We start from the raw sequence: 126,466 nt of genomic DNA on the forward strand, positions 1-126,466 counted from the left end.
ATGGGAAGAATGTGACGGAGAGGACTGTGAGGACCCTACTTTCCACTGGGATGCAGGGAGGCGCCTCTGCCGAGGGGATGTAGGTTTAAAAAAATTAATGCTGAAATTCTATATTTTCAATGTCAACAATATTTTGTGGGAAACATTGATACCATTTAAAAAGATCTGATTATTTAGAATCTGTGGCAGTTTTGTTGTTGTTGTTATTGTGGTTGTGTATTGTTTTTATTGTTTTTAGATTAGGCAACAGTTTAACGAATCTGTTCAACAGGGGTTGTGGAAGAATGTGCCGTTTGGGATAGAGCCTAGGGAGGAAAACAAATGTTGTTCTCCTGAAGAGCAAGGAAGGGCTAATGCAGACAGAAGATGATGCTAATAAAATATCATTAAGGCTTATTTCGTTACAGCTATTATGAAACCAGATTTTTTTTCTTTTAATTTTTTTGAGATGGAGTCTCACTCTGTTGCCCAGGGTGGCGTGCAGTGCTGCTATCTCAGCTCACTACAGCCTCTGTCTCCCAGGTTCAAGTGATTCTTCTGCCTCAGCCTCCCGAGTAGCTGGGACTACAGGTGCACACCACCACACCCGGCTAATTTTTGTATTTTTAGTACAGACACGGTTTCCCCATGTTGGCCAGGCTGGTCTTGACCTCCTGACCTCAAGTGATCCACCTGCCTCAGCCTCCCACAGTACTGGGATTATAGATGTGAGCCAACGTGCCTGGCCGAAACTGGTTTATTGAATGAACTAAGTCCAGAAAGCAAGGGCTTCATTTTTCCTTAACCATTGCCTTACAACAAAGTTCTGTTGGATCTCCTCCCATCATCATTCCTGAATCTTGGGCAGATACCATAAATTTTAGTGACAAATCTCATTTTAGTCATTGCACCTCTATTTTAGGGGTTAAAATGTCCAGGCCAGTCCAATTTAACAGCAATCTCACACCTCATTCAAAAATCTGCTTGGCCTTCCTTGCAGTGAAATAAAGAAGGCATATAGTCAGTTTCTTTACTCTTCCTCCATTGTCTCTGTCTTCTCTATATTCTAGATGTCCCTATGCCATTGCAAGGGAAGAGGGTATTACACAAAGAGGAGCAGATCTTCCTGTAGTTAACTACTGAATAAGGCAGACAGGCCAGCATGTTCCTGACAGCTGCTATGGCAGAGTCCAAATGCTGGCTTTTTCATAGGGCACATCTGTGAGTTATTGGAGGGCCTTGAGTGTACCCCACATTGCACAGTTCCATGATGCAGGGCCACATTATCTGGCTGACCTCTTGCAGCAACCTCCACCCCAAACCCCTCTTCTGCCTAACCCCGTGTCCTCTTACTGCTATAGTTTCTTTGCACAACAGGCTACCCTATTGGCTGATATCCCATCATGACAACGCAAGCCCAGCTACTCTTCCATAGTCAAAGCCATGTGAAGAAATTCACATCCTTTTACCATGTCAATAATGGAAGGGCAGGTTGCTATCAGTGCTTCTCTTCTCTCATCCTGCCATTTTGGGTTGCTCAAGCCAACCTTTCACCTTCTGAATTCCCCAGGGGGGAAGAACTCATCTATTCATTCAACAAATATTCATCAAGCACTTGTATTTGCCAAACACTATTTACCAGTCTCTGTGTTCCCAGTGCCCACCCTCATCCCAAACTCCAGCAAACACTCATCAAGCTCTTCCAAGAATTCTCAAGCCACACCACATCTGCTGCACTGAACCTGTGTGCTCCTGTTACTCTGCAAGCTTTCAGTCTTGGAGTGGGATGCCAGGCTACCTTCTACCGTGCTGAGTCCCTCACACTTGTCTGCAAGAAATTCAAAGCAATCTCCCTATGGCCTAGAACCTCCGCTTAATGACTCTTTAATTACGCTTTTGACTCTAGTCTTCTAGAGATGGATAATACGGACTGGGAGTCATTGGTCTCTTTCTGCTCTTTTGATAAGTCCAGACTGGCTGTGTCTAGTATCATGTTGGTGCAGTTACTGTCTTTTGTCAGCTTTGAGCCTTTAGCCAGAATTCTAAGACAACCAGAAAAGTCCCATTCAATATCCAGTTGCAAATAAATTTGGCCCTGAGTTTTCTTGGAAAGCAGGTGAATCCACGTCTTTCACCTCAACAGCTTATGATTAAGTCCATATATCCCTTTACATACATACACTATCAAGTCATGAGTCCTCATTGGTTAATTACATATTTGTGTAGCAGGATAAAAAATTAAATAAGCTATTACACATATGTGAAACAAAAGACTTTTTTATATGCCGTAGCTGATCTAATTTTTTCCCCAAGCCCCAGACTTGAAGAGAATGATGACACTGACCCAAAGACCAATATGATTCACAGGGCACTCTGAGGACTGGTGCATATGATGCTGAAGTTGGCTGTTCCCTTGCTACCATGAAGCCATATAAACTCTTGCTCACAACAGAATCCGTTTGGGAAAGCAGAGTGGAGAGGAGCTGAAAAACTGAGCATTTACTCAAAAGAGACTGTTTCAATTTGAAACATAATGATTAAACCAGAAGAGACTGGCCTGTCTCTAACTGGCAGGTTGAGTACCACCTCACCGCCTAGCCCAGTTCCCCAGATGAAACATTGTTTTTGTTAAGTCTTTCCTGAAGGCATGAGGATAATGGAGGCACCTCCAGACAGTTACTTACGACTGTATTATTCACCATCATCCAAGTAAATAATAGTTTCTTAAGTTGAATTTCCTAAATTTTTTTAAGATTTCACATCATTGTTTTCAGTGACTAGTGTTAATTTCATATTAAAAGCGGCTCTAATGTTAGCCCAAAAGAGCCCACGTTTGCTTTTCTCTTTGGGCCACTGCAAATAAGTCCGCTGCGTCATGAGAGCCTTCAGCTTGTGGTACTTGTTGGGAATGCTGTTCTGTGGAATGGGTTCCAGTAAGATGAGGATTAAGTTATTAGATCCTTCATGAAAGAGATTGTGATGGGCAAAATAGAGTTCGTAATGGCACCACTCACTCTGGACAAAGTTGGGAGACAAAACAAAGATGGACTTGTAACTCTTCTCAATGCAGTTGATGATATTTTCCACAATGCTCTTGCCAGGGACAAAGTTTCTCTCATGCAGACAAATCTGTATATCTTCTTTTTCTAGGTAAGGTACCAATTCACTTTTCACCCAGGCAGAATCATGTTCACTATATGAAATAAAAGCATGAAACTGGAGATTTCTTTGGAGTTCTTCTAAGGGTATGTTCCTGGCCCTGCGCCGAGTCTGGGTCCACTGGCACACCATCCTGAGATACCAGGGCAGATCCAAGTAGATGCAGAGGGAGGTCACAGTCACAGCCAACACCAGCATGGTGGCACCGATGGTGACGATCAGCAGAGTTATGTTGCAGGATAATTCAGACATGTGAAAGTCCTTTAGTAGGGTTCCTCTATAACTTTCTGGGTAGTCACACTTATAAGAATCAAGCCAGCCCTCTACCACTTCACTTGATACTTGGTCTATATTTTTGACAAATTCTCTTAGCTCACAGGTACATTGGAATGGATTGTCCCCTGCTTTTATTGACCTCATCTTCTGGCAGCTCTGGAAGAAATCAGCTGATGGGTGGGAAACTGAATTGTGATCAATGATCAATACAGAAAGGCTGCTAAAGCTGCCACATCCAGGAAGGTCAGTTAAAGAATTGAAAGCAACATTGAGTTCTTGCAAAGCTTCCAGTTTTACGACTTGTTTAGGAATGCTCTTTATTTTATTGCTGTGAAGATCAAGTACCTTGATCCTGGGAGGTAAACATCTGAAAACAGAGTCAGTAAGCATATTTGAAGACAAATTTAACACCACTATACTCTCAACCCAAGTGCAGTTTTCCTTATGTCTACCAGATTCCAAAGAATTCCAGCTAACATCCAGTATTTCCAAAGAAGGCATATCCTTAGTCATGAGACCTACTTTGAAAAGGTCTTTTAATCCATTCTTTTGTAAGATAAGTGTCTCCAATTTAACTAACGTGGAACATTTTTCAAAAATACTATCTGTGAAAACGTTCTGGGTAAAGTTCAAAAACTTGAATGTGCTTGGTGCATGAGGACACAGCATGTGTATAAAAGGTGTATCTGAAATGGTTAACATCATAATGTTCATCTCAGAAAACACGGTGTACAACGCTGTCTGTGAAAACAGAAAAACTTGGTTCGTGATATGTTCTATGGTCAATGCTTTCAATGTCGTTTTAGAATAAGTAAAATCTTCTTCACGAATGCTTTCAATTATTGTTAAATTGTAAATATTGAGATATTCCACAGGTTTGGGCCAAAGAAATTGGAAGACTCTGACCAGGCATTTCCAAGTTGTTTCTATGTGGTTGAGGGTAAAATTCAGTAAGGTTGGACCTCTGGTGAGTTCTGATAAAAATTTAATGAAAACTTGACAGTTGTCATCATTCAATTTAATATTAGTCAGTTGTAAGCACCCTAAAGTATTAACTGATATGTTCACTTGGATAGCGAATAAACTAGTTGGGTGAAAAACAAGGTGAAGGGTTTTTGCATTCAGAATTTGTAGACTTTCTGTCTCATTTTCTTTTATATAATAATTTCTTAAATCCAGAAGGATATAACTTAGATGCAAGTGAGCAATTGGCAGCAAATCTAATTTTTGCAGCTTCATAGCACTCAATCCCAGGAAATTCAGTTGTGACAAGTTGCCAAATTCCTTACAGATGGGCAGGGCCTTGAAATCATTGAATGAGAGATCTAAATGCCTGAAACTCACAATAGGATGGCAGGATATCTTTTGCAACTGATTATGAGATAAATCCAAATATTCTAAATCCTGGTTGAACTTGAAAACACTTAAATCAAGTAGCTGGATTCTGTTATGGGAAAGTCTCAAAACTTTCAACTCTGATAGAAAGCTCATGTCAGAGACCTGAAGCTCAGCTATGTAGTTCTGAGACATATCTAAGACTTTGGTTTTCAGCGGTAGGTCTTTTGGAACATGAATAAGACCTCTTTTTGACTTGTCTACTGCAAATTCATTTCCGTCGGAGAACTGGATTCTGGTTCCAACTATTATGATCATAAGGCAAACAAAATGGGAGCTTTTAACAATAGGTTCTTTGTCTTTGGTCATGATGTTGCAGTGGCTATCCTAAAGGGTTGTTCTTCTTCAGAGCATCTTGATATGAGTCCAAATTCTAGAAATATAATATACACTAAGATTAATAAAGATCGGATGGTTACTCTCAAACCTCCACTTACTAACCATAAAATCTAAATGATTTCTTCATTCACTAGTAGAGTCGTTTCTGTCCCCATAATTTAATATAATACTTTTTATAACCAGTTATATAGCTTGCTCATGCCAGAAGGGGCAATATAGGTCTTGTTATGAAAGAATTATGGTTGTGTGTTTTGACCTGTCTGGTTGCTGCCTGAGGGATTCACACTCAGGGGCTTGCCTTTGTTTTGTACACCTTAGAACTTTCTCAGGGCTGGAACAGCCTTCTGGCTGGTGTTTGCTGTAAACAAGTAAAGGCAAATATACTAGCTGCAGCCACCTGAGCAAGGGCTAACAGAGGGGGCAAGCAGCAGACACAACAAAAAGTCTGGGAAATATGCAAAGATATATGGAAAAAGATATGTGGGAGAAAAAAGGCTGAGGAAATCTCTGTATATACCAGGGAGTCTAGAGGTCCACCCATGCGCCCAAGCCTGGACGCATGTTCAGAGGAGACCTGAGAAAATCCTAAACTTCACCTCTGGCTCATCTTTAGCTTCCATGCATGCAGAAAGTGAAGGCTAAGGCAGAGCTGTGAATAGACTGGCTAAGCATTGAGAAAGTGATCCAACACAGCCAACCTGCAAAGATCAGGGATGTTTCTGTTTTTGCTTTTGCTATTTTATTTGGTTTTTGTTTTTGCTCCAGATGTTTAAAGAAATCTCAAGTCACTGGCTGACCACTAAGCTAACTGGACAGAAAATGTAATAGCCACACATGACAAAGAATAATCTTTATAAAAATTATTTAGAAAAGTCATTAAACAAGCAACTGTAAGCCACAAGAAGCAATACACCCTGGGAAAGGAAGGCCAGGCACAGTGGCTTAAGCCTATAGTCCCAGAACTTGGGGAGGGCAAGGCAGGTGGATTGCTTGAGTCCAGGAGTTCAAAGCCAGCCTGCGCAACATAGTGAAACTCCATCTCTACAAAAAATACAAAACTTAGCTGGGCATGGTGGTGTGTGCCTATAGTCCCAGCTACTTGGGAGGCTGAGGTGGGAGGATTGTTTGGGGCCGAGGAAGTCGAGGCTCCAATGAGCTATGATTACACCACTGCACTCCAGCCTGGGTGACAGAATGAGACCCTGTCAAAATAAATAAATAAATAAATAAAACACCTCTGGGAAAGGGGGACAGAATTTGATTTCTAGAGTTACCTCATTGTAGTGTTTAAAATGTCTGATTTAAAAAAACAAAAATCAAAACAAAATAATCACTAGCCCCCACATTTGCCAGTGGACTTGCTCTGCGTCTTGCCCTGAAATAACACAAACCTTGCAAAAAGCAAATGGAAAGAGATTGTTGTCTTTTTGATTGTGTAACTTGGCATTAAAGGAATCTCTAATTTATTTGTTTAAAAAAATTAGCCATGCAAAGAAACAAGAAAGTATTGTTCATTCACAGGAAGAAAAAAAAAGAAATTAAAAGAACAAAGTCAGATAACTGACACCACCTAACATTGAGACTTGCTACAAAGCTACAGCAATCAAGGCAGTGTGGTTTTGGTGAAAGAATAGACAAATAGGTCAAATGACCAGAATACAGAGCTTAGAAATAGACCCACAAAAAAATAATCAACTGCTGTTTGACAAACGAGCAAAGGCAACTCAGTGGAGAATGGATAGTCTTTTCAACAAATGGTGCTGGAACAATTAGACCTCCACATGCCAAAAAAAAAAAGAAGAAGAGAAAGAATTTAGACGCAGACCTTACAGTTTTCACAAAAATCAGCTCAAAATTAACCATAGACCTAAATGTATAATGCAAAACTATAAAATTTCCAGAAGATAACATAGGAGAAAATCTAGGTGACTTTGGATTTGGTGATGACTTTTTAGATATGCATCAAAAACATAATCCAAGAAAGAAAACACTGTTAAGTTGGACTTCATTAAAATTAAAATTTTTGCTTTGCAAAAGACACTGCAAGAGAGTGAAAAAGACAAACCACAGACTGAGAGAAGATATTTGCAAAACACATATATGATAGGGACTTGTATCCAAACTATGCAAAGAACTCTTAAGCTCCACAATAAGAAAGCAAACAACCTAGTTTTTAAATGGGCACAAAAATCTAAACAGACACCTCACCAAAGAAGATATGTAAAGAGCAAATACACATATACATAGCTATTTGACATCATATTTCATCATGGTTTTGCAGATTAATACAGCAATGAAATTACATTACACTTATGAGAATGGGTAAAATCCAAAAACAACATCAAATGTTGGTGAGGATGTGGAGCAACAAGAACTCTCTTTCACTGCTTGTGGGAATGCAAAATGGTGCAGCCACTATGGAACGCAGTTTCTTATAAAACTAAGCATAGTCTTATCACACGATCCAGCAAATCACATTCCTGGGTATTTAACCAAAAGAACTGAAAATTTATGTCCACATAAAAGCCTCCATGTGGATGTTTATAGAAGCTTTATTCATAACTGTCAAACATTGGAAGCAACAAGATATCCCTCAATAGCTAAAAATATTAACAAACTGGTACATTCACACAATAAAATACTATTGAACAATTAAAAAATGAGCTGGAGAAGCATTAAAATGGCTGAATAGAGGCACCTAGCCCTCACCCCCTCTGCAAAGAAGGACCAAAACAGTGAGCAGATAATCACACATTGAATGAGCATCTAAGAGAGAACACTGGAATTCAGTGGAGAAGTGACAGTGCACCTCTGAGGCATGGGAGAAGAGGGAAGTGAAGCAGCCAGCCCAGCTGGGACTAGCTCAGAACCAGGAGGACTTCCCATTCCAGGGAAAGTTTAACTGAGAGATCTTCAGAGGTCAATGTTTCCACTATGGACTCCTGTAATCCTAGCCATGAGCTAGCTCCTTGGCCTTCACATGCCCTGGGGCTGTCTGGAATATATGCAATGGCATTGTTCCACAATGGGACTTCACATTGGGTCCCACATACCCCATACCCTGAGACACAAACAGCTTTAGCATAAGGCTCTTTTAAGAGCCTAGCCATCACCATACACATCCTGTTCTGGGGCCCAACAACCCTGAATCTCCATACCCCTGAAGCCCCACTGATATTCTCCTACGTCCACCTAGAGGGCTACAGCATTGTAATGCCAGCTAAGACCAGCAGTGCAGCTAGGTAGCCAGCACTCTAGCCCATGCAATGCCCCGCATCCCAGGAAACAGGAAGCACAGTGCACCTAGTGGCTCTCCCTAGGACAAAGGGAGTCAAAGTGTGCATTCCCCAGAGCCTCAGAGCTACCTGCCCAGGGCCACCACCACTTACAGCAACCCCACCTTCCCTAGCAGCAGGACTACGACACATCTACACATGCCTCCAAGGGGCCTGAGGACAGGTCCACCATGCCCTTTGCTGCTAGTGCCTGCCTGCCACTGCCATGGCCAACACTCATCCATGCATGCCACATGGGGTCCTGGGGACTGGCTTGCCCAGCCTGCTGCTGCCACTGCTGCTGCCTGTGCCTACCACTTGGGGGCCAGAGGGTTGGTCCACTTTTGCTACTGCTACAGTTGATGCCACACAAATTGTGCAGGGGCCCAAGAACCTGCCCTCCCACTTGGTCCATTACTGCCACTGCAAGCATCCAACTAAATCTCCTGGAGGCTCAAGGACCCATCACCACCAGTGCCCACATACTTCACACAGGGGCCTGAGAACTGGCAAGCCTAGGCCACTGCTGCCACCACTGGTGCCTGATAACAGGCCTGCCTGGTGTCCCCATCCCCAGCAAAGCCTTGCCATAGCGTCTGCTAACAACTGCAACCTAAGCCACTGAGGAACCCAAATGCCACTGACACTGATGACAGCTGAAGAAGTCATACAGAAACTACACTGCTGTGCCCACTCAGAATCAAAGCCAAAGCACCCTATACTCAACTAACACTATAAAAACACCTAGAGGCAAAAGTCTTTCCCTATCAAAGCCAATCCATAAAATTGGAAGCAGCAGCTATTACATGAGATCCATAGATATCAACATAAGGACACAAGAAATACAAAAGTGCAAGGAAACATGAAGCTTCCAAAGGAACACAATAATTCTCTAATAACAGATCCCAAAAAAAAGAAAATCTATGAAATGCCTGAAAAGTAATTCAAAATAATGATACTAAAGAAACTCAGTGAGTTACAAGAGAGCATAGATAAATAATAAAAGAAATCAGAAAAACAATTTATGATCTGAGTCAGAAATTCAACAAAGAAATAGATATTAAAAATAGAACAAAACAGGAATCTTGGAACTACAGAAGTCAATAAATGAAGTAAAAAAATATAATCAAGAGCTTGTACAAACAATAGGCTAGGCCGGGTGCAGTGGCTCACATCTGTAATCCCAGTACTTTGGGAGGCCGAGGTGGGTGGATCACCTGAGGTCAGGAGTTTGAGACCAGCCTGGCCAAAATGGTGAAACCCTATCTGTACTAAAAAAAAAAAAAAAAATTACAAAAATTAGTTGGGCGTGGTGGCAGACACCTGTAATCCCAGCTACTTGTGAGGCTGAGGCATGAGAATTGCTTGAACCCAGGAGGCAGAGGTTGCAATGAGCTGAGATTGCACCACTATGTTCCAGCCTGGGTGACAAGAGCAAAACTCCAGCTCAAAAAAAAAAAAAAAAAAAAAAAAAAAAAAAATATATATATATATATATAATCAAAAAACAATAGACTAGATTGAGCAAAAGAAAGAATTTCTGAACTGGAAGACAGGTCTTTTGAAATAACCCAGTGAGGCAAAAAAAAAAAAAAAAAGGAAAAAAAAGAATAAGGAAAGCCTATGGGACACCATTAAGCAAACAAAATTCACATTTTGGGAGTTCCAGAAGGAGAAGAGTTGAGCAAAGGGATAGAAAATATGTTTAATGAAATAATAGCTAAAAACTTCCCAGGTCTTGCAAAAGGTATAGACATCCAGATACAAGAAGCTTAAAAATTCCCAAGTAGATTTAATTCAAAAATGTTCTCTCTGAGGAAGATCACAGTCAAACTCTCAAAAGTTGAAGACTAAGAGAGAATCCTAAAAACAGCAAGGAATAAAAAAAGTCAAGTCATATAGAAGAGACTCCCCATCAGATTAACAGATTTTTCAGCAGAAACTATAGGCCAGGAGAGAATGGGATAATATACTCAAAGTGCTGAAAGAAGAAACTGTCAGCCAAGAAGACTATACCCACCACAGCTGTCCTTCCATAATGAAGAAGAAATATTCTTTCCCAGACAAGCGACAACTGAGGGAATTCATCACCACTAGACGAGCCCTACAAGAAATACTTAAGAGAGTAGAACATCTGGAAGTGAAAAGATTATATCTACCACTATGAAAACACATGAAAGTATAAAACTCACTAGTAGAACAAATACATAAATGAAAGAGAAAAGAGCTGAAGTTACTACTACAGAAAACCACCAAAGTTCAATGATAAACAATGAGAGGAAGAAAGGAACAAAGGATATACAAAACAACCAGAAAACAATAAGCCAAATGACAGAAATAAGTCGTTACCTATCCATGATAACCTTGAATGTAAAAAGATTAACTTCCTCACTTAAAAGATATAAACTAGCTGAATAGATTTTTTTACTTACCCAACTATATGCTGCCTACAAGGCACTCACTTCACCTTCAAAGACGCATATAGACTGAAATTGAAGGAAAGGAAAAAGATATTCCCTGCCAATGGAAACCAAAAGCAACCAAGAATAGCTATACTTATCAGATAAAACAGACTTTAAGTATAAAACTATTAAAAAAGACAAAAAAGCCATTATATAATGTTAAAGGGATCAATTCATCAAAAGGATATAACAATTCTAAGTATATATGTGCCCCACACAGGAACATCCAGATATATAAAGCAAATATTATTAGATCAAAAGAGAGAGATAGACTCCAATACAATAATGGTTGGGAACTTCAACATCCCACTCTCAGCATTGAACAGATCATTTAGACAGAATATCAGCAAAGAAACGTTGGATTTAAACTGCACTTTAGACAAAATGGACCTAACAGATATTTACAGAACATTTCATCTGATAGCTGCAGGGTACACATTCTTCTCATCAGTGCATGGAACATTGTCCAGAATAGACCATATCTTAGGCCACAAAACAAGTTTCAACAAAAGTTTTAAAAATTGAAATCATATCAAGTATTTTCTCAGATCACAATGGAATAAAACTACATGGAATAAAATGGAATAAAATCAATAACAAGATGAACTTTGGAAACTGTATAAATACATGGAAATTAAACAACATGCTCCTGAACAACCACTGGGTGAATGAAGAAATTAAATAGGAGGTAAAAAAATTTCTTGAAAAAAGTTAAAATGCAAATACAGCACACCAAAACCTAGGAGACACAGCAAAAACAGTGCTAAGATGGAAATTTATAGCAATAAATGCCTACATCAAAAAAGTAGAAAGATTTTAAATAAACAACCTAACAATGAACCTCAAGGAAGCAAGAACAAATAGAAAAGCAAGAACAAACACTTTCAAGTGTTAGGAGAAGGAAAGAAATACTAAAGCTCAGAGAACTAAGCAAAAGAGATATTTAAAAATAGAAAAGATCAATAAAACAAAAAAATTGTTTTTTGAAAAGATAAACAAAATCAATAAACCTTTACCTAGACTAACCAAGACAAGAAAAGAAAGAAAACCAAAATAAATAAAATCAGAAATAAAAAAGGAGACATTACAACTGATACCACAGAAATATAAAAGATCATTGGAGACAATTATGAACACCTATATGTTAACAAATTGGAAACCCTACAGGAAACGTATAAATTTCTGGATACATACAACCTACCAAATTTGAGCCTGGAAGAAATAGAAAAATCTGAACAGACCAATAATAAGTAATACATTTGAATCAGTAATAAAACATTTCCCAACAAAGAAAATCTCAGGACTGGATGGCTTTACTGCTGAATTATACAAAACTTTTAACAAATAATTAACACAAAGTTTTCTCAAACTATTCAAAAAAATTTAAGATGAAGGTATTCCTCCTAACTCATTCTACAAAGCCAGCTTTTTCCTGATACCAAAACCAGACAAGGGCTGGGTGTGGTGACTCACACCTGTAATCCCAGAACTTTGGGAGGCTGAGGTGGGCAGATCACCTGAGGTCAGGAGTTCAAGACAAGCCTGGCCAACATGGTGAAACCTTATCTCTACTAAAAATACAAAAAATTAGCCAGGTGTGTTGGCAGGCACCTGGAATCCCAGCTACTCAGGAGGCCGAGGCATGAGAATCACTTGAACCTGGGAGGCAGAGGTTGTAGTGAGCTGAGATTGTGCCACTGCACTCCAGACTGTGTGACAGAGTGAGACTCAGTCTCAGAAAAAAAAAAAGAAAGAAAGAAATCGAGAAAGCAATCCTATTTGCATAGCTACAAGACAATTACAATACCTAGGAATAAACTTAATCAAGAAGGCAAAAGGCCCCTACAACAAAAACTACAAAATACTGATGAAAGAAATTGAGAACACAAAAAAATGGAAACACATCCCATGTTCATGGATTGGAAGAATTAATATTGTTAAAATGACCACACTACTCAAAGCAATCTACAGATCCAATGCAATCCCTATCAAAATACCAATGATATTATTTACAGAAATATAAAAAATAATCTCAAAATTCATATGGAACCAGAAAACACCCCAAATAGCCAAATCAATACCGAGGAAAAAGGGCAAAGCTGAAGGGATCACACTACTTCAAACAATACTGCAAAGCAAAAGTAGCATGGTATTGGTACAAAAACAGATACATAGACCAATAGAACAGAATACAGAACCCAGAAATTAATCCACATATTTACAGCCAATCAATTTTCAACAAAGGTGCCAACAACATACATTGGGGAAAGGCCACTCTCTTCAATAAATGGTGCTGGCTTTGTATTCACTCATATGTATAAGAATGAAACTAGACCCCTATCTCTCACCATATACAAAAAATCAATTCAAAATGGATTAAAGACTTAAATGGAAGACTTGAAAGTATAAAACTACTAAGAGAAAACAGAAGAAATGCTTGAGGACATTGGTCTAGGAAAAGATCTTATGGCTAAAATTTCAAAAGTACAGGCAATGAAAACATAAATAGACAAATGGGACTACATTAAACTAAAAACTTCTACACAGCACAGGAAACAATCAACAGGGTGAATAGATAACAGGGTTAAATGGGCGAAAATATTTGCAAACTATTCATCCAATAAAGGCTAATAGCCACAATATACAAAGAACTCAAACAACTCAACAGCAAAAATAATAATAATCCTATGAAAAAGTAGGCATAAGATTTGAATAGACATTTCTCAAAAGAAGACGTAGAAATGGCCAACAGTTATATGAAAAAAATGCTCACCATGAATCATCAGGGAAGTGCAAATCAAAACCACAATGAGATATCATCTCATTCTAGTTTAAATGGCTGTCATCAAAAAGACAATAAATAGCAAATGCTGGTGGGAGTGCAGAGAAAAGGGAACTCTTATACACTGTTGGTGGGAATGTAAATTAGTACAGCCATTATGGAGAACAGTACAGAGCTGTCTCAAAAAACTAAAAATAGAACTAACATACAATTCAGCAACCCCACTTCTGGATGTTTATCTAAAAGACTGAAATCAGTGTATCAAAAGGATACCTGCACCTCCATATTGATTGCAGCACTATCCGCAATAGCCAAAATATGGAATCAACCTAAGAGTCCATCAGCAGATGAATGGATAAATAAAATGTGATATATATACACAATGGAATACCATTCAGCCATTAAAAATAATTAAATCCTGTCATTTGCAGCAATATGGATGGACCTGGAGGTCATTACATTAGCAAAATAAGCCAGGCACAGAAAGGCAAATGTGTGTTCGCACTCGTCTGTGGGAGCTAAAATACTCATCTCAGGAGGGTAGAGAGTAGAACAATAGTTACCAGAGACTAAGAGGTGAGCGAGGGAATGAAGAGAGGTTGGTTAATGGATAAAAACATACAGTTAGATAAAAAGAAAAAGTTCTAGTGTTCAATAACACAGTAGGGTGACTATAGCTAACAATAATTTATTGTATATTTCAAAACAGCTAGAAGAGAAGATCTGAAATGTTCCCCCACCCACACACAAAATGATATATGTTTGAGATGGTGGATATCCTAAATACCCTGATTTGACACACGGTATGTATGTGTCAAATATTGTAGTTACCCCATAAATATGTATAATTATTTTGTGGGGAAGGAAAGAAGAAAGAAAGAGAAAAAGGGAAGGGAGGGAGGGAAGGAAGGAAGGAAGGGGAGGGAAAGAAGGAAAGAAAGGAGGGAGAGAGGGAGAGAGAGAGAAAGAAAGTTAAGAAAGAGAGGGAAAGAAAGAAAAAGAGAGAGAAAGAAAGAGAAAGAGAGAAAGAGGAAGGAAGGGAGGGAGGGAGGGGAGGAAGGGAGGGAAGGGAGGGAGGTGAGGGAATGAGGGGGAAGATCCTTAAATCCATTTTGCTAGGTGAAAGAAGTCAGTCTGAAAAAGCTAAATACTATTTTATTTCAACTATATGATATTCCGGGAAAGGCAAAACTAAATAGACAAAAAAAAACTGCTCTAAAAAATAAAGTCTATTAATTTTTTTAAAAAAATTTTCCATAGAAATTGAAAAAGCATAGACATTGGACTTACTAGGCAAAGGCTTTAAATCAACTGTATTGAAAGTTAACTACGTGCTGTACTCAAAAAATAGTTATTCTCTTTTAAAGAAGAAGTTCTTTTATCCTCCCCCACCACCAAATATTAGACCAGCTGGTCTGATAATTTGAAAAAGCAGGCAAGAAGCCAGTCCCCAAAACTCCAAGACATACTCAGTAGTTTATACCAGTATCCAGTTTGGCACCAACTCAGCCATCTGCTGCAACCAGTGACCCTTCACGGCTGAAGGGTTAACAAATCCATTTCTCTCTTTCTCCATGGACTGATTTGACCTCAAGTTAACTTCCTAGCCCTATTCTGAAAACCTGAAACATGTAGAAAGTCAGCTGTGTACCAGCCAACATTACTTACTGTAACAATGATCCCTGACTGGTAAATTGCATCCAGGATGAAAGGACTGTGTATGAACTATAAATACCAGGTAGAAAATTGAGTTTCTGAGTGTGGCCTATTGGGGCATTTGGGTATGAATGTTTAGTTGAGCCTGAGAAACCTCCGATGGGCACTCGACAGTGGTGCCAGTGCTGAGCTAGACTTTCAGCAGTGCTGATTATAATCCCGAAAGACACAATCCTGAAGGCCATAATCCTGACTGCTGGAATCCTAAAAGATCAAAGTCCCCAAAGTCTAAAATCCCTAATGTCCAAATGAATCCTCAAATCATAATGACCTATCATTTGATTTGGAATTAGGTGTGATCAAGGCTTCTAAAAGGGAATTTCAAGGTGTTACCAATAAAGTTTGTTTTCTTCCATTCAGCCCAATGCATTTGTCAGAAAATTCAGTTGAGAGGATTGGCCACATAATGTGGCAATGATGAAAAATTTAGTTTAAAAATACATTATTTGTCTGCACTGGCATTCCTTCTGGCTGATGAAATACCAGGAGTTCTCAATGAATTAAAGGTGCATTTGCCTAAAGAACCCAGTGAAGTTACTGACTGATTTGAAAATAATAATGCATATGGTAGGATAAGAAGACACAGGCCTGGCGTGGTGGCTCACACCTGTAATTCCAGCACTTTGGGAGGCCGAGGCCCATGGATCACGAGGTCAGGAGTTCGAGACCTGAGTGGCCAATATGGTGAAACCCCGTCTCTAATAAAAAAATACAAGAATTAGCTGGGCGTGGTCGTGGGTTCCTATAATCCCAGCTACTTGAGAGGCTGAGGCAGGAGAATTGCTTGAACCCGGGAGGTGGAGGTTGCAATGAGCCAAGATTGCGCCATTACACTCCAGCCTGGGTGACAGGGCAAGACTCCCTCCCAAAAAAAAAAAAGAAGAAGACACACAATGCTGCTGTTGATTGTTCACCAGTATTGTTTCTGCCAAATGTGTGGTCTGTATATGAGTGCATGCAGAATAGATTTTCATGTACCCAAATCAACACAGAAGCATGGCACTGAAGATGGGAACATTTAACAGGAATGCTCATGTTGGTGTAAATATGTAAATAGAAGCAGAGAAGCATTTCCAAACAAGCAGTGCCACATCGAAAATAAATGTGAATGTATTCTCTGAGGAGAACAGTGCCCTGAAAGAAATAAATCAGCTATTTGTTGTGATGCAAGACTTTAAAATATTAATAATGGTGAAAGTTGGCCAGCTCTTATAGACTACCTCCATGCAATTGCCCATAATCTGTCCCTGTGATATACTTTTTCTTCTTAATTTTTTTTGGGGGGTGGGGTGGATGGTTAATTTTTTTGCTTTTCTTTTCCTTTGTCCCATTATTTTAAATCATCAACACTATTTTTTACAATTTGCTATGCTATGTATTTCATTTTCACATCATTTCCAATACTGGAGATATAAATTTTGTAAAGACTATTAGAGAGTTCTGATTTATTTTATGCAATGTTGACTCCATAAAAGTACATTATCACAACATTGACTTTGTGTGCAAGCGTTGTGTGTGTATGTGAAAACACAGAAACTTCTGCCGGGAGCAGAGGCTCATCTCTGTAATCCCAGCACTTTGGGAGGCCACGGCGGGCAGATGGCTTGAGCTCTGGAGTTTGAGACCAACCCGGGCAACACAGTGAAACCCTGTCTCTACAAAAAATACAAAAATTAGCCAGGCATAGTGGTGCCTGCCTGTGGTCCCAGCTACTAGGGAGGCTGAAGTGGAGGATGGCTTGAGCCCGGGAGACAGAGGTAGTTGCAGTGAGCAGAGATTAAAAGGAGAGAGAGAGAAAGAGAGAAGAAAAAAGGGAAACTTTCTCAATAAATGAAGAGAAGTCCTTTTTGTCCATCTGCATTTGTGAAAGATAAAATTTCTCAAGCTCTCAGCTCTCTGGGCAACTATATATGTGGTGGTGACCCATCACAGTTTCTGATCAATCGCATCAAAGGACTTAGGTTGCCCATCATGGTTTGACAGTGTGGATGGCAGCAGTTATATAAGCCATTTATTTGTGAGTACGGTTCATCTGTTCATGAGTGTTTACGCATGCAACTGTCCTTAGCATATCTGAGTGTTCATGCTTGCAAAAATATGTATGTCATTATTGTGTACTTTATTTGTAAAGTGACTTATAAAATATTGTCATGTTTTAATATGTTTCTCAAATAAATCGCCTTTCAAAAATGTAAATGAATGTCTTTCAAAGAATGTTTAAAATTTTTTTTTCAGAATTATATTTTCAGGATTTTGATCTTCCAGGATTTCAACATTCAGGATTATGGCACTTGGGATTGCATCTTTCAGGATTCTGACCCAAACCCGACTTTCTGATCCCCAACCCAATTTGGCCAAGGTGACATCAAAAGAAAGGGAAGGGGAGGAAGGTGGTTGGCAGGACATTGAGGCCTGGCCAGGAGGTGGATCTGCCTGCAATGTGATGACCAAAGCCCTGTGGAAGATGAGAGGGATCAATCCTTTTGGGAAGGCAGATGAGGACTGGAATGAGGCTATATTTATATCTTAAGGAGGAACGACCTACTCCCTCCACCTTCACGAATTGGACCTGACCAAAACTAACCATAAGTGGCCTGGCAGAAATGATACCACCATTCATGGAGCCAGTGAGAAAATGCAATTAACCCAGGCCAAACTGGTCATTTGTGCCCTGCTGGCGGCTGGTAGCAGGCACACAAGCCCACAGATCCCATGTTTGTAACTGGGAAAACGGGGTGGGACTAAAATTATTCTAAAGGGAAAGCAAGGAGCCAGTCTCAGAAACTCAGACATATGCTTAGGAGTCTACTCTCCTTAGGCTCTGATCTGCACAGAAAAGCATCTGTGAGCCCCCATGGGGGGCAAAAGCCAGAATGCCTCTGTGTGCCAGCACACAAGGCCAGACAAGTCTCCATGGCCACCCAGCTCCGACAGGGGCATCCTGGCCGCCTGTCCTCATGACCTAATCACCTTCCAGAGGCTCACACATCTAATACCATCACGTTGGTAATTAGGTTTCAACGCATGAATTTCGAAGAGACACAAACATTCGGGCCATAGCAATGACACATATACTGTGCTTTTTTAAATCCCAGGAGTGTTTTAGTTACAGAATCTCATTGTTGACACAATTCCCATTACAATGGGGAAGTATTTTTCCAACCAACATTAGACTGCAAGCCGCAAATTTAGAGAGACAGGATTCAGCACATGATAATCTGAAAACATCAAGTTCTAACAGCTAACACACTGACAAAATGAAAAAGTTTGCCAGGCTAAAGCTGCCGTATGGAAGAGATAACTACTTTCTCAGGGCCCAGAAAGCCTCACTGCATTACAACAGATTATAGACATTGATGTTCATGACAATGATGCTGAGCAAACAAGAAAAGAATACCTGACTGAGGCAGGGCGGCAGGTGCGAGAGCCCACAAACCCCATGTTCATGACTGAGACAGAAGACTGGAACTGCCAGGCTGGCTCAGAACCTTTTCAGGCTCTGTTCTGCACAAGAAAGCATCTGTGAGCTCCTCCTGGGGGACAAAAGCAGCCACCAACATTTTTAAAGTAGGTCTCTGTGTTGCAGGGATAATTGAGAGCAGATTACCAAAATGAGCACTGCTCATTGCTCAGTTTTATTTAAAAGGGACCCACTTTTCACCATCAGGGGATATACTGGAAATAGTAAAACAGTCAAGAGATGAATCCTTTATTTACAAAGGGTCCACTTTTCACCATCAGGGGATATATTGGAAATAGTAAAACAGGAAAGAGATGAGTCCTTTATTTACAAAGGATCCACTTTTCATCATCAGAGGATATATTGGAAATAGCAAAACAGGCAAGAGATGAGTAGAGTTTCAACCAACCATTCTTTGGAAGAGTGAAAACTCTGAGTTGGGGAACTTTTATTACTGAATGGCGTATGGTTAAAAGCTCTTCACTGATCCATATAACTTCTCCCAACTGCCCATCAGAACAACCACAGAGACACACATACATTTGAAAAATCCACTTTGCCACTGAAAACAAAGAAGCACAGAAATGTAATGGCAGGATCCAGGAGCATCTTCACTCACAAAAATGTAACTGGAGCTGTGTTAGGGCAAACCTGCCACACTCAAGCTTTGTCTCAGGAAAATAGACTCCCTGATGAAAGGCAGGAAGAAATTTGTCCTCTCTCTGTCTCTGATTCAAACAGTGAGGATGAGTTCCAACTAGTACTTAATGAGTAGCTAGGCAGTGTCCCTTTTACCCCAATGGTACTGACATGAGTGGATCAGCATGCTGAGTTTTCCTTCTATGGACTGCCACACTCCATTCTCCCCAAACTTTACACTTAGTGATGGACACTACCAGGTAAGAGCTGGACATGGGGCAGAGAACCACTTTAGGGAGCACACCGCATTCTGAGATGTGTAACTCAGACAATACTTACCGATATGGACAGCGACTGGAATACTGGTAGCGGTGTTCATCAGGAATTGCAGTTTTTATACACAATATATACAAAGTATATATTGGTCAAAGTACTAGAGAGTTGGGCAACGATAGGAGAAGCTACTACTTTATACTGGTTATATGGTCAAAACAAATAGCTCACAATGAAGATGTAACAGATAAGAACACTTATGCAGCAAGTAATATTGCATCAAAATTTACAAAGTAAAAAATGTTACAAAACACATGGAGACATTGTGAGTAAAAGTATTTAGCATATTTCTCTGGGTCACTGTTAGATCAAGTAGAAAAAAATAAAAACATATATGGAAATTTGAATGAGACAATTAATAAAGGATTTAATAGACACATAAGCTGTACCCTACAAACAGAGAACATCATATGTCTAAGTCTCTAGAGTTCACAGAGCATTTACTAAAATCAATTGTTTTTTAGGTCAAATACATACATCTTAAATTAAGTATCCCAAAACAGAAATTATAAAAGTCATACTTCTGACTATAAAAGAAACTTTTAAAATCACATTTAAAAATGTTCTAAGAGGCCTGGCATGGTGGCTCATACCTGTAATCCCAGCACTTTGGGAGGCCAAAGTGGGTGGATCTCCTGAGGTGAGGAGTTCGAGACCAGCCTTGCCAACATGGTGAAACCCTGTCTCTACTAAACATACAAAAAAAAAAAAAAATTAGCCAGGCGTGGTGGTACACACCTGTAGTCCCAGCTACTTTGGGGGCTGAGGCAGGAGAATCGCTTGAACCTGGGAGGCAGAGGTTGCAGTGAGCTAAGATTGTGCCACTGCACTCCAGCCTGGGTGACAAAACCACATTTTCAAATACAAACATTACAAATTACGATAGTCAAAAGGGTGGCTTGTATGTGTTCCAGCTTCCTCTTCTTGCCTTAAATTCCTGAAATGACCAAATATTTTTAAAAATATTAATTAAGTTATATCTCTATCTATCTATTAAAGTTTTATCTATATTGATCGATTGATAGATCCATAACACACTAAAAGACAAGGGGACCTTTAGGGGACTGAAACCGAGAAGCCTCTGAAATCCAGAAAGGGACTCACCTATGACAGAATACTGGCCTCCCAAAGATGTCTACTTCTAATCCAACTTGGTGAATTCACCAACTTGGTGAATATGGTATGTTACATGGCAAAGGAAAATTAATGTTGCAGATGAAATTATAGTTGCTAATCAATTGATCTTAAAATAGGAAGATTATCCTGAATTATTTGGGTGGCCCCAGTGTAATCACAAGCACCCTTAGAAGTGGAAGAGGAAGGCAGAGAGGATGTCAGGGTGATGTGATATGAGAAGAACTTGGCCCATTCTTGCTGGCCCTGAAGATAAAGGAAGGGGACTATGAGTCAAGAAATGTGAGCAGCCTCTAGAAGTTTGAAAAGGCAAGTACCTTGATTCCCTCCTAGAGCCTCCAGAAAGAATGCAGCCTTGCCAGTCCCTTGATTTTAGCCAACAAGACCTGTGTCAGACTCCTACCCTACAGAACTGTAAGATAATAAATGTATATTGTTTTAAGCCACAACGTTTGTGGTAATTTGTTACAGCATCAATAGAAAATTAGTAGAGACTGGGGCCAGGCATGGTGGCTTACCTCTGTAATCCTAGCACTTTGGGAGGCTGAGGTGGATGGATTGCCTCAGGTCAGAAGTTCGAGACCAGCCTGGCCAACATGGTGAAACCCTGTCTCCATTAAAAATACAAAAATTAGCCGGGTGTGGCAGTGAGTGCCTGTAGTCCCAGCTATTCAGGAGGCTGATGCAGGAGAATCACTTGAACCCGGGAGGTGGAGGTTGCAGTGAGCTGAGATTGTGCCGCTGTACTCCAGGCTGGGCCACAGAGCGAGACGTCTCAAAAAAAAGAAAAGAAAATTAGTAGAGACTGGTTTGATCCAGCATCCCAACAAGCAGGCTATGAAAATAGATCAACAAGCACTTTCACAAGAAGGCTTAAACACAGTTGCACAATCAAGAAGCATGATACTGCAGAAAGCAAGTACCATAATAGAAAGGAGCCAAACTCAAGATATGAAAGAAGTTAATACCCAACTAAACAGAAATAAAAGAGCAGAATAGGCATTTATAATAGATATCCTCAGAAAGAGGCAAGATTCTTTTAAAAATAGAGTAAGAATCATGGAAATTATAGACAATTATTGAAAAGAAAAACTCATTGGATGACTTGAGTTGCAAATAGCACCACTAATGAGAAAATTAATGATAGAGAAGACCAAGGAGAATTTTCCCAAACTCACCAGGGGAGGCCAAAGAGACAGAAAACATACTAAAATGCTAAAAGACATGGAAGACAGATCCATATCTGAATTCCCAGAGGATGGAGAGTTTAAAAAGAAATTAACTTTAAAATAATAAAATACAAGAAGGATTATTTAGCAAAGAAAAGTAGTAAAATTTAGTGCTAAGTACCAAAAAGTATTGATGACAAAAATCTTAATAGAAATCTCAAGCTAAAAACTGCCAATGATAAGAAGGGAGAAGGGAGTTGGCTGAAGGTGGGGTAGGGAGGGAGAGAGTGCACTAAAACCATGTAAGATAGTAGTCTAATTGAAAGGAAGCTATAGATGCCAATTAACTCCTGATGTTGTTAGAAAAATATTTGTAAGTATATATATTATAAAATTAAGAGTAATTATGAGAAAATACAAATGAAAGGGATAAATTTCAGCCATTTATGGGGAAGGGATAGAGCTCAGAATAAAGAAACCCCAATCAATCTAGCTGTGTCCTGAAGAAAAAATACAATGAGTAATTAGGATGTTTCTGAGATTGCAGAAATGGTCTATCATTAACAAGTCTATAACAATAATTCAATTGAGTAAGTCAAACAAGAAAAATAGATGAGCATCTCTATAAAGGTGAAAAATTCACTTGATAAAATTCAGTCCTCATCTTTGATTAAATACAACTTTAGGTATTTAAAAAATACTTTGAAAACTTTATAAAGAATACCTCAAATATCTAACTTTAATCAATATTCCACCCCAAGGCATTCCTGTTAAAGTCAACATCAAGAATGCACACATTAGGGGGGGTGGTTCCAAGATGGCCAAATAGGAACAGCTCCAGTCTATAGCTCTCAGCATGAGTGATGCAGAAGATGGGTGATTTCTGCATTTCCAGCTGAGGTACCGGGTTCATCTCACTGGGGCCCGTCGGACAGTTGGGGTAGGACAGTGGGTGCAGCCCAATGAGTGTGAGCCGAAGCAGGGTGAGGCATTGCCTCACCCGGGAAGCACAAGGGGTCAGGGAATTCCCTTTCCCAGCCAAAGGAAGGGGTGACAGATGGCACCTGGAAAATTGGGTCACTCCCACCCTAATACCATGCTTTTCCAACGGTCTTAGCAAATGGCATACCAGGAGATTATATCCCGCACCTGGCTTGGAGGGTCCCACACCCACGGAGCCTCGCTCATTGCTAGTACAGCAGTCTGAGCTCAAACTGCAAGGCGGCAGTGAGGCTGGGGGACGGGCGCCAGCCATTGCTGAGGCTTGAGTAGGTAAACAAAGCAGCCAGGAAGCTCAAACTGGGTGAAGCCCACCGCAGCTCAAGGAGGCCTGCCTGCCTCTGTAGACTCCACCTCTGGGGGCAGGGCATAGCCCAACAAAAGGCAGCAGAAACCTCTGCAGACTTAAATGTCCCTGTCTGACAGCTTTGAAGAGAGTAAAGGTTCTCCCAGCACAGAGTTTGAGATCTGGGAGCAGACAGACTGCCTCCTCAAGTGGGTCCCTGACCCCAAGTAGCCTAACTGGGAGGCACCCCCCAGTAGGGGCAGACTGATACCTCACATGGCCGGGTACCCCTCTGAGACAAAGCTTCCAGAGGAACTATTAGGCAGCGACATTTGCTGTTCAGCAATATTCGCTCTTCTGCAGCCTCCGCTGCTGATACCCAGGCAAACAGGGTCTGGAGTGGACCTCCAGCAAACTCCAACAGACCTGCAGCTGAGGGTCCTGACTGTTAGAAGGAAAACTAACAAACAGAAAGGACATCCACACCAAAAACCCATCTGTACGTCACCATCATCAAAGACCAAAGGTTGATAAAACCACAAAGATGGGGAAAAAACACAGCAGAAAAGCTGAAAATTCTAAAAATCAGAGCACCTCTCCCACTCCAAAGGAATGCAGCTCCTCGCCAGCAATGGAACAAAGCTGGACAGAGAATGACTTTGACAAGTTGAGAGAAGAAGGCTTCAGATAATCAAACTTCTCCGACTAAAGGAGGAAGTTCGAACCCATCGCAAAGAAGCTAAAAGTTTTGACAAAAGATTAGATGAATGGCTAGCTAGAATAAGCAGTGTAGAGAAGTCCTTAAAGGACCTGATGGAGCTGAAAACCATGCCACTAGAACTATGTGATGAATGCACAAGTTTCAGTAGCTGATTTGATCAACTGGAAGAAAGGGTATCAGTGATTGACAATCAAATGAATGAAATGAAGCGAGAAGAGAAGTTTAGAGGAAAAAGAGTAAAAAGAAACAAACAAAGCCTCCAAGAAATATGGGACTATGTGAAAAGGCCAAATCTATGTCTGATTGGTGTACCTGAAATTGACGGGGAGAATGGAACCATGTTGGAAAACATTCTGCAGGATGTTATCCAGGAGAAATTCACCAACGTAGCAAGGCAGGCCAACATTCAACTTCAGGAAATACAGAGAATACCACAAAGATACTCCTCGAGAAGAGCAACTCCAAGACACATAATTGTCAGATTCACCAAAGTTGAATGAAGGAAAAAATGTTAAGGGCAGCCAGAGAGAAAGGTCAGGTTACCCACAAAGGGAAGCCCATCAGACTAACAGCTGATCTCTTGGCAGAAAATCTACAAGCCAGAAGAGAGTGGGGGCCAATATTCAACATTCTGAAAGAAAAGAATTTTCAACCCAGAATTTCATATCCAGCCAAACTAAGCTTCATAAGTGAAGGAGAAATAAAATACTTTACAGACAAGTAAATGCTGAGAGATTTTGTCACCACCAGGCCTGCCCTACAAGAGCTCCTGAAGGAAGCACTAAACATGGAAAGGAAAAACCGGTACCAGCCACTGCAACAACATGCCAAAATGTAAAGACCATCGATGCTAGGAAGAAACTGCATCAACTAACGAGCAGAATAACCAGCTAACATCATAATGACAGGATCAAATTCACACATAATAATATTAACCTTAAATGTAAATGGGCTAAATGCTCCAACTAAAAGACACAGACTAGCAAATTGGATAAAGAGTCAAGACTCATCAGTGTGCTGTATTCAGGAGACCCATCTCATGTGCAGAGACACACACAGGCTCAAAATAAAGGGATGGAGGAAGATCTACCAAGCAAATGGAAAATAAAAAAAGGCAGGGGTTGCAGTCCTAGTCTCTGATAAAACAAACTATAAACTAACAAAAATCAAAAGAGACAAAGAAGGCCATTACATAATGGTAAAGGGATCAATTCAACAAGAAGAGCTAACTATCCTAAATATATATGCACCCAATACAGGAGAACCCAGATTCATAAAGCAAGTCCTTAGAGATCTACAAAGAGACTTAGACTCCCACACAATAATAATGGGAGACTTTAACACCCCACTGTCAATATTAGACAGATCAACGAGACAGAAAGTTAACAAGGATATCCAGGAATTGAACTCAGCTCTGCACCAAGCGAGCCTAATAGACATCTACAGAACTCTCCACCCCAAATCAACAGAATATACATTTTTCTCAGCACCACACTGCACTTATTCCAAAATTGACCACATAGTTAGAAGTAAAGCACTCCGCAGCAAATGTAAAAGAACAGAAATTATAACAAACTGTCTCTCAGACCACAGTGCAATCAAACTAGAACTCAGGATTAAGAAACTCACTCAAAACCACTCAACTACATGGAAACTGAACAACCTGCTCCTGAATGACTACTGGGTTCATAAAGAAATGAAGGCAGAAATAAAGATGTTCTTTGAAACCAGCGAGGACAAAGACACAACATACCACAATCTCAGGGACACAGTTAAAGCAGTGTGTAGAGGGAAATTTATAGCACTAAATGCCCACAAGAGAAAGCAGGAAAGATCTAAAATTGACACCCTAACATCACAATTAAAAGAACTAGAGAAGCAAGAGCAAACATATTGAAAAGCTAGCAGAAGGCAAGAAATAACTAAGATCAGAGCAGAACTGAAGGAGATAGAGACACAAAAAACCCTTCAAAAAATCAATGAATCCAGGAGGTGGGTTTTTGAAAAGATCAACAAAATTGATAGACCTCTAGCAAGACTAATAAAGAAGAAAAGAGAGAAATATCAAATCAATGCAATAAAAAATGATAAAGGGGATATCACCACTGATCCCACAGAAATACAAACTACCATCAGAGAATACTATAAACACCTCTATGCAAATAAACTAGAAAATCTAGAAGAAGTGGATAAATTCCTCGACACCTACACTCTCCCAAGACTAAACCAGGAAGAAGTTGAATCCCTGAATAGACCAATAACAGGCTCTGAAATTGAGGCAATAATTAATAGCCTACCAACCAAAAAAAGTCCAGGACCAGACGGATTCACAGCCGAATTCTACCAGAGGTACAACTAGGAGCTGGTACCATTCCTTCTGAAACTATTCCAATCAATAGAAAAAGAGGGAACCCTCCCTAACTCATTTTATGAGGCCAGCATCATCCTGATACCAAAGCCTGGCAGAGACACAACAAAAAAAGAGAATTTTAGACCAATATCCCTGATGAACATTGATACAAAAATCCTCATAAAATACTGGCAAACTGAATCCAGCAGCACATCAAAAAGCTTCTCCACCATGATCAAGTGGGCTTCATCCCTGGGATGCAAGGCTGTTTCAACATACGCAAATCAATAAATGTAATCCAGCATATAAACAGAACCAAAGACAAAAACCACATGATTATCTCAATAGATGCAGAAAAGGCCTTTGACAAAATTCAACAGCTCTTCATGCTAAAAATTCTCAATAAATTAGGTATTGATGGGATGTATCTCAAAATAATAAGAGCTATTTATGACAAACCCACAGCCAATAGCATACTGAATGGGCAAAAACTGGAAGCATTCCCTTTGAAAACCGGCACATGACAGAGATGCCCCCTGTCACCACTCCTATTCAACATAGTGTTGGAATCACTGGCCAGGGCAATCAGGCAAGAGAAAGAAATAAAGGGTATTCAATTAGGAAAAGAGGAAGTCAAATTGTCCCTCTTTGCAGATGACATGATAGTATATTTAGAAAACCCCATCGTCTCAGCTCAAAATCTCCTTAAGCTGATAAGCAACTTCAGCAAAGTCTCAGGATACAAAATCAATGTACAAAAATCACAAGCATTCTTATACACCAATAACAGACAAACAGAGAGCCAAATCATGAGTGGACTCCCATTCACAATTGCTTCAAAGAGAATAAAATACCTAGGAATCCAACTTAAAACGGATGTGAAGGACCTCTTCAAGGAGAACTACAAACCACTGCTCAATGAAATAAAAGAGGACACAAACAAACATTCCATGCTCATGGATAGGAAGAATCAATATCATGAAAATGGCCATACTGCCCAAGGTAATTTATAGATTCAATGCCATCCCCATCAAGCTACCAATGACTTTCTTCAGAGAATTGGAAAAAACTACTTTAAAGTTCATATGGGGCCAAAAAAGAGCCCGTATTGCCAAGTCAATCCTAAGCCAAAAGAACAAAGCTGGAGGCATCATGCTACCTGATTTCAAACTATACTACAAGGCTACAGTAACCAAAACAGCATGGTACTGGTACCAAAACAGAGATATAGATCAATGGAACAGAACAGAGCTCTCAGAAGTAATACCACACATCTACAACCATCTGATCTTTGACAAGCCTGACAAAAACAAGAAATAGGGAAAGGATTCCCTATTTAATAAATGATGCTGGGAAAACTGGCTAGCCATATGTAGAAAGCTGAAACTAGATCCCTTCCTTACACCTTATACAAAAATTAATTCAAGATGGATTAAAGACTTAAATGTTAGACTTAAAACCATAAAAACTCTAGAAGAAAACCTAGGCAATACCATTCAGGACATAGGCATGGGCAAGGACTTCATGTCTAAAACACCAAAAGCAATGGCAACAAAAGCCAAAATTGACAAATGGGATCTAATTAAACTAAAGAGCTTCTGCACAGCAAAAGAAACTACCATCAGAATGAATAGGCAACCTACAGAATGGGAGAAAATTTTTGCAATCTACTCATCCAACAAAGGGCTAATATCCAGAATCTACAATGAACTCAAACAAATTTACAAGAAAAAAATAACCCCATCAAAAAGTGGGCAAAGGATACGAACAGACACTTCTCAAAAGAAGACATTTATGCAGCCAAAAGACACATGAAAAAATGCTCATCATCACTGGCCATCAGAGAAATGCAAATCAAAACCACAATGAGATACCGTCTCACACCAGTTAGAATGGCGATCATTAAAAAGTCAGGAAACAACAGGTGCTGGAGAGGACGTGGAGAAATAGGAACACTTTTACACTGTTGGTGGGACTGTAAACTAGTTCAACCATTGTGGAAGACAGTGTGGTGATTCCTCAGGGATCTAGAACTAGAAATACGATTTGACCCAGCTATCCCATTACTGGGTATATACCCAAAGGATTATAAATCATGCTGCTATAAAGATACATGCACACACATGTTTATTGTGGCACTATTCACAATAGCAAAGACTTGGAACCAACCCAAATGTCCATCAATGATAGACTGGATTAAGAAAATGTGGCACATATACACCATGGAATACTATGCAGCCATAAAAAAGGATGAGTTCATGTCCTTTGTAGGGACATGGATGAAGCTAGAAACCATCATTCTCAGCAAACTATCACAAGGACAAAAAACCAAACACCGCATGTTCTCACTCATAGGTGGGAAATGAACAATGAGAACTCTTGGACACAGGAAAGGGAACATCACACACCGGGGCCTGTCGTGGGGTAGGGGGAGGGGGGAGGGAAAGCATTAGGAGATATACCTAATGTAAATGACGAGTTAATGGGTGCAGCACACCAACATGGCACATGTATACATATATAACAAACCTGCATGTTGTGCACATGTACCCTAGAACTTAAAGTATAATAAATAAATAAATTAAAAAGAATGCACACATTGTTCTTTCTGGAAGTTTTAACCACTGTAATAAAGAAAAAAAATGACAGGAAGAAATACTGAAATGAAGAAAGAAAATCATTATTATTTTTAGATTATAAGACTGTCAATGTGGAAAGCCAAAGAGAAGTCATTGAAAAAATGTTAGCACCGATAAAAGAATACAATAAAGTGGCCGTCACAAAATAAATTATTATCATTACTATTTTCTTAAACACTTTCTTTTTAAGAGACAGGGTTTTGTCCCACTGCCCAGGCTGGAGTGCAGTGGCACAATCATAGCTTAAGGTCCTGGGCTCATGCCATCCTCTCACCTCAGCCTCCCACGGAGCTGGGGTTACAGGTACAAGCCACTGCTCCTGGCAAAAATAAATTCTATTTTGAAAACAAATCCCTCAATTATCCAAAAATAGCAGGTTATCAAATAAATTTTAGTATCTCTGTATAATTAAACAGTACTATGCAGCCTTTAAAAATAATAAAAATCGAATTGCATGAAAATATTTTCACTATATGTGACAAAAAGCAGTTTATTTAAAAAGTACCAAAGTAAATATGTACCTATGCGAGTAGAAAAATTAATAAGATACATACCAAGATACGAACAGTAATTATCTTTGCACAGTAAGATTATAATGGAACTTTATTTTCCTCTTAGTTTTTATCTATATTTTTCAAACTTTTAACATTCAAAATTAAGTTTACTGTACTATTTACTGAATAATTTGCCAAAAATCAATTGCCAGTAATATGAATAATGTCCAGTCTCACAAAAAATAAAACAGCATGTTAAATCAAAAAAGCACATAACATCTAGATGAAACTCTTGATCTTGGATTAGATCTCAGCTAAGACAGACTTGCTATAAAACATATTCAGTAACAGGAGGAGGGGCAGATTCTATGATGGACCAGCCATTAGATGCTATTAAGAAACAAATTGTAATTTTTTATAATGTTATTTGGCTATTTTAGGAAAATGTAATTTTTTTAGAGATAGAGAATAAAGCATTTAGAAATAGGTTTCCAGAATGCCTGTTATTTTTACTACAAGATATTTAAGCATAAAAAGAGGAAGGGGGTCAAAGGAGGACTCTTGTTTCTTAAAAGATTTTTTAAAAGGCAAGACTTTTTTTTCACCTATCAAATAGGGAAAATTAAAAAATATAATATCCAGGTTGGTAGGTGGAAACTAAAATAAGAACCCTCATTTACTACTTAGGCAGGAATGAAAAATTAGTACAAGCTTTCTAAAGGGTAATTTGGTAATTTACATAAATTTCTTAAAAATATACCTTCCTTTATTTTAGCAATTCCACTATAAGGAATTTTCTAAAGAAATAGTCAAAAATAACACACAAAAGATATGACTATAAGGATACTCGTGACACAATGAAATATTGAAAAAATCAGAATGTCTAGTGTAGAAAATGATTTAATCAGTTATGCATAATTAAATAATAGCCTCAAATACTGTACTTTGAAAAAATGATAATGTTAAATAAATACAGTAATAGAAAATTATGGCCGGGCACGGTGGCTCACGCCTCTCATCCCAGCACTTTGGGAGGCCAAGGCGGGTGGATCACGAGGTCAGGAGATCGAGACCATCCTGGCTAACGGTGAAACCCCGTCTCTACCAAAAAAAAATACAAAAAAATTAGCCGGGCGTGGTGGCGGGCCCCTGTAGTCCCAGCTACTCGGGAGGCTGAGGCAGGAGAATGGCGTGAACCCGGGAGGCGGAGCTTGCAGTGAGCCGAGATCGTGCCGCTGCACTCCAGCCTGGGCGACAGAGCAAGACTCCGTCTCAAAAACAAAACAAAAAAAAATTATATATGTAGTAAGACTCTAATTTTGCAAAATATGATTAAAACCTGACATATACATAAAAGCTAGAGGACAAAAAAAGTGACAAAATATACCAAATACTAATAATAGTGGTTCTCTGAATCTCTGAATTATAGATGAATTTAATTTTCTTTCTTATACTTTCAGATATCCCTAAAATGTCTCATTTTGAACATCCTTTATAATCCAAAAAAGTTATCGTAAGGCAATTTAAGAGTTGTCTTTATAGCTGTGTAAAAATATTTTATATTTAAAGAAACGTGCTTGTTTTATTTGGAATATTAAAATATAAAGATGGAGAACTTTCAGATAATAGTAGATAACTGACATTCATAGATGAGGACCCACCCTACAGGTCCCCGGCAACCAGACCCACGGTGTCTGGGTTCATGGGACTGAAAATCAGTCACCAGGTGGAAAAGCTGGTCAGCTGTCCTTATAGTATCCTGCCACAAAAACGCAATATTCCTCCAGAGGCGTTCATACCCTGAGGCAGTTCCTAGGGAATACACTAAATGAACAAGATAGTAACTTTTCTATTTACTGGGAAAAAAGGAGGGAAAAATGGGAAGATGAGAGTGGAAGATTAGAGAGTTCACAGTTTTTTAGAGAAAGTAAAAATAAATAAACAGGTAAATGCTCTTGATTTTTTAAATGCATCAAATAAAAAGGGTGAGGAAATAGATGAAATAAGCTACATTTCAGAAAAAAAGGGTAGACAAGACCTATGAAAATTAAAACTACAAGGAAGAAGAGAGCAGAAAAAAACATTAAGTGAAATAAGTGTAGGAAAGATCACATAATCAAGTCAACAAATAGGCAAGAAAAACATTGTTTCATTTGTCAAACTGAAGGTGGAAGGACCTGGAGGAAGGCAATTGCTACACTGTGCCAGATTCAAGGTTGTGAAGGGCTTGGTCCCGGCCACTTCCTCCATTTAATAAATGTTTATTCAGTCTATTTTTCTGCCAGTGCCATGCTACGCACTAGGTACCAGGGATATAAATATGAATAGGACTGACATAATTCCTGCTTTCAAAAAGCTTATGAATTAGGGACAGACACAGACCAGCAAACTATTACAGTGACAAACGACAAGGGAGATCAAACACACGTCTGCTGTAAAAACATATAATAAATAGGTGCCATATCAGTGGTATATATAAATTACTGTTAAATGTTACTGAAAACAATAAACTAGAGAAAGACGAAAAGAGAAAATTCGCTAGGCCAAATCAGAAGAAATAAATAACATTAGTTTTGTTCCTTAATTATCACCACAAGCGCTAGTTGTTTTCTATCTTTTCAAGACAGCTGTAAAGACGCTGCTCTTCATCCTGCTTGTGAAATTCAAAGGACATTTGCAACATCTACAAAAAAAACCACTTCAAATCATTTTGCAAAAATGTCAAGGAAACATTACCTATTTCCTATATAATGAATGGTTAGCAAACTTGCTTACTTGAAGCACCTGTGCCATAATGTGAAAAAGCCACAGAAGTCTTTCTACTTACCAAGATCTCTTTTTCAGAAGAAGAGAAAATAACTTGTAAATGAACGGAAATACAATTGAAAATGCTTGACAAACACAAGTTCTTAAAGTTGAGTAAAGCGATACCTTAGAAACAGATTGGTGCCATCTGTTGGCCCACACTGGAATTACTCCTACGTATATTTTTACCTTTCAAAGGTCTGGAGGTGAGTTAGCAGTTTTTTCTGGGCTACAGACAAAACCAGTAATCCAATTTTCTAATTCGTGTGAGAAAGCAACTTACAAACAATTCAATGTGAAGAAAAATATTTTTCTAAGGTAATATTTCTCTGTAAGAGTTTGCAGCCTGGTTATTACATTTGTCACCTGAGTGGAAAGTTATTTTAAACAGCCTGTTTTCTATTATCACCATATTTAACATTTCAAGAATAATTGCAGTTTCCCTTATCAAGCAATTTTGAGCATTATTTTAGCTGGATGAGATACTTTAAAATAAAATAAGTATAGTTCCACAATTTGGGGTTTTTTTTTAAAAATCAACTTCTAAGGAAAGTTTACTGGTTGATACATATTTATGACTACATATTTAGCCATATGTATGAGCAATCATACCCATACTCTGATCAACATTTGGTGTTATTAAATGGTTTAGATTTTAATTTAGGAATAATAAATAACACTGAAATCCTGCAAGACTAATTTAAAAATCAATTTCTAAAGACCATTTAGAAGAATTTCAGAATGACATCAACAAAGGCTGATTACCAGAAGTCTCTGGTTAAACAGAGACTTCTGGTGGACAGTAAACCCTTTCCCCAGACTTCTTGCTTAACTGAGTTCTGCAAAGGACAGAAGGCATGAGTGAAACAATCATTCTATAATTTATCTCACTGTCTGGCACAATCTCATCTTTATCAAAAAAAAAACAACAAGTTAAGACCTTACAATTTGGCTAATGACAAAGTTGAACATCTCGGTAAGAATCACTTCTGCTTTCAGGAGGAAGAGAAAGGCTGGCTTCTTGTGATTCATCCTTACTCATCAAACATAACAGGAAGTCTCCTCAGGCCTGGGGAGGCTCAGTAAGGAGTGGATGGATCTCTGCTCCACTGGCAAAAGGAGACAGCCAGAAAGCAGCAGGTATCTGTGACCCTGGAAAACCAGATTTGTGAAACAAGCCAAGGGAAAGGGCTGGCTGTGGCTCTGAGGGAATTTCAAGTAACCGTGGACTAAAGTCTTAAGAAAACAGACAACTATCACTGCAGATCTGGGCACATTGACATGTCTCATTAGGAGATTGCATCACAACACCAATGTTCAGAAACAAGGAGACTATTCTTGTCGAGGCTGTCATAACTCAGAAACGTCTGTAAGGGGATGACAAAAACACAAAAATCAAGTAATAGCGAAGATGGCAATGACAGTTAAGCAAACAAAGAAACAGACAGTACTGGGCCGAACCTCCACTTGGCCACTTACTGTGAGGCTTGGGACAAGTTCCTTAACCTCCATTTATTCATCCACAAAATGGGAGTACTTTTAGGAAAGATAATGAATTTAAAGTGGCTGGAATAGTGACTGACACAGAAGAGAAGTCATAATAGTAAGGAGTTTGGTGCAAATCATATGGTTTTTTTGTATGCTGAGGGGTAAAGATTTCAGGATATACTATGAAGTGAAGAAAATCAAGGTGCAGGCTGGGCACGGTGTCTCATGCCTGTAATCCCAGCACTTCGGGAGGCCGAGGTGGGTAGATCACCAGAGGTCAGGAGTTCGAGACCGGCTTGGCCAACATGGCGAAACCCTGTCTCTACTAAAAATACAAACATTAGCTGGGTATGGTGGCAGGCAACTGTACTCCCAGCTACTCGGGAGGCTGAAGCAGGAGAATCATTGGAACCCAGGAGGCAGAGGTAGCAGAGAGCTGAGATTGTGCCACTGCACTCCAGCCTGGGCAACAGAGTGAGACTCTGGCTCAAAAGAAAAAAGAAAGAGAGAGAGAGAGAGAGAGAGGGAGAGAGAGAGAGAGAGAGAGAGAGAGAGAGAGAGAGAGAGGAAGAAAGAAAGAAAAGAAAGAAAGAAAGAAAGAAAGAAAGAAAGAAAGAAAAAGAAAATTAAGGTGCAGAACTGTAAGAAGAGTATGACATCAATTGTATAAAATCTAGCCATTTACACAGGTTATCTTCTTGCCAGGCATTGCTGTGACTACTTTCCAAGTATTAACTCATTAAGGTGCTGTGAGATAAGTACTGTCACGTCATCTCCACTTAGCGCAGCTGGGTAATTGTTCCAGCTTGCACTGCTGGTCAGTGGTGGGGGTGGGATTCGAACCCAGGCAGTTTGGCCCCAGTGCCTATGCACTTAAGCATCACACCATGCTGCCTTAGAAGACACCCTGTGTCCTCATAAGACACACAGAGAAGAGAGACACAGAGAAGCAAAGCATTTGCAAGCAGAGGCAGAGACTGGGGTATTGCAGTCACAGTGCAAGGGATGCCTGGAGCCACCAGAGGCTGGAGAGAGCATCACCTTATGAACAGCTTGATTTTGAACTTCTCGCCTCCAGAACTCTGAGAGAATAAATTTTTGTTGTTTTAAGCCACACAGTCTGTGGTGATTTGTCATGGTAGCCACAGGAAACTTAATACAAGGGTCTACATACATATGTTGATAGAGGCATATGAATCTTTTTTTCTCAAAGGATACATAAGAAATGTTCACCTTTGAGCAGAAGAACTAAGAGAAAGAGATTATTGGCCTTTTTTTTTTTTTTTTTTTTGAGACAGGGTCTCGCTCTGTTGCCCAGGGTGGAGTGCAGTGGCGTGATCACAGCTCACTGCGGCCTTGACTTTTCCCTCTCAGGCGATTCTCCCACCTCAGCCTCCCAAGGATCTGAGACCACAGGCATCCACCACCATGCATGGCTAATTTTTATATTTTTTTGCAGAGACAGGGTTTTGCCATGTTGCTCAGGCTGGTCTGGAATTCCTGGGCTCAAACAATCCGCCCACCTCAGCCTCCCAAAGTGCTGGAATTACAGGATTGAGCCACCCCGCCCGGCCTCTTCACCATTTTATGCTTTTTGTCCTATTTGAATTCTTCACTATATATAGATATGTATATATATCTTAATTTTTAAAAAATAGTGTCACACTGGGTTAAGTATTATAAACATAATCTAAGGCCACCAAATACACTGTCCCAATACAGACACAGGCAAAACATTATTTTGATGACTTTTACTTTTTAAAAAATGTTGTCTTTCTCCAGATAATAAATAAATAAATAAATAAATATTAGTGTCTACCAACAGCTTTAAAGTAAGTTCTGTGACAATTATCAATATCATAAGATACACATACGACAGAGATAAGATTGATAATTTTGGCTGGGCGCAGTGGCTCACACCTGTAATCTCAGCACTTTGGGAGGCTGAGGCAGGCAGATCACCTGAGGTCAGGAGTTCAAAACCAGCCTGGGCAACGTGGTGAAACCCTGTCTCTACTAAAAATACAAAAATTAGCTGGATGTGGTGGCTGGCGCCTGTAGTCCCAGCTACTCAGGAGCCTGAGGCACGAGAATCACTTGAACCCAGGAGGCGGAGGTTGCTCTGAGCTGAGATCGTGCCACTGCACTCAAGCCTGGGCAACAGAGCGAGACTCCGTCTCAAAAAAAAAAAATGCTAATTTATATATTAAGTATTGATAGTAAACCTAAACTTCTCTGCTGAATTAAAAAAAAAAAAAAGACAAGCCGCAGACTGGGAGAAGATATCTGCAACTTGTATAATCACAAAAGTGTTAATATACAAAATATATAAAGATTTCCTACAAATCAATTTTAAAATGACTAACAACCCCAATGCGGGGAAATGAGCAAAGGAGATCAACAGATGGATAACAGAAAAGGAAACGGAAATAGCTCAAACACATGGAAAAGTATGCATCCTCATTAGAACACGGGAAAATACAAATTAACACAACCAGGAGACACTACTGTACACCCCTAAGGTGGATAAAATTTAAAACATCTAGTAATACAAATGGTGGCCAGAACATGAAGAAACAGGAGCGCACATACATGTCCAGAGATGCTGATGTAAGTGGTCTGGGAGGGGCCGGGCATACGTTTTATTTTGAAAGCTCTTGAGGTGAGTCCATTTCATTGAAACCCCATGAAGATCAGGGGACTGAGACCTACACGCTGGCCTGAGCACAGCGCCCTCTAGTGGTCTATATCTTCTTGGGTGCACCCTTCACACACCAGAGCCTGGGAGATGGTGCAGGTGTTCTTGACTCTCACTGCTACTTCCAGATCACTTTCCTTCCTCCAAACCCACCCCTTCTCGTTGCAGTCATCTACTGAGCCCCATCACTTCATCAAGTATTCTAGCAGTACTCACTATTTCAATCCGATACCACCCCTTTCATAATTCTAGTGATTTCCATAGCTACATAGAGACTCTTCCATTCACCTGGCCTCTGAGTTCTTGGACATTCTCTCTTCTAATAATCTTGTCCTGCACCCTACCTCAGTCATGCATTCCCTTATTATACCCTAGATATCATTATTAGCAATGGCTGCACCCCCTCCATAATCTCAGTTGCCTGAATCCCACTTTCCATCTCTCACCTACAACTCTTCCTCCAATGCCAACGATTCCCCAGCCCCACTGCACTGGACTGAAAGATCATGCTCCATCCTTGTCATTATTCTTCTGCAGCTACCTACTCCTCTTTCCTCAACCCAGTTTAAATCCAGCTCTCCACTGGACTACGCTGAGCTTGAGTAGCTGAATATAGTTGGAGAAAATACACAGCCATGCTGACTGGCTTACTTGAAATGTAAGCCAGCCTCAAGAGAGAGCAGCCATCCTCCTACCCTCCTTACTACCCTTCCCTAGCCCCTTCACTCTCCTGCTCTCCTCTCTCACACCTCCTCTTGTCTCTTTCACTTCCAAAATCTCCTTCTCGTGTCTAGGTCCTCTTTATCTCTCTGGCATGGAATACCCAAGGCTCAGTTTTGGACCACTTCTTTTCTAAATCCATGCATTGTCATCCGGGTCCATGGCTTCAAGACTATCTGCTTGCTGATGTCTCCTCAATTACCAGCTCCAGGCCAGACTTCCCTGAACTCCAGACTCTCACATTCAACAGCCTACTAAATAGTTGCTAAAACATTCTTGTTGAAAATCAACATTCTCACGTGATGATGCTTCATTTTCACAATGAAAATAGATGCTACCAGAGGAGCATTTCCACATCTTCCCCTGAAATTCTATAAGCCTCCCCTGCACGAGTTCTACCTGAACTCTTGCTGTCCTTTGGAATGAACTCTCTGTGCCAAGAGCCAGCCCCTTCCCACTGAGCACTGGGTCCCCTTCCTGCTCATCTACTCAAGGAAGTCACTCTTGCAATGATCTTCTCTCTACTGTATCAACATTTTTCTGCTCTGATGTATTATTCCAATCACATTTTTTTTTTTCTTTTAGATAAGGTTTCACTCCCATCACCCTGGCTGGAGTGCAGTGGCACGATCTTTGGCTCACTGCAACCTTCACCTCCCAGGTTCAAGAGATTTTCTTGCCTCAGCCTTCTGAGTAGCCTGGATTACAGGTGTGTGCCATCACTCTCTGCTAATTTTTGTATTTTTAGTACAGACGGGGTTTTGCCATGTTGGCCAGGCTGGTTTTGAATTCCTGGCCTCAAGTGATCTGCCCGCCTCAGCCTCCCAAAGTGCTGGGATTACAGGTGTGTGCCACCACACCTGGCCCCAATCACCATTTTTTTTTTTTTTTGAGATGGAGTTTTGCTCTGTCACCCAGGCTGGAGTGCAGTGGTGCAATCTCAGCTCACTGCAACCTCCGCCTCCCAGGTTCAAGCAATTCTCCTGCCTCAGCCTCCCGAGTAGCTGGGACTACAGGCACGTGCCACCACACCCAGTTAATTTTTTGTATTTTTAGTAGAGACAGGGTTTCACCTTGTTAACCAGGATGGTCTCAATCTCCTGACCTCATGATCCGCCCATCTTGGCCTCCCAAAGTGCTAGGATTACAGGCATGAGCCAATACACCCGGCCCCCAATCACCTTTTAAAGCAATAATTTCTCCCATCTAAAAAAAAAAAAAAAAAAAAACTCCCTTTGAATCCACAACCTTCCCCTCCTTGCTCCTCTATATACCAGAACTCCTTGCAAGAGCTTTTATTGACTATCTCTAATTGTTCTCCTCTCATTCTCTTAAATGTACTTCAGTCAGGTTTCCTTCCCCACCGGTCAGAAGAAATAGCTCTTTTCAAGGTCACCAATGATCACCACATTGCCAAATCCATAGTCAAATCTCAATTTTTAGCTTCTTTGAACTATTAGCAGCGTTTAACACAGTTGAAAGATCCTGAAATGTTTTCTTGCCTGACTTCTTAGACCCCATATGCCACTCCCCACTCTCCCTTCCCTGAATTTCCTGCTAACTCATTGGCATTCCTTCCCAGTCTCCTTCTGGATCCTCTTTATATCTCTGGCATGGAATACCCAAGACTTAGTCTTGGACCACATGTCTAACTCCATGCATTCTCATCCTGGTCCTTCAAACCAGGATGAAGTCCCAGACTTCCCTGAACTTCAGACTCTCACATTCAATAGCCTGCTAAATGCTTGCTAAACCATTATTGTTGCAAGCCAAACGCCTGAATCTTTACTACCTCTAACTCCAAACCTGCTCCCTCTTGCATCCTTCCTCATATCAATAAATGATATTTCTACTCTTCCAGTAGTGCAGACTAAAATCCTTGGAGTGATTAATGATTAATTTCTCTTTTGCTCAAACTCTACATTCAATCCATAGGCAAATTTTGTTGGATTTTTCTTTGAAATATGTCCATAAGCAAACACCTCTCATGTCCCCCACTACTCCCATGGTGGTCAAAAGCATCATCATCTCTCACCTGGATAACTGCAATGGCCTCCTAACTGGTATCCCAGCCTCCATCCTTCTCTCCCCTCCCACCTTCACCCAATTCCAATATGACTAGAGTCAGATACTAGAATCATACTCAAAAGCCATAAAGATGCCAGTCTCACTCAAAGTATAAACCAAAATCCCTCTGCCCATCTCTCAGCCTCCACTACCTCTATGGCCTCATTTTCTTCTACTCTTCCCCATCCTCCCTCTGCTCCAGCCACACCGGCCACCTTACCTTTCTGTGAATGCATCATCCATGCTCCCAAACTGCCTGAGACTGTCTACAGATATGGCCACTGTTCATTTCCTTACTTCCTTAAAGTCTACATTGCAATGCCACTTTATCAGTAAGGACTTCCTTGACCACAGTTGGTCCTACCCATCATTCCCTAAACCCTGTAGATTCTATAGCCTGCTTTACTCCACCACCTCATATAGATCCCCTAGTTAGGGTCTATCTCCCTTTCTGTGGAGTGTAAGTTCTTGAATACCAGGAGTTTGCTTTGCTTCTTTTGTACTCCAAGCACCTACAGCCGTATTTGGTACACAGTGCATGCTTTCAGAAAGGTTACGTTGAATAAATGGTTGACCCATAATGAAGGGCGACTCAGCAATGTCTAGTAAAGGGGAACCAGCTATTCCATTTCTTGCCTAGATACTAAAAATATATATTCAAAGGTGGCAATTGTAGCATTATATGTAATTGAGTGAAATATGAAACACAATAAAGTAGATCAATCGGGAAATAAATTGTGGCATATTCATACCCTCCTATGAAGACTTTGAAATGAATGTGCTAGAGCTACATGTGTGAATATGAATGATTCTCAAAAATATAATGCAAGTTAACAAGTGTACAGGATGTCCTTAATATTCTAAAACATTGAAAAACAATTATATGTGCATTTGTGGGTGAGGACATATGCAGCAAACATTTAGAAATATGAGTGAGGGGGGCTGTGCATGGTGGCTCACACCTGTAATCCCAGTACTTTAGGAGGCTGAGGCGGGAGATTGCTTAAAGCCAGGAGTTTGAGACCAGCCTGGGCAACACAGCAAGACCACGACTCTACAAAAAATTTAAAAATTTGCTGGGTGCAGTGGCACCCTGTGATCCTAGCTCCTTGTGAGGCTGAGGCAGGATGATTGCTGGAGCCCAGGAGTCTGAGGCCGCACTGAGCCGTCATCACACCACTGCACTCCAGCCTAGGTGACAGAGTAAGACCTCATTCCTAAAAAAGAAAGAAAGAAATATGGGTGGGAGGGATATACAACCACCTCAAGAAAATGGCTACCTGCAGAGATGGTGGACAATGGAAGGGACAGGGTTTCAAACATATCCGTAACATTTTTTTCTTTGCAAAGAAAATTCTAAAATAAATACTGCAAAAAATTTTGTTAAATCTAGATATCATCATAGTATTTCCTATATTTTTTACACAAATAAGTATTTGTCATATTATTCTTTACTTTTCTATATATTTTAAATACTCCAGAAAATTTTTAAATGAACTTAAAATGTTTTACATTGCAAATAAATAAAATATCTGAAATAAAATCTGGTAGTCCTGGAAGCAGCTACATGAGTAAAAGGGACAAACTTGCAGTTGGCAAAACAAAAAACAAACTTGTTGCCAGGATAGTTTGCTTTATTTTCTTTATTGGATAGGTGTGGTTTGGGTCAAAGGAGAAGAGGAACTCAGCCCTTTAAAAAGAGAATATCTGATTGGGCTGTTACGGCTCAGCAGGGAAGGGAAGGCGGGTTAGCAAAGGTGCTTGCTGTCTCTGGGCAGGAGCAGAAGTCCCAGGCACAGACGTCTGTGTATATGCTACACCAAAACACACCTGTTGCAACTGGAACATAATTTGATAACACTCACAAAGCCAGAACTGGAAGGGACTGTGCCGAGCAATGCTCTTTATTTTAGAGGTGGAAAAGCTGAGTTACAGAAGCCACGTGTTAGTTAAGGTTCAAAGTCTCGCTCAATTCAAAAAGGCTATTGATCTCAATTTAAAGCAGTTTCCACCCACTCTCACATTAAGATAACTTTCTGGTTTTTCTATGAATTTAAAAATGACAGGCTGGGTGTGGTGGCTCACGCCTGTAATCCCAACACTTTGGGAGGCCGAGGTGGGCAGATCACTTGAGGTCAGAAGTTCGAGACCAGCCTTGCCAACATGGCAAAACCCTGTCTCTACTGAAAACACAAAAATTCGCCAGGCATGGTGGCGGGTGCCTGTAATCCCAGCTACTCGGGAGGCAGAAGAATCGCTTGAACCCAGGAGATGGAGATGGTGCCACTGCACTGCAGCCTAGGCCACAGATCAAGACTCTGTCCTCCTAAAAAATAAAATAAAATAAATATTCAGTAGCTTAAAAAATTAATATAAAAATATTTAATAAAAATATTAAATAAAAAATATAGCCAGGCACGGTGGCTCATGCCTGTAATCCCAGCACTTTGGGAGGCCGAGGTGGGTGGATCACCTGAGGTCAGGAGTTCGAGACCAGCCTGGCCAACATGGTGAAACCCCGTCTCTAGTAAAAAATACAAAAATTAGCCGGGTGTGGTGGCACGCACCTGTAATCCCAGCTACTCAAGAGGCTGAGGCAGGAGAATTGCTTGAACCCAGGAAGCAGAGGCTGCAGTGAGCTGAGATCACGCCACTGCTTTCCAGCCTGGACGACAGAGCAAGACTCTATCTCAAAAAATGAATTAATAAATTAATTAATATATATATGGAAGAAACTGGAATGTAAGGAGCAAACTAATTGTCAATAGGAGAATGATGGAATGAAGTATAATTACAAACATATTGCAATATATAAGACAAGTCTTAGAAGAGTGGTTTTGGTTGACATGTATTGACCAAGAAAGATGATTATAATATATAATAAATAGGGGGAAATTTACAAAATATGTCAACATCTCGCCATTTTTATAAAAAAGCAAACAAAAAGCTGTTTATGCATACATGTATTTATACAAGCTTAGAAAAACTATGGTAGGATCCACACACTATAAAAAATGGTAGTGATATTGAAAGGGAGAGACTGAGGCTATTTTTTCTTTAACTTTGAATTTATAATTCTTTAAAAAGAAGAAGGGATGGAGTGAGAGAAAGAGGAGAAGATCTGCCTTAAACACATCGCTCAGAAAGAATCACTATTTTTAAATTGTATTTCCTCCGACTTTTATAGAAAATACAAAATTGTTTACAAAACTAGTTAATACTATAAACACTGCGCTTCCTCCGCATCTGAGTTCATATTAAGCCATATTTGAGGAAGGCCTTAATATGTGGCCTTCCTTCCATGTCAACGAATCCTCATTTTTAAGGGCTACAACATATTCGATGTCTGAAGTTACTGTAGCTTACTTCGCCAATCTTACTGGGGGACATTGAGATTGTCTCCGGCTTCCCCCCGCAGAAACAACTACAACAAACATCCTTGTACATACATATTTGCCCATTTGACTGCCTACTTAGGACAAATTCACAAATGTGGAATTCCTAGGCCAAAGCTAATACATCGGAGTTTTAACCCACAGCTCCAAACTGGCCTTCTGGAAAGTGGGTTTTCGTTGTTTGTTTGGGGTTTGTTTGTTTGTTTTAAATCTATCACACTCCCACCGACAGGGCAAGGGAGTGCTGCTTAACGCAGAATCAGGAGATCAAACTTTGGCTGAACTTGAGCGACCTCTTCCCAGTGACACGGCGGGGGTTTTCCAAGCCCTTTTAAGGAAAGGAAAGGGATCTGGCGAACCCCGAGACCCACCCGTCCTGGGCTGGAGAGGGGGCGCGCTCTGGCTCTCCGCGCTGGCACAGGGGTGGGACAAGCCAAGTTTCCAGGAGACTCGCCCAGCGCGGGCCCGGCCATCGCAGCGTGAGGGTGGCCGGGCGTCCCCGCGGCGCTCCTCGTGGGGCGGGGCGCAGGCGGGGCGGGGCCCCCTCTCCAGCCGCCCGCCCTCCGGCCGCGTCCCCGCCGGCCCTGCAGACGTGGCGGGGCGGGACCCGCTGGGCACTCCCGCGCGTACTCGGCCGCCTGAGCGGTAAGAGCCCCGGGCACCCGGTCCCCATCCCCTTCCCCGGGGGGCGGGCGAGCGCGGGGGCGGCTGCCCGGGGGTGGTGGGAACACCATACCTTGGCGCCTCGTCCGGGACCCACGAATCCTGCCCTCTGCGTTAGTGAGAAGCAGTGGTCAGGGAGGACCCGGCTCTGGGGTGAGGGTCTGGGGCGGCGCGGCCGAGGGCCCTGCGTGGGTGCGGGCGTGTGAGTGTGTGTGTGTGAGTGTGTGTCGCTCCGGGTCCACGCTCATGCACACACCCACACGCCCACACTCAGGGTCTGCCCCCTCGGCCGGCGTGAACCTCCGCGGAGCCTGCCTGGATCTCCCAAAGTATCCAGTCCTGGCACCAAGCAAGTCTGGAAAAGTGCCCCCAGTGGCTCGGGGCCAAGTCAGAGGTGGGCTGCAGGGTCCCCCAGCCCGGGCACGAAGGGAGCAGTTCCCTGTAAGACAGAGGCCTCGTCCCAGGGTGCGCCTGCCCTCGGCCTTGGCACAGGGAGCTCAGGCCTTGACCTCCCCGCTCCCCTCGCCTTACCCCTCCCCCAGCAGCCGACCCACGCCCTGCCTGCTCTTCCAGTCCAGCCAACACTCTAAGCAGGCAGCGCTTCCATTCGCGGCCCCCGGGATGGGTCCCACTCCCTACCCCAGATCCCCAGGCCCCCTCCACCCAGTCGGCTAGCCCTCGCCTCTGCCATCCGGTGAGTATTTCCAGGCACCTCAGACCAGGCGCCTGAACGTCACTGCCTTTTCTTAAGTAGGAAGACATCTCGCTATGGGCTGTGAGAGCATTACCTATGCCCTACTGATCCCATCATTTCCCATCCTAAACATCTTGAAGGACACAGGCAGGTGGCTTCTTAAATCAGTGTCCTCTGAACTCCCTGTGACCTCAGCCAACCTGTGACAACTGAGAATGAGACAGGCTCTATCCTCAGAGCCTCTTTTTGCCCTCTCTGCAGCCTAGTGGCTCCTTCCCTACCCCACCCATAGGCCTGCGTCCCCGCCCTCCTTTCTTCCATCAAGCCTGAGCTTGGGAAAGAATCTGATAAACTTCTTACATTGTAACCTTTAAGTGAAGGAATGAGACGTTAGGGATGGATTTGAGGCACAAGTGAGACAGTGCAGAAGGAATTTGAGGGTCGGAGGGGGCTTTCTTGAATCTGAGCGATTCAGACCGTAAAAGTAAACTTGTCTTTGTTTATTTGACCAGGCTTACATCAAACATGGTTTCTCTTTTATTAATATCAAACACAATGTATTTCAATTCAGTAAATATCTGAGGGACAGAAACCAACCTAGGTGCTGTTGGTCACAGTCTTGGAGGACAGAATGGCAGAAGTAACTACTCCATAAATACATGGAATAGAAATCTGTGCAAAGTGCCAAAAACATAGAAGAGGTAGCAGTTATTTCATTGGAAGCAGTGGGGCAGATTAAGGAAAAATTCAGAACGAAAGGTAACATTAGACATTGGGTGTCTAGAGGAATAGGAGTTTGCCAGGCAGCTGGAGGAAGGGCAGCACCGGGGCAGAGGAACCAGCGTAAGCAAAGGCAGGGAGATGTGAAGAGTTACGGGGAATGGAGAAAAGACTGGTGAGGCAGGAGTGGAGGATGCTGAGAGTTGCAAGAGGTGGAGAGAGATTGGAGCTGGATTATGATGGGAAGTGTGAAGATATTTACACCTAACGGTTTTTGAACAGGGGAGCAAATAGGTCCAAAAATGCCTGGCAGCCTCACAGAGAATAGGCTGGAGCCTGGGTACATAGACTTGTCAAGCTTTATACAAACTCATACAAACTGCTACAACCTGATTAAGAGCCTCTCATCCAGAGTTTTTATTCCTGGTCCTTCGCTGACTGGCACTTTTTTTTTTTTTTTTTAACTGGGGGAGATGACCTCACACAGGATATCATGCTAACCAAATTTTTATGCTGCCAAGTCAGGCCATTTTTTTAAAAAAAATCCATCCACTGTCACTACTATTTCATAAAATGAAAGACATTTTAATACCAAGAAAAAGCACAAAGGCTAAACTTGAAAGATGAAGGCAGTCCTTTACATTTAATAAATTTAGATTTATGAAAAACTTGCGATCTTGTCCTCATTTTTCCCTATCATCACAGACTTGCCCCAGTCCTGCAGGTGGAGTTTGGAAAAAAAAAGCATCCAGATCAGTCTGTCCATCCTAGCTTTACAGAGGAGCAGGTGTAAGCGCAGTGAGGATGATCAAGTTGTGTGCCCACAAAGGGATACTGGGACCAGAGGCCACATCCCTTGATGCCTGCAAGGCACAACTCTTTCCACCTCAGAATACCATCGCTCCCACCTCTCATTATTCCTGCATGCAGCCTCATGTCCTGGCCTCTCAGACACCTGTCCTGAATCACTACAGTCCATCCCTGATGCTTGGACATTTGCACATGCTCTCATCCCACCAGGCCTGAATCACCACATCAAAGACACTTTCAAGGTTCTCCCTTGCACAGGGTCAGTCTAGTTCAGGCACATCTGTCCTTGATTTGCTGTGCTGTTTTGCATCACTTTTTAACTGTTTTGTGTTAGCTCCTCAAACAGATGATTCATTTCTGAAGGATAGCGACCATGTCTTCTGTTTTATACTTATTTTTGGAGCTGTGATGTTGCTGCTTCAATACCTTGCATAGTTCTGGGAGCATTTTAGGTGATGAATGAATTTACTCATGAAAAACTAACTTATTCCCAGCCCACAAAGGCTTCTTTATATGCCACCCTTCCTCTCCTTAGAGTTTCCTGAAGCAGCCTCCTTGTTGCTGTGGGTTGAGTCTCCCTAGCCTCCAGTCCATGAGACATGGCTACAGTGATCAGTGTTCCTAACCATAAATCAGGAAAGGTTTCTAAGTCTGGCTTATGGAACACCCAGACGGAGATGGAAACCGTCCCAGGAAACACAGTGCTTGTCATGACTGTAATCCTGGTGGACTCCAGCAGCCCCTGCTCAGAAACAGTTCTGTATTTCAAACACACAGTTTCTAGTGGTTTCATACAAAAGGGTACAGTCTGAAAAATGATTACATTTCCCCCATCATGATAGCATCCACAGTCGATAAAGTTCTACCAGAACAACCAAACAAAAAATAATTTTTTTTTCATTTTGATTTGGGGAAAATTAGACCTGTAACAAGTAGAGATAAATATGGATTAGAGATACACACAATTAGAAATTGAATTAGGGCTGATCTTGCATGGCTTTCTTTTTTTTTTTTTTTTTTTTTTTGCGGCAGGGTCTCACTCTGTCACCCAGGCTGGAGTGCAGTGGCATGATCTTGGCTCACTGTAGCCTCTGCCTTCCAGGTTCAAGCAATTCTCATGCCTCAGCCTCCAGAGTAGCTGGGATTACAGGCACATGCCACCATGCCCAGCTAATTTTTTTGTATTTTTAGTAGAGACGGGATTTCACTCTGCTGGGCAGGCTGGTCTGGAACTCCTGGCCTCAAGTGATCTGTCTGCCTTGGCCTCCCAAAGTGCTGGGATGTGAGCCACTATGCCTGACCGATGACCATTTTTAAATTTAACAGATGTAAAGATCTAGTATTACTAAAATTTATAAATTATCCATAAATATTTTAAACAATAATCTATAAATATTTTAAATAATAATCCATAAATATTTTTCGACAATAGTCCATAAATATGTTTTAACAATGCCTGTTTGACATCTTACAGCTGAGTTTCTGGGGTATTTCTGAAGGGATGGTTTGTGTTGGTTGAATGCAGAGCAGCCACAGAGAGGAGTTTTACTGCAGCACTTTTTCTACATTTGGGATAAACTGACCTAGGGTAATTTGACCATCAGAGATAGGTAAGGGCTCTAGGTTTCCTCCTCTGCAACTTCCCTGCCAAGAGCTAAATTACCATGAATCCAAGTTCACTGATGGAATTCTGCCATAAACCCACACATGTATTAGCAAACAGGCTTAGTTAACCAGTCTGTTCTTATAAGCTCAAGGAAGTCCTAGCTCACTGTCCTTTTAGGCCTGTGTTCTAGAGGCAGGACTCAGCTAAGCTTCTAGTCACCTTCAGGCTTTGGAGTCCTGCATTCAGCTAGAGAACCTAGAAGAACCCTACTCCAAAGGGTAAGTCAGCTGCTGGATTCAGTGCAATCTCATGTCTTGGGTATAGAAGCGGAGAAGGCACCTGTACGTTATTTCTTGTCGATCCACATATCTGAGGCATGTTTCATGTCACCAGTGAAAAATTATTTCTCATATTCCTTATGCTAATTAGCATACCCTGGAGTGCCAATCAGAGAAGACGGTAGATGAACCCTCTAAAAAAAGGTGGACACCTCATTACGGATTTTTAAGTGCTTACTAAAGACCCCTGGATAGTATATTCCTGAATAAGGCACTTCAAATGTCATCCAGCCACCCTTAGGGCACAAATTAAAACTAAGTCACATGCACGTGTCACATAGTATATGCTGAACTATTTTAGGATACTTCATGAACAAGATAACAACACATGAGGGCAAGGCTTGTACATTCAGGCATCCATAATGGTTTTTATTTACCCATAAGTGTTTATCACAGCCAGATTTACTCTGATGTTCCTGCTTATAGAAAACTGAAATATTTTGGGACTTCCTAATAATCCAGATTAATAATAAGGATTTTCAAATTACCTTACAAAGAAATATAAAGATCAGACAATGTCTACCATCTACTGATTTAAAAAAATGAGAATAAAAGTGATGGCAAGGTATCATTTATTCATGAACCCATTCTCCTCATTGTTGTGTCCATACGACTCATGTGAGGATAATAAATTAAGACAGGGAAATCTTTAGGCCATGGCAATCAAGCAAAGTCCTAGGCCATGGGTAAGCAGACATTTTCGGAAACAGGCCAGATAGTAAATATTTTAGGCTTTGTGACTTTGTAGCCCATCTGGCCTGTGTTGCAATGACTCAGCTCCGCTATTGTAGTGCCAGAGAAACCATGACGGTCCCGTATGTAAACAAAGGGTGTATCTCTGGTCCAATAAAACTGCGTTTACGAAAACAGGCAGAGGACAAGAGTTGGCCAGCAGACTAGTTTGCCAACACCGTGTCCTAGGCTAGTCCTGATTCAGAGAGAGGTTTTCACAAAGATTTTGTAAACTTCCAAATGACAACAGCCTTTTTAGCAGCCCCCATCAATTCTGCTCACCTCCCATAAACCACCCACGATACTACCCCTTCTCTATACAGTGGGTTTCTGTCATTCTTTACTATTTCAGCTAGGCTTGAACCTGGCTCCTTGACAGCCCACCGCCAACCTTGAATATCCTAAAGTTTGTATACCAGCTCGAGGGAAGTCTGCATTCGTTGCCTTTCTTACATGTAGACTTGTTTACAGGAATATTATCACTGAATTCAAGGTCTGGCAGATATTTTTGCTTACACAAATACATTCTAACTCAATTAACTGGGAGGTGAAGGAAAAAAGAAAGGCAATACGGAAATGTCAAGTCATTTGGAACCATCTGCTGTAAGAGAGCTCCTGAGTGTCTGTACACAAATATTAATCTAACTCAACAGGCATATTTGTTGAGCTTCCTACTATGCACAGGAAGCCATGCCAAGTACTATGTAGAATATGAATACAAAACAAGGAAGGTCTTTGTCTTTATAGAATTTACAAATCATAGGAAAAACTGAAGCAACTCTAATCAAAGAGGACTTTAACCGTCTAAAGTAAGATAAACACAGAATGCCCTCAGAAGGGTTCAGAAGGAAAATGTTCAACCTGGAGGAACAAAGAATGGAGGAGGCGGTTATTTTAACTGGGTCTTCAATGTGCAAAAGAACAACATATGGAACCAACAGCCCCCGAGGGTCTCTTGTGGATGTGCCAGGCATTGCACAGATATTTACACTGTCTCATTTAAGGTTTTATAGGAAATCGTGGGAGGTAAGCCTGGTGGGATCAGAGCACAGAGGTCCCTGGATACTAGCTGAAGCATGTGGCCTCATCTCAGGAGGGAGAGAAAGGGGAAGCTCCTGAGGATGTGTGAGCAGGAGAGCCATGTAATTAGAGCCGTGAGGTGAAGGATGGGAAGTAAGGGGAAGAGCTGCAGTGAACAGGGGAACCCAATACTGAAATAGTCATCATGAACCATAATGAGGACCTTGCCATGAGAATAGGAGTAAAAGAATGTAGATAGATTCTCAGTAAAGAGCCTCTAGGATTTGGCCACTGACTGAATGTAAGAAAAGAGGCAGATGGCATTGCTGATAGGGCTCTGATGTGGTTCAGTCTCAAAGTCAGACACGGGTTCAAATTTCAAACGTACAATTTACTAAAAGTGTGACTTCTGAGCTTCAGTTTCCTCGTCTGTAAAATGGAGCTGATAACATTCAACTCGCAGGAGATAATAGATTTAAAGAGCATGGATACAGTAAGCACTCAATAAATGATAGCTGTTGATACTATATATTCTTGAGAGGGTGAAAGCGTGGTAAATGACAACTCTGAGTTATTCGGAAAATCTATGTGTGAGATGGTATCTCATTATGGTTTTTATTTGCATTTCTCTAATGATTAGTGGTGGTGTGCCTTTTTTCATATGCTTGTTGGCCACCTATATGTTTTCTTTTGAGAAGTACCTATTTATGTCATTTGCCCATTTTTTAATGGTTTTTGTTTTGCTTTTTGCTTGTTGATTTAAGTTCCTTACAGATTCTGGATATTAGACCTTTGTCACATGCATAGTTGCAAACATTTTCTGCCATTATGTAGGTTGTCTATTTATTCTGTTGATAGTTTCTTTTGCTGTGTAGAAGCTCTTTTGTTTAATTAGCTCCCACTTGTCAATTTTTGTTTTTGCTGCAGTTGCTTTTGGAGTCTTTGTCATGAAATCTTTGCCAGGGCCGATATTCAGGATAGTGTTTCCTAGGTTCCTAGGTTTTCTTCTAGAGTTTTTATAGTTTGGGGTTTTACATTTAAGTCTTTAGTCCATCTTGAGTTTATTTTTGTATATGGTATAAGGAAGGGGAACAGTTTCAATCTTCTGCATATGGCTGGCCAGTTATCCCAGCACAATTTATTGAATAGGGAGTCCGTTCCCCATTGTTTGTCATTGTTGGCTTTGTCAAAGATCAGATGGTTTAGGTGTGTGGCTTTATTTCAGAGTTCTCTATTCTGTTCTCTTGGCTTATGTGTTTTATTTTTGTGCCAGTACCATGGTGTTTTGGTTACTATAACCTTGTAGTATAGTTTGAAGTTGGGTAGTGTGATGTCTCCAGCTTTGTTCTTTTTGCTTAGGAATGCTTTGGCTATTTGGGCCCTTTTTTGGTTCCACATGAATTTTAGAATTTTTTTTCTAATTCTCTGAAAAACATCATTGGTAGTTTGATAAGAATAGCATTGAATCTGTACATTGCTTTGGGTAGTATGGCCATTTTACCAATAATGATTCTTCCTATCCATGAGCATGGAAAATTTTTCCATTTGTGTCATCTCTGATTTCTTTGAGCACTGTTTTGTAATTCTCATTGTGGAGCTCTTTCATCTCCCCGATTAGCTGTATTCCTACGTATTTTGTTCTTTTTGTGGCTATTGTGAATGGAATTGCATTCTTGATTTCGCCCTCAGCTTGGACATTATTGGTGTATAGAAATGCTACTGATTTTTGTACATTGATTTTGTATCTTGAAACTTTGCTGAAGTTGTTTATCAGATCTAGGAGCCTTTGGGCAGAGACTATGGGATTTTCTAGGTGTAGAATCATATCATCTGCAAAGATAGTTTGTCTTCCTCTCTTCCTATTTTATTTCGTTCTCTTGTCTGATTGCTCTGGCTAGGACTTCCACTACTGTGTTGAATAGAAGTAGTAAGAGTGGGTATCCTCGTCTTGTTCTGGTTCCTAAGGGGAATGCTTCCACTTTTTGCCCCTTCGGTATGATGTTAGCTGTGGGTTTGTCATAAAAGGCTCTTATTACTTTGAGATATGTTCCTTCAATGCTTAGTTTGTTGAGACAGAACATTTTTATCACCACCGAAAGTTCCATTGAATAGTGCTGTTCTACATGATATCAATAATTTGTAAGCTTTAAAAGAGTTTTCTGCTTTAATGGCTACATTCCTTATTTGGTTTCTACCTCACTTCTTACCCTTTAAGTTTATCCTTGACTAAACCATGGTCTAGACCTTCATCAGCTGGTCCCCAACAAGGAATACTGTGTGTATATAGGTCTCTTTCTCACTGTGAATTTCTGACAAAGACGTTGCAAAGCTAAATGGCAAGTATTTTTTTGATAAGTGCTCAGATATTTTCTAGACTTATTCTTTTTTTTTTTTTTTTTTTTTTTTTTTTTTTTTTTTTTTTTTGAGACAGTCTCGCTTTGTCGCCCAGGCTGGAATGCAGTGACACGATCTCAGCTCACTGCAACCTCCACCCCCCAGGTTCAAGCAATTATTGTGCCTCAGCCTCCTAAGTAGCTGGGACTACAGGTGCATGCCACCATGCCCAGCTAATTTTTGTATTTTTAGTAGAGACAGGGTTTCACCATGTTGGCCTTGGCTGGTCTTGAACTCCTGGCCTGATGTGATTCACCCACCTCAGCCTACCAAAGTGCTGGGATTACAGGTGTGAGCCATTGCACCCTGCCTTCCTATGCTTATTCTCATTATTGCTACAAATATAATTAATAAAGCCAGAGTCAATAATTTTAAAGATACAGGTATTACTCTTAGTTCCCATAGGCGTAGTCCTTCATGCCAAGTAAGAGCTCCAGGAAAGTTTAAAGATAGCCCTGTAGGTTTCTGTTAGCTTCCTATCAGTGCTGTGACAAATTACAACTAACTTCGCGGCTTTTGCCAACACAGACTTATTCTCTTGGAGTTCTGGAGGTCAGAAGTCTGAAATCAGTGTCCATGGGCTAAAGTCAAGTTGCTGGCAGCCTGGTTCCTTCTAGAGTCTTTGAGGGGAGAGTGGTTTCTTTTCCCTTTTCAGCTTCTGGTGGACACCCATATTCCTTGGCTTTGGGCCCCTTCCTTCATCTTTGAAGTGCGTCACTTCAGCCTCTGCTTCTGTCATCACATCACCTTTTCCTCTTTGTAATCAAATCTCCCTCTGCCTCCATATGATAAGGACACTTGTGATTACATTTAAGGCCAACTCAGATGATCTAAAATAATCCCCTCATCTCAAGATCCTTATCTTACTCACATTTGCAAGGTCCCTTTTTTTATGTAAGGTAACACTCACAGGTTCCAGGAATTGGGATGTGGTTATCTTGGGGGCCATTCATTACTCCAGCAGTCCCCAACCTTTTTGGCACCAGGAACTAGTTTTGTGGAAGACAATTTTCCCACAGATCAGCAGAAAGGGGTGCGGGGGAGATGCTTTTGGGATGATTCAAGCACATTACTATTGTGCACTTTATTTCTATTATTATTACATTGTAATTTATAATGAAATAATTATACAACTCACCACAGGGTAGAATCAGTGGGAGCCCTGAGCTTGTTTCCCTGCAACTAGATGCTCCCACCTGGGGATGATGGGAGACAGATCATCAGGCATTAGATTCTCATAAGGAGTGCACAGCCTAGATCCCTCACACGTGCAGTTCACAATAGGGTTCATGCTCCTATGAGAATCTAATGCCACCACTGATCTGATAGGAGGCGGAGTTCAGGTGGTAATGCGAGCGATGGGGAGCAGCTGTAAATACAGAAGAAGCTGTGCTCACTCACCTGCCACTCAGCCACTGCTGTGCAGCTTGGTTCCTAACGGGCCATGGACTGGTACAGGGAGTAATGCAGGGTTGGGGACCCACAAGGTTACATAGAGTATTGGTTAAAAAAAAGTTTGCCCTGGCTGGGCGCGGTGGCTCATGCCTGTAATCCCAGCACTTCGGGAGGCCGAGGTGGGTGGATCACCTGAGCTCGGGAGTTCGAGACCAGCCTGACCAACATGGAAAAACCCCGTTTCTACTAAAAACACAAAATAAGCCAGGTGTGGTGGCACATGCCTGTAATCCCAGCTACTTGGGAGGCTGAGGCAGGAGAATCGCTTGAACCTGGGAGGCGGAGGTTGCAGTGAGCTGAGATCGTGCCATTGCACTCCAGCCTAGGCAACAAGAGCGAAACTCCATCTCAAAAAAAAAAAAAGTTTGCCCCTACCAGATTTATTTATCCAGGGCTTTGAATTGAAGCTTAACAATTCGATGAAAGCATGAGGTGTTTGTAATTGTGTTGACAGATACTAAAATGTCTGATGATGCTGGTGACACCTTAGCCACTGGAGACAAAGCAGAAGTTACTGAGATGCCTAATAGTGATTCTTTACCTGAGGATGCAGAAGTGCATTGTGATTCAGCTGCAGTTTCACATGAGCCAACACCAGCTGACCCCAGAGGGGAGGGGCATGAAAATGCAGCTGTGCAGGGTGCAGGGGCTGCCGCCATTGGGCCCCCTGTGCAGCCTCAGGATGCCAACGCCCTGGAGTCCCCTCTCAATGGAGACGTGACTGAGGATACACTTGCTGAATGTATTGATTCCGTCAGCCTAGAGGCAGAACCCAGATCCGAAATACCCCTGCAAGAACAGAATTATCCGGTAAGAATGGGTCATTCAATTCACTTCGGCCTAAGTTCTTGCTTATATCTACTGTGTGCAGAGCGAGCACCAAGCTCTGTGGGTGGGAATTGGGAGTTCAAAATGTACTGTGACATCCGCTCTGTCATCAGAAATGTGTTGTGTAGTGAGATTAGACATATATGAAAATAATTTGTCATAATATTTGCATTTTGATAAATGTATTATTAACAGTAACAGCCACCAATTATCAGACACACGCCGTGTGCCAGGCACTCTGCTAGCCACTTTATGTGTTATGTAATTCACTCCATCAACAGTTCAAACCTGGGTATTACTAACTCCAGCTTATACCTGTGGCAACCAGGCTCAGAGATGGTAGCTTGTCCTGGGCTACTTGGTTGTAAATGGAAAACATTGTAATATCACACATCATGACTCCAGATAATTAACAAGCCTGATTCCACCCTAAATAAGTCAATGTTTCTTTAAGATCACTTAAAATCTGATGTATATTTACAAGTCCATAGTGGAGATCTTCAGCCTTCAGATCACTGTTTTATCATCACACACCACCTTCCAGGGGAACAGAGGCAGAATGCACTCATCACCTCTCCCCTTTCAGTGCCTGCACCTATCTCTCAGGGTATGAGATAAGCCAGATCTCCCTGTTGGCACCTGGGCCACCAAGAAGACTATCCCAGCAGGGTTTTCCTGGAGCCTTCACCTCCAGCCATGTGGGGCCGGGCAGGGGTGGGAGACGCCCCACATGAAAGAAGGAGACAGGCTGCTCTCCTCATCCTGTCTGGAATGGACTGCCTTCTAGAAGGGTGGTGCAGGAGGGAGGAATTGGAGTCTTCCCTCAGCCAGGCCCAGCCCTGTTCATCCTGAAGTGTGCCACCACAGATCACCCCCTTGAGGTGACTCTGCAGCATGACGTGAGGGACAGGAACTAAACAGGGAACTAGGGGCCCTGGGCATTCACCCTCCAATCTATCATTAACTCCACGAGCTTGGGCCAGACAAACTAATGTCTCTGCGCTTCAGGTTTTTCCTCTATGAAGTGAAGAATTCTCACATGAAGACTTTGATGCATCCTTCTGACTAATGTTTTATGACTCCTGTATTCAAGATTGGGCTTCCCTCCCACCCACTTTTCTCAAGGGGTTTGACCCTCAGAACTGTCTGCGATGGGCTTCCTCAGGGGCAAGGTGTTTCCCTTCACTGGAAGTGTTTAAACAGAAGCTGAACAGTCATTTTGTAGGGATGTTATGGAAGCAATTTGAGGACCAGCTGGGAGTTTGAATCAGATAGGGTAAACATACACAAAATTTTGTTTATGAGTTTCAAGAGGTCGCTGACCCTTTGAAGCCATCCACAGATGCCCTAAATAATTAAGAGCCCCTAGACCAGAAGTTCTCAACTTCAGCTGAATGTTACCAGCCACTGGGGGAGATCTAAAATGTATTGAAGCCTGGGCAACGTGGCGAACCCTGTCTCTACGAAAAATACAAAAAATTAGCCAGGCATGGTAGTATGCACCTGTAGTCCCTGCTACTTAGGAAGAGGCAGGAGGATCACCTGAACCCAGGTGGTCAAGGCTGCAGTGAGCCGAGATTGCACCATTGCACTCCAGCCTGGGCAATGACAGTGAAACTCTGTCTCAAAAAAATAAATAAAATAAAATAGAGTGGAATAGAATAGAATAGAATAGAATAGAATAGAATAGAATAGAACAGAACAGAACAGAACAGAATAGAATAGAATAGAATAGAATAGAATAGAATAGAATAGAATAGAATAGAATAGAATAGAATAGAATAGAATAGAATAGAAAATATTGATGCTAGGGTCCCAACCCCAAGGATTCTGATTCAGGAATGGGGCTTGGACATCAGCAATTTCTAAAAGTACCCCAAGTGGTTCTAATGTTTGGCCAGGATTGAGAATAATTAGTTTAGGCTAAAGAATTTTCAAGGTCCTTTTTATGATTCTTTGAGTAGGTGGTCTTCAGTATCATTCCAGCTCTAAAATGCTGTGGTGCTACAATAACACTTCAAAAGTATTTGGAGACAAGCCCTTTCATTCTTTTGGCTACTAGGACACTTTTTCATCCATTGATCTTAGGACAACAATAGCAATAACAGCCACAAAACACATAGGAAGTAAAAGTGGGACATTAATAAGCCGCAGGTTTGGCAGTTTGCATGGTATTGGTGAAGAGATGGACCACTAGATTATGTCAAGAATCAGCCCAAATAGGAAATGGCAGAGTGAGGATTTGAACAGAGTCTTCCTGACTCCAGAGCGTGCTTTGCCTCCACACTGTCTGTCTCATGTAGGGAGCTATGGTTCCCAATTTTCATCCTAAGTGCTACTGTTAAAAATATCTTGGTACAGTAAGAAAAATATAACTTAGCCACACCAGTATCACCTAAGATGACTTAAACTGTATAAGCTCTACTAATTCAAAATCCATACTAATTCAAAATCCATATACATTCCAATTTCAGACATAATAATTATAACAGGATTGTTCATGAAGATAGCATAGTAAGGCCGGGCATGGTGGCTCATGCCTGTAACCCCAGCACTTTGGGAGGATGAGGCAGGTGGATCACTTGAGGTCAGGAGTTCAAGACCAGCCTGGCCAACATGGTGAAACCCCATCTCTACTAAAAACACAAAAATTAGCCAGATGTGGTGGTGCATGCCTGTAGTCCCAGCTGCTTGGGAGGCTGAGGCAGGAGAATCTCTTGAACCTGGGAGGTGAAGGTTGCAGTGAGCTGAGATTGAGGCAGTGAGCTGAGATTGAGCCACTGCACTCCAGCCTGGGTGACAGCGAGACTCTGTCTCAAAAAAAAAAAAAAAAAAAAAAAATCAGTATGCTTCTACCACATTTGCCTTAAATGTTTTGGTCAAATGGAATGAATCTTGCTTTGAAAACACCTTATAAACCTCCTGAATGCTACAGAAATTGAGCTGGTTGGTAACAGATACTCCACCTTCCCCACCCCCTACAACACTGACAGCATTTCAAGGACCTGGGAAAGGGGAGAAATTCCTAATAATAGAGCACCACGGAATTACCTGGATGGAAGTGCAAACACTGGCCACAGAGTTGGGCCCGTGGCTCTGGATGTATTGTGTTGGGTCAGAAGCTCAGAGGGAACAAAGGAGTGGGGACAGTACCTGTGAGTTTGTTTTAAGAAGGGCAGGAAAGCCGATAGGTTGGCTGAAAGGGCCTGGAGGAGAGGATATCACTTTCACCCAGGTCTTATTTAAACCATTCTACGTAGGTGCAAATTTAGTCTCTTTTTAAAGATTACCAGGAAAGGGGATTCTACTATCTCTCTTAGTAGCTTATCCTTTTATTAGAAGTCAATTTTATGCCTAGTCTTTGATTATTGTTCATTTTTTTATATTTTATTTGCCTCTTGTTGCATACTCATAAGAAATCATTTTGCATTGATGAAAACAACTCTTTCCCTGTTGCTCCAGAGCAGAGTGAATTGTACAAAACAAATTCTTGAATCTAAAGTTCATTACAAGGTGGTTGTTTGGATTGAACACAGGCTGCCCCTGAGGAATGGCAGGTTCTGCAGGAAAATAGCCAAGTGCAAAAGCCTATTTGACCCCATATACATCTACACCTGATAAATTCTCATCAGCACTTTAAAAAAGTTTCTGACCAGGTGCAGTGGCTCACACCTGTAATCCCAGCACTTTGGGAGGCCGAGGGCACCGGATCACCTGAGGTCAGGAGTTCGAGACCAGCCTGACTAATATGGAGAAACCCCGTCTCTGCTAAAAATGCAAAATTAGCTGGGCATGGTAGTGCATGCCTGTAATCCCAGCTACTCGAGAGGCTGAGGCAGGAGAATCACTTGAACCCGGGAGGCGGAGGTTGCAGTGAGCCGAGATTGCACCGTTTCACTCTAGCCTGGGCAACAAGAGTGAAACTCCATCTCAAAAAAAAAGTTTCTGTGAGGAATGCTTGCTTTACTAAAAAAAGAAAACTGGCAGAATAGACTTTGAGGACGTACTTCTAAGGCACATTAGATTTTGTGATAATGCGCATAAATGTGTGTGTGTGTGTGTGTGTGTGTGTGTATGCATATATATTTGTAAGTACCTGGGTCTGGGTCCCCTTAAAATCCACATCATTAGGCTCACATTTGCCTCAGGCAGCAAGGCCACCATAACTTGGCAGGTGGGGTGTTGCGACTAGCAGGTGGCCAGAGTCAAGGATGAGGCCACCTTTCTGGCTGGCACCTCTGTTTTTAAGGACCACACCATTTATGCACTCGGATAAACTATCTCTATCTTTAGGGCTTCTTTGCTTTCTTGTCCTTTCTGACATACAGACTCAGAAGCCATTGAATTGAGCCTTCTCCTGTAGGAACCCACTCTACAACCTCCGTGAGAAATGGTCCTCAGCATTGGAGGTTGGACCGGATTCTCTAAGGCCTCTGCCAGCATCATGACACAATGCATTATGCCCAGAAATCTGGGTGGTGTAACTATCTTCAGGATGCCTACAGTCTAGTTGGGGGAAACATTGTTGTATGAAAGCAATGATTACATGTCCTCTAGTACTAGATAGGACAGGCACAAGGGAGGCTTTAGACGGAGCATTTAAATTTGTCTTAAAGAGTCAGAGAAGTCTTCAGCCTCAATTCAAAGATGTTTGTCTTGAGTACTGGTTGGGAGTGACATTTGTTCCCAGAGCTCTTGTGGGACCTTATTATATACTAGCCAGTCAACCCTTAAACGACCCAATCTAGATCAAATTTCTCTGAATTCTTGACACCAAGAAAGGTTACCCAGAATTTTTAAAATGTCATCCCTACTGCTCAACACCAACGCATAAGGCCGATTATGGAGAAGGTCAAGAATCCCAATGTTAACACTGTTGAGTACTCTCATGGGAAAACATGGGAGTGTGGACCACCATGGATAGTTCTCTCCCTAAAAAAGGAAAAGCAGAATGTTTAAATGCCATAAAGTTATGGTCAAGAGAGACAAGGAGTAGGGGACACAGGCTGAGACATGACAGCATTTAGCCTCCTAAACCGGATAAGCAGAGTTTTCTCCAGTTCTGTTTTAGTATTTTCCCTTTTTGGCCTGCTCTAAAAGGACAGTGTTCCCTACTGCCTACGTTCCTTATTCTGTGTTCCCTGAACGGTGACACCCAGTTTTGGCTTGGACAACCAGGTGGATGGAGGTGCCATTCCGCCATAGAGAGCAGTGCTTCCCAGATCTGGAGGTGTATTGGAATCATGTGGGGAGCCTGTTAAAAATTCAGATTCCTGGGCTCTACCCTAAGAGATTCTTAGGCACAAGATCATAGTGGAAGCTGAGACTCTATTTTTAATGAATTCCCCCAGGTGACACTCTTACAGTCAGTCTGTGGACTAGAGTTTGGGAACCACTAACACTAGGACACAGAAAGAGCTAGTTGGGGCACGGGGAATAATTGAGAAGATGGTGAGTTCAGTTGGTTTTTGGTTTTTGGTAGAGACGGGGTCTCCCTGTGTTGCCCAGGCAGGTCTGAAACTCCTAGACTCAAGCTCTTCTCTCACCTCAGCCTCCCAAAGTGCTGGGATTATAGGCGCAAGCCACCGCACCGGCCTGAGTTCAGTATTAAATATGCCATGCGACATCCAAGTGAAGATACTTTGTGGACAGTTGGTTAAAATGGTCTGGAGAGATAGGTGATTCAGAGGCTATCAGCACCTATGTGGTTATTTCAGTAATGGAAGTGGGTAAGATGGCTCAGGTGTTAACATATAAATAACAACAGAGGCCAAGCCCTCAGCCCTGGAAGGTTTCTGTCTCTAAGCCAATTTGGCTGGGCACAGCTCTTAGGGTTTTGTTTTGCTTTTTAAATAGATTATGGTAGCTAGCAAAGAAGTTATAGTACAGTCTCACCACTACCACATTCTATAAGCGAAATCAAGTTTCAGATCACATTGTACCACACTGATATTTTTAAATGCAACGGTAATTAACAAGAGAGTTGAAAACGGTGTATGAGAACTCTTTCTCATGTAGGCTTGAGAACATCCCATTGTTTAGGTGCTTTGATCACCATCTTGAATGAAAGGTTTACTCAAGGCAACTGTCTGGATTTCAGAGCTAAGGTTTCTTCCCTGATAGCTGGCATCAAGTCACCAGAATTCCCCAGAGTTGAAAGATGGATGGAAGACCATTTACACAGGGCAAAATCCTTTGTAACACCCTATTCATATAAAACTGGGAGGAGCAGAAAATATACTTAACTGTTTACAAATCTTGAATACTTTTAAAAATTTTTATTTATATTTATTTATTTATTCGAGATAGGGTCTCCCTCTATCGCCAGGCTGGAGTGCCGTGACATGATCTCGGCTCACTGCAACCTCTGCCTCCCAGATTCAAGTGATTCTCTTGCCTCAGCCTCCAGAGTAGCTGGGACTACCGGCATCTGCCACCATGCCAAGCTAATTTTTGTATTTTAAGTAGAGACCAGGTTTCACCATGTTAGCCAGGCTGGTCTTGAACTCCTGACCTCAGGTGATCCATCCATCACAGCCTCCCAAAGTGCTGGAATTACAGACATGAGCCACAAAGCCTGGCCCCGTCCTGTTTTAAAAAAATAGTCTCTCTCTCTCTCTCTGTTGCCCAGGCTGGAGTGAAGTAGCAAGATCATAGCTCACTGCAGTCTTGAACTCTTGCATTCAAGTGATCCTCTTGCCTCACCTTACCAAATAGATAGGACTACATGTGCATGCCACCATGCCTGGCTAATTTTTTAATTTTTCTGTAGAGACCAGATCTTGCCATGTTGCCCAGGCTGGTCTTGAACTCCTGGCCTCAAGTGATCCTCCTGCCTCGGCCTCCCAAAGTGCTGAGATTATAGGAGTGAGCCACCGAAGCCAGCTCCTTGAATACCTTTATTTTTACCATCTAGAACCCCTTTCAGATATTGAGAATGCTAGTAAATAGTCCACCATGTGTACCAATTAAAACCCATTTTTGCCATTAGGTGTGGTAATTGGTAAAGCATCAGATGTTACCAGATACCGATAATAGAATCTCTATAAATAGCTGCCTCCAGAGTATGGCTTTCCTGATTGGAATGCTGGCTGACCACCCTGGACTGTGCATATTTTATTGGAATGCTGACAGCACTTGGATTGTAGGTTAATTTGAGAAGCACCCATAATGTCACAATATGCATGTAGAAGCATTCTAATGTAAATAACTGAAATCATACTACAAGATGGTAAAAAGGAAAAAAAGTGCGAGTCAGAAGATAGGCCATCAGAATAGAACACTCTAAGGCAGATGTAAAAGTGGGTGAGCTTTGGATGCTACCGAGAGGTCAAGTAAGTAATAAAAAGACTAAAATGAGTCCGTGGCTTTGACAACAGGAAGCCACTTGACCTTGATGAGAACGATTTCATGAAGTAGTGGCATAGGAGTCTTGCTGTGGAGGGAGGATGGACAAGGGAGGTGAATACAGAAGATAAGCACCTTTTTTTTTTTCTTTTTGAGACAGAGTCTCACTCTGCCTCCCAGGCTGGAGTGCAGTGGCACAATCTCAGCTCACTGCAACCTCCGCCTCCTGGGTTCAAGCGATTCTCCTGCCTCAGGCTCCCGAGTAGCTGGGATTACAGCATGAGCCACCACACCCGGCTAATTTTTGTATTTTTAGTAGAGACGGGGTTTCACCTTGTTGGCCAGGCTGGTCTCAAACTCCTGACCTCAGGTGATTTGCCCACCTTGGCCTCCCAAAGTGCTGGGTTTACAGGTGTGAGCTATGGTGCCCGGCCACTATAAGCACCTTTTTTAAGAGACAAAGAAGAAAGATGTGGAGCAGACACCAGATAAGTTTGAAAGACACATTTTGTTCATGTTGTGATTTTCATTTGTTGGCTTTAAGATAGAGGAATCATGTGCATGATTAAATGTAACCTATATAGAAAGCATGTATAGAAATGTAGCCTGGGCCGGGCACAGTGGCTCACACCTGTAATTCCAGCACTTTGGGAGGCCGAGGCGGGCAGATCACCTGAGGTCAGGAGTTCAAGACCAGCCTGGCCAACAAGGTGAAACCCTGTCTCCACTAAAAATACAAAACTTAGCCGGGCATGGTGGTGGGCACCTGTAATCCCAGCTACTCAGAAGGCTGAGGAAGGAGAATTGCTTGAGCCCAGGAGGTGGAGGCTGCAGTGAACCAAAATCACACCACTGCACTCCAGCCTGGGAGACAGAGCGAGACTCCGTCTCAAAAAAAAAAAAAAAAGGAATGTAGCCTGTACAGGGAAGCAGCTTGTATATAAAAAGGCTGAAAAGCTAGGAGAGAGTAAAACCAACCTAACCAGGTCAGGAGATGTGTAGGTGGAGGTGCTATGGTACCTAAGAGGAAGGTGCACTTCCATAATAATGAAAGGGAGGAAGTAATTGTGAATCGCAGGGTAGTGTACTTAGATTTGTGTTTAGATGGGTTTTTGGTGTAGGCCTGTGTATATTTTGTGCATAAAAAGAACTACTCAAATGTTTAATTGGGTTTAAACAATTCGTGTTCCATCTATGAAGATGACAAACTCAAAAACCCAATCTTTAGGCTTCACATGAATCTCATAAATCTCACTGTTTAGAAGTCCAGCAAAATCAAACAGTCACTTTCAAGGTACTTTTGGTTAATGTTCGATTTGGTCCTTTTTACCAACTTACACACGTTTAAATACTTTAAACTGCATTTATAATATATTCTACTTCCTTTTAAAGTACCTGAATTATCTACTTATACAAAACCTTGCTAAGTACTTAATAATTGTTATAAAGCTACTAAAATAAATTTACAGAGTTGACTTAAAGACCTCTTAATAATGTGTGGAAACTTGGGATGATTTCAGCTTAAAATCAGAAGTCTAATAGTTCAATTATTCATTTTTGATTGATTTTCAAAAACTGTCACTCTAATAGGTCAGATTCCTTCAACATTAGTAGTACAGAAAAGAACAAACATGCCCAAAAATATGAATAGCATATCTTCCATGCTTTCAACCTTCCTATGTTTAATTTTTAAATCTTCCCAAAGTTGAATGATGCATACTTACCAAGGAAGAAAATTAGCTGGAAATAACTGAGGCCATTTTCAGTCAGATATTTTGACAAGAGTTTCAGACTCCAGAGCAATTTTCATCCTCCCAGCTGTCATACTGACCCCCTTTTTAGAGTAGCTATGTCATGAGTTACAAAAATTAAAAAGTGTTGATCACCCTATGAGTTACAAAACTCACAGGTTTCATTGCCCACATCCCTGGATACAAGTTATACGCAGCACCTGATTCTTGATCTGCTCAAGGAAATAGAACAACCAAGTTGCTCCTTCAGCTTTAAGATAAGTACATATGTTTTCCATCTAAATGATAAAGGCCTTTGAATTTGATGGAGTTCTGGGATTTTACTTTTTTCTATCTAATAATACCTTTAAACTTGATAGCTTAAAATAAATGCATTTTCTATTTAATGATAAAGACCTTTAAATGGGATACTAGATATGAAAATGTCTTTCCTATTTAAAGAACGTTGAACTTGGGCCAGGTGCAGTCACCCGTAATCCTAGCACTTCGAGAGACCAAGATAGAAGGATCACTTGAGGCCATGAGATCAAGACCAGCCTGGGCAACATAGTGAGATCCTGTCTCTACAAAAAATAATTTTTAAAAATTAGCTAAGTGTGGTGGTGCATGCCTGTAATCTCAGCTACTTGGGAGGCTGAGGCAGGAAGATCACTTAAGCTCAGGAGTTGGAGGATGTAGTGAGCTATTATCATACCACACACTCCAGCTTGGGCAACAGAGCGAGACTCTGTCTCCTAAAAAGAAAAAAGAACTGTGAACTTGATGGAATCCTACATTCTTTCTTAGTACCACACAAAGGTTTAGATGTTTAAATGATTTCCAGTTGAGTTTTGAATATCCCTTTTGATTAAGCCAAATCTAATTTGCTGTTATAAGAGTTATGGGGAGCAGGCAGGAAGCTGAGAGAGTTCTCATCTGATGGCTTTTTTTCCTCTATGTATTAGGATGTGAAGTTGTCTATGGAAGGAGGTGGGAGTTATGGGGGAAGGGTGAGAAAAACGTCTTTAAATCCCTCTATTGGTAATAGGCAATCTGAGCAGCTCCTTGCTGCCTGTTGTAGCATCTCCTAATTGTGTGACATTAAGTCCATTTAAAGTGGAGACCATATTCATGATGAGATATATTTATAATTCATGCTTAACATTTTTTTATTAAATATGTGTATTTAATCATTTGAATATTTACCATTTGATAACATATTTATAGCTGATCAAGAAGTCACAGCTCAATGTCAAAGGACTTTATTAATAAAGCAATTGAAGCAGTCACTTATTATACAGCAAAAAGTTCTAGACTCATTTAACATTTATTTCCATTTGCTAGTCAATTACCAGCTGTCAGAACATAATAAATATTATAAATTTGAGTCAGAAGCTGTCACCTCTAATTGTATTAACTCTTCCTAATCATAGGTAGTGATTTGTCCTGTGAAAGAATGATATTAATCACTGATTTCCATCTGTCTTCATAATGGTGTAAAATTGCTACTGGATTCCATTGCTGAAGTGAAGTAAATCAATGTAGACACCAAAAATGAAAGCAGGCAGTGATGAGTCATGAATATTTCCATTCATGTTAACAAGCTTCTCATTGTTTCCAGACAGAAAGAAAAAAAAATGACAGCTAACTTTCAAAGCTTTTTGCTTCTTAGTCTTAAAAGCATAGTTTCTTCTTATTGTTTCTAGCTCACGCTTTTGGAGTACTTCTTATATGCCAGGCACTATGCTCGCAACATTATATGAATTATTTCTTTTGATCTTCACGAACCGGTGAGGTTATTGGTTCCTATACTTATGGCTCTTATGCCACTATTGTTTGCATTTTATAATGAGGAAATGAAGGCTTAAAACAATTTGAGTAACTTGTTGTCCAAAACAGTAGAGCCTGGAGTCAAACCCAAGCAATTTAACTTCCATAACTCAGTCTCAACCAGTACTCTACACTGATGGGTGGCATTTGAATCAGTTAGGAATGCTTTTGAGTCAAAGTAACTAAAATCCAACATATAGTAGTTCACAAAATAGTAATTTTTTTTCTCTCACTTAATACAAAGAATGGAGATAGGCAGCTACTTATGTTGGTTTAGTAGCTCAGCGGGGCCAGGACCAGTGACTGAGACTCCTTGGCCTTTCCCTTGAGGCAGCAAAAATGACTGCTTCAATTTGAAGCTTCATGTCCACATTCAGGGCAGGAAAAAGAGAAGGGAAAAGAGTGGGCACTCGCTGTAACTATAAGGTATCATGAAAGCAAAAACTTTTCCATTTATATATCTCATTGGTTGAAAACTGTTTCATATGGCCATCCTTATCTGCAAGGGTAGAAAATAGCAAGGGAGGCTGGGCATGGTGGCTCACACCTGTATTCCTAGCACTTTGGGAGGCCGAGGTGGGCGGATCATGAGGTCAAGAGATCAAGACCATCCTGGCCAAAATGGTGAAACCTCGTCTCTACTAAAATAGAAAAAATCAGCCAGGCGTGGTGGTGCGCAACTGTAGTCTCAGCTGCTTGGGAGGCTGAGGCAGGAGAATGGCGTGAACCCGGGAGGTGGAGCTTGCAGTGAGCTGAGATCGCACCACTGCACTCCAGCCTGGTGACAGAGCAAGACTCCGTCTCAAAAAAAAAAAAAACAGCAAGGGAGTTGGGAGTTGGGGATGACTAATGGACCAGCTGTGAGTCAAAAGTTATGGAATCTACGAACTCTGTAGGAATTTTCCACTGCCTCCTTACTTTCTTTCTGCCCGCCCTTCCTTCTTTCCTTCCTTCCTTCTTCTCTTTTGAGTAAAAAAGAGCTATGATTCTCCATATAGGTAACTCATAGAATATTTATTCTTGCCTTGTTTTCTAGAATGTGTTCCCAGATAGAGAAAGCTGTGGTTCCCTACTTGAGTTAGGACTCATTGGTTGCAAGTAACAGAAACACGCATACCTGAGAAAATGGATGCGTTTCAGCCATTTATTCAACAAATATTTATTAAGCATTCATTATATTCCAAGCACTCTTCTAAGCTCTGGGAGTATATCAGTGAATAAAACATTTAAAAAAATGAACAAGAATATGAGAGAATCTCATAGAACCCAAAGATCAGAAAGCAGCAGGGCCTTCAGAGGGACAGAAACCAGGGACTGAGAAGCTGTCAGGAATCCAAACAGCAGCTCTAAGCCAATCTCCATTCTGCTCACTCTGCCTTCTCTTAATTCTTAGTCTGCGTGGTGGATATAACAGGGTCACCCACATAGCCTGAGTTTTCAACTTCTGTTCATGCACACAGTTCACACTGAACCACAGTCTCTCAGTTCCAATTCCAAAAACCTAGGCAAACGAATTGGAATCCACTGAGGTCAGGGACAGTCTTATCCCTGTGTTATAGGAGTCACTATGAGTGAAGCAGGGCACCTTGAATCAAAGGTTTCTACCTTGCAAGCCTTCCTGTCACTACTGCCCATCCATCGCCAGGTGTATTGACGCTTTTTAGACACTTTGCCCATCATCCATGCCAAAGCACCTGCCTACTGCCCCAGAGTTTAAAAGTTAGCTCTACCTTGAAGAGCACATTTTTTAAAGCCCTGTAAGAATTGCCTGGGTCCAGATCATTTTGAACTTTTTCAAATCACTCTTGTGCCCTCATGCGTATCTTTTTCCCATGCAGCCTTTTCCCTGTCTTCTAAATAATAAGAGAATCGAGGCTCAGTTAACATCAAACTCCCTTCTCACTTCAAACCAAGCCTTCAGAAGCCAACATCAGCACTAATCAATTTGGTTCCAAAGTACACATTGCAGTGTGGTTTGGGATATTCTTTTATGACCCTTATAAACTATAAGCCAATTAGATACGGTTGTTGGTGATTCTTTTCCAAACCTCCTCTTTGTTTCAAACCAATAGGTGTTTTTCCATTCAGAGATATACTGAATTTCTGACCTGTGGCTAATTTGTTTTTCTCCAGGCTGTGGATTCCCCTCCAAGTGGAGGAGGATGGGCAGGCTGGGGATCCTGGGGCAAATCTCTGCTGTCGTCAGCATCTGCCACAGTAGGTAAGCATTGTGTGTTGCATTGGAATAGACAAAGTGCCAAAGCCTAATAGGATAGGACGTTTTGATCGTACTGTATACTAATAGAGTTTAACATTAGCCCGTGAGCAAACCATGTTTAGTGCTTACTATTCTAAGTGCTTCATTTATTCCTCCAATACATTTGTTCCTCAAAATAACCCTATATGGAGGAACTGTTGTTTGCTGCACTTTACAGATAAGGAAGCTAATCAGAGAGAGACTAAGACCTTGACCAAAGTCAGGAATGTCTGGGTTGCAATTTAAAAACCAAGTAGTATGGCTTTTAGCCACTATATTATATGGTCTTTTAAAGTATAATATATTCTTAAAGCTTCGTGTTTATCATCCCACTTGAATTTTTTTAGTGCACAACTCATCTACTCCCAAAAAGGATTTGAGATATCTTGATAAGAGGCATTTCATTAGCAGGATATTAAAATATAAGTAGAAAACAATGTGCTGGTAGGGAGGATATATATTTTATATATCCCATGGCTAATAGAGTTTTTGTAATTGAGTATTGACCTCAACTCTGAGCTTCTTGGCTGCCAGTACATTATTTATTTCTCTTTGAAAACAAAATTTTAATTTAAATAAATATATTTTTCTGGTTTTAAATTTTTAAAGAAATTTCCTGTATTTGTTCTTATACAAAGAGAAAATATGATGGACAGTGTAGTGTCTTCCTGAGTGCAAATTTGTCATGATATTCTTCATGTTACCATTTCTTCTATTCTCTCTTCATGAGAACTGAAGGTATAACATCAATATGTCGAAGATAATTTAGCAAAGGCATTTCATCTTGAAGGTGGAATGTAAGAAGACAGGGGAAGCCACAGGTAACAGAGTTTTCACATCATCCACTTCAGGTATTCTAAGGTGCAGTCAATGGCCATGAGGACCTTGCGATGGGCCATGAATTGGTCCACTTCACTGCTACTCCTAAAACCAGGAAGGTCTTCAGGCCTTTTGCCCCACCCCAACGGACCATGACCACAGTGTTAAGGGCCAGATATCTAACTTGACAGAGCTTAGGCTGCCTGGAAGAATGGATAGATTGCATTCCTCTAATTCCATCTCTGTCAAATATCAGTTTGCTCAGGAAGGTTCTGGGAAGAAGTAGCAATGGCCAAATAAATGTTGATCTCTCTGGTAAGCCTGGAGAGCAGATTTTCTCTATTTCTTATTAAGGGGATGGCTATGCCTTGAGTACCACATATGCAGATGACAAAATTAACTAAATTCAAGTAGAGGCGCCTGTTTTGTTTTCTGAACAGGATGCTATCTCTTCACAAGGGTGAGGACAAGCACCTGCAGGCATGTCTGTCCTTGGAAAAATGTTTGAACTTAGTGGCTATCAAAAGGATCTTGCCACTGGTGGCACTTAGAAGTGACATGCTTTCTAAGCCGAAAACTAAAAAGGAGGTTCTAAAAGATTGTTTTAATTGGAATAAGTCATGAAAAAGTAAATAATATGGTCACTAAAATTATACAGCTCTTCTCGTGGTTTATATCATAAAACAGTCATGTGTCCCAGATGTTTCCAGTTTTAACCGCATCCAAACCACTCTGGTTTATAATGAATTGGTGGTTCGAGGGTTCTAGTATAGATGGAGGACTTACTCTTTCATTAAACTTTTAAATATAAGTTCCTGCCACAGTAAACACAGAAATCATCTGCCCCGTGGTAGCAGCTATAGGTGCTCTCTGTGCACACTTAAAGGTGCATCTCCCTGTAACTGCTCTAGCCCTGGTTGGTCAGACCATTTGCTGTTGTTTCTCATTCAGTGTCTGTACCTCATTGGACTTTGGGCTTTGTTGGACCCTCCCAAGTTTTCTGTCCATGAACTGACAGCTCTCCCATTGAATTTACTATCCAGCACCTTCTTAGGTGTGTTGCTATAATCTGACCTTTGCACACATGCAGCTTTGGTTCCAGTGGATGGTGCTCCAAGGCCTCTGGGTTTTGTTACCTGGTTCACATGTAACCAGTAGATGGCGCTGACTTTACTGCTTAAAAAGTGGGATGTGGCCAGGCATGGTGGCTCACGCCTGTAATCCTGGCACTTTGGGAGGCCGAGGTGGATGGATCATTTCAGGTCAGGAGTTCAAGACCAGCCTGGCCAACATGGTGAAAACCCATCTCTACTAAAAATACAAAAATTAGCTGGACGTGGTGGTGGGTGCCTGTAGTCCCAGCTACATGGGAGGCTGAGACAGGAGAATTGCTTGAACCCAGGAGGTGGAGGTTGCAGTGAACAGAGATTACGCCCCTGCACTCCAGCCTGGGCAATAGAACGAGAGTATGTCTCAAAAAAAAAAAAAAAAAAAAAGCAGGGTGTGGTTTTTCACAGCAGGTCCCTTTTGACTTGATCCGACGTCGTTGTCTTAATCTGCGGCCTGTGCTTGTGTTTGGGGTTGCTCTTAAAGTTTCTCTGTGTCTGAGCCACCATGCAGATAATAAATACTGCATCTTGTTACTCTCACAACAATTTATAAATTCTGATGGTTCTCACCTGGCTCTGAGTAGTCATTGATCCAGAAGAGCCTAGGGAGGTAAATTCCTGTAGGCCATCACGATCATTGTGCCAGTCACATGGTCACTGTGCCATGAAAAATAATATCCCGCTTTTTATGTAGTAATGTCAGCACCATCTACTGGTTATACTTGAACCAAGTAACAAAACCTAGAGGACTTGGAGCACAGTCCACTGGAACCAAATCTGCACGTATGCAAAGATCAGATTACAAAAGGACACCTAAGAAGACGCTGGATAGTAAATTCAATGGGCGAGCTGTCAGTCCGTGGATGGAAAAACTTGCCACTTTTCTTCTAGGGTGAGTAAACACGTGGTTTCTCTGAGAGTGTATGACATTCACACATTCCTTATGCAATATCAGAATGAAGTTCAGTATACCCTCTTGTATTAGTTTCTGTTGCTGTGTAAGGAATTACCACAGTTAAAGAGGCTGAAAACAACACGCATTCATTATTTTACAGTTTCCGTGGGTCAAGAGTTCAGGTATGGGACAGCTGCTCATGTAAAATAATGTGAGCTTAACAGGCTAAAATCAGGGTGGCAGCCAGCTGTATTCTCATCTGAGGCTCACTTTTACCTGAGGCAGCATGGCCCTGGGGTTGACACTATGCTTGTACATAATGGAATTTGTTCCTTGCTTGCCTCTCTCAATCCCAAGATAATGGCTCAACATAGACCACAGATCAGGAAGGCACCCATAACTTTTAAGTCTCTGGAGGATAGGGTGGTGCAGCTAGAAGGGGGCCCAGAGTTGAAGATGAGGCCAGTGGCTCTGCCAGCTGCTCAGCTGGCACCTCTGCTTTGAAGACGTCATCTTTCAGGGTCATTCACGTTGTTGGCAGAATTCAGATTTTGAAGTTGTAGGACTGAGGTCCCTGTTTTCCTGCTGATTATTGACCGGGGCTCACTTTCAGCTCTTAGAGGCTGCCCTCAGGTCCTCCTTCAAAGCCAGCAGGAAAATCTCTCTCATGCTTCAAATCGCTACCTTCAGGAAGGGCCCCTTTGTTTTAAAGACGCTCCTGATTAGTTCAGGCGCACTAAGGATGATCTCTCTTTTGAGTCACTGAAATTCAACTGATCAAGGACCTTAATTACATCTGAAAATTCTCTCCATCATTGCTGGATAGAGTAACCTAATCACAGGGGTGAAATCCCATCCTGTTTACACTCCGGCTCACACTCCAAAGGGAAGGGATCACATAGGGTGTATACATCTGGGAACAAGAATCTTGGGGCCATCTCTCAATACGGTCATGCTTCCCTTAACAATGGGAATACCTTCTGAGAAATGGGTCGTTGGGTGATTTAATCATTGTGCAAACCTCACAAAGTATACACAGACCTACACAGCTAGGCTATATGGTAGAGCCTATTGCTCCGAGGCTGCAAACATAGGACAGCTTATTACTGTACTGAATACTGTAGGCAATTGTAACACAGTAATAAGTATTTGTGTATTTCACACATCTAAACATAGAAAAGGCACAGGAAAAATATGGTATTATAATCTTATGGGACCACTGTCATAGATGTGGCCCGTTGTTGACCGAAAGTTTGTCATGTGGTGCATCCCGCCTACCTTAATTCTCTTCTCATCTCTGTTTGAGATCTTTGTCAGTTACACCACCAATTACAGAACTTTAGTATTTTCTATGGTTCTGGCTACATGCTGGAATTTTGAAAAGCCAGCAAATCTTGGCATTTTTCTCTTGTTTGCATACAAAATGGCAAAGGGTACATGAGGAAAGTCATTAAAATTTTGAAATATTGATGCTCGTTCTAAAAGTCCCTTTGGAGAAATTTTAGAGCTGTCTTTAGAAAAGCAGGTACTAAAATTGTTCATCACCACTGATCATCACTACCCACCCCCTCCCCCCAAAATGAATGCAATAGAAGTATAACTGAAAACCCTCCCTAAATTGCTCTTACTGCATATTTTGGAGATTTCTGATGAGGACATGCTGTGACTTTATGTAGTGATAGTAGTTAAAACAAAAGCAATATATATTTCAAAATTGGACAAGTGTCTTTGTAGACCTGTACAGAACTAAAGCATGTAGCCTAACAGGAGGCTGAAGTCGTGGGTTCCCAGGCTGGAAACAAGCACTGGTGGTTGGGAGTTTAACTCCTGAAAGGTAAGAGGGATCATAAGTAGCCCACACATGGAGCCAGGCTCACAGCCTGAAACAGGTTGGAATGGGGCTCAAAGATCTGTGAACAGAAAATTTAAAGTTATGGGTGCCTTCCTGATCTGTGGTCTATGTTGAGCCACTATCTTGGGATTGAGAGAGGCAAGCGAGGCACAACTTCTGCTATGTACAGGCATAGTGTCAATCCCAGGGCTTTACAGCATTAGCAGTTTATTATCATCAGGCAAAGAAACTTATTGGAAAACAGATCATTCACAGTAGTAGACAAGCTTTGAAGATTTATAAATTGCCTGTGGAAAGTAAGGAAAGAAAATAACCACATGTTCAATTGCAATTGATTTCCACTCAGAAACCTCATGTATACCCCCAGGGTAATTCCAACTGCAGACAGGGGTGCAAAACATATAGACATTAACAAAACACAGAGCTGTCAATTGAGCACTAGAAATGGAAACCATTACCTCTTACAGTTGTTGAAAAACTGCAGTTAGAATAGTTAGAACTGTTGAGAGTTGGCAGGAGAGTAATAGGAGAATAGAAACAATTGAAAAATGGTAATCTCTTGGAATGAGCACTGTATCATGAGTCATAAGACCTGAGACCTGGTCCTGAATGCAGCTAACTTGTGATCACAAGGCACTGTTACTAACTAGCTACACTGTGCCCTTAACCTAAGACTCAGGTTCTTTGTATGGAAAAACGTGGGTGAAAAAACTGGAGAAATTCTAAGGTCTCTTCCAACTTCCAGAATATGTTGATACCATATCCTGTGTCTATGCATAGAAGGAGAAAGATATTTGTGCCCACTGTGCTAAGTGGAAAAATACAGAAAACTAATTGAAATTATGTCTACTCTTTATTTTTATATTTTATCTTTTGCCTCAATACTCTTTGACTCTGAGGTTAAGGGAAAACGAGAAAAAGTGACCTTCCTAATGCTTATACAAAATCAAACATTTTTCAGCCAACAATTATTTTTGGAGAGGACTTAACTCTTGCATTAGGCTCAACTACAGCTACACTGTCATCACATTCTTAGAAGATTTGATCACCTGTCACCCATGCCTTTGGACAAGTTTGTGAAATGAAGTAAGCTTGGTTATTATTTCCAGGCAGACACAAGAGTAGAAAACATTTTAGAAAAGAGGGTTTTTGGGGAGGCTGAGGCAGGTGAATCACTTGAGGTCAGGAGTTCAAGACCAGCCTGGCCAACATGGCAAAACCCCATCTCTACTAAAAAAAAAAATACAAAAATTAGCTGGGTGTGGTGACATGCCCCTGTAGTACCAGCTGCTTGGAGGCTACGACAGAAGAATCACTTGAGCCTGGGAGATGGAGGTTGCAGTGAGCCAAGATTGCACCACTGCACTCCAGCCTGGGCAACAGAACAAGACTCTGTTTCAAAAAAAAAGAAAGAAAGAAAAAAGAAAAGAGGGTTTTGATAGTAGTTCCAAATCCCACAGGATCTTATAGACCTGACTTGTTCCTAAAATGTATTACTAGGCTAAGAGTGATAGACCAGTAGTCAAAATGAAAGTCAACAATGCTAAAACATATATAAGTGTACAAAAGGAAGAGCTCTATAGTAGAATAGAGTAATTTATTTCTAGATACCACCGAAGGCTTAAATGTTTATTTGAAATTCTAGTTTTGACAGTTTTATGAGTTTAAACATCTTATGCAAGAGTACCTGAGGTTGAGGGTTGGTGTGTACGGAATGTACCTGATATGTATATTTACTTTTTCCAAAATTATCATTGTTCCCCTTCCTCATCCTCTCCCAAGGTACATAGTTTTTTCCTTCTGCACATTTTAATGAAACTCTTCTAGCAGCCCTGTCAGAAATGACAGTGTTTATTACAGAGAATGGCAAACTTGTCAAAATGATACTACGATGAGAAATCGTCACTGTATAAATCACCGTCGATAGCGCATGGATTCATTTTTGAAGGTGACATTGCTGATGATATGAAATTTCTCAAGGAGCAATGAGACAAAGAGAATAGGAATAATGCTTAGAGTTTGTCCATCGTCCTTTAGATTCTATGAATAAAACACAGGGGTTAATGAGTTTCTGTTGGACTTCTGGGCAAATATCATCAGTTCAGTAACACTTCTTGTCTATTTTGAGCCTAAAGGGAAGTAAGCATCTGATTACAGAGTGGACATCAACCATCATATGGAGAGGAAAGACTATTCCAAAGGAAGGTAGATTGGCTCCCTTTTTGCTGCGCTGTAGTTCGCTTTGGTTGAGCATGGCAGTATCAACTTGTGCTTTTCTGAACAATTGCTCTTCACAACTTTTTATAATATCTTGAACTCATCGATAGAAGAGTCTGAAACACAGTCAGTACTTTATATATGTGTGTAATATATATGTTATATATGTTATATATTATATATGTAATATATATGTTATATATGTAATATATATTGTTATATATGTAATATATGTTATATATGTAGTATATGTTTCATATATATGTAATATATATATATAGACAGATATAGATATATCTATCTCCATTCCGTGGAATACTATGCAGCCATTAAAAAGACCAAGGTAGATCAGTTTTCTAGGTTGGATGCCCAACAGAGGGATGAGGCAGAAATTGTGTGCTGGAGTTTTACTGTGAAGTGCTTTCTGGAACAAGCTTTGCAAGAGAGCAAAGGATTGGGAAGCAAAACTGAGCCAAGGGAGAAGCTGAACTGCAGTGTCATTACAGCAGAGGTCTTAACCTATCCCATTGGGAGCTTGGGGTTTGGGATGACTCTTAGGAGATGTCTTCCATTAATCCACAGCACTGGGCCTTTATATCAACAGCTCCCTCATTGACCAGTCACTGTAGTATAGTCTTGGTGGAACCAACTCCCTTTGGTCAAGGGCAATTCAAAGGGAGGCATTTATTTAGTTGAGCGCTGTCAGTAGACAACACTCCCAGAATCAAGGAGAATGAGCACTGTGATTCCAGGCAGCACATAGCACACAGCACTATCTGTGTGTGCTGAGACTTCAACTGTGAACTGCCAAATGGGAAAAGCCAGGTCCAGAAGACTTATATGTAGGTAAATATGCTTTTATATTCTTGAAAGGAATCACAAGAAATAATTAGAATTGTTATCTTTAGAAGGAAGTCTTTCAAAAGCTCCAAGCATTGCTTTTTTTAGAAGTCACTCCTATATCAGAGCAAATACATTAAAATGTACCCACATTTTTCATTACATTTCCTACACACACACACATATGTAACTATGTAGGAGTTGAATTTATTTGAATGATAATAGACCAGCTGATCCAATATTACATTTTGAATACATTTAAGTAAATATTAATTACTATCTAATTTGCAATTTTTTTTTTCTTTTAAAGCCAACAGTTTTTGCAGGCCTTAATTATTTCCACAGGACCTTATAAGTTCATACACTCTATTGCTTATTACGTTACTGAAATCTATCTAAGCAGAAAGAGGCTGGCCCACCTTCTGTTATCTATGTTTCTATACTCTTTGGATTTGCTAATATTATGAAATTTTTATTTTTTAAATCTGCACATGAAAACATGCTCAACACCACTAATCATTAGGGAAATGCTAATCAAAACTGTGATGAGATACTACCTCACACCCATTAGAATGACGTTTTGAAAATTTTTTTTACCACTAATATTTCAGTATAAGAATGACGATTATTTAAAAAAAAAACAGAAAATAAGCGTTGGTGAGGATGTGGAGAAACTGGAACCCTTGTGTACTCTTGGTGGGGTTATAAAATGGTACAGCTGCTGTGGAAGACAGTTCCTCAAAAAACTAAAAACAGAATTACCATATGATCCACCAATTCCACTTCTGATTATATTTCCAAAAGAATTAAAGGCAGGGTCCCAAGGAGATATTTGTACACCCATGATCATAGCAGCATTATTCACAATAGCTAAAACACAGAAGCAACCAAAGTGTCTGTCGACAGATGAATGGAAAAGCAAAATGTGGTCTTTACATACAAGGGAATATTATTCAGATTTTAAAAAGAAGGAAATTCTGACATATGTTACAACATGGATGAACCTTGAGGACATTATTCTAAGTGAAATGAGCCAGTCACAAAAAGACAAATACCGTGTGATTCCACTTCTTTGAGGCACTTAGAAATAGTCAAAATCATAGAGATTTGAGAACGTTCTGACTACTGGAATGTAGAATGATGGTCGCCAGGGGCTGGTAAAAGAGGAGAGTGGGGAGTTATTGTTTAAATGGGTATAGAGTTTCCATTTTATACAAGGGAAAAAGTTCTGGAGATGGATGGTGGTGATGGTTGCATGATATTGTGAAGGTATTTGGTATCTCTGAACTATTCAGGTAGGAAAAGTTAAGATGGTAAAATGCATGTCATGTGCATTTTACCACAAAAAAAAATGGAGTAAAAATTCAACCAGATATATCAGAGATGTGATATTATGGGATTTTTAAAAGTCTCTTTTTAATACATTCATTTTTTGAAAAAGAAGGAGAAAGAGAAAGTTAAAATAAGAAAAAGAAGGAAATATTGTCTTAAAAAATAAAACAAGCTAAAAGGGAGAAACTTTCCTGATGAGTTAGCGTGGGCCCTTCTCGTGATCCTTTAGCATATGGGACCAATAGGAAGTACCCATTGAGCTACCCAGTCATCCAGGGTGCTGCAGAGAACTGCTGTTGCTTCCCTGAGTTACCACTTGGTCAGAGAGAACTTCCCAGCATATTCTCTTGGTTTTTTTTGAGCTGGAGTCCTAGTCTGGCTCTGTCACCCAGGCTGGAGTGCGATGGTGCAAACTCAGCTCGCTGCACCCCTGCCTCCTGGGTTCAAGCGATTCTCCTGCCTCAGCCTCCCAAGTAGCTGGGATTACAGGCGCCTGCCACCACACCCGGCAAATTTTGTATTGTATTTTTGGTAGAGGTGGGGTTTCACCATGTTGGCCAGGATGGTCTCGAACTCCTGATCTCAGGTGATCCGCCTACCTCGGCCTCCCAAAGTGCTGGGATTACAGGCGTGAGCCACCATGCCCGGTCCAGCACAGCCAGCAGTTATTTCATCTTTCCAGAAAGAGGAGAGACTTCCCTTCAATGGCTTTTTGATCCTGGCGGAATTCACAAGAAGAGAGCTTCAAAAGATCACAGTGCTTTGCGGGAAGAAAAAGATCAAAGTGGATGTGTAAGATAGCCCTACACAGTGTCTTGAGAATACAGCCTGCACAGCACAGGGATGATCCTAAAAACACTAAGCTATGCCATCACTAGACACAGTTGACAGGGAGAGGGTTAGAGTCAGGTTTCACCCTGGAGGTGATCTTCACCTTGTTCTTTGGTCAAGGTAAGGTAAGTCAAGTGCACTTTAGAATAAAACAATGTTTTAAAAAGTAGGAAGCTCCAAACCAAGGATCTGATTTCCAAGGAGTTACAGAAATGGGATTAAAATGACATTTAATCAACTATAAATGACACATAAAACTTTCTTAACATAACATAATGATTACACATGTGGGTTCTAGAGTCAGAAGGACTGAGTTGGAATCCTGCCTTTGTCACTGATTGGCTTTAGGACCTTGGGAAAGTGATTTCGCCTCACCAGGTCTCAGTTTTCTCAGTTGTGAAATGAGTATACTAATATCCCTTACCTCATAAGATCATTGAGAAGATTAAATGAGATAATGTACTGTACTAAAAGTATTTAGTACAGTGTTAGGACATAGTAAGTGCTCAATAAATGTCGGCCATAGCAGAGATTTCACATGTTTCTTCTCAATAATCTCGCAAAACTCTGAGAGGTAATCCTCCTTTCAGAGAATGCACAGCAGCAGAGACTCAGAGAGGTTAAGTAGCTCACCAGCATTACACAGCTCATAAATGATGGGAGCAGAAATCCTCCACAAGACTCCTGACTCCTAAGTTTAAGGTATTTTCCATTCGAGTATAGGTGGTAAATTAAATACCAGCCAATCGTTCAGCATTTATTTTAAAATGATACATTATCAAAGCATTTGTATGACATTCTCATCTTCTTTGCAGCACTCACCTTCTATTGCAGTCAGCCAAAGAGTAGAGGATATTCCATCTTTAGAACCATGGAATTTAGAGGGGTTTCAGATTTTGGGGATACTTGGGGTTTGGGATGACACATGAAGAAATTAATCCATGAACTGTACCCTATAGTATTATTCATATTTGTCGTTTTTCTCTTATTAGTAGGTCCCAGTCAGTACCTCTGGAGATGAAATCACTCCCAATCAAAAGGCAACAGTGACTTCATATTATTATTTTCTTGCTCTGGACACTAGATGTCACACTAAGTAAAGTTTTAGAGGTTACTCTTTAGGGTAAGGTGTGGCACAGTGTCTAAAACCTTAGCTGTGAAAAATGATAGCTCATACATAAATATAAAGCTGAACTTTATATTTATTTTTTGTTTCTTTTTTTTTGTAAAGCTGAACTTTATATTTCTAGTAGAATGCAGTAAAAGGGTACTTTCCCTAACAAAAAATTCAGAAAAAGAATTGTTAATAAGAAAATGTAGTTGGAATAGCAGCCTATTTTGATGTCTGTTAAACAGATAGATCCCATTTATATGCAGATAAAATCGTATTTCCTTCTAGTAACAAAGTGATTTTTCTAGAGGCGGCTCATGTATACATATCTGTGATCGTTTATGTTCTGAGATGGCGAGAAGCCATTCTTCCTGCAAAAAGAACCAGACATTATCCTAACCTGCAAGGGACGGAGAAGGTGAAAGAAGAGATACTGAATATGAGTTTCATTATCTCCTGAAACAGTCTCAGGGAAGGATGTGTGATCATCTTTCTTGAGTGGCTTAAGCAAAGAAGACAGAGAAGATGGTGCCTCCCAGCCTCCTTGACCTCATTTTTTTCCTTGATTTTGGCTCTCAGAAATCTAGATGAGAATCATAGGTTGAGATTTGGAGGCACATTATTTCCTTTTGGAAAATGCATATATATATTTTTAATGGCAGGGAAGTTGGACTCAGTATGTAAAAGAGTAAGATATTCTATCCTCTAACTTAAATGTGTTATTGAAACTTCAATAAGTTTCCATTGAAATGCTTGAAATTCATTGGACGCTAGAGATAATTAATTCAAGCCTTAACAGTCGCAGTACACCTTTATTTTTTCAAGTAACTCAGTAATTAATTTGAACTGTGTCTAATGATCTGCACATGACTATAAACACGTATTTCTATATGTGATTACAGTTGTAAATAATGTTTACGTTTCAGGGTTTTCTAGGTAGTGTATAAGGACAGGTGATTTCCATTGGACATAATTCCTTCTACATTTGTCAAATATCAGTGCCTTGTTTATGCTAAGATCACTAGGATAAATAAGGTTACAACTGCTAAAATGCTACTCTTTAGGTTTGGGAGTCATCCATGTCTTCCCCTTTCTTATTCAGGAAATGGGCAATTGGTTATTTTAACAGTGCCTTCTAAGACTAGGTGGTTCTAGTTAGCTCTCAAATTCTGTTGGGACTTGGGACGTTTTTCCTCATATTACTGCCTTGTGTTTTAGCAACCTGAGGTTACCCAGGTCCCGAGAGAAATCTTTCATTTTCTCCGTGAGTGCTCAGGGGATGGGGAGTTCTGTGATGATGGCAGCCTGTGCTGTTTCTCCTTCAAGAAGTCAGACAGCCACTTTGGACCATCCGTAGGCTATTCATTCCTTCAACGGTTTGACAACTCAGAAAAGCTATAGCTCATCGTGAAGGCCTCAAAGGGAGGAAAATCTCTCCAGAATAAAATGTAGACAAGACTATGTCCCTATCAGGTCAAAGTTTGGGGTCAAAGGTTGGGGTTTTTCCATGTGGGTAGGAAGGTCAGCTCTGTATTTACCAAATAGTTATTGAATAACCGCTCTGCCTGGCTCGGGGAACAAGGGTATTATCCCTGCTTAGATGGAGTAAAACCTGTGCTCTTCACCTGCCTGACTGCTGTTAAAGTTGATTTATATCATTATTAAGACAACTGTCGGGGCTGTTGGGTGGCCTTCCTGGTTTCTCCACTGACTTGCCTTTTGATTTTTGAATGTCGGCTCCAGGACCTTCATTCTCCATGCCCAAAGGAAGGCCTAATGCTTTAAAGAAATATTCTGAGGTTCAGGTGATTTCAATCCAACCAATATTAATTGATCATCTGCAATGTGCTAAGCCTGCAAGGAATCAAAAAAATGAATGAAGAATATCTTCCGTAAGGAGCTTACAAAAGAGTAAAGAGGATGGGACAGGTACACTATACAAAGACTGTGTTGAGCTTAGAATTCCAGGTTGATAGCTAGGTGGTGTGAGAAGCAAAAGCAAACAGTGAAGCATCCGGGAGCACTTTACCTACGTGTATCTCATTTGCACGTCACAATAACTCAATGAGGAAACTGAGTCACAGAGAGGCTAGGTAACTTCTCCAAGGTCATTCAACCAGGCAGGGGTGAAACTGAGCTCATATTGGAACCCACATCTCAGGGAGCAGGGATTCCTCTTTCTTTCAATCAGGATGTACTTCTACAGGCCAGGTGCGATGGCTCACACCTGTAATCCCAGCACTTTGGGAGGCAGAGGTGAGCCAATCACCTGAGGTCAGGAGTTCGAGACAAGCCTGGCCAACACTTAGTGAAACCTAGTCTCCACTAAAGGCACAAAAATTAGCCGGGCGTGGTGGTGTGCATCTGTAATCCCAGCTGCTAGGGAGGCTGAAGCAGGAGAATCACTTGAACTCGGGAGGCGGAGGTTGCAGTGAGCCAAGATTTCACCACTGCACTCCAGCCTGGGTGACAGAGCAAGACTCCATCTTTTTTTTTTTTTTAAAAAAAAAAGAAAGTTGTACTTCTACAACTTGAAACAGCTTTGTAAGATTCGGTGGAGGATTTGCAGACCATGGATTTCTAATGTATCCATGAACCATATTTTTATTTCCAACAGGTCATGGATTGACGGCAGTCAAGGAAAAAGCAGGGGCCACTCTACGGATTCATGGTGTAAATTCTGGATCTTCTGAAGGGGCCCAACCAAATACTGAAAACGGAGTCCCTGAAAGTGAGTGATGTGTCTCATCTGGGTGTTCTTGGACTTTATTACACCATGTGCATAATCAGAGGTTTTCCAAGTTCAGATCAGCAACATGAACTCTTAAAGGATTTCTTTTTTCTCTTTAGTAACAGATGCAGCCACAGATCAGGGCCCTGCAGAAAGCCCACCCACTTCCCCTTCATCGGCCTCTCGGGGTATGCTGTCTGCCATCACCAATGTGGTTCAAAACACAGTGAGTCGCTGGCTGCTTCCTCTCTTTCCCCTGTATTTCCCAGGGCCTTCTTTTGATATTTCCATTTACCAGTGACCCAGATACATCAGAGAAACGATGGCCTTGCTCAGAACTTTGGATTATGGTTTTTTTTTTAATGTTTTCTGCTACAAAGTAGACGTAACCTTGGATTCAAAATAATAAGGGCAAAATGAAATATATTTTATGTTTAAAAGAAGGGAGCTGTTCGGAAGGAACATTTTTCAGTCTGATTTAACAGTGTCCTTTCCAGCTGCGGCAAGGACAGCCTCTGGTTGAGGGGAGAGAACTCTTTATCAGAGCTGGGACAGCTGTTTTTCCTAAATGCTCTGCTTATCTTATCCCTGAGTTTGAAAAAGCATTAAACCGTTTAAATAAAAAGTACCAGTTACAAGACAGGAAAAACAGCCCAAATATGTTTCTGAAGTGTTTCCAGAGACCAGCGTTCTTCCCCCATCCCTACCTCTTCATTCCCACCCTTCCTCTTCCTTATATCACCCTAAGTGTATCCCCCCAGATCCCTGCCTACCTCTTAAAAGAAGCTCAATATTAGCAGCAAAACATTGGTGAATAATGAAAAAAGGGGAGGCACCTCAACTGAGATAAGGCAGGTAGCTGGTCCTCAGGGTCAGGGAGCAAAGATTTATTTTGTTTTTTCTTTTGTTTTTTTGAGATGGAGTCTCACTCTTGTCCCCTAGACTGGCGTGCAGTGGTGCGATCTCGGCTCACTGCAACCTCCGCATCCCTGATTCAAGTGATTCTCCCACCTCAGCCTCCCAAGTAGCTGGGATTACAGGTGCCCATCACCACACCCAGCTAATTTTTGTGTTTTTAGTAGAGATGGGGTTTCACCATGTTGGCCAGGCTTGTCTTGAACTCTTGACCTCAGGTGATCCTCCCTTCTCGGCCTCCCAAAATGCTGAGATTACAGGTGTGAAGGTGTATTTCTTACTATGTAAACTAACTAGTTTTTCTAAAAATATGGCTCGTGTCTCATTTATTCGTTCATTCATTCATTCATTAAAAGAAAAGCAACAACACAAACATGATTAGCCCTCACCATGTTCCAGTATCTATGCTAGATCTTGGATATATGCTGGCAAACAAGAGGGCACAATATCCCAGAGGACTGAGGCAACTGAACAAATAAACACAATGTAATTCGGGAAGAGGTGAGGGCTGCGGTCAAACATGAGAGGATCTCACCCAGACCTTGGGGTCAGGACATGCCAGAAATATAGAAAATGACTGGTCTTCTCCTTGCTATTTGAGGACCTCTATACTGGGGTGGGGTGAAGTAAGGAGGAGCAGCAAATCTGTCTTAGGAGTCAAATAGCAATACAAATCAACCACCCCCGTGGGGGGTTTGTAGGATGGGAGATGGATGGAACTCTGTCAGTATCTCTGGTATAAGAAATGAATGCACGGCCTATCTGAGCTACCAAGAGGGCACTCTGAGTTTGTCTTCAGCAGCCTCACATTCCTTTCTGTGTTCTCTCCAACCTTCTTGACCCCTTTTTCCCAAGTTCCAGACACTACCCCTCCAAGTCTATCCTTAACACAAATCCCTGTGTCCTTTCTTCCACCATTTTATTCTCAATAAAATAATTTTTCATAGGATGTTAGCAGGCACTAAGTCAAATTACACAGAAGTGTGAATTGCTGCTGTCCCATCATCCCCCCGAAGTGTGCGCACTGAAAACTGATTTACAGCATGATTACTGGTTGGCTCCCAAATCTAAAAACAAAGTCTAAATACCCAAGATGAAAATAAAGTATATTAATTCTATGAAATTAAATATTTCTATTTAAATGATAATTATGAAGATTGGAAAATGCATATCAGTAATAATATCATAATAAAATACAATTTATATCATTTTTATATATGGTGGGGAAAAACACAGATGTATGCATATTATAATTGCAGTTATACAGTTGGAGTGTATGTATGAAAGAGTTGCAAAGAAATGTACGCAGTTCTGTTCACTTGAATAGTTTATGTGTGAGTAAGTCTGGGTTATTTTAATTTTTTAAAAAAAGCAACAATGACTGACAAAGGGATTTGCAGGAGGATAGCTATATAATACACCAGTTTCTAAAGCCAGAAGTACAAGGAAATCAACCTGTCTTATTTCATGGATATACTAATTATAGGCAGTTATTGCTAGTTTCTGAGAGTATGCAAGAACCATCTGAAACAGCCTGAGGGTCTTACCCTCCAGGGCCCTAGATTAAAGAATTCCCTAAATTAGCAGGACTATTTGACATTTTAATAGACTGCTCTAAGCAACTCTGTTACTTGGGTTAAAAAAATTTTTAAACAGAAACAGCAATTTATTTTATGTTAATTTTATGTCTTAGCAATTTATTTTATGTTAATTTTATGTCTTAGATACACATCCATTCATACACAGAGAGCCCGTAAAATTAATCCCTTTGTGGGAATAATTTTATTTTATGTGCTTTGTTTTTTTTCTAAGCATCAGTTTTTAATAACATTGTATGTCCTACAAATTATATAACATATGCTTTTCCAAGGAAACGAAAATAGGATTAAATGGATGATAAATCTGATGAGAAAAAATTATGACTTTATATTGATTTTAATATTTGAAGATAGTGCCAGTTACCTAGGAGTTGCTGACCGCTGCGAAACAGCAAAACCTAAACATCTAATCTCATGCAGTTATCTCATCTGCAGGGTAAAAGTGTCTTAACTGGAGGCCTTGATGCGTTGGAATTCATCGGCAAGAAAACCATGAATGTCCTTGCGGAAAGTGACCCGGGCTTTAAGCGGACCAAGACGCTCATGGAGAGAACTGTTTCCTTGTCTCAGGTTGGATTATATACTTTTGCAATTTTTTCTTTCAGTCAATAAAGTAAATAAATTTTTTATTTATCTTTTTGAATAGCTCATTTAAAGCATGTGATTCAAATCAAATGACACCAAAGAGCAGAGAGAGAAAACTGAGCTTCTAATACCCCCGTTTCCCCAGTCACTTAATTCCTCAGAGGAGACAACCAGTTAACAGTTTCTTAAGGAGTCTATCAGAGACCGCATAGAGATATGGATATAGATCTATAGATGCAGCTATACATAAATATACAGATGTAAAAGTACATATGTATGCATGTGGATAGACATGCACATAAATACACACATACTTTTTCAACCCAGTGGTGGCATACTAAACACACTCTTGTTCCTTGCTTAATTCACTTAATATTATTTCTTGAAGATGATCCATTTATGTCATGGTATGCATCCCATCTCTACCACTTAGTAGCTGTGTGACCTTGGGCAAGTTACTTAGCCCCTCTGTGCCTCAGCTTACTCATCTGTACACTGGGGATAATTTAAGTACCTACCAATAACTTTGTCGTGAGGATATGCTGAGTTAGAATAGAACCCAGCTCTTAGTAAGCATTCAGAAATGTTAGTTGCTGTCATTGCCATTATTATGTGTCGGTATAATAGGTGGAAATGGTATCTCATTGGAATTTTAAATTCTATTTCTCTTGATATGTGCAAGGATGGTCTTCTCCTCTCACACTTGCAGCACTAAAGTTTTCCAGCCCTTCTTGCAAAACATAAAACAAAGAATTCAATCTGTCTTTGCTTACTTACAACAGTTAAGAAAATTGGAAATAATATTTGTCTTGTTTTCCAAATATGACTCTAATATTAAACTTGCTTTTCCAGATGGAACATGCCTAACTTACCCCACAGTCCAGGCATGCCCCAGTCCACCTCCTCCACGAGAGACTGATACACCAGGTCTCTGTGCTTTCCTGAAATCAGAGGCAGCTGATGCAGCAGTGGATTTTGTAAATGTCACAGGCAGGACTTGGTACTAGGAACCCATGAAGGTTGCCTTCATGAACAGCTATCACTGAGAATATGTTCATGGCAACCCCTAGAAGCTTTTGTTTTAGGCTATTTCTTCTTGTCTCTTCTGGAATAACCCAAGTATGAGCACTCCGATGTTATAGTCCAGGGAGGGACTTTGCAGGATCATCTAGACCATCACCCTGCTGCTCCTTGAAAAAGAAAATAGATGGCTGGGCACAGTGGCTCATGCTGGTAATCCCAGCACTTTGGGAGGCCGAGGCGGGCGGATCACCTGAGGTCAGGAGTTCGAGATCAGCCTGGCCAAGATGGTGAAACCCTGTCTTTACTAAAAATACAAAAAAAAAAAAATTAGCCGGATGTGGTGGCAAGCACCTGTAATCCCAGCTACTCGGGAGGCTGAGGCAGGGGAATTGCTTGAACCAGGGAGATGGTGATTACAGTGAGCTGAGATTGTGCCACTGCACTCTAGCCTGGGCAACAGAGCAGGACTGCATCTCAAAAAAAAAAAAGAAGAAGAAGAAAAAGGAAAATAGATTAGTATTAGTTAGGTAATTAGCACTAGATGTCATGAAAGAACAACCACCCCCAAGTATCAGTGTGGCTTAGAACAAAAAGGTTTACCTTTCGCTCCACAAAGTGCAGCATGAACATTCCTGCTCACACAGGAGGCTCGTCCCAGGGGGCTCTCATGGGTAGCACACTTCTGAGCCCACATCTTCTGGCCTCATCATCTTGAAATGCCTTACTTCCAGCCTCACAGAGAGGGGATGTGGAAGGCAATATCTGGTATTTCAGAAAGTGACGAGGGAGTGCCATGGGGAAAAAGACAAAGTAGAACAGGAAGAGGTGATCAGGAATCAGAAATATGGGTGTGAGGGGCAGGCTGAGTGTTAAGTAGGATAGTGAGGGGGCCTTGGGCAGATGATGACATGTGAGCAAATCCTTGAAGGAGATGAGAGCATTGGCAATGCAGGAACCTGAGTAAAGCTCATTCCAGGCCGAGGGAGAACTCACACAAAGGCCCTGCGTCAGGAGTGTCTGGTATGAACACAGAACAGCAGGATGCCCATGATGGAGAGGTGTGGGCTCCGGGCGAGAGCTGTTGAGGAGGACATCAGAGTGGTGAGAGGGAGTAGGTGATAGCAGATCATGGCAGACATTCATAAGGACCTTGGGTTTGACTGTTAGTGAAATGGGGAAACCATTGCAGCATTTTGAGAAAAGAAGTGACAGAATCTGATTTGTGCTTTAACAGGACCACTCTAGTTCCTGGGTAGAAAATTGGCTGGGAGGACCAAGGGCAGGGAGACTGGTTAGAGTGACTATCGGTCTGTGCCCTCCCAGAAACAGACACCAAGATGGGCTTAAACATGCAAGGATTTCATTAGGGGAAGTGCTTGTGTGAGAGAAAATGGGGAGGGAGCCCAGGAAGGCTGGGAGAACCATTAGACCAGGATGCCGGTCCCACCCCAGTGAAGAGAAGAGGGTGAGAAAAATGGGTGAAAGTGTCCCAGACTGCAGTGCGGCCTGGGAAAGGCTGGGCGAAGCCATGGGAAAGCCCTTCAGCCAAAGGCTACTGACAAAGGAGACCTCATCTTCCAGGAACAGGTCTGCCTTAGTGCCCTGCTGTACCAGTGATTGGCAGGGAAGAGCTGTGGGAGGCTGAAGGCTGGATTTTGAAGTCCAGCATTTATGCTCCCAGGAGTAGGAGGGAGGTCTGCAGGTTGCACTGTCACACCGTCCACTGGAGGCAATTGCGCTTTCAATTGCTGTTATCTAAACAAGAGATAATGGTGGCCCTGTGCAGCATGGAGGCCTTGTAGGTAGTGAGGAATGGCTGATTCTGGCTATAATTTGAAGATAGATCCAGATCGCTTGTTGGAATGAATGTGAGCTGTGAGATAAAAGCAGTTGTCAGGGATGGCTCCAAGGTCTTTCGGACAATTGGAAGGATGAAGCTCACATATTTTTCCTTTACACACTAAAGAAATATATAACTATGGAAACTAGAAGCATGCACGCATGCACTACCTACGTTTCTCACGTATTTTTATCCCAGTGGCACAGGGAATACTCTTTCTTTTTGTTTCTTTCTTCTTCTTCTTCTTTTTTTTTTTTTTTGAGACAGAGCCCTCACTCTGTCGCCCAGGATGGAGTGCAGTGGCGCGATCTTGACTCACTGCAAACTCCGCCTCCTGGGTTCAAGCAATTCCCCTGCCTCAGCCTCCTGAGTAGCTGGGATTACAGTGTGCACCACCACGCCCGGCTAATTTTTGTATTTTTAGTAGAGACGGGGTTTCACCATGTTGGCCAGGCTGGTCCCGAACTCCTGACCTCAGGTGATCCACCCTATTCGGCCTCGAAAAGTGCTGAGATTACAGGCATGAGCCACCGCGCCCAGCCAAGCGCAGGGAATACTCTTTAAATAACACGGGGACAGGGGGTCCTTGGATTCCACACATGGAAGTCTCCATAGCTTCTCTGTGTCAGGAATTCTTCCAGGCCAGGATCATTCCCTGCTATTGAAACCCACTTCCCTTTCTTTTCTAGTGGGAAAATAGAACCAGCATCCCTTGTCAAGCTGGTTATCCCTTAGGCAGCTTTAATTTCACTCCCCAGTTTTGTTTTGTTTGTTTGTTTGTTTTGAGATGGAGTCTCACTCTGTCACCCAGGCTGGAGTGCAATGGCGCAATCTTGGCTCACTGCAACCTCCTCCTCTCGGCTTCAAGTGATTCCCCTGCCTCCCTCCTGAATAGCTGGGATTACAGGTGCCCGCCACCATGCCCAGCTAATTTTTTGAATTTTTAGTAGAGACAGGGTTTCATCATATTGGCCAGGCTGGTCTTGAACTCCTGACCTAGTGATCGGCCCACCTTGGCCTCCCAAAGTGCTGGGATTACAGGCGTGAGTCACCGCGCCTGGCCTACTCCCCAGTTTTGAGTGAGTCCACATCATTCCAGAGTGACCCTTTCCCTTTCTCTTCAATTTCATCCCTTCTTTCTTCTCTCCCAAAGCCCACATTCGGAGGTGGAAGCTGGTGTAGAGAAAGGAAGTGATTTCAGTGTCACTTTGTTATTTTATTTTACCACCACCAAGCCCTGAGATCAGTGGGGGTAATTAGTTTTTGTTGCCAGTGTTAAAATTTTCCAGTGATGGTTTCATTGGGTTGTTTGAAAAACTTTAAGATTCAGAGTCTGTGCTAATTTAGTCTTAAAGACAGACAGGAGAGAGAATTCTCTTTGTGGCCCTGTGGGTTCTTGGCAGATAACCTCGAGAACCCAAAAGGAAATGAGGCTGATTGTTTTTCTGGCACACAATAAAAACCAAAGTCTATTCTTCAGTTCTCTTCCCCTGTGACCTTGTGGTGGTGGCCAGTGTCTTTACGGTGCTCTCCACAGAAATTAAAGAACCCCATAAACGTAATGCCTCAGTAAACTTAATGAGGAATCACATAAAAGATGCTTAGAATCAAAGAACGCAAGTGCAGAAAATTGAGAGTGACTGATGGACTTGTGTTTATTTGTTGTCTTTTTGCTTAACCAACAAAAAATAACTGGAGAAAAGTTATTAATGGGGAGAGGAAACTTGGTTCACAGTCATATTTCTGGAAACCAGCCTTAAGAATCTATAAGCTAATTTTTTTTTTGTTTTTTTGTTTTGAGACCAAGTCTCACTCTGTTGCACAGGCTGGAGTGCAATGGCGCAGTCTCGGCTCACTGCGCCTCCGGGTTCAACCTCCGCCTCTCCTGCCTCAGCCTCCTGAGTAGCTGGAATTACAGGCATGCACCACCATGCCCGGCTAATTTTTGTATTTTTAGTAGATACATGGTTTCACCATTCCAGGCTGGTCTCGAACTCCTGACCTCAAGTGATCTGCCCATCTCAGCCTCCCGAAGTACTGGAATTACAGGTGTGAGCCACTGTGCATGGCCCTAAGTTAATATTCTTAATTGCAGTAAGTATATGATGACAAATACATTATGAGTTTATATTTATTGATTTTTAAATTGAGGAAATTTAATAACCACATACACAAAATTTTTAAAATATTAAAACTCGGCCAGGTGCAGTGGCTCACGCCTGTGATCCCAGCGCTTTTGGAGGCCAAGCTGGGTGGATCATCTGAGGTCAGGAGTTCGAGACCAGCCTGGCCAACATGGTGAAACCCCATCTCTACTAAAAATACAAAAAAAATAGCTGGCTGTGGTGGTGGGTGCCTGTAATCCCAGCTACTCGGGAGGCTGAGGCAGGAGAATCACTTGAACCTGGGATGGGGAGGTTGCAGTGAGCTGAGATCGTACCATTGCACTCCAGCCTGGGCAACAAGAGCTAAACTCCATCTCAAAAAAATAAAGTAAAAAATTATAACTTAGAAAAAATCAGACCAGCTTATTTCTGCTTTGATGTCTGTGTAGGTGCAGGACTTAAAGTTAATCCTGTCATAAGAGATTCAACTTTTCAAGCATACATAAAACTCGCTCATTATAGAAAATTTGGGGACTTTAGAAAATAAGAAATTTGGCCGGATGCAGTGGCTCACACCTGCAATCCCAGCATGTTGAGAGGCTGAGGGAGGAGGATCACTTGAGGTCAGGAGTTTGAGACCAGTCTGGGCAACATGGTGAAACCCTGTCTCTACCAAAAAATACAAAAATTAGCTGGGCATGGTGGCAAGGGTCTGTAGTCCCAGCTCCTCAGGAGGCTGAGGCAGGAGAATCGCTTGAACCCGTGGGGCGGAGGTTGCAGTGAGCCGAGACTGTGCCACTGCACTCCAGCCTGAGCAACAGAGTGAGACTCCATCTCAAAATAAATAAATAAAATAATAAGAAAATAAGAAAGTTAATTACTCATGTGGGAAACACCTTAGTGGAAACCACTGTCAAAGCTTTTGGTGTGTTTCTTACCAGTTTATTCCCAGGCATTGAATTTTTGCTTTGTTTTGCCTTTCACATAATGAACATGTAAAATGTGAAGTAGGATATGATGTAAAAGTTATCAATAGGATCAATCAAAAAAATCATTTTTTAGAAATTCTAAAGTGACCAGAATCTCCCCCTCTTCAACACAAAGTCAGTCCTCCCCACCTCCCCCATGTCTTACACAGGAAACGGTGCTTTTAAATATACATCCAGAGTACAAACATTGTGTATTTCTGCAGATGTTAAGGGAAGCTAAGGAGAAGGAGAAGCAGAGACTGGCACAGCAGCTCACGATGGAGAGAACCGCGCACTACGGGATGCTGTTTGATGAATATCAAGGCTTGTCACACCTGGAAGCCCTGGAAATTCTGTCCAATGAAAGCGAAAGCAAGGTACTTCTGCACTACTCGTTTGAAATGGCATGCTTAGTCCTGTGTTGCTTAAACATGAAAGAAACTGGAAAATCTGCCGTTAAAAGATCTCATTTTTAGAGCCTCATTATTATTGTGCTAAGGTCAGAAACACTGCACAATGGGATGACCCTCGAGCTCCGTATCATCTCTTCTGTGTCCTATGCCAAGCTATTACCCCACCCCAGCTCCAAAAAGGCCGGCACAGTAAGAGCCACCACTATCCCCCCCACCTCATGGTGCAAAAGGCTGCTCAGAAATGTGGCTGTCCGGCTGCTGGCCCTCTCTCTCCCTTTGGTAACGAAGTACCCAGGTCAGAGATGCCCTGCCAGCCCACATCTTCATTCCTACCCAATGCAAACAAAGCACTTGATGTTCCTTTTAGACTGCAGGGTTTTAATATATTTTGTCTTGTGGGTTATATAGTTATTTATTCAGCCATCTTGTTAGGACTCCTGGGCCACAAAGGGCAGGATTATCCTGCTGAAGGTTAAGGTTCTATTAGGGAATGCTCCCATACAGACACCTGGGAAACCCAGCCTACCCAATGGCCCTGCACATTCATACTCCTCCACTTGGTCCCAGGAAAACAAAAGATGAATAGCAAAAGTCAGCAGGGTTTGGTGATTTTTTCCCTTAAAGCGTCTATAGTGGGGTGTGTGTGTGTGTGTGTGTGTGCATGTGTGTGTGTGTGTTTATTTAGCAAACACTTAATGGCACTTACATAGCCACTATTCTAAATACCATAAAACTGTTGACTTATTTAACTGTATATATGTGGCTGTTTTGTGGATGTCAGGCTGACTGTGCTCCGGAGTGGTTTTCTAGTGGAGGCCACCAGGCTGTACCCTCTGGGCCTCCAGAGAGGGAAGGGCTGTGGTGACATTCATTGAGGAGAGGCAGGTCCCTAGACAAGAAGCTCAATTTGGCAGTGAGTCTTAGAATGGAGAAGTAGTTTTTGACTCTCCCTAGACCTCATCCTCTTATGTTTGGACTTTGAGCCGTTCTTGATGCCTGTCTAATCAGAGAAAGACAACATCTGCCACGTAACAGGCAACCAAGAACCAAATAGGATGGAGACATTGTCCCCTGCCCCAGATGATGGAGCTACATGTTACTATGTTTATTTCCTTCTTTGTTATCCATGAGCCTTCAGGGAAAGTCTTGTGGTTAAACTGTTCAAGAATAATTTTCAAAAAAAGGCAAAATTGGGACTCTCATACAGATACAAAATGACCTATGTTAAAGGATTTATTTAGCTCATTAATTAGTTCAGGGAACCAAGCAGATGTTATAAATGATTCAAAGGAAAAGCCAAAGAAGCACAAATGTGTGTGGAGTAATATGTATGTGGCTATACACCATGGAATACTATGCAGCCATAAAAAAGAATGAGTTCATGTCCTTTGCAGGGACATGGATGAAGCTGGAAACCATCATTCTCAGCAAACTAACACAAGAACGGAAAACCAAAACTGCATGTTCTTACTCATAAGTGAAGTTGAACAATGAGAACATATGGACACAGGGAGGGGAACATCACACACCGAGGCCTGTCGGGGGTGGGGGGCAAGGGGAGGGATAGCATTAGGAGAAATACCTAATGTAAATGACAGGTTGATGAGTGCAGCAAACCACCATGGCACGTGTATACCTATGTTAACAAACCTTCACGTTCTGCACGTGTATCCCAGAACTTAAGTGTAATAATTTAAAAATATATGAAGGTGCCAATAGACACAAACCTGCTTTTCCACATAGGGGAGGTTGTCCTCCCACTGCACAGAATTCATTCACATGACTATTGACAACAATGGCTTTGCATTGTTGTTAGCCCTTTACAATTTACAGAGTCATAAAATTGCTCCGATAAATTCAGAATCCAATAGTCCAGTAAGATGTGCTCTCGAAAATGCAGTTCTTAGCCGGGCGCAGTGGCTCATGCCTTAATCCCAGCACTTTGGGAGGCCGAGGTGGGCAGATCACCTGATGTCAGGAGTTCAAGACCAGCCTGGCCAACATGGTGAAACCCCATCTCTACTAAAAATACAAATAAATAAATAAATAAATAAATAAAAAGCTGGGCATGGTGGCAGGTGCCTGTAATACCAGCTACTCAGGAGGCTAAGGCAGGAGAATCGCCTGAACCTGGGAGGCAGAGGTTGCAGTAAGCCGAGATCGTGCCACTGCGTTCTGGCCTGGGCGACAGAGCAAGACTCTGTCTCAAAAAAAAAAAGCAAGGTCTGGAGTCAGACGTTATTTAATTAAACACCATGCAGAAGCTGTATGATTTTGGACCCCCTTACCTCAATCTCCTTATCTGTGAAATGGGAATAATAAAACCTACCTCACAGAATTATTAACAGAATTAAATGAGATGATCCACGGAAAGCTAGTAACAGCATGACTAACATGGAAGTAAGCACTGAATAATGTACACATGTTGATGACAGTTGATTTTTATATGCGTTCTTATGTCATAGACATTTGTTGTTGTTATTAAAAATATCACAGGGGAGCGTGGCCCTGCTGTAAAAAAAGCATTACAAGATATCATGGTGGTGGAGAATGATTCCATTGTGGTGACTTCCATCACAGCTCTCAGCTGTGAAACAGCCCCAGGGCCCTGGAAAAGAGCCCCCAAGGACTTAGTTTCTAGGAAGAAGGTTTGGCCTTTGGAGGGGCACAGTTTGCCCATTGCCTCCACAAGCTCTGCTTTCTTTCCCTAGCCTGGAGATTTTTGTGATATTCATAGTAAGGAAAATAAATTTTTGTCTTGACTTAGTAATGATTAGTTAATGGGTACTATAATAAACAGTTCTACAGGCCAGGCACGGTGGCTCACGCCTGTAATCCCAACACTTTGGGAAGCTGAGACAGGCGGATCACCTGAGGTCGGGAGTTCGAGATCAGCCTGACCAACATGATGAAACCCCGTCTCTACTAAAAAAAACAATACAGAATTAGCCGGGCATGGTGACGCATGCCTTTAATCCCAGCTATTCGGGAGGCTGAGGCAGGAGAAACACTTGAACCCAGGATGTGGAGGTTGTGGTGAGCTGAGATCGTGCCATTGCACTCCAGCCTGGGCAGCAAGAGCGAAACTCCGTCTCAAAAAAACATAATAAATAAATAAACAGTCCTACAAATGTATGGGTCAAAAACAGTAAGAGCTATTCTTCACTCCTGTAATAGTCCAAGATAGGAGTGCCTGGTCAGCAGGCAGCATTCCTGCATTTAGGGCTTCAGGAACCAGGCTGTGTCCATCTTGTGGCTCCACTAGACCCGTTCCAAGGTACACAGGCCTCCAGCAAGAAAACAAATGGAGGCTTAGACTGAGGTTGACACACGTAGCGAATAAAAATACAGGATGACTAGTTATATTTTAACTTTAGATGAACAATGAATACTTTTTCAGTATAAATGTGTCCCATGCAATATTTGGGACACATACTTATATGTAGAAAATATTCACTGTTTATCTGAAATTCAAGCTTAGCTAGGCGTCCTGTATTTTATATGGCAACCCTACACATACCAAGTATTTAAAAGTTAAATAATTTTGGGGCCAGGCACGGTGGCTCACACCTGTAATCCCAACACTTTGGGAGGCTGAGGCGGGCAGATCACTTGAGGCCAGGAGTTCGAGACTAGCCTGACCAACATGGCAAAACCCTGTCTCAACTAAAAATACAAAAATTAGAGCCAGGCATGGTGGCACTGCCTATGGTCTAAGGTAGATGTAAAACCGGGTGAGCTGGCTGGGCACAGTGGCTCACGCCTATAATCCCAGCACTTCAGGAGGCCGAGGCAGGTGGATCACCTGAGGGCCAGGAGTTCAAGACCAGCCAGGCCAACATGGCAAAACCCCATCTCTACTAAAAATACAAAAATTAGCAGGGTGTGATGGCACATCCCTGTAATCTCAGCTACTCGGGAGGCTGAGGCACGAGAGTCACTTGAACCTGGAGGGCGGAGGTTGTAGTGAGCCGAGATCGCACCACTGCACTGCAGTCTAGGCGACAGAGTGAGACTGTCTCAAAAATAATAAAAATTAAAAAGGTAAAGAACTTTAGAAACAAATTGTTAAAGAAAATGTATTCCATCCTCTTAACTTGACAAACATACTTGTATAATGACCTGGAAGGCCAGGTTCCCATTTGAATTCCCAGACTCCTCAAATTTGAATTCCCAGACTCTGCTTCAGCCTGCCTGCCTCCTATCTGCAGCTCTATCTCTCACCCCAGGGAACATTATGTGGCTGTGGGAGGATGCCCTAGTTCAAGCTCCAGCCATACCCCCTGTAAGCAGCACCTCTTAGCTATCCCGTGGGCTGAGGGATACACAGCCAGTGGCACCGTCCCACTGTCAGGAGCACAGCCTAGGGAAGAGTTCCATGCAGGCTGTGAGAGGGACCCTTTGGTGACCTGGAGAGTGTTCTAGAATGGAGATGTGGGCTCTGGTGGGACCATTTCTTGGGCCTGGGGACTCCCCTGTGTTGAAGCCTAAAGGCAGTGTTGGATTTCCCTGCCATCTGAGGGCTTATTGTCTTCTGAGTCACATCAGCATAAGGAGAGAGAGTGTAGAGAGGACACTCCCATGTTTTAAAAGCCTTGCCTAGAAATGATGCACATCATCCCTGCTGACAGTCATGATGCACATCTTCTCTGCTGACAGTCCATTGGCTGAAACTCAGACCCCATCATGGAAATACAAGGAATTATTATCGTTACTATTTTACTAGATTGATTCTAGGATGGCAACAGGCATGGCGATGCGGTGTTTGATAAAGGTTAAAGAGAAACTAATCATTTTCGGCTGGGCGCGATGGCACACCTGTAATCCCAGCACTTTGGGAGGCCAAGGTAGGCAGATCACTTGAGGTCAGGAGTTTGAGACCAGCCTGGCCAACATGGCGAAACCCTGTCTCTACAAAAAATACAAAAATTAGCAGGGAGTGGTGGTGTGTACCTATAGTCCCAGCTACTCAGGAGACTGAGGCAGGAGAATCGCTTGAACCTGGGAGGCGGAGGTTCCAGTGAGCCAAGATTGCACCACTGCACTCCAGCCTGGGCAGCAGAATGAGACCTGTCTCAAAAAAAAAAGAACAGAAAAACTAATCATTTTCATAACCATTATACTCCACAGTTAGAAATAGTAAACAAAAATCTTCACAATGACAGCACACACCTCCTTTCAAGGAAAAGATTTATAAGACAGCCTCTCTACCCTGTGTCCTGAACAACACTCAGCACTGTGCCAAGCATATAGTCAGCATTCCATAAATATTTATGGAGAAGTGTGTGATTATGTCCTATTTATTATTGGATTGAACTAAAGATTCAATGCACATGGCCTTGGCATAATGCAAATGAGCTAGGAGAAAGCAGGAGAGATGCTGTAGTGGAAAGATGCTGTCGAAAGAGTGCTTCGCTAAAGAGAACCCTTCCCAGGGGTGCCCCAGATGGAAAACCCCAATGCTCTCCCTTCCAGATGATTGCCATCCGCCAGAAGACATAGGCAAACACAAATGTTCCACAGGTCTGCATACCTTTTCACTAAGCATGGTATTCAAACACATTTATTCAATGATTAATGTTAGAAAACTGCAGTTTAGAAAATAGATCTGAAGCCTAAGAATACGTTGATGCACATCTGGGACCCTGACCCCTAAACATGAGTGTGCGAGCTGAAATGAAGAGTCTGAGAAGGTCAGGGCAGAACGGAGTGGCGTGCAGCCATGAGTCTGGGCACATTTACTTCCACCTGCTGAACTCCACGCTAATGGGTTTTGTGTTGATGACTTCCTGCAGAGCTTCCTCCCAGAGCCTCAGCACTGGCTGCATTATGCCCTGGCAATGTGCTTTAGCAACTTTTAGGAAAATGGTGTCCTGGTATTCCAGATGCCCTCTCTACCTCTCTCACTTATCCCGATGTGCTCATCTATTACCATAATGAATATTAAAACCTATTCCAAAGAGGACTACAGCTCCACTGCTGTCTCTCTCTCCAGAGCAAGAGTTTGACCTGCAGAATGAAAAAATAAAACTTTACTACTTTATACTTATACTTAATATTTTATAAGGTGCCTTCCCTGTGCCCTTTTACCATTTTGGAAATTCAAATCAATCTTCAGAGAATGAGCGACCATCTGTACAAATAATTTTTTGTTTTTTTTGAGACATGATCTTGCTGGAGTGCAGTGGCACAATCATGCTTCACTGCAGCCTCAAACTCCTGGGCTCAAGCAGTCCTCTTATCTCAGCCTCTTGAGCAACTGAGACCACAGGCGTGCACCAGCATTCCTGGCTAATTTTCTTAAAATTTTTTATAGAGATGGGATCTCACTATGTTGATTGCTTGAGCCCTCAAACTCCTGGGCTCAAGTGATCCTCCCGCCTCAGCCTCCCAAAATGCTGGGATTACAGGAGTGAACAACCATGCCTGGCCTGTACAAATAATTGTTAACTGTATACAGAGGATAGTTTCAAAAGAGGGGCTCTAAAGACAGTGAGCAGGGATGACGTCAGTCCCAGCATCATCTCCTCTGTGAAGCCCTCCCTGTGTGTACCCTTTCAGTTCCCCAAGGGGGAAGGACAGCGCCCTTCCTAGTGCTTCCCTCCACTGTACCCTCCTCTCGTGCCTGTCATAGTTGTTCTTGGTTGACACAGCCTCACTCCTTTAGACTGCAAGATGTTGGAGAAGAAAAATGTGTCTTGTGCATTTTTGTAAACCCAGTGTGATAACTGACATCTAGCAAGTATATATGTGCATCTATACAATGCGTATTTATTTATGTTTACATATGGATGCATGTTTGCTTATTTATTTATTTATTTATTCATTCATTTATTTTTTGAGATGGAGTCTCGCTCTGTCACCAGGTTGGAGTGCAGTGGCGCGATCTCGGCTCACTGCAAACTCCGACTCCCTGGTTCAAGGGATTCTCCTGCCTCAGCCTCCTGAGTAGCTGGGATTACAGGCACGCACCACCACACTCAGCTAATTTTTGTATTTTTAATAGAGACGGGGTTTCACCCTGTCAGCCAGGATGGTCTTGATGTCCTGACCTCGTGATCCGCCTGCCTCGGCCTCCCAAAGTGCTGGGATTACAGGCGTGAGCCACCGTGTCTGGCCGTCTGCATGTATATTTATAAGTATTGAGCATCACTCTAAGTATTTTAAGTAGATTACTTCATTTAACCCTCAAAACAACCTTATAAGGAGGTGCAATTAGTTTCCATTTTACGGATAAGGAAGCTGAGGCATTAAAAGGTTCAATAAGTTACCGAAGGTCATAGTAAGTGAGGAGCTGACATTTGACTGCAGGGTTGATGTCAAACTGCATTTTTAACCACTGTGATAGAAGAGCTACCACCACCATTTATGCAGCACATACTGTGTGCAGTTGTGCAAAGTATTTCACATTTTGTATCTCATTTACTCCACAAAGAATCTCTCTTTAAAAATGAGAAAACTGAGACCCAGAGAGCTTATCTAACTTGCCCAAAGTTGCACAGTTAATATGCATCAAGCCAACATTCAACCCAGTGATACCTCCCACAGCATGAATCACTTTTGTCCTGGGAAAACTGGGGACCACTGTATGTAAACGTTACTAATGAGAAGAAAAGATGACAGTTGTGCTGACCTATTTCTTTTTTCAGGTTCAGTCATTTTTAGCATCACTTGATGGAGAGAAGCTGGAACTCTTAAAAAATGACCTAATTTCCATTAAAGACATCTTTGCAGCCAAAGAATTAGAGAATGAAGAAAATCAAGAAGAACAAGGTAAAGGAAAATAAGTTGAATAGCAAGACAAACTGTTGGCATAATCCTTATGAAACTGCTGTTAATGAACACAGCCCTTTGAATTACTTAATTCAAGTGCTCCTCCTCCATGCTTCCAAAATACACTGTGCATCTGCTCTTGTTACAGGAGCTGGTCACATTGATTTATAAGACTCTCTTTCACTGGGCGGGAACTCCTATTGTTCCTCTGGTGTTCGGCACAATCCCTGGCACATCACAGGCATACAATAAATGCGAATGCATATAGTCAGATAAACAAAGACTGCAATGTGCTAAGCAGAGCCCTGATGACTACAGTTTATGCTGCCGCTTTTTTTTTTTTTTTTTTTTTTTTTTGAGATGGAGTCTCGCTCTGTTGCCAGGCTGGAGTGCAGTGGCATGATATCGGCTCACTGCAACCTCCACCTCCCAGGTTCAAGTGATTCTCCTGCCTCAGTCTCCTGAGTAGCTGGGATACAGGCGCTTGCCACCATGCCCAGCTAATTTTTGTATTTTTAGTAGAGACGGGGTTTCACTATGTTGGCCAGGATGATCTCGGTCTCTTGACCTCATGATCCGCCTGCCTCGGCCTCCCAAAGTGCTGGGATTACAGGCATGAGCCACCTTGCCCGGCCTATGCTGCCACTTATAATTTTTATCTGCATGTGAAAGTTATTTAGTGTGATTAATGTTGATGGTGGGCAAATTTTTCCCTGAATTTTTTTGTATATTTTTCTTATTCCTTTTAATTTATAGGTGTAAGAGTTTGGGTATATTTGCAGGTGTCCTACGCTCTACCTAAAAAGTTCAGTTCTGACAAAGGCTGTACCATTTTCTGACAGTGCACCAGGGCATGCTACGTCAGGTTGGCAACCACACTTCCCAATAATCTTCCACCCAGATGATAACTTGACCCCAAGGAGATTAGAACTTATTTTATGAGAAGCAAGGCTTCCTTAAGAGGGGAAAACTTATTCTCTGGGTTGGGCATGGTTAATGATTCCTTTAGGTTGTCCATTTGGGAGCAGGAGAGAGTAAAACATTTGCTATGTACTTGAAGAGAGATTTCTTACTGATGTCATAACCACCGACCCACAGTTGTTTTGTGTAGGTTACGCTGAAAGGTCAGACAACCTCAGAGACAGGTCTGGCTTCTCCTAGGACCTTTGGAAGGGTCCCATTTGAAACATTTTCACCACTTTCTTGCTATATGGCCTTAAACAAGTTATATACCCTTTCTGAAATGCAGTATCTTCACTTGTAAAATGGAGACAGTGATATATATGTCAGGTTCAAGAGCTGTTGTAGGGGGTCATATTAGATAATATATCTAAAAACATGTATTACAGTGCCTGGCACACAGAACTGCTCGAAAATGTTAGCTGTGCTTATTACTTAAAGTGCTAGCACAGTGCCAGGAAAAAGTAAAGGTGCAATAAAGTATAACTTTCATGTATTATTATGCTCGTTGTTATTACCCGGCATGCAAAGTAATGAGAATGTGCATTCTTAAATCGCTGGCAGTGTTTTGTGCCCAGATGTGTTACATTCTTTTAATCAAAGCTCTGACACAAGAGCTCAAATGCTTGAGCCTTGATGTTCAGGGCAAAATTATTCTAGGCATTCAGAAACTGTCATTTAGACACCCTTTCCCTCTTTAGCTCCACACACTGACCTTACATGCCTTCAGCTTAATGAGATTTATGCTCATTGCGTCAAAATAAAAGAATCAATTATACTGAAGCATAGAAAGAGGCCGTATCAGAGACAGTTGGGAATCATGTTTTTGAACATTAGTATGTTCCTCCCAGAGTCACAAAGGATGACAGCCTTGTCTTTGTTTTTCTAATGAAGAAACTAAAACACTAGCTGTCAAAGGTCATGTAGCTCGCCTTGTGGACCCAGGATGAACTAATAGATGCCCCTTTCCCAGACTAGCAATCACCAAAAAGAATCAAGCTATTTCTCTTCAAGAGTCATGGTGTCTGAGGTAGACCTTGGTCCTATTAAGGGTGTCATTTAGAAAGGACAAAAAGAGAATCCCAGATTCCCCCCAACATCAAGGAGATATTGTTGCCAATGCAACTAAAGAAATATTGCATCCCCAACTGGTGCTATTCCTTGGAGGGGAAACTTAATTTCAACTTAAATAGAAAATGTTGCTGTAAGTGATGTGTTCTAGTCTTAGTGTAGACCTTCAGTAAATTCAGTTTCTTTAAATACACATTCACATATACACATAGAAAAACCTGAAGTGCTGAACAGCATGCTTTAGCAATGGTAGGTTTGCCTCGCCTTAATTTGACAAAACCCTGTTATCTCCCATAATACATCAATTTTCCCAAGAGGGCATCTCCAGATTTTCAAAACACTGTTAATGTTAATTAACTTAATTTAATAAATAAATTCCTTCAGAAACTTAATGAAGAACTAGGAGAAAAGAATAGACGTTGTCATTAAATCAGTCCAATTATCGAGTGTCACAACTCCAGAAAGGTTCAGGGATTACGCAAAAGCTGTCTTAAGGAATCTTTGCAGTGGGGGAAATCCAGGAGCAATCCAGCAGAAAATCTAGGAGCAAAATTCTGGAAGAAAACTGAGCATTTTCATCCATTTTTTTCCTTGTAAGCCTTACGTTCCTAAAAGCCTTCTAACAACTAAATAATTTATTTGGTACTCTCAGAAAATGTAATAAACTATCATTTTTTAGATGAATTTAATATCGGTCTCCTCTGCATTTAATAATGTTAGCTAATGATTTGCATGTTTGTTTTTCCAGCAGAGTGTAATTTTATCACACTGCCATAGATCCCTTAATGTGATTTACCATGGCTGAGAAGAGATTTTAAAAGGCCATTTTCTATTTTTATTGCTTCGGTGAAGATCTTCTCGGCCATGTGTACAGACCAAGAGTTGTAGTAATAGGTATTGTTTGTTGCGATATTTATTATCATCTGTTTTTATCAACCTCCATTTTTCTCTATGATTTTTTTTTTTCCAAAATAGTTTCTAAAACTTGCTGGTGTATGTTTTACAGAATTAATACACCTTTAAAAGCTGGAGCTCTACAAAGTGCTTGTATCTTAATTTAGTGTTGATTCCTCCCAAATACTTTTAATCTCCCTATGTTTGTATCAGTGTAGCACATAATTTGTTTACATAAAACTTCATGTTTACAAAACACTTTCACGTTTGTTGCAGTGTTTGGTCCTTATAACAGCTGTAAAGAGGAGATGAGTGGGTTTTATTGTCCTCAATTTTCAGAGGAGGCAGTGGAAGCTGAGGAAGCTCTGTGACTGGCCCCAGGCCACAGAACTACCAGATGCAAGAGCTGGGTAGAATCCATGCCTTCCAAGTCCCAGCCCAGAACTCTTTGTGCTCTGCAACACTGCCTCATACAGAGTGAGGGGCAGGCAGTTTGGGAAGAGACCTTGTCGATGCTGCCCAGGTGTGCCCAGCCCCTCTCACTGTCCCTCCCTGGGGAAGACTAGACCAAGACTTCTGCCCATCAGAGAGAATCTCTGCTTCTGATGGAATCAATCTAGCTCTCTAGCTCTGTCTCTCTCTCTCTCCCTTTTTTTTTTTTTTTTTTCCAGATAGAGTCTCATTCTGTTGGCCAGGCTGGAGTACAGTGGTGCAATCTCAGCTCACTTCAACCTCCGCCCTCCCGGGTTCAAGTGATTCTCCTGCCTCAGTCTCCCAAGTAGCTGGGATTACAGGCACGTGCCACCACACCTGGCAAATTTTTGTACCTTTAGTAGAGATGGGGTTTCACCACGTTGGCCAGGCTGGTCTCCATCTCCTGACCTCAAGTGATCCAACCACGTCGGCCTCCTAAAGTGCTAGGATTACAGGCGGGAGCCACTGTGCCAGGCCCTCTCTATCTATCTCTGAGACTGTCTCTCTATCTCTGAGACTGTCTAGCCCTCCAGCTCTCCCTTTGTGTAATTAATGCATTCTCTTTCTTGAAGGCTCTGTTCAGGCATCACCTCCTCCAGGAACCCAGCTTCACACCCCTCTGAGAACTGGATTATATGCTGCAAAAGCCCCCTTAGAGCACTTACCTCTTTGGGTTAAAATGATTTGCTTGTTGTGGCTTCATCATGAGCAAAGACAGCCGTCTCTGCCTCCTCCCTGCGCGCACCTGCCTCACTCTGCTGCAGCCACGCTGACGCCCTTGCTGCTCCCATGGATGAACCAGGCATACTCCCTCCTGGACTCTACTCTTGCTGCACTGCAGCTGGAAGGCTCTTCCCCCTGACATCTTGTAGCTGGCTCATTGCTCTCCTCCTCTAGCACATTACTCAAATGTCACCTTCTTAGTTAGCTTCCCTCCTGTCTTAGTCCCTTCAGGCTGCTATATCAAAATACCATAGACTATGTGGCTTATAAACAACAGAAATCTATTTCTCACAGCTTTGGAGACTGTAAAGTCGAAGCTCAAAGTGCTGGCAGATTCTGTGTCTAATGAGGGCTCCTGATCTCTGGTTGACAGCTGGTGTCTTCTAGCTGTGTCCTTACATGGTGGAAGGGACCAGCTAGCTCCCTGGGGCCTCTTTTTTTAGGGCACTAATCCTGTTCATGGGGGGCTCCCCACTTCATGATCTAATCACACCCCCAAAGCCTCACCTCCTATTATCATCACATTGGTATTAGGTTTCAAAATATTAATTTGGAGAGGACAGGGGCATTCAGACCACAGCACCTCCTGTTTAAAACTCCTAAACCCCAGCTAGTCCTGTTTATACTTCTCCATAAAACGTATCCCTTGACGTTGATGTTATTTACTTACCTGTTTTGTTTTGTTTTGTTTTTTGAGACAGAGTCTTGCTCTGTCACCCAGGCTAGAGTGCAGTGGCACGATCTCCACTCACTGCAACCTCTGCCTCCCAGGTTCAAGTGATTCTCCTGCCTCAGCCTCCCGAGTAGCTGGGATTACAGGCGCCCGCCTCCACGCCCGGTTAATTTTTGTATTTTTAGTAGAGACAGGGTTTCACCATCTTGGCCAGGCTGGTCTCAAACTCCTGACCTCATGATCCATCCACCTTGGCCTCCCAAAGTGCTGGGATTACAGGCGTGAGCCACCGTGCCCGGACTACTTATCTGTTTTGATTATTGATCTGTTTCCCTCATGAGAATAGATGAGTTATAGGTAATAATAAGCGGATCTAAGCTAAATGTTTTGAATAAATACCTACAAGCTACACCAGGCTATCTTCATGGGCTGCAGATCAACCATTTTGTCCATAAAACAGAAAATAGCATCTCCAGACAAGGGCTGGATGCAGTGTTTCTCACATGGCTTAGTCCCCTCTTCAAGGCTCTGCCTTCCCCCACTGGCATAAGCCGCAGTATTTTCTTCTTAGAGAGTTCTGAGATCATGTAGTCAGGTGAGATAAATGATGCTTTTATTCTCCCCAAACTGGTAATAAATCCATGTGGAATCCATTCTTTGGCACCTTTCAGAACTGTTAAAAATGGCATGGCCTTGCAGATACTTTAAAAGAGAAAAATAAGATTGTAACCTTTAACAATCTCTTTATTGCTCACAATGATCCTAATTTTTTTATTTTATGATATTCAATATTTTAATATGTATACTATCTGTTATATATATTAATATATCACATTATATATTAGGCAATGTATTAAATTATTCTGTAAATATTCATTTTAGCATCTATGATATGTGAGGTATTGTGTTAGATGCTCTAGGATTCAAGAGTGAGCAGAAGAAATACTGTCTCTGTCCCTCAGTAGCTTCCAGGGTGAAAGGAAGACAGATCATTAAGAAATATTGTAGGACCAGCCAGGTATCCTAGGGAACCTTGGGAAATTTCTCCAGAGAGATGGTTGAGACTAATTCGGTTTATTCCGCACTGTGGCTCTGTGGACATAAAAGGGCACCTGGGTATCATTAGGGTTGCAATGCTAAGCATAACAATATCGAAGTCATAAATATGATGTTGTCCCAGGTCTCTTAGGCCTGAGAAAGGTCATGCCTTTGTTCATCCCAGTCCTTCTTTCAGCAAATAGCTGCTGACCACCTATAGCTGTGAACAAGACAATCGAGGTCCCTCCCTGACCTCTTGTTGCCTTTGGGTTGGCCTGGGGGTGTCCCTGCTGGAGCTGCCAAACAGCAAGACTTCAGCGGTCCTGCACCCGGATGCGTCTGCTGCCTCACTGCCATGCTCACGAATGGAAGACATTCATCTTTGCCCGGCAGCTGGCGGGCAGGCTGCTACAACCTCCACTTAGTCTACCCCAGCTGCGGGCTGTAATGTTGGGGGAGCTGCCACATCCTGAAGGATGAAAAATAAATCACGCTTCTTCTGTCGTGTTCTATTTCTAGGCTTAGAAGAAAAGGGAGAAGAATTTGCTCGCATGCTTACAGAGCTTCTCTTTGAATTACATGTGGCGGCCACACCTGACAAACTCAATAAGGTCAGCACTGTCTGATTTATAGTTTCTGGTTAAAAAAAAAGTGCAGGGGAGAGTCTCTGTTGTAAAGTTCCAGAGATGCACCTGAAATGGAAAACCCCCAAATCTTATGTGGCATAGTGCCGGGAGAGGAGTTTGAGGTCAGTAATTAAGATTTGAGGAGGGGCTGCGCGCGTGGTTCATGCCTATAATCCCAGCACTTTGGGAGGCCGAGGCGGGTGGATCACCTGAGGTCAGGAGTTTGAGACCAGCCTGGCCAACGTGGTGAAACTCCATCTCTACTAAAATACAAAAATTAGCCAAGTGTGGTGGCGCATGCCTGTAATCCCAGCTACTCGGGAGACTGAGGCAACAGAATCGCTTGAACCCAGGAGGCCAAGATTGCAGGGAGCTGAGATTGTGCCACAGCACTCCAGCCTAGGTGACAGAGTGAGACTCTGTCTCAAATTTTAAAAAAAGGAAAAAACGAAAAGATTTGAGGAGGCAACATAATGGAATGTGGTGGTGGAGAACATGCTAGACTGTGTCATGAGATCTGCATTTTAGTTGTAATTTTACTAGTAATTACCTTGTAACCTTGAATAAGTCACTTACCTTTTCATGGCAAAATAGAATGTTATGTCGGAGCAGTAGTTATCATCAGGTTAGGGCAGGGAAAAAGGGTGCAGAATCACCAAGAGGCTTTTTTCAAATTTCACCCCGCCCCCCTTCTAAAGAAACATGCCAGAATTAGGTAGAGAGAGGCACGTCAGCCAGGTAAACCCCACAGTTCCTCCCACCTGGAGCACAGGGGCTACGTCATGTCTAAGACCATTCCAGCTTTAACAATCTGGGTTCCTCTAATAATACCACAGTGTGTTTTGCAAGTTAGTACAAGGTCTTGCTGTGAAGTTTCTTTAGAGGCCATGATCATTAATTACTTAAAACTGTGTGATGTTTTTCCATTTTCTCTCTCTCTCTTTCTTTCTTCTTTTTAACAAGCAGTGGTTTACATAGGTACTCACTTATCCAGGTGGGTGAGGAAAAGGGCAGAATGAGGAGGTGAGATGAGTAATTTCTTTATCTCTGATAGGGGTCACTGATTCTGGCAGGTCAGTGACTTGAACACAGTGGGAAATCGCCTCATTCATCTCCGTGCAGCACCTGCCACTGCTCAGAGGGGGTATGTGGTGGCTCTGAGATTCCACTGGCTTATTTGCTTAGGGTTAAATCTTTGTCTGTAATAGAGGACACACTGAAGGCAGTTTTGTTGGGTTTTCTCTCCCCAGATCTTCTTGCTGTTAACTTACCATTCAACACTCTGATATTTTTAACTTTGGCGTGTAAGATTTAAGGTGGGAAGTAAGTTTAGTGTAAGCCCCAAAACAACTTTTACTTAAGCAAACAGCTTAAACTGTAATGATAAAATTGGAGTGAGTCTGCCGCTTCGTTCTAAATTCAGGGAATAATAGGCAGGGGATGAGGTTTCTGATTGTTTAATTTAGCCATGATTTTGCAGGGCACAGAGTGCATAAACTGCACTCATGTGAAATTAAACTAGACACAGAGCAGCACCAGACCTTTCCAGCAGCGCTTCTCTTCTCCCCCTTGAGGGTGGAAGACCTGTCATGAATCAAGAAACGCAGAGCCCTTCTTCACCTTCCCAGCATGATACATTATTAGGTTCACGAAACATGAAGAGCTTCCTGAGATATATCAGATGAGGACATTTGCTGTAGCCGCGGCCCCATGGCTCAATTTCTAACACATATTTTTAAAAATACTATTATTCTTTTATAGATGGTCATGAAAAGTGAAAAATATACTATAGATTTTTCAGTGTGACTGTCATTTTTATTCTTATCTGAATATCATTTTTAAATGCTTTTTAAAGAGTCCTCAGGCCTGCATTGTTCTTTCCATACCTTCTGTTCTGTCCCTCTTTTCTACTTTATATTTACCAGAAAGCAACAACAAGGTTATCTTTTTAGGGGGTTGAAAAATTGCCCCGTCATCCTCCAAACATACAGAGATCCATTCTTGAAGGCTTAGAGACACTTGATTCTAGTCTTGGGGTTGGAATGACTTAGTTTCCATATTTGCACCATAAAAGGGTTGTTTGGTTGGGGACCTCTGCAGGCCATGAAGAGGGCTCATGACTGGGTGGAAGAGGATCAAACCGTGGTGTCAGTAGATGTGGCAAAAGTGTCCGAAGAAGAAACAAAGAAGGAAGAAAAGGAAGAGAAATCTCAAGACCCTCAAGAAGACAAAAAGGAGGAAAAGAAAACTAAGACCATAGAGGTAAATTCATTCTAGATTGTCCACCTACAAGGTAATAAGAGTGTGTTCATTTTATTAGCAGCTTAATTTTAATTGAGGAGAGGCCATTTCTTTTTCATTTGTTCCATATTATAGAAATATAAGTAGGAATGCAATAAACACTGAAATTTCTCTATGCCAAGATAATTCATTGTTCAACACAGATTTTGTCACTTTTCTCCATAGCTTTACAATTATAATTTAAAGGGACAAAAATCTTTAGGAACATAGTTGATTTACCTTTACAGTAGAATTTCATTTTATATGCAAATGTGTTACTATAAAATGTCTTTGTGCCCCATAACTAATGAGGTAATTGAAGCCTTTAAAAAAATTCACTGCCATAGCTTTTATTCTGTAATTTAATAAATTTATGTCTGCATAATTTATATCCTGCCTATGTTCAATAAAGGAGTTTGTAGTAACTTCATCTTACACTGAGTTTTAATTTTAAAGAAAGTAACTTTGTGGCTGGGCACGGTGACTCATGCCTGTAATCCCAGCACTTTGGGAGGCCAAGGCAGGTGGATCACCTGAGGTCAGGAGTTTGAGACCAGCCTGGCCAACATGGTGAAACCCTGTCTCTAATAAAAATACAAAATAATAATAATAATAATTAGCAGGGCATGGTGGCATGTGCCTGTACTCTCAGCTACTTGGGAGGCTGAGGTATGAGAATTGCTTAAACCTGGGAGGTGGAGGTTGCAGTGATTAGATCACTGTAAGGAAAAATATCCATTGAGCTCTGTTCATTCAGCCGGCCTTCCACACACCTTCTTTAGCACCTGCCTGTTTTGTACCCAGCATTGCTGTAAGCACTGGGGATGCAGCTGTGAACAGACTTGCCACATCCCTGGGGGCCTTACAGCCCTTCCTGGCAACATTACACTTAAAGGCTTAGATATGCTTGTAATCGTCAGGTTAACTATTTCGTGTTATATTTGGGGTATTTTTGAAAGAATTATATCACTTCTAATGTCACAGCATTTTTTTAAAAAAGCATCTGCTCAGTAAAAAATTTCTTGCTTGTGTCTATTCATTTCAGGAAGTATACATGTTGTCCATTGAAAGTCTGGCGGAGGTAACAGCGCGCTGTATTGAGCAGCTTCATAAAGTAGCAGAATTAATTCTTCATGGACAAGAAGAGGAAAAACCAGCTCAGGACCAAGCAAAAGTTCTAATAAAGTAAATAAATGTTACTTTAATTCTTATTTTCCAAGTTTTATATATAGATACCATTCAGATACACACATACACACGCACACCCTCTAAGCCACTAGAAGATTCAGATTTCTTTTTGTTTGTTTTTGTTTTTTGTTTTGTTGAGATGGGATCTCACTCTGTCACCCAGACTGGAGTGCAATGGCATGATCATGACTCACTGCAGCCCCAAACTCCTGGGCTCACGTGACCCTCCTGCCTCAGTCTCCCCTGGAGTTGGGACCACAGGTGCGTGCCACCACATCCAGCTAATTTTTTAATTAATTGCAGAGACCAGGCCTGGCTGCTTGCCCAGGCTGGTCTCAAACTCCTGAGCTCAAGCAATCCTCCTGCCTCAGCCTCCTAAAGTGCTACGATTACAGGCATGAGCCACCATACCTGGCCAAAGATTCAAATTTCAAGTCAACCAATTCCATTGTTCTACGGTCATCTTAAGAAATAAGGATTTTTTTTTTTTTTTTTTTTTTGAGACAGAGTCTCGCTCTGTCACCAGGTTGGAGTACAGTGTCACGATCTCAACTCACTGCAACCTCCGCCTCCCAGGTTCAAGCGATTCTCCTGCCTCAGCCTCCCGAGTAGCTGGGATTACAGGTGCACACCACCACATCCAGCTAATTTTTGTATTTTTAGTAGAGACGATTTTCACCATGTTGGCCAGGATGGTCTCCATCTCTTGACCTTGTGATCTGCCTGCCTCGGCCTCCCAAAGTGCTGGGATTACAGTCGTGAGCCACCACGCCTAGCCAGAAATAAGGATTTCTTTAGCAAGTGCATTTTGTTAGCAAGAAGAAGACTTAACTAGCCATTCTAGGAATTATTTATGAAGAGATTTAAGGGAAAACACACTAAATCATTGCATGAGGCATGAAAGTACTTATTTAATAGATCAAAGTCTTAGAAGTAAAACCTTTTGAGGGTAATTACATTTTCAACATATACATGAATAGAGAAAGGACGCTTTAATGTAACTTCTAGCTAGATTCACAAAATAGGCAAATACACTCCACTGCTCCTGGGGACTTATACCAGGTCTCCATGTTCCGAACTCCAGTGATGATGGTCACTAATATTAACCAGTTCACTGTGGGTTGTATGTGTGCACGTATGTGTTGTCCTATATCATGTTCTTCAATAAATAATAGCTATTATCATTAGTTTATTAAGTAAAATTAAAATATATGTGTAACATATATGAATATGGAATCTAGTGAATATACATGAAAACAGTTGATATGGAGCATTCATGAAAATAGTTGGTATGGAGCTGAAAAATAAGCCTTTAACTTTTATGCACATGACTGTATACTGTGATGTGGAAAATTAACATAGGCCTAAGTACCCTCGTGTTATTAGACAGACACAGGAGCCAAAATAGAGCCCCTGAAAATATCCAGTGACGGACACACACAGGTCTCAGCACACTCAATTTGCTAGCTAACTAGTCTTTGCTTATTACTGCTTTGACATTGTCGGTTGGGGAGTAAGTTTTTAGTGGAAAGATCTTCCAAAAAGTCAGCATTAGTGTCTTTGTACTGGCAGCATTTTTCCTCACTTGTAAAGGTCCGTCATCTAGTCTAGATTTCCATATCTAAGAATATAAAAATCAAAGTTATTATAAGAACCACAGAATCCCCACCTTAATATTCCTAGAAAGAATATGCACTTGCCTAAACATTTAGAAGGAAGAGGAAAGGACAAAGTCAGGGAAGCTGAAAATGCTGAGGACAATCTGTAGGTACTGGTTTATCTTTGCAGTACGAATTGGAAAGAAGAGGGCCAAAGTTCAGAAGCCGCTAGGTATGGATAGTGACCTTACTCTTTGCTCCTTTCTGATTCCTAGCCCTGATTGTCCTGACCTTACCAAGCTGCACCCAGTCCCTGATTTGCCTGTACAATAAGTGCCTCCCCACCCACCTGCCCAAGAACATAGACTGAATGGCTCTGGGATATCTCCTGGCTTTACTCTTGGCCCTTTCTGCAGAAAAGTTTTGGATGGATGGGTGGGTGGGTGGATGGATGGGTGGATATAGCTCATAAAACCTATATATATTAGATAAGGCCTCTTTTATCAAAGCAAAACTTACCTCTACTGACTTTACTAGATATTTTAACATATAAGATTCTTAACTTGGGGTTATCATTCCCATAGCATTTTAATCACTATTCATGAGTGCTGTATGCACTGATAGAAAAATATCAGACATTACCTACATTATTAGGTAATCAGATTGTTTTCAGTTTTTGTCATCATCCATAGTGTTAGGATAAATGCCGTTTTTTGTTAAATATTTGTGTGTATCTTGCATTGTTTTCTTGGGATAAAGTTCTAGAAGTGGAATGCCAGCATAAACTTGGAATTTTTATATCAGTATTAAAAACATATTCTACGTATTCTACAGGATCTTTATTTTGAAGCATATAATAAAAACATAATCAAACTATCCAGAGACACCTGAGTTTGAATCCCTCCTCTCCTGCATGTCCTAAACAGGTTGCCTAACTTTCTTACTTTTTTTTTTTTTTTTTGAGATGGAGTTTTGCTCTTGTTGCCCAGGCTGGAATGCAATGGCATGATCTCAGCTCACTGCAACCTCCACCTCCTGGCTTCAAGTGATTCTCCTGCCTCAGCCTCCCAAGTAGCTGAGATTATAGGCGCCTGCCACCACGCCCAGCTAATTTTTCGGTATTTTTGGTAAAGACAGGGTTTCACTATGTTGGTCAGGCTGGTCTTGAACTCCTGACCTCCAGTGATCCACCCACCTCGGCCTCCCACAGCTGAGATTACAGGCGTGAGCCACTGTTCCCCGGCCACCTAACTTTCTTAAATGTCCGATTTTCCATCTGTATAAAATGGAAATAATAATATAACCCATAAGGTCACCCTGAGGATTAAATATTAGACACACAAAAGTGCTTAACATAGTGCCTCGGTGAATGTTCATGATTATTTGGAAATGACCAAAAAGCTGGAAACCAGCCATCTGGCCAGAGTGTATAAGCTCTACACATGTGGAGCTCAAGCCTGGTATTTTCCTGCACATGGTTTTGATTCTAAAAGAGGTCAAGTGAGTTGGATGATTATTCTTTAATTAAGCATGGAAAGAAAACCAGGATTAGATTAAACTGTGATTGCGAATCATGGAAGATGATTAAGGAAAACCGCCTGACTGCACATTTCTGTAGAGCATCTTCAAGCGTGTGTGGCATTCTTTTAAATGTCATAGTGAATTAGTATCAGAAATGGTCATGACAGTTAAATTATTTTACCTTATTGAAAACATCCAAGCCTTTTTTTTTTTTCTTCTTTCAGATTAACTACTGCAATGTGCAATGAAGTGGCCTCCTTATCAAAGAAGTTTACGAATTCTTTAACCACTGTTGGGGTAAGATTACAGTCTTGAATTTTTTTCACCTTTTTTAAGGGAAGTATGTCTGTGAGGAAATGTGGAGATGCAGCGCCTTCTTTAGTAGCTCCATAAAACTGAAGCTATGCCATGATGTAAGCTGAAGTCAGGCCAAGAGTAACTTCTCTAAGGACAGGCAGCTTAGGACTCTCCTGACTGGGTTCTAGCCTTGAATCTGCCATCTCAGTCTTGCAAGATGTTGGGTGAGTGAGTTTTCAAACCTCTGTGGACCTTATTTTCTTTGTTTTTGTTTGTTTGTTTGTTCGATTTTTGTTTTGTTTTGTTTTGTTTTTGAGACGGAGTTTTGCTCTGGTGCCCAGACTGGCGTGCAGTGGCGCGATCTCGGCTCACTGCAAGCTCCGCCTCCCAGGCTCACGCCATTCTCCTGCCTCAGCCTCCCAAGTAGCTGGGACTACAGGCGCCCACCACCACACCCGGCTAATTTTTTAATATTTTTAGTAGAGACAGGGTTTCACCGTGTTAGCCAGGATGGTTTCGATCTCCTGACCTCGTGATCCGCCCACCTCGGCCCTGCAAAGTGCTGGGATTACAGGCGTGAGCCACCGCGCCTGGCCTGTTTGTTTTTTTTAAAGTGTCAGATGAAGGTTCCTTTTATTACTTAATATCTGTGACGTATGTAATTCAGAATCTCTGGTAAAATTATTAATTTTGAATATTCTCATTCACTGTTGCCCTCAGAGCCTACTTTATAAGCCATGCAAGATAAGAGTTTTCCTTTTTTTTTTTTTTTTTTTTTTGAGACTGAGTCTCGCCCTGTCGCCCAGCCTGGAGTGCAGTGGCACAGTATTGGCTCACCGCAGCCTCCACCTCCTGGGTTGAAGCGATTCTCCTGCCTCAGCCTCCAAAGTAGCTGGGATTACAGGCACACGCCACCACGCCCAGCTAACTTATGTATTTTTAGTAGAGACGGGGTTTCACCATGTTGGCCAGGCTGGTCTTAAACTCCTGACCTAGTGATCCACCGGCCTCGGCCTCCCAAACTGCTGGATTACAGGCATGAGCCACTGTGCCTGGCAGAGATAAGAGTTTTCTTTGCTTCATTGTGGCACTTGACTTTAACCAAAAGAAAAAAATGTTACTGATTGGCTCAAGTGTTTCTATTATCAGGGTAACAAGTCTGAAAGGCTCAGCATTCACTTGGAGGTGTGGCCTCTGGTTATTTTCTTTGGAAATCAGTCATGTTATATAGCTTCACCTTAGTAGGCGCAGAGAAAAGTGGAAAATATTCCCTTTCAGCTTCCTGTTTTTTCCCTTTAAAACACTGGATGCAAAGTCTAATGATGTTCTCCATGAGAAACAGCAGGTTTACTTCCTATTCTAATTAGGTTGTTTTCTTGGTTTCAAGTATATTAGTTTCCTAGGGCTGCTCTAACAAAGTACCATAAACTGGGTTATTTTCTCGTGGTTCTGGAGGCTAGACGTCTGAAAGCACGGTGGTATCAGGGCCTTGATCTCTCCAAAGCCTCTAGGATTCTTTCTTGCTTCTTCCAGCTTCTGGTAGCCCCAGGTGTTCCTTGGCTTGTGGCTGCAAAACTCCAGTCTCTCTCTGTGTCTTGACATGGCTGCTTTCTCCCTGTGTCTCCACATCACCTTCCCTCCATGCATGTCTGTGTCCAGATTTCCCTCTGCTTATAAGGACACCAGGCCTATTTGGTTAGCGCATGACCAATATGACCTCATCCTAACTTACCACACCAGCAACAACCCTATCTCCAAATAAGGTCGCAGTCTGAGGTGCTGGGGGTTAGGACTTCAATATGTCTTTTTGCAGGGGACACAATTCAAACCATACCAGGAAGCAACAGAAACACATTCTAAAAAATTTAGACGGAAAGGAGGCTTTATGAAAGGCAGTGGGGGAAATGAACCGCTGTGGGGACCCAGCACCAGAGCTCAGGCACACTCTTTTTTTATTTTTTGAAACCGTGTCTCGCTCTGTCGCCCAGGCTGGAGTGCAGTGGCGCGATCTTGGCTCACTGCAGCCTCTGCCTCCCAAGTTCAAGTGATTCTCATGCCTCAGCTTCCTGAGTAGCTGGGATTACAGGTGTGGGCCACCACTCCCAGCTAATTTTTTTGTATTTTTAGTACAGACAGGGTTTCACCATGTTGGCCAGGCTGGTCTCAAACTCCTGACCTCAGGTGCTCCACCTGCCTCAGCCTCCCAAAATGCTGGGATTACAGGTGTGAGCCACCGCGCCCGACCTACACATACTTTCTCTAATGTGCTGCTATTAATGTGACTCAGTGACAGCAGTTCCTAACCCTGTGTCTTTCCATTCAAATTCCTGGTTCCTGGGTAAAAAGGTTTGAATAGCTCATCAGCATGGGTCACATGTCCACCTTGGCGTCACTCAGCAGCAATTGGGGACAGTGTCTCATTGTGCAAACCTGCAGACCTGCCTGGCTTCTGGGGCATGCCCCCTCCTTCTGCTCAGGCCAAGAGCATTTCTAAAAAGATGAGAAATGACCATGGACCTGGCTGTCACCCAAAAAGACACCTGTCTCCCACACTTCTGTCAGTGACTCTGAATAAGGGGTGAGCTACGCACCACCTATTCATTCTGCTGTCAAGAAATCTGACCTGCTTCTCCTATTTTGTAAAACAACACCTTTTATGTTTGTCTAATTTCAGGCCTTCAGCAATAGAGCTTCACTGTATACAAGCAGAATGACAAGGGAGGTGGAAGCTCATTGATAGGATAGGCTGGACAAAATGCATTTGCACCCTCGTGTGGTCCAAGTTACCTGATATCCATGGACTTTGATATAAACACTAGGCTTGCAGAGAGGTGCGAGGTCTTAATCAAGATGGAATAGCCTTGGTGACACCGGTTCCTAAGGCTCTATTGCACCCTCTTGTCACCCTTTTCATAGTTTACTAGGTGAGGAAACTGAGGCCTAGAGGGGTGAATTGATTCACTCAAGCCTCTCAGTAGATCTCCTAATTCCCAGTTGGTTTTCCACCAGATACATCAGATAGACACCAACTCTTTGGTTCTCTGTGTTTGTTTAGGCTTGAGAGTGTGAATGTCTGTGTGCATGTTTGTATTATATTTTGCATAATATGTGTTAAATATTAATTTACCTACTAGTATTCATGGTATTGCTTTCCATTCCCTCTGCATATTGTATCCCAGAACAGTGCTTCTCAAACTTAAGGTGCACATGGATCAACTGGAGATGTTGTTAAAATGAAGATTCTTATTCAGTAGGTCTGGGATGAGGCTGAGATTCTGTATTTCTAGTAAGCAGTCAGGTGATGACAATGTTCCTGATCCATGGCCCATATTTTATGTAGCAAGGCTGTGGCAGATGGCTGTGCACTTGAACTTTCATATATATTTATATGTACACACACACACATACAAGTGTTTGCATGAACAAAATCGGGACCACACAGGTTATCATTATGGGGAAGAAAAACCTGAATCTAAAATAGAATTTAGAAAGGCCATCTCACCACAACAATACCTCTGATCTTGTGCTGTGATGAATCATTTACATCAAGTCAGGGTTTCTGTTCTCTAAAGCAGCCATTATTCATAACTTGAAGTTAACGAGTGTGTATTGCTCTCTAGACTCTATTTAAATTGCTTGCACACCTCATTGATTCTGAAAACCAGTGTCATCTTATTTGATTATATTTTAGAGGTTTATTGATAATCAAATAAACATGAAAGCAAATACCATAATGGATTTTCTGGTTACTTACTAAAATGACTGGGTTTTTAAAGAGGTTTCTCCCAAGGCTCCATCATGATTTCCCCAGGAAGACATTACTTCACCCTCAGTAGAGTAATGTCAATGAAAGTGGGCTGCTCTGGGAAGATATATTTAATTTATGTATTTTTGTTTACTCTGAACTCTTCCAGGTACTATAAGAGAAGCTGACTTATTAAGATTGCATCCTCTCTCTCTCCAATCCCTTTAATGGTTTATGGTCTAAGAGTAGATTGAACTCTTAGACAGAGAAGACTATTGATTGATAGACCGATAGCATAAGCAAAGATAATGATACCAACTCTGCCTTTCACTTTCATTTTTTTTTTTTTTTTGTTAGATGGAGTCTCACTCTGTCACCCAGGTTGGAGTGCAATGGTGCCATCTCGGCTCACTGCAACCACTGCCTCCTAGGTTTAAGCAATTCTCCTGCCTCAGCCTCCTGAGTAGCTGGGATTACAGGCACCTACCACCATGCCCAGCTAATTTTTTTGTATTTTTAGTGGACACAGGGTTTCGCCATGTTGGCCGGGCTGGTCTCAAACTCCTGACCTCAGGTGATCCACTCACCTCGGCCTCTGAAAGTGCTGGGACTGCAAGCTTGAGCCACCACACCTGGCCTGCCTTTCATTTTTTGAGCCCCTGCTTTATACCAGGCACTGTACTCTCTGCTTTATGTATATCTGCATTTCTCAAATGTGGATCTGCAGACCTGTTTTCAAGTTATATTTAAGAATGTCTTAATTTTGCTGCTCTTCTAGAAGATGCCGTATAACCAAGTTCCTATGTTTGCATTTAAAAGAAGAAAGAAAAAAAAAAAGGAGTAGACCAGGGCTTAGACTAGGTTAGGTGAGTGAGGGACTTAACTCATCTGCAAAATGGAAGAGGGCCCAAAAAAGAAACAGAAAAAAACCTCAGGAATCTAGATAGATATTTTGATGAAATATATTTTAAAATAAAAGTGCCAAAATATTATGATCATCAAAATATCAAAATTTTAAGTAAAGACAGCATCCACTCTGCCTACACAACTCAACCTCCCTCACTTCACTCTTATCCCAGACCTGCTACAAAATTTACATAGTGAAAAAGGTCTCGGTTTCAATTTCTAGCTATGTGACCTTAAACAAGTTACTCAACCTTTCTGATCCCTATTCTCTCCTCTTTAAATTGGGGTTATCATGATACCTGCCTACCTCCTAGGATTTCCATTGCAATTAAATGAGACTAAAAAGGTGCAGCAGCGGGTATGAAGCCTGGTCTGTAGGAAGCATTCTGCTTCCCCTCCTCTTCCTCTGCAAGAGATCCCTCAATAAAGCTAGTGTATTACGTTTTACGTGGCAAGCCTTGTAGTATGAGGACCTAATCTGTCAATTTCATACTTCTGATTCCACAGAGCAACAAGAAGGCCGAGGTCCTTAACCCCATGATCAGTAGTGTATTGTTAGAGGTAAGTGGCCTCTGGAGAGAAAGTGCTTCTGAATCAAAGTAAATGTTAGAACTACTTTTTTTTTTTCTTTTTTGCCTTTCTTCCCCCACAGCAAATGTTATTGCAATTCTGAATCTCATCATCAGGTCTTTTTTGAGTAAATTTGTGTAGCTCAACCAGCTGTAAACCCTCTGATGAAGCAACAATATCTAATTTTCAAGAATTCCTGATTATAAAAAGAAATGCTAAGCTTGCACGTTATTTCTGTCACTGTTTCCTCCAGCAGAAGCAGATTTCTGCTGCCAAATTTGACACTAGATTTAACACTATGATTATTGGCTGCAATGAGGGGTTATTGCTCATCGGTGATTTTCATAAAAATGGGCATTTCCTTCTATTTAGAATAACCTTTGGTTTAGCTGGGTCTAATGTCCAAGCTGGCAACAATGACAAGGAGAATGTTTAGCCTATGCCCAGTCAATGACAAGAGACACCATCCTGTGTGACTTCTCACTCTGTGGCCTGCCCACTCACTAGGACTTTGCAGCATCAGTCGTGTTGATATAAAGCTGCCCCAACCAACACTGCTGTGTCTTTGCCAGAAATGGTAGCCCAAGAGAGAAGAGGTCCAGGAAGAATTCTCATTCTTGAATCATAGGCACTGTGCTCTACCTGTAGAGGAAAGGTAGAAGATTGGTAGAGGAAAATCTTCTGTTAGGGGCTAAACTATAAGTAACAGCCACGGGGCACCCAGCTGAAGGCACAAGGTGTTAACAAGCTAAGTTTGAACATGGGCAATGCATATATCATAGGATTTTGCTTTCTGAAGTGGCTGTCCATTGCAAAATTTGGAAATTACAAAAGTTCAGGAGGGCTACTGTATTAGTCCAATTTCACACTGCTGATAAAGACATACCCGAGACGGCAATTTACAAAAGAAAGAAATTTAATGGACTCACAGTTCCACGTGGCTGGGGAGGCCTCACAGTCATGGTGGTAGGTGAAAGGCACGTCTCACATGGCTGCAGACAAGAGAAGAGAGCTTGTGCAGAGAAACTCCCCGTTATAAAACCATCAGATCTCATGAGACTTACTCACTATCACGAGAATAGCACGGGAAAGACCTGCCCCCATGATTCAATTACTTCCCATCAGGTCCCTCCCACAACATGTGGAAATTGTGGGACTTAAAATTCAAGATGAGATTTGGGTGGTGACACAGCCAAACCATATCAGCTACCTATATATTTATATCATTGTTTTGGGGACTTGTGCCTTACTGTTAAGGAAAACGACAAAGGTACAGAAATAACTAAGTGATGGCACTGAATATTATTGTTTAGGATGCGGCCACACAGTGGGATGGCATCAGCCAGAAGGAATAGGAGCTATAGGGGCAGGTCTTCGAGGAACAGACATAGCTAAGAGAAAACCCTGGCAGTCAGAGGCAGAATGTGGTACAAGAAAAATCTCTCCCCTGGCCACCCAGAAGGCATAAAATTAACTTACCATGTCAGGTATGAGAAATATGAGGTCAAATGTTTTTTCCATTTCCCCAGTAGATGTTTTCACATGTTTTAGTTACCCTAACCTTTAAATGGCCTCTCCATTCAATACTGTGTGTTAGTGCACCACAAAACAGGAATAATAATTTCAGCTATCCCAACCAAACATAAAGTACCATGCATAGGAGGATAACAGTGTTCAAGTTTGCCATGAATAACTGCCCAATAGTATCTCCAGTTAGCTTTATGTTGACCATTCTTGCTTATCTATCTGTAGGGTGGGACAAACTGAGCTCCTTCATACAGTGTTTTTGTGTTATTTCAGGGCAGTAGGGTTGATCTGGGAAAGAGATAGATAAGACAGGACATACCCTGGGCCAAGAAAGTACACACACTGATGGATCTTAAAAGTCCATAGAAGTGGCTCACGCCTGTAATCCCAGCACTTTGGGAGGCCGAGGTGGGCAGACACGAAGTCAGAAGATCAAGACCATCCTGGCCAACACGGTGAAACCCTGTCTCTACTAAAATACAAACAAATTAGCTGGGCGTGGTGGTGCACGCCCGTAGTCCCAGCTACTCGAGAGGCTGAAGCAGGGGAATCGCTTGAACCTGGGAGGCGGAAGTTGCAGTGAGCCAAGATCGTGCCTCTGCACTCCAGCTTGACATCAGAGCAAGACTCTGTCTCAAAAAAAAAAAAAAAAAAAAAATTCCATGAAAATGATTTGCCTCATTTTAAGTGAATTATTCTCTCTGTTAGTATAGATAATTGAGAGCTGGACATGCCCCATCCAAAAGCATGTGTTTACACTTGCTTTAAGCACCAATATTGCAAGATAAATATAATCCAGTATTGGGGGGTGGGTTGAAGAGTGGGAACATTATCCAATTGGAAGTATTGTCAAGGTTGAACTATGAAAATAACCCTTCAACCTCATTTTTCTCCTCTCACAGGGCTGCAACAGTACAACGTACATACAGGATGCCTTCCAGCTGCTGCTGCCTGTTCTGCAGGTCTCACATATCCAGACCAGTTGTTTGAAAGCACAGCCGTGACCTGGCCAGACTCCATCTAGTTAAAGGAGACAGCTGGCCGCCTTGCCTCAATATGTACCATTTAAGGGGATGTTCTCTGTGAGCCTGGCCACAGACATCCATTTGAGGACACTACAAGCAACTTTGCACAGACAGTATTGAGAATGCAAATTTAGAGAGAGTTATCATTTCTCTCAATGTGTATAATTGTTTTTACAAACAATTGTGTTTTCTTTATGTTAATTTAAACTTACACAGCTTATATTGAAAATTTCCTTTCATCTGAAATTTATTTACAAATATTCGTGTTCATTTTCCTGGTTAAGCATGCTATATTTAGAAACTCATGGGGAGACCTTAGACTTTTGTTTAATCCTTTATGTTTCAACCTTTAAATGTTCCATTCTTATAGTATTACTTTAAATCAGTTCTAAAACTGAACTTTGTTTTGTTACATAAATGTCGCAGGCAAAAATAACACTACTTATAGATTTTACCTATTATGGTAAAAAATAGGAACATATTGTCATTCTTTTTTTTTTTTTTTTTTTTGAGACAGAGTCTCACTCTGTCGCCAGGCTGGAGTGCGTTGGCACAATCTCGGCTCACTGCAACCTCCGCCTCCTGGGTTCAAGCGATTCTCCTGCCTCAGCCTCCTGAGTAGCTGGGACTACAGGCGTGTGCCACCACGCCCAGCCAATTTTTTTTGTATTTTTAGCAGAGACAGGGTTTCACCATGTTGGCCAGGATGGTCTCGATCTCCTGACCTCGTGATCCGCCTGCCTCAGCCTCCCAAAGTGCTGGGATTACAGGCTTGAGCCACTGCGCCCGGCCGGTCATTCATTCTTGCAACAAGCATTTATTGAGCACCTACTGTGTGCTCTCAGTAAAGAAACATGATCTTATCCCAGTAGAGATAGATATTCTGAAAAAGAATAATTCTTAAACTGCTTAAAACAGGGGTCCCCACCCCCAGGCCACAGACCAGTACCAGTCCATGGCACTGGTTAGGAACCAGGCCACACAGCAGGGGGTGAGCGGTGGGTGAGTGAGCACAGCTTCATCTGTATTTACAGCTGCTCCCCAGAGCTTGCATTACTGCCTGAGCTCTGCCTCCCGTCAGGTCAGCAGCGGCATTAGAGTCTCATGGGAGTGCGAACCCAGTTGTGACCTGCACATGCGAGGGATCTAGGTTGTGCATTCCTTATGAGAATCTAATGCCTGATGAATCTAATGCCTCATGATCTGAGGTTGAATAGCTTCATGCCGAAACCATCCCCCACCCCCATCCCGCTACCCCGAGTCCGTGAAAAAATTGTCTTCCATGAAACTGGTCCCTGGTACCAGAAAGGTTGGGGACCACTGGCTTAAAATACCAATAAATTTTAGAACCTTAAAAACTTTGAAGAACAAGGTAAATTGGTGTTTTATTTAATGTCCTACCCTTTAATTTGTTGCATTTTCCTATACTCTTTACACTATTTTATCCCAAACTATGTATATGAGGTGAAAATATATATGAAAAGGGATACTGGAGAATATTTAGTTTAAAAGTAATTTCTTATGATCATGAGCACATGATGGCATAATTACAAAGCTTGGAAGTATTCAAATAGGAAATCAAAGGTGTTTCAATACAGCAGAATCCCAGGACTGCATTTTAAAATCGCTTCACAGATCACACTCGCTGGTGGCAAATATCATCATCGTTGCTAAAGGACAGAAAATACTGATGTGTGTTTTAACTAACTGGTATATTGATCCATGGGAGGCTGCACAGAAGACCCTGCAGCCAGGAGGGGCATTGTCAGTGGCTGCTTCTCCTGAGCTCCACGCCTTCATTGCAGCTGCATGTTCTATACAATACACCTGCTTCACAGCCCCATGGACATCCCTGCAGGCACTGTCATGTGAAGCCTTGCCTAGTAGTTCTCTCCAGGGCAAATGAAGCTCACAGTTTTGCAAGGTGGAAACCTCTTATTCACATTTGCTTTGATTCCCCGATGGAGTAGACTGCCTTTGTTCCATACAGGCAAAGTAAGGATATTTTAATATCATCCTACTTCTTATTAGCATTTCATTTGTCTATGTACTGTATTTCATTTGTATGTCTCCTGAAACATCCAAATAGAGAACATAAGAACACTTTATGTACAATCTGGAAAAAAATTACCTGAGAAATCAATTAAAGATTTTTCCCCTTTTCTGATTGCCAGAAATGTTTTTATTAAGTCTAGAGAATGATTAACCGATGAAAATGTTGCATTTACCTCTTCATCAATTTTAGACTTTTTATGTGTAGAGCAGAGGAAATGATATAGATTTACAATTTCTTCACATCAGTTTTTTGTTGTTTTTTGTTGTTGTTGTTTTGTCTTTTGCATCAGATGGGTTTAGATATTAAGTGGAAATGTAAAAGAGAAACAAGTGGCAGGGCTCAGTGGCTCACACCTGTAATCCCAGCACTTTGGGAGGCTGAGGTGGGCAGATTACCTGAGGTCAGGAGTTCGAGACCAGCCTGGCAGACATGGTAAAACCCCGTCTCCACTAAAAATACAAAAAAATTAGCTGGATGTGGTGGCTCGCGCCTGTAGTCCCAGCTACTCGGGAGGCTGAGGCAGGAGAATCGTTTGAGCCTGGGTGGCAGAGGTTGCAGTGAGCCAAGATGCACCACTGCACTCCAGTCTGGGCGGCAGAGGGAGATGCCGTCTCAATTAAAAAAAATAAAAAGAGAGAAAAAAAGAGAAACAAGTATTTCTCAAGGAGCTAGAATCCTAGACTTAGACTTTAAGCCTAACTGCACCTGTGTAGTGCGTGCATAGCAAAAACTTTAATGATAAAATGAAATATAAATGTTTAAAAGAATAAGAGATAATCATTCAAAAAGAAGTGGTTAGTGTCATTGGCGTTGCACTTATCTTCTAATGCTGGAATGCCTAAGGTTGCCAGGTGAAGACAGGCTGAGAGATGATTCCCTGGGCCTAGTTCCATAGTCTGTGAATTACATTATTTAAGAGAGAATAATCACTTAAAATAGATCCACCTTCCAGGATTTCTTACAATACTGTTTTTCACCACCACTTTTAAATAATTGCTTCTTTGCTTTGCTTTAAAATCTGGCAAAGCGCAGGATCCAGATCTGTGCAAATGTCAGTCAGTTACTAAATGAATGATTTAACAGGCTTACCTTGGAAGTTTTTTATTCCTTCAATAATCCTTTACATAAATTGCATTCATTTCATTCTATGCAATTACCCTGAACAAGCGTGCCAGTTTTTTCTGAACATCAAGTGCAAAATCAGTTCTAGTCTAAATAATGAATGTAGGCCTGTGCCTGTGCCTTATTAAATAAGAAGCATCAAAAGCGGATCTCAAAATCAAAGTAAAATGAGTTCAAGAAAAACTGCTTTCAGGTATTGATACAGACAGATCGAAAGGGCAAAATTGAGTCCCAAATCTTAAAGCATAGGCCTTAGCTTAAATATTATACTCCACCAAGAAGAGAAGGCTCTGTTTTCTCTGAGTGTCACCCTGGACTGCACATCAAGCTCATAGCTAAATGAGCAGTGTGATGAGCTGAGGCCCTGGCAGGGGTGAGTGAGGATGTGCTACAGCCTCAGCAATACCAGCTAAGGAACTATGGACCTCAGATGAGGGCTCAAAGGGGTTGAAGGAAGTTCAGCCTTCGGCAGGCTGAAGTAAAGTGCTGAATACAAGGTAGAGGCCTGAATAGGGAAATAAGAGAGTTCCTTTGTGGTTTGTAGAAATTAGCTTCCCCGGGGTGCTCAGATACCTGGGAAGTCACCTTCTGCACAGGCGGGCCACGGTGTTTTCATGTTAGAAATAAAGGCAGACAGATTCCAATCACAGCCATCCCGGAGGTCCAGGATGTAACATCTCAGGAAAGCAATTTAGCAACAATTTGAAATGAACATTTAATTTCTCATCTTTCCTAAAAACGTGTGTGTGTGTGTTGAACAGATGGGGTTGATCATAATACATGACTTCAAATGATTTAATTTTTTATAAAAGCAATTATTTTTCAGGGTCAAGCTAGTTTTTTCTATAATGTAAAAACTGCCCTTTGATCTTCCCCCAAGTAAGCGTGCCCTACATTTTGATATGCAGATCCAGGCTTCAACTTGGTGTCTTAAATTACTGGGTTTGCAAAGGCTCATCAGAAGAGATCATACTGAAAATCCATTTTAGAACTTCAGTTTCGCTCTGGTTTTGTAGTTGATTAGAATTCATAACACCATAGGAGTCTATTCAGACCAGCCATTCTTCCCATAAAAGAAAAAAAGGATATAGTTAACCATGTGTTGTATTTTTCTAGATTATCTCATCACTTATGCAAGTTTATGTTCATTTTCTGTATGTCCATCTGTGCTGGATGGTGCACTAGAATATCTACTATTATCCAATTCTGAGGAAAGATATTCTATTTTCTTTCTTTCTTTCTTACTTTCTTTCTTTTTCTTTCTTCTCTTTCTTCTTTCTTTCTTCTTTTTTTCATTTTTTTTTCTTTTGAGACACACTGTCACTCTGTCCCCCAGGCTGGAGTGCAGTAGTGCAATCTCGGCTTGCTGCAACCTCTGCCTCCCAGGTTCAAGCAATTCTGCCTCAGCCTCCCGAGTAGCTGGGATTACAGGTGCACACCACCACACCCGGCTAATTTTGTATTTGTTTAGTAGAGACGGGGTTTCACCATGTTGGCCAGGCTAGTCTCGAACTCCTGAGCTCATGTGATCTCCCCACTTCAGCCTCCCAAAATGCTGGGATTACAGGCGTAAGCCACCACACCTGGCCTATTTTTTTTTCTTAGACCCTGAAAATAATCTGAATTATTCTACCCTTTGAACATTTTACCTTTACCGATGATTAAATTATTATACCCCAAACAGTAGGAAATGTATTAATGGTATTTCTGCTATTTCTGGTGTCTGGGGTCATCATAGACTGGGAATAGAAGCTGATTAGGGAGGATCAGAATTTCGTGTTGAGATTCAAACTACATTTACCTTTGGATCAGAGTGAATTTTTCTCTGCCTGAGCTGTCAGCCAAAAAGCAATTGGATTATATCAGCCTGTGGTCACTGCTGACTCACTTGACAGGCTTGTCTCTTGTATTAGTCTCAAAGGAATTCTATATTGCAAAAGAAGAATATGTTTATTTCTTAAATGCCTTCACTGAGTGCAGAAGTTTAGGGTGATCCAGAGATGTTCTATTTCCCGGCCCTGGGTTTCACCGTCAGGCTTGGAAGCTGCCACTTGGAAGGAAAAGCAAGCATAGAAGCCAAGGCCAGATGGATGAAACCTTGGCAAAAAACAAGGCTGAGCTTCTGCCTCTGAGTCTCTGCCATCTTTATCCTTTTTCTCTCTCAGGATTTTATTTTATTTTTTTTTGGCAATCACCAAGTACCTGTCTCCAGGATCAGCTTTTAACATCCTGCCCCTCTTTTCCATATCTCTTATTTCCCTTCTCTTCCTTTACATTTTTTTGTCTTATTTCCCCATTAACCAGAAAACAATTCATACAAAAGATTTGGTCATAATCACCAACATGCATTTATTGTGTGCTGGGCACTGTGCTGAGTATTTTATTTGCATTATCCCACTTCATCTCCGTAATCACCCTATTAGGTAGATATTATCATGTCCCTGCACAAATGAGAACATTGAGACCCAGAGACATTATCTACCTTGTCCAGAATTACACAACTAGTAAAAAAAAAAAAAAAAAAAAAAAAAAAGAGCCAGGATTCAAACTCAGGTCAGTTCAGCCTGACTAGCTAGCGAGCATTTTTAACTATTAGACGGAGCCTCCCAACAAAACGAATGTAACATGGTTATTTTTAGAGACACCTGCATGCTCAGATTAGCTCTAAGGTAGATTTGAGCTGTGAGGTAGATTTGTAGCTGAAAGATTTGGTTGTCAACTTTGGTTGTTTCCATGCAACTGAGAACAAACTGAGACTAAAGAGACACAGAATGCAGCCACGTGAGGTTATTTGGCCTCTGGGTGGTTCTCACCACAGGCCTCTTCATCATTTCACAGACGTTTACATCAAGCAGTTTCCTGGTCATCATCGACTCAGCATCCTGTCTCACAGGTGACTTTGATATCACAAAAACGTCTCCATTTCCTTCTCCCTTCCCCTTCTCTGGTGCCAGGGAAGCCCATTTGTACATAACCACCTTCCTGAAAATCCTTAACCCTCTACTACCTTCCCAAAGCGTGGGGTTTGTTTACTTCTCTAGACAGCCTTTAAGCTGAATCTTCAGTACCAAGCTCTGTGAGACACTGATTGATGTTTAAAGAAGTACTGAATAATGCCTTTCTACCCCTGAACTTGTTTCCTGTTAAGCTCAGGAACTAATGATCATGGTGGTGGTGATAGTGATGTGATGATGATGGCATACTTACTGATCATTCGCTATGTTTCAGACACAAAGTACACAGTCCCTACCTCTACAATCTCATTTAATCCTCCATATCAACCTTAGGCGATAGCTACTATTATTATCATTTCCATTTTACAGATGGAAAATGAAGCTCGGAGAGATTGAGTGATCTGCCTATGACTATTCTACTAAGAATTAGACAAGCTGGGATTTATATCCAAGCAGTATGTAGAATGCTAAACATAGCCATGGAGAAGCAGATACCTGGTCATAAAGAAGAAAATTTGCTTATTTTTTCCTGGGTCTGAGTTCCCTTCTTTCAGCTAATATTTGGCCTCCCCCTCCCTGCTCTCTATCCTGTGGCCTCAAGCAGAGAAAAATTGCTCCACAAATCTTTCTGTCAGAGAGCCAACCACATTTCTCCTGCCAGCACCCCTGATCCCAGGAGAAAATGAGTGCCCTATATGCCCTGGTCTCCCTCATGTTATAAACCTTGTATGTTGAGTGATTCATTTCTCATTGAAAAATATGATCGCCTTTCGACATTTCTGCAGGAGAGCTCTAGTCAACTCTCCTTGGGAAAAAAATTCCACTGGTAGGAAGTGATAAAGGACAAGAACCCAAATGATGAACTGCAGGACAGAAAGATCCCGGCCATTTCTCTGTCAGAAAAAATCATTTGTTCCCACGGGGTATCTTGATCAGGCTTCTCCCCCAGACATCCGCGTGGCTTCCTCCCTCGCTTCTTGAAGGTGTTTACTCAAAAACCACCTTTTAAATAAACCACCTTTCCCACCTTCGTATTTTTTTCTCTTCAGGACATACC

The 126,466-nt window shown here is 41.6% G+C and overlaps 2 protein-coding genes and 1 non-coding gene across 8 annotated transcripts; 2 read left to right on the plus strand and 1 right to left on the minus strand.

The window, feature by feature from the left end:
• Positions 1-2,240: 2,240 nt before the first annotated feature.
• Positions 2,241-45,758, minus strand: TLR6 (toll like receptor 6). Of its 4 annotated transcripts, none has more exons than XM_055384023.2 (2): positions 43,517-45,758; positions 2,241-5,182 (listed from the first exon to the last, which is right to left on the minus strand). In XM_055384023.2, exon 2 carries the CDS (start codon positions 5,116-5,118, stop codon positions 2,728-2,730), a length of 2,391 nt encoding a protein of 796 aa, XP_055239998.2. In that variant the 5' UTR covers positions 5,119-5,182; positions 43,517-45,758; the 3' UTR covers positions 2,241-2,727. The 4 variants fall into 4 exon arrangements, with proteins under 4 accessions (XP_055239998.2, XP_063560919.1, XP_063560917.1 ...); XM_063704849.1 differs by lacking the exon at positions 43,517-45,758 and adding an exon at positions 33,358-33,425; XM_063704847.1 differs by lacking the exon at positions 43,517-45,758 and adding an exon at positions 18,781-18,916.
• On the plus strand, positions 43,306-121,439 carry FAM114A1 (family with sequence similarity 114 member A1). 3 transcript variants are annotated; one of them, XM_019025883.4, is made up of 14 exons: positions 43,306-43,425; positions 53,667-54,022; positions 67,081-67,168; positions 80,828-80,941; positions 81,061-81,167; positions 83,890-84,024; positions 90,200-90,352; positions 98,038-98,161; positions 104,514-104,605; positions 106,721-106,882; positions 107,946-108,085; positions 111,432-111,504; positions 116,663-116,716; positions 119,155-121,439. In XM_019025883.4, the coding sequence occupies exons 2-14, from the start codon at positions 53,675-53,677 to the stop codon at positions 119,254-119,256; spliced, it is 1,692 nt and encodes a 563-aa protein (XP_018881428.2). In that variant the 5' UTR covers positions 43,306-43,425; positions 53,667-53,674; the 3' UTR covers positions 119,257-121,439. The 3 variants fall into 3 exon arrangements, with proteins under 3 accessions (XP_018881428.2, XP_030866278.2, XP_030866279.3); XM_031010418.3 differs by lacking the exons at positions 43,306-43,425; positions 53,667-54,022 and having other exon boundaries at positions 67,110-67,164; XM_031010419.3 differs by lacking the exons at positions 43,306-43,425; positions 53,667-54,022; positions 67,081-67,168; positions 80,828-80,941 and having other exon boundaries at positions 81,067-81,129.
• On the plus strand, positions 43,613-43,722 carry MIR574 (microRNA mir-574). The gene has a single exon (NR_106375.1). It is a non-coding gene; the product is annotated as a microRNA mir-574 (primary transcript).
• Positions 121,440-126,466: the final 5,027 nt, after the last annotated feature.

Source organism: Gorilla gorilla, chromosome 3, assembly GCF_029281585.2.
Source record: "Gorilla gorilla gorilla isolate KB3781 chromosome 3, NHGRI_mGorGor1-v2.1_pri, whole genome shotgun sequence".
In the NCBI taxonomy this organism is placed as follows: domain Eukaryota; kingdom Metazoa; phylum Chordata; class Mammalia; order Primates; family Hominidae; genus Gorilla; species Gorilla gorilla.

Coding starts and splice junctions, on each gene's coding strand:
- FAM114A1 (XM_019025883.4), top strand. CDS start 53,675: ATGTCTGATGATGCTGGTGACACCTTAGCCACTGGAGACAAAGCAGAA. Junction 81,168..83,889: donor CCAATGTGGTTCAAAACACA/GTGAGTCGCTGG, acceptor TCTCATCTGCAG/GGTAAAAGTGTCTTAACTGG. Junction 116,717..119,154: donor TCAGTAGTGTATTGTTAGAG/GTAAGTGGCCTC, acceptor CTCCTCTCACAG/GGCTGCAACAGTACAACGTA.
- TLR6 (XM_055384023.2), bottom strand. CDS start 5,118: ATGACCAAAGACAAAGAACCTATTGTTAAAAGCTCCCATTTTGTTTGC.